Here is a 121,896-nt window from a genome sequence, read left to right as displayed (position 1 = left end):
AACAGCGTTTTTACAGCTGGTCTGCCTTTGTGCTCAGAAGTAGCACTATGCTCTGAGGTAACTCTGCTTTTACTCTACTGAAGTGGTTAAAAAATAATAATAATGAAAGAAATAAACAGCAAATATTGAATGTGGTCACATTTGCATAGGCGGTACATGTCTTGTAACAGTTTATCTTGTGCAGGAAGAATACATTTTATTAGTGCAGTTCTCTTGAAGAACTGCTTTCCAAATGCACCATTTTATCTGCATGGAAAATACATGAAATAACAAGTAATTGGTAGTTTATAGCAACTATATTATTGTATAGCAACATATAGTAACAAATATTGATTAGCATGACTTTCTGATATAAAAATTGATTTTTTTCTTAACATGGCTCTGCATGTTTCAAATCACTATACAACCAGGTAGCCAAGGCGCATAAAGAGATGAGAGCTGAGAAGTGCCCCTCCATTTTCTAAAGCTGATATCTACATCTGAGTGCAGGAGATTCTTCCTACTTAGCACCTTCCAGGAGCACAAGTTCCTCAGCATTTCTTATACCTCATTGCTCTCCCTATTGCAGGAAGCCTAATCATTGTGTCATTTGGGTTGTGCAGCAGGCCAGACAAATGTATCCTTCTCACTTAACATCTGGTCTGGATAGATACCCCAGGGACTATGAGGAGATGTAGAAGCTTGTTTCAACTCTTCCCCAACCTCCTGCCCCCTCCCCCCCCCCCCCCCCCCCCCCCCCCAGCGTTGCTTTTCTTTCCCTCTTTTTTTTTTTTCTCCTTTTATTTCTTTATTTTTTTTCCCCAGTTTTTACATAATAGCTGATTTTTGGCTGCCATAGATATCCCTGCTGAAATATTTTAGTTCCCTAAGTAGTAATGATAATACTTCAGTCCACTCTGCAAACATTTGTGTAAGTTTTTTATACAAACCTGATGCATATGTACTTTTTTAGTTACTGTGGTCACGGTTCTCAGTATATTACAACTCTACGGCATGAAGTAGTCATGGAAATATATTCCTCCTATATATTTTGATCTCTTAAGAAACAGAAATCCCAGGATATATTTTGAAGGCAAGATTTTTTAAAGACAGAGTTTAACTATATATGTATTTAACCTGAGACAATCGTCAAGAGGCTATCTAGTCCTTTTTCATAAGTCTCCAATCTTTCTTCACTATATTTATATTTGTTTTTGTTGTGGTAAGTTGTTTTCAAGATATTTTGGCACTTGATATAACCTTAAGTTGCACATTAGGATCACAGTAGCCACAGAGGCAAATTCAATTCTTAAGTGTCGGGGAATGTAGATGTATCAGAATGAACATACATGCTGGCAATGTTTCTGAATTTTCACTTCCCAGCATTGTGTCCAGACACAAGCTACTGCTCTATTAACAGGCTGGGAGCTCCTGCCTACATCAGACAAAGTAGGGATGGCCCTGCAGCAGCTTTGCCAGGAGTAGCATAGCTATATGCTCTACTTAGAGACACTGTTGGCAGGGTCTCTTTCTCAAAGGATACGTAGATACTTCTGTCTCTCAGACATCTGGACGAACGGTGCTAGGACTTGGAAGCTGAGAGGTATCTGAAATACAGCGATACATTACTATGTAACTACCATTTATCAGAATGCCGAACAAGAAAGAAAACCCACCCTCTGCCACTCTTGCACACATTTTTTTTTTGTTTGTTTCTTGCTCAGAGATGTATTGCAAATCATAGTTACTCTTTCAAATTTCTTCTGTCCCCATGGAAACTTTGTACTGCAGAAGATGATGACACAATGTGATACAAGTTGCTATATTTGCTAATGCGGGCCAGCAGGTTAGTTCAGGGCAGCCTCCAGATTTTTCTTCTCCTTCTCCCTCCTCTTCAACAGGAATACTAAATATGAAAATCACATTGATTTCAAACTCAAGCTCTTAAAGCATAATGCACATCTATTGGATTGGTGTTTAATTAAAAATGTATTTAAAATAATCCAAAGAAAACAGCACAACTAATCCAAATATTTTAATTTGAATAACTGAAGCCAGTCTATCTAAACTGATTCAGAAGATCTGTCCATACTGCTTCCATTGCTACTTCAGTAGTAGGGGAATGCTGATCTTCCAGGTGATATGCATCTGAATGTCTGAATGCTGGGGATAAGAATGGGCTCTTATGTTTTCTATAAGCTTGTAGCATTAATAGCATATGCAGTAGTATTTTGGGCTGTGATAACAGGGTGATGCAGATTGGAAAGTCCTAACATTACATCATCTTTGGTGACTGAAAGTAAAAATTCTTGAAATGGGTGGAGAAATCTCTGCCACCCTGGAATGATAAATGCTCGGAAAGCTCTCATAATTTTACCGAAGTGCTGAAAAAGTAAATATTTTCTATACAAAGATCTTTTAGATGTGCCAGTAGCTGAATTTGATTATTCTTGTGTTGGTTTGAGATTTCTATTATTTAACTGAGTATTAGTAGACAGATGGCCTCTTGTAGTGTTAATAAAAACAACTTATGTAGGATTGTGTAGTAATTGGGGAAATACTGAGGGATTAGGAAAGAAGATAGCCTGCCAAAACCTAGTTTCTGTTTATACACAGTTAATTCCTTCTTACAGCAAATGAAGCTTTTTTTTTTCTTTTTTTTTTTTTTTTTTTTTTTTTCTTCAGGAACGTTCAGTTATTCTGATCATGCAGGGCTAGAGTTTAGAGTACTGAGAAATGGAGGTTTGTAGGTCAAACTCATCTTCCTGTGATGCTTCAGTAGTATAACAAAAGCGAGCTGCAAGTATATATATTTTTTAAGATTATTTAAATAGCTAAGCTACATATACTTCTGATCCTGTACCACATCTAAAATGCTTTGAACTCATATGACACAAGAAATGCATTGAAGGGACTGAATTATAAACTGAGCTGGCCAAAGGAGGACTGAGTGGGAAATTTCTACATCCCATCATCTTTTTTTCTACTATGTATGGTTCCCCAGTCCTACTTTTTGCTAGGTACTGTAGCATCAACTGAGATTTTATTTCATTTAAATCTTTTTATCACAACTACAACCTGTTCTTATTGTCTGTCTGCCCAGCTTCTTGAATCAGATGGGCTTCAATATGCTAGCCAAATAGCCTTTATCTCCATAAATGGATAAAGGAATCTACTAGCTCAGATGTTGCTAACCTGTTGTTGGTAGCTCTGCTTTGTCATCTGAAAACACACCAAACTGTCTGCTGCTTCGTGGCTGTCCTGAATACTACCACTCAGTGACTACTCTGTACTGATACTCACGCTTAAGCAAAAGCAGTTCTCTGGCCTAAGTGGTGTTTCTCCTCTTGGCTGTTGATATTGAGACAGAATGCATCCTGTGATGAAAGGGAAGCATGCACAATGCAGTTCAAAGTATCAAAACTGTTTGCTGAGCTGGCAGGAAATTTAATTTAGCACATGGGACTTAATGCTGTGAAGATTAAATGTCCTTATTCAGATGAGAATGAAAGCCTTGTGATTGTCTTATCAAATGAAACATGTGTAGGGCTTCCAGTCAGCAGGCCATAAAAGTACTGATATAGCTCTGCACATTACAAAGGTCTTTCTAGTCCTTCCTCTTGCTCTAAGTATTTTAGCTCTGATGGAATGATTGACTGCCATAATCTCATTTAGCTTTCAGTTTGCTGTATCACTGATACCAGTTTAACTTGCTCTTCAATGTTGTCAGATGGGTTGGATGCAGACAAGGGGATATGAGACCAGGGCAGGCTGAGAAGCTCCTTTTTTTTCTGCTTTTTAGTTTATTATAAAATGTTTCTGGTGTTTACAGATCTGAACTAATTTTTGGAGAGAGAAACATCTGTATTTTGGTTCTTTATTCCCCCCTCTTTCCAACATACCCCCACCCCCCAAAAAAAAGAAAACAGATTCTAACTACATACGTGCATTACAAATTCCTGTGTTTTATATCCCAGAGTCCTAAACTGCAGATTGTTTGATACTGGAGGAAACCTGCTGCAGAGGCACTGGAAGAAGTATTAATACATGCTCATCATGTTGTTTTTCTCTTCTCTCTTTTATTCTCTGTACTTCTGCTACCAGCTGCTACCATGGCCACTGTTGACAGGATAGTGAGCTAAAAGGAGATTTTTATGTTATCCTTCAGTTCTCACCTCAGCATAATGTGATCACCTGCCCTGGTAGCAGAGCTGCTGCTGCTTGACTAGCTGGGATCTGGTGTGGCCGGTCCTACTGAACTTCTCAAATCTCAAGCAATGCTGCACCAAAATGACAAAACACAATACCTGAGCTATCAAGGCTAGCTGGATTGATGCATAGATGAAGGAGGTCAGCTGGTGGCCTCTTATCAAACAAGGCCAGCACTAGCAATGCTTCCGAATCTGAAGAGTTCTTGGTCAGTAAGAGAGCTCCCATCCTCTGGGATGCCACTGGAGTCCTGTGACAAGTACTGTGGGTATCTGTACTCAGCTGCTCAGAACTGTCTTCCTGCCATCAAAGTATGCTTAGGTAATAAAGGGTCTGTATAACACTACTTTGGTTTAAAAAAAAAAAAAAAGAAGAAAAAAGTAAAAGAAAACCATAAGGGGTAGACAATGCAGAATACTTATAAGAGAATGTTAATAGCAATAAGAGAATGATGATAATATTAGTTATAGCATTATCACTAACCATGGAATTTCCAGTTTTTGTAAGAACTGAAACATTTTTCTGAGTGCTGTGTAAAGGCAGCCTGGCATCATTTACTTGGTGGGAAGTTAGAGCGGCTTTTGTAGACAAAATATAGAAAGCTTAGTGCTCTGTATTATAGTTCAGAAGATCAATAGGTCCCTTTGTTTTGGGATTCTGATGTTAAAAGAAAAAACCTCTTGTTTATGTGCTGCCTTGGCCTATTAGCCTTGTCTGTTACTAATCAAAGTTCTTTCAGAGCACTCTAAGTGATCAGAGTCTTGACCAACTTTCCATAACCAGCAAAAGCATTAGATAGGTAAGAATAGACAAGAATAAATAAATAAATAAGCCTGCTAAAATCTGCCTTTCTGCTGTCAATATATCTTTGGGTATGAATTTCAGAGCGGATAGATAACGTAATTCTGTTTGGCATGGAAATATATACTAAGTGGAAATAAAAAAAATGTCAGGAAATATTCTTAGCTTATCAGTTCTATGGGTGTATTAGGAACTTAGAGAATAGTTTTTAACATGAGAAGCTAACTGCATGCTTCTGAACTGTTATTGCAAAATAAGAGGAAGAGGGAAGTGTAATAACTAATGTTTTGGGTTGGGCTTATATGTGTGTTTTTTACATATCTTTTAACAGCTGTGGGCATGGGAGCATGGAACGGGCATATTTCTATTCTTAAATGGAAAGAAAAATAGCCTTCAGAAATTTTGATTGGACAAAGCTCAAAATCTAAGGGATTTCAAATTTTTCTCCAGGCAAGGAGGCCATTTTATGAAAAGATGCATCTCAGGAGCCACCCAAAGAGATTCAATGTTTTCGAGGTCTTTCTCACATATTTGTTTTTACATAGCCTTCACTTTCACACACAACCTCCTGATGTGGCTAAAAATGCTACATTTATAACTAATGCATAATGGAAAAAAATAAAATGATAATTTGGAGGACAGTCAGTATTTTCCAGATGTGAATGTGTAAAGCTATGCTCACATGTCTTTAGGTTTAGCCTCCTACAAACGAATATCTTAATTTTTCCTAAGTTAAGGACATATGCGAATCTCATTGGAGCTGAGGAGGTGTGTTTTTGAAAGTTAAATTTTCTAAAAACTTATATAGGGGTACTGAAGTATTGATTTTCTTTCTAAAAGGTGCAAAATCAATGACATATGAGCTCCTAATGCATTTACGTCTTCTGAAAATCCTTTCCTATGGATTCAGACCTTCAGCATAGCGGTTCAAAGTCTGTTTTGCTGAAGATTCCACAATGCAATTCTCTCTCCATCCGAGCTGAGGTGGGCCAACTGGGATTGTTTAGCAAAAATCTTTCCTAGGCCATGTCTGAGAGGCCAGTTCTTGCAATTTCGGGAAGTACTTCAGCACAGCACTGAAGTAGAGCATGTGGTTTTTGTGTTACAGTACAAGCCATACTACCATATTGCATTTAAAGGACTGATGCTGCAAGTTAAAATATCCTCTGATCTGCCAGATCAGATGCAAACTGTCAGGGGCCAAACAGTGAACCACCTGCCAAATGGAGTCTATGTCTTAGCTTTGTCTCTTTCCTTACCATTCTGTGTCATACCTCCCTTCAATTCCTAGATATCCTGCAGAAAACAAAATCTCTTTAGTGGCTGAATTAATGTTTGTTTGCCTTGTAGGCATCCATACAGGACTGACAGTCCTAATGTTTCTACAGTACTCTGGGGAAGCTCTCCTTTGCATTACCTAGGTACCATGTAATGGTCTTAAATTTTTAATTGTTAAATTTGGGCAGTGGATTTTTTGCTTATTCTTGCTGAATTCAGCTGGCTGAGGCTGATGCCAGTTCTCTGCCTTGCCTTGCATCCTGTAAAGAGAAAGCAAGATGACCTTTTATTTTTTCACAATCAATCTCTAGAGGAGAAAATGCCCAGTTCCCGATTCAATTAGCAGTGCTCTGCAATGCAATTCTCTCATGAGGTCCTCTTTCCTTCTCTTTTTGCTGTTTATCACAAGATCTTTACCAGTTTAGTTTCCAGCCTCCCTTATCATCTAACCTGTATCTGTAGCAGATAGGCTTTTTTTTTCCATGTAACTTTCTCCATACCTTTGAGTTAGGCTATGGAAACTCTGAATGAGTGGAAGAACGATGGAGGATGGGTGCAGTTGTAAAAATTGCCCAAAGCAAGGAAGTCAGATGTGCAAGAGAGTCTATCAGAAGTGCCAGCGTCAACACTAGTGAGTCATCTCCCTCTTGACACTAACCACAGTGGTGACAGTGCACAGCAGTGACCTGGAAGACTAGGCCACTGCCTTTTTTGCAAATAACTAGTTTCTTTTCTGCTCTCTGCTCGACAAAGGTCTTTATTTCCTTAAGCTCATGAGAGTATTCTCTGAATACTGAGCTAGTTCAGTTACATTTAAGCAACTGATATATATTATATCACAGCAAAGCTCCTTGGCATTTATACAATGAGAAAAAAAAAGTCTGAAGAGTAAATTTTATGATTCAGCATAGTCACAGTTCATGGCTCTCACACAATCCTTCTCTGCAACCTTGAGCAAGCTTCTTAACTGCTTTCTGTGCAGTGTATAATAGCCTTCTCTTCTCTGTGCTTCCTGTTTTGTCCATACCCTCTTTAATGCAAATGTTATCCTACATGTTTACATAGTGCTTAGCAACAAGGAAACTTTTCTCCTGGTAATATCCAGGTATCACTAGAATCAAGAATAAACCTTTAATGTCTGAGCAATCAAACCATGCAGTTTCCTTATTTCAACTTATATTTTTTTCATTCTTTTGACATGTCCTCTGGATATCTTTCAAAAATGGCCAAGCTAGAAACTAAAGCAGTAATAAGAATGTATCTCCTGTCATGTAGTCTGGCTCCAGGTTCCACAAATATGGTATTTTCAGTGCTGAAAGACTGAGCACAGATGCCGTGACAGTGGGGAACAGGGCTGCACAGGGAGAATTGGAGCGGTGAGCTGCCTGTTGTTACTGTGAAAAGTGAACTTCTCTTTTTCAATGTAACATTCTCAGTCTCATTTTCTTCCTGCCAAAACAGTTTGCACAGATGGGTAGAACCCAGGGAACACAATTCCTTGCCTTGCCATATCGTGCTTACAGATATTAGGAAAAACTTTTTCCTCTTAGATTTGCATCTGAGATTCTGCCTCCTGTAAGAGATTTCCAGGTACAAATGCTTCCTAAAGAGTTGTCTTTGGAAGCTGGCAGCAGCTACAATGCATTCAATACATAAATTACCTCTGTATCTGTGCCATCAGTGAATATACTACCATGTAAATAAAAGTAATCTCTTGAGAAGTTTGGGCAAGTCGGACAGCAGCCATAATAGGAAGTTTTGAAAAGAAATAAATGCTGAAGAAAAACGAGGAAAGAGAGCAGGCAAACCTTCCTTCTCAATCAGTTTCAAGTAGGTTCAATTCTGCCTTGAAACTACTTTAAGGCATGTGAGTGGGACTGGTCTCTTTCAGCAGTACCAAAGGGCTTTATAAATGCTTGCATAATAGCAGTTTGATCTGTTCTCACAAGCCTGTGACTTCTGCATCTGGACTCGGGAGATTCTTCAGCACTTTGCTATCTCCTGCAGTATGAGGTAGCTCTCAGAGTCTCCCAATAGAAATCTGGTATGTGACATGGAAGAGTTCTGCTGGTGCTTGACCAAGTTTTTGCAAAGGAGACTAAAGGATGCTGCAGTGTTTTCAGAGCTCTGTTTTAATGAGGGAAATTTCTGTGATCTTTGATCTGAAGTGCTGGAGGTTTGCATTTAGCTTTTCCTATTGGAAGAAATAGATCTGTCAAACAGCCAGCTAGGAAGCTATTACTGGGAAGCTTTCTTAATAATTAAAAGCATCTGGGCTTGTCCAAATCTCCTTGTCCAAACACCACTGTCTAGCCAGGTCTCTGGAGTAAGAGATCCAGATAAGGAATGGTTCTCACAGTGGCAGGAACTTAGTAATTCAAGGTGTTTCTTCTTTATGTTGCACATCTTGGATGTCCATTTGTACGCCCAAGGAAAAAAGACAGAGGACTGAATGAAAGTGCCTGACTTTGACAGTGTCAAAATCTCCTTAAATGAAAGATTTTCATTTTGGCTGTGGCTGGTGTTCAGAGACCATGAAACGGACTTAACAAAATGTGGGAAACCCATGTAGCCTGTTCATGACTGCTTCTGCAGTGCTTAAAACTGTGGATCAAGAACTACCTTCGCTTTTCAGCTGGTGGGTTGAGGTAACAATGGCAATACTCCAACAACAACAACAAAATAGAATGGCTTCAGTGTTATGCTGCTTTTGACTTGCAGTTTTCATGCTGAAGTTTTGCATGGTTTGATTTATGTTCCTGGTCAGTCACTTCAAACATTTATTTCCTTGCTTTGGTATCTCCGGGTGATATGAGTATTGTGGAGAAATAAGACAGTAATTTTCTGCCATACCCTTGCTATCTGCTTCCCCTTTGCTCCATTCTCTTCCTGTTTAATTTCTCACTGGCCACTGTTTAGTTATTCCTTGCCAGTAAGGGGTGGCTTTACAGTTACAGAATTTGAGTATCTTCATTTCTGTAAAGCCCTGCTGAAGATGAGGCACTTGTTGTATATTTTTGAAGGGAATTATGTTCTTAATTTTGGCTGTCCTCAACTAGCAGAAGAGTTACATCTCCTCAGTCAGTCACTAAAGGGGATAATAATGAAAAAAGAAAACCTGCATCTTTTCTGCCACAGGATATAGCCTGTTGTGCCATTGCTCTTCTGCACTATTTCACTTTGGAATTAGTTTACCCCACAGCAATCAGCAAGGAGAACAAATAAGAAAGTATCAGATAACCACGTTTCTGTATCCTGCAATATTCTTGCAACTGCGTGTATCTATGCAGGTGCATTAGAAGGAAAACAGGAGCTTTCAATTTTAGGAGAGCAGAATATTCACCCAGCCTTTTTAAGATGTCAAATAGCTGTAAAATTAATTTTTGACTATTGCTGGTGAGTACCTGTTGAAGCAAGTAGTTCTTTGTCTATCAACTTCTAAGGGATCTCTGCCTCACAAAGGATTTATCTGTAGTTGTTGACGTGGCTTCCTTGATTCCTGGCCACTTATTTTCTTGCAGAATAGAAGCAAAACAGCATACTGTTTACCTAAGGGATTGCAGGTGGAAGCATCACAGACTGAAGCTGTTAATCCAAAAAGCAATCTGCTGGTCTGTCATGTTTGCTCTTATGTAAGTGCATTTTATCAGAACATAAGGGAATAGCAGTTTCACTACTTCATTGTTTGTTTCGTCCTCATTACTTCAGCTAGAGTTTAATGAGCTTCTTTCCAGGAGCATCAGGTGTATGAGATGGCTCAAGTAATAGAGAGCAGGTTATTCAGTTTTCTTGCTCTTCAGAAAATAGATGTTTAGAAAAAAACTTGTCTAAAAGCAGAAACTAGGAATTTAGAAATGGATATAAGCAAACTTGGTGTTCAGATCTCATTGAGAATTGAAAGGCTGGCACAAGAATTTGGCCAGCTAAGCCTCAGCATGTCTTGTGGGATGATTAGAGTTGTGGTGCCACAGTAAATAGCAGGTTATTGCCATAACACCATTTCCAGTCAGACAAGGCAAGTAAGTAGCCAAAGATCAGAGCACATCACCAAGCATTTTAATTGTGTGTGGATGCATATTCAAAACCTGTAAGTTTGGGTATGGTAGCTGGGATGTGAACTGATAATCTTCGATTCTGAAATCTTTGTTCTGATGAAGTTATCAGTCAATTTGGCAAGTGGCTTCACAGACCACAGGTTTTGCTAGCAAGTTCATTAAAGCTTCAGTCCTCAGAGATGGCAGGATTGCTGTAGGAGGCTGGCAGATGGGACTTCTGGACAGCATAGTCTAACCAGCCACTACTGGTTCTACTATTCTGTGACAAGTCACCAGTCATACCCACACCTGATCATCACACTGGTCAGTGTGATGATAGAACAAGGGGAAATGGCTTCAGGCTTAAAGAGGCTAAATTTAGATTGGATATAAAAAAAAAGTCTCTTACAGAGAACATGGTGAGGCACTGGAACAGGTTGAGTGGAGATGTGGTTGAGGCCCTTTCCTGGAGAGTTTCATGGCTGGATCAAAGCCCTGGGGAACCTCATTTAGCTGTGCATGTCAGTGTTCATTGAAGTGGAGTTGGAATAGCTGACCTTTAATGGTCCCTTTCAACTCTAAGGATTCTATGATTCTTTGAGAAGAGATTCCATTCATTTAGTACATCAGGCTCAGGAATTGCACAGGTATGTGGCACAGCTTTAGAAATTATTCTGATGTTATTCCATTTATAAGGTGCCATTTACTGGGGGACAGTTTCTTTCATGGGCCTTGGAGTTATTGAAAGTGATTCCACTGAAGTTTCATGGACTGAGATAGATATATCTATGCACTTTACTAGTAAGCAGGAAGATGATGAGAGGAAAAAAGGGAAAAGTGGAAGAGAAGGGGAAGTTATTCTACTGGCTGGGCAGGCTCCCAGCTACTCCCAGTACTTTCTAGACTCCTGCCAGTCACTGCCTCTGTTTGCTATACGTGCCACTCCATATCTGTCCCTCATTTGTGGAGTTGCTGAGATACAGTATTGCCCTTTGGTTATCCCTACACAGATTCTGTCATGCTGTCTGAATAACAGACTCTGATGTATGTTTATTGTGCTAGTAGCCCTTTGCAATCCTTGGCATTACTTCTATGTGAACCTACATGGGACTATGTTCACAAGACAAGCTGTATGGCCAGGATCTCTTTTCTATGCTGATTGAAACTAAGTCCATTTTGTTGCTGCATAGAAGACAACCTGCTTTTAAGTCTGATGTCTGTTTGAACTTGAGTCATTTACAAAAAAAATCTTCTATTGCCATGGAAGTAGTTCAGATGCCACAGATGCTTTGGAGTGTGTTAGTCTGTGGGTTTTAATTGCATATTTTCCTCTCAATTATTATGTAAAATATACCCTCTCCACCCAGCTTCCCTCCCACGCAGGAAACTGGCCACTGAGTGAACATAATAGATTGACTGAAGGTGTTTCCCACCTCTAAAAGTCACTTTCAGTTAATGCACTTTGAAGTCCTGTTGAAAATCAGGTGCTTCTTTTTTTTCACTAAATTAAAAAAAATGTTTTTTTCATTCTGTTCTCTCTGCTAACCTCCACTATGGCAACAAAAAGTAAAAAAAAAAAAAAAAAACCATCACCTGTGTTTCTCCTCTTCCTCAGGCAAAATAAAACCATTGCAAACCTGGCCTAACTAGGACACGGAAGTTTACTTTCTTTTTTAGAAAGAGTCATTGTTTTTAAACATCTTCTCTGGTCACATTTCACCATTCAGATTCAGGATGGTCATGCCAGTAGCTCAGCGTGTCTTCCATTTATTGAGAATAAAGAGTAAGCAAGAAAACGTATGGCATAGGAGTTAAAATACTACACAGCAGTCCCCAGCCTGTACCTCTGGCATGACTGTGGAGAACTTACGTGAGCAGAAACCAGGTTATATCCACGTCCAATTTCTCAGATATTTCAGCATCAATTCTAATGGTAGAACCATCCCAGCTGTAGTGCTGAATTCAAAGTGCCCTGCTTTTTCACCTGAGCTGCTGCTGAGTGTAGCATTTGCTGTAAATCCTTCATTTTCTGCCTGCAGCTAGGCACTCCAGGAAAATCATCAGCGCTCGTGAAGACTTTCACACCTCTAACTTTTTCAGTGTAAAGTGCAGCTTTATTGTTTCCGTGCATCTCTCTGCTCTCAAGGATGATTGCTAATTATATGCCCATACCCTGGTGAGCATGGGCAGAGACTGAACTGTGGGCTGTTATCTTCCATTTGAACTAAGAACATCTGAACAAAAATATATACCAATTTGTTCTGTTTTGTTTCTACATTTGTGTAGGGACTGGAGACCTGCTTTCTGGGTTGTTCCCAAGAGGTGCATCTCTGAGTTCATTGATATATGGAAGCCTGAAGACCCCCTTTTTGGGTCTGTAGGAGTGTAGTAAATAAACAGTCAGGGCACTGTCAACCAGGAGGAGCACTCTGGGCTTAGGTGGCTTAAGGGCCCTGAGCAATGATAGATGGAGCAGAAGTCCATTTGTCATTCAGTGTGAGTCACATAAGTCCCAGCTTGCTTGAATCTGTGAACTTGCAATGGCAAGCAAGAACACAATGTTTCTTGGATCACTGTCTGAAATTTTATCACTGTTTCCTCTCTGCTAATGACAATAGTAATATACACTTTTCTCAACGGGGATGTTATAAACTCAGCCCTTTCCCTCTTCATGGGTATGTTGTTCATGAGTCTGTCTACCTTCTTTTTGGAACTGCTTGTATCATTTGCCTTTAAAATGTATTATCACCACAGATTTCACAAATTCACTACCTGCTATGTAAAAAAAGCACTTTATTCTATCTGCTCTAAGCCACTTTCATACTACATGGTGAGTGATCTCTAGTTCTAGCTGGGATTTATGAATAACAGCTTTTCATCCGCCCTATTTCCAAGCACCTTTCTCCTCTCAGTTGAGAAGTCTTTTCTTTTTAAATCTCCCCATGTGAGATAGCTGCACCATCACCTGTCATTTTAACTACCCTTCTCAGTGCCTTCCCTAAGTCCATTATGTCCTCCTTGTGATGCTGAGACCAGAACAGTGCACAGGATGTGGGTGCACCTGGGCTTTACGTATTGGCAAAAAGATGCTCTCTGCATTGTTCTCAACACCCTTCCTGATGACGCTCAACAATTTGATCCCTCTTTTGGCTGATGCTGCACTGAGCTGATGAATGAAACTGTGAATAACTAATGAGAATATGCTATTGTGATGGAGGATGGCTGTGGGATGAAGTTAAATATAGCTGCACTGATTTATTTATTTTTTTTTAGAAACAACTTAATTGCCAGTCTGGGTGAAAGACAGATATTATCAGCCAGGATGACTGCTCTGAATTGGACAGCTTTGGATTACTGTATATTTTTTGCAGCCTTTCCTTTCTCTCTGCCTGGAGCATAAGTAATATACCTTATATAAACTACAGCACCCATAAGTAATACACCTGCACATTCCTCCTGGATTTGTGTGCGAGAGCCCAAGGCCACTTTTAAACTTAGGTCTCTTGTTCAAGGTCTCTTGTTCAAAAACTTGATTATAAGGATGTGAAAATACTTCCCTCTGATGCCACCTTTTGAAGATGTTTATGACTCAGATGCACAAATTAACTTTTGGATGAAAGTGCAATAGAAGCTCTAGCCTAGGAGCAATACCAACCCGGTTTCTATAATCCTGACACAGAAAGCTTTAATATAAGCCTGCAGAATAAACAAAATTTATCTATAGAAACAATTAGGCAACTGCAGCTGTAATTCAGGGAATTTCCAGCAGATCAGTATTAATCTGTGAAGAGCCTGTGGCCTGAAATGCAAACTCAAGCCTTTAATTCCTGGGAAATTATTGTTTGTGATGGATATTGCTGCTGAGCAGTTAATAACAGGAAGACTCTAAAAATTCTGGGCTTTTAATTTCTCTTTTTTTCATTTTCAGCATGTCAACTCCCAGATTCTGGCATGAATCCGTAGCTCACTGCAGTCTTTCCTGCAGTCTGCATGGCCAGCATTCAACCAGAGCATGCTGTGAAGACCAGAGGCCTTGATCCAAGGAAGCTCTCAGCTACACATGACCTTTTTTCCTCCACAGAGCTCTCAAAATGTAATCAAAAATAGCTTGGAATATTTATCCAAGCATTTTAAACAATCCCAGGGAAATGAATATTTCTTTAATTGGTATACACAGAAAACTTTACTACCTTTATTTTATTTATTTTTTTTTCAATGAATCAAACAGAAATTGCACTTCTGTTTTTTGTTCCAAAAAATTACACTTTTTAGTGCTTTATGTTTCTTGGCACTGCATGCTGTGGCCATCTCCAGCGTATCTGAGCGTATTCACTTATCAGTTAACCCTGACTGCTCACTTCTTCAGTGCAGCCAGTGTTATATTGCTGACTGCATACTTTTTGCACACAAGAAATTCTTCTGGAGTTAGTCCTTCGAGGTGTAGTAATAGTAATTACTGTACACTAAAACAGCAACAAACTTCCTGCACTCTTCCTATGCCCACTTAACCTCACTGTAAAAGAGACCACGAGTTACAGTTATAGTTAAATATATGCATTTAAGTTCTATGCCCCAATCCTAGAACTGCTCTGATGCATGTAAATTTCAAAGTTCCTTATTATTATTGGAGCAGTTAAATATTATTGTGCATGCTCCAGTGAAGACTTTCTCCTAAAACTTCATAGGCCTTCTCTGTTTCTCAAGTATTGTATCTCTGCATTTGACATAGGAGTAGTTGTGAGAACTCAGACGTAAGTATTGTATGAGAAAGTGATTATCATAAAGTCTGCATGGCCTCCTCGTGAAAAACTCCACCAGCAATACTGGATCCAGACAGACATGCTTTAGTGAGAGAAGTTTAGTTTAGCTTTCAGGAGTGATACAGCTGAGCGCTTTCTCTCCAGAGCAAGGGAGTGGTGTGCCATAAGAAGTGCAGTGCTTGCTACTTCAAAGATGGGGTACATGGCCTAGAAAGGAAATTAAAACAAGAGAAGATGATAGATCAAGAACACATAGAGTTTGGGGATGATAACACCAACTTCAAGATTCTTATAAATTCAAATAGGTCAGAATCCCATTTCTTGCTGTCTCAGTGCATTTTGTTTTTAATGTCCCTCCTCAGGGCTGGATGTCACTGCTGCTTAAATCAGCAGACAGATTCCCACTGAATTTTGGGGGTAGCTGGGTTAGTTGTTAGGTTGCTTTACTGGAAAGGCACTCAATTAAAAATGCCACATCGTTCTCACTCACTGGGGATGACCAAGTACAATTGCTCAAGCGCAGTTGTGCCGTGTAAGCGGGATCTGCTGCTGTCAAGGCAGCCGGATGCATTTTAGGCAGTAGTGAAACTGCCCAGGCAGAAGCTCCAGTTCAGCAATTCAGAGCCACCGGGGCTCTTTGCAGGCACATCAGGGGTTTTGAGTCAGAGGTGTAATTTCCAAATTGTGGGGTTTGATCTGCTGAGGTTACTTCAGCATAACAGCTTCACCGCTGCCAGTGAGACTTGTGGCAGCTGTGTGGTTCACCAGGAAGAGCCTTCAGCCAGACAGTAATTCTCAGATGCTTTGCGCTGAATGGATAGGATAGAAAAGATGGCTTTATGAATGGGTTGCATATAGTGCTTATTTCCTTACTTGTACGGGCCCTAACGATTTTAAAAACAATTGGCTGTTTCCTCCTAATCCTTTTGGTATGAAGGGATGTTCTGCCCCCGCACCAGCTCCAAACTCGTGAGGAAGTGAGGACAAAGATACGCTACGTAAACTGTCCTTGCTTCTCCCTTTCCCTTATCTGAAATGAATGAATTTCGGAACAGCACATGAAAGCCCGGGCAGTAAGCGAGGTTATCCGAGTGAGCGCGCTCAGCGCCGCCGTGTCGCTGGTGATGACAGGGCTAAAACATGCCCCTAGATTGGGACGGGACACTCCGGGGCCAGCTTGGGGAAGGCGAACGGCGCGCTAAGCAGCGATGCGGAGAGAACCGCGGCCCCGAACCCAGAGCGGGGCTCCGCTTCGGCTTTCCCGGCGCCGGGGCACGGAGAGCAGCTTTCGGAGGAGGGGCCCTTTAGGCCGCGGGGAGGCGGCCCGTCCCGCTCGCCCCCGCAGCCCGCCCCACGCAGGGCTTCCCCCGGGCTGCGGCGGCGGCGGCGGCTCCCGGCCCCGCCCTGAGCCGCGGAGCGCTAGGGGGAGGGCGCGGCGCCGCCGCTGCTCGGGAGGGCGGTGCAGGGGTGGGACGCCGGGCGGTGCGGGGCGCGCGGCCCGGCCATGTCTCCGGGGGAGGCGGCGTCGGGCTGAGCGGCCGTGCGCGCGGCGGGGAGCGCTCTCCGCCACCATGGGGCGGCTGCCGCTGCTCCCGCCTTGCCCGCTGCTGCTGCTGCCGCTGCTGCTGCTGCCCGCCGAGGTGAGACCGCGGCTCGGGCTCGGGGTTCCTACCGGGCGCCGCACCTGCCCCCGCGGGGAAGGCCCGCGGCCGGCGGGCAGGTGTGCGGGCGGCTCGGGCTTTGTCCCCGCCGAAGCTGCCCGCGGAGAGCGCCGGCGCTCACCTGGGGCCGGCGGCGGCCTCCCCGCGGGGTCCGAGCCCCGCCCGGCATCGCCCTATGGGGAGGGCGGCCGCCCGTCGGCACCGGAGGGGATGCGGAGGAGGTGGGAGCCCGCCTCGCCGACAGCTGCGTTACGGAAGGCGGGGACGGCTCCCGTCCTCTCTCTCGCTAAGTATCGCAGCCCGCTCCCGTCGCGTGCCCGCTGGTTAATCAGTGATGTTGTTTTGCTCGTCTCCCGTACCGGCGATGCCGCGTCGCCCACTGGGTTGTGGCTTTCGGGAGTGGGTGTTTGGCGGAAAAATCGTGCCAGGGCACGGAGGGAGCGGAGCTGGCTGCGTGGGGCTGCAGGTCAGCCAGAGGCCTCCGTCAGCACGCCTTGTGCTGCAGGCCTTCTCCCTCAGTGCCCGGGCATACGCTGCCTGTTCTTCTAAGAACATCTTTTGGTCATTATCAATCGTCGTTCCTTGCCCGGCAATGCACCCATCGTGGGCTGGCACAGACCTTCACCCCGTGCTCCTCTTGGTTAATGACTCTAACACCGTAACAGTAGGTACGCATTGTGTCTGCTGCAAACTCTAATGTTTCAGGGATCACTGAACTTTTGCTTCCAGAAATACTGGCTGGGCTGCTCTGCCTCAACAGCTTCTCCTATGGAAGTGTGAACACGTGTGGGTATGGACCAGAATGCTCAGTAATCTGTGTTGACAGTCCCCCCGCCTGGCTTGTATTTCAGTCCACCCTGACAGTTACAAAGCAGGATTATACCACTGCTACGTTTTAGCTATTTTTTCCAATCTTACACTGGTACCAGCTCGTGATTACAGACAGTGTCTATCCTAAATCTTTGCTTCCTCCTTATGGAAGTTCCTTATTCAGTTTGGGCACCTTGCTCTGTAGTCACCTAGCTCTGATAGGATGTTGTAGTTACACCTCTGCTTTGCTATTGCACCGAGCCTGAAAATCACGCTGTCATGGTCTTGAGAGTACAACAAGTTTTGACAGCCTTGGTTGTGATGTTAGGCACACCTGCAAATGTGAAGGCTGGTGTCAGGAGTCTCCGCTTACCTGCCCTCTTGATGCTGGTCAGCGCCTTGGGAAGTTTTCATCCTTAACTAAGATCCCTTCTTGGTCTTGTGAGAGAGATGGGTGTGGGGGGTGGAAAGGCCCTTTGCGGGTAGGAACTGGATCCTTGCTGATGGCATGGTAGTGAAGAATCATTCACTTGTTTGTAATAGCTTAATTTCAGTTTGGTGCTTCTGGATTGATAAGGGTGACTCGTGTGAAAAAAAAAAAAAGTGTGTTAGACTTGTATAATCCATTAATACTAGCAGTAAGGATGCAGAACAAAGCTTTGGAGGGAATGAATGCTTGATACATGGCTAGTGTTGCTGCCCGTTCCATCCAAGCAGTGTTCCTATGGTCTTGATATCTAAAAGTCAGGATGGTGTCTTAACAGGGAACAGTTTTGCTCTGTGTGGTTGCATTCTTGGCACGGGCTGAGGCAGATGTCAGAGCTGGCTGATGTCAATCATGTGTGGTATGTGTGCAGGTGTGGGGACGTGGCCTGGGGCTACCTGGGGAGTTACCTAGCAGATGAATGAGGAAGGGAGCAGCTGGTGGGACCAGCAGGTGTGTGCCGTGAGCAGGCTTCACGCATTGCTGTGAAGATCTACTGCCTATTGCCTACATCCTCCCTGCCAGCCCATGAGGGGAAAGGCAGCGTTAGGTGGCTCAGCTGGATCTGGCCTCCACGTTTCCTTGGATGGCAGCAGTGGGGTTGATAAGGGGACAGCGCTCCTAACACAGACAGCGTTGTCAGCCCAGCACACACAAGGGCTGGGGAGCATCCCACACTGTGGAACGGCTGTGTCACAGCAGCTCCTTAGTGGTGTGATAGGCATATGATCTTTCTGTGGTGTCTTTTACTCAAGGGTAAACATCTTCCCTATTTATTTTTTTTCTTAGCAAGTTACAAAATAATGGTCAAGGTTAGAATTTCTTTAAAATGGAAGCAAAACAAAGGAACCTTGCTTTTGTGTTATTAGGATAGCAAGTGATTTGAGAATGATCCTGTTAGTGATATGACAGTGTAACATCCACTACTCAAAAATAACAGCTCTAAGATTTATTTAATTATTTGTTTGTTTGAGTCTGGAATTCTGCCTTTTACACAGCTCTCAATGGCCTGTTCCTAAAGCTTATTCCATGCACAGAAACTCTCAGTGATGCTGTGTGAGTCAATTACAGAGGATTATGACTTAATTGCTGATCTGAGTTTCCAGCTGAGGAGTTTTAATGAATCACTGCTGCATTAAAATGTGCGCTTGCTATGTGTGTATTGCCCATCAGTTTCTTTCTGCTATATATTGGTCACTGTTAATCATCCTTGTTGATTCTTCTCTTAGATGGCACTCTACATTTTAGTTTGTAAAATTATTCTAAGTAATCCTCATCACGTAAAAGAAAAAGAAATGTTACATTAAGTCCTGTTAATGAAAACATTTACCAAATGCTTTGGCATAAATACACCTATGGCTCGTTTAGAGCTTTTAAAGAGAGCTTTTAAAGCTTGAGAAGTGTGAGGCTGCCTACCTGCTGCTGTAGATAGTCTTCCAAAGTAAAACCTTTAACAACCACCATTAGCAACACAGCTCTGGGCATTGGTGATCTGGAGACCTGAGCATGCCTGGAGTTAGGCTGTTAGAGCAGAATGAGAAGCTGTGGCTGTGAACTGTGTTCACTTGTGTCAGAGGAGCTTGGAAATGTATTTCTTATCTGTCAGGACAAGTAGTTTTCTGTGGTGACTGATGGCTGATGCTGAAATGCACTTCCATTCTTGTACTAAGCCACAGTATAGGTTTGTTTCAAGAGCTTCTGTGTGTTCAAAACAAGAGCAGACAGTGTGTACGCCTTCCATAGTAAGCGATAAAGCCACTGTTTTCCATGTGGCATGGATGTGCACAGTGCCTGCATATTGCAGCACACTCAATTGGACTCCAGTACTCGGGTATTAGTCTCCAGCCAGCAACACACAACAAAATATCTTCTTCTGGATATTTGAGATCTGAATTCAAGCCCACAGTGGAAATGTTGTCTGTGCAAACAGCCACACTATTATTAGTACTTCCTCAATTATATGAGCTACATGCCAGTCTTTGTTGAGGATTTTCATGGCATGTACATTTTTTTGGTTGGAGTTCCTAAATATGAGAGAAATTGCTAGTTTTGAATTTTTTTTGGTTGCTTACTGTGTAGGGCTGGATTTTCCTAATCCATACCATTTTAATTTGTGCACATCTATCCTACTTTAATTTGCGCACCTCCTCCTTCCTACTAGAATTACAGCATATCATGGGATGAGTATTTCAGCAACATCAGAGAGTGATTGGGAGCTGGGAATTTTATGTTTATAAATATGAAACCCATCTCAAGTCTTTTTTTCTTTTTTTTTTCTTGTTGCTTTGCTTATTTAAAAGAAGATTCCTTCTATGAGCAAAGTAGAGAAAAGCCATTGAAACAATCAGTTGCTGCACAGCTGGTTGCTAGCCTGATGGGACTGCTTTTTGTCAGACTCCAAAATTTGAACGTAAATAGTGCCCTGAACATCATTAAAAGTCACTGGTAGTATAGGAGGAGTTAGCTGATTTTTTCTTAGCAGAAAGGGCCTACTGCTAGAGAAAGAGAACCTCGCCTTAAATAGAACCATCAGTGGGAAATTAGATTTCAGCAGGAGATGACTGCAGAGGAGGACTTTAATTGTGATGGGATACAGCAAGTTAGTGTAGGTGAGCATGTGCTAATGCGAAACATTAGAAAGCTGTGTGTGGGGAAGGAGGTGGTCAGGCATGTGCAGGAAGAGAAGAACAAAACAGATGCGCTACTCTGGAAAGCTGCACCAAGGCTTTTCTCTAAGTGCTTTCCAGCTGTTTCCAAATGTATCTGCACATAAACAGGCCCCTGTTAATCCAAAATTCCAGGAGAAAATCCAAGATCAAGTGGGAAAGGTATTTCTGTAATCCAGCAAAGAATGGGCATATACATGTGGTCGAAACAGACTTGGATCGATAAAGTCACGGCTCATTTAGTTATCTTCTGAGCTGTTTGTGGGCACTTGGCAGAAAAGGCAGGGCAGCATGAAAGTGCAGCACTGGCAGTCTGATGCTGCTGTAATTCGGAATCTCACTGAATGTTTTCATGGTTGTTTTCCTACTACCACCAGTAAACTGGAAGAACAAATTAGAAGCCTGTAGTACAACCGTTGCTCTTTTCCCACAGCCACACTCTGGACCACATAAGAAAGCCACTTCCACAGAAATACAGCAAGAGAAAAGGAAACTGTGCATTCATATGCATCTCAGAGTAGTGAAAATTGTAACTACAGCTACATCCAGAAGAAGGAGCGGCTCTGGCACCTGCTGACATACCAGACCTGTGGGACTGTAACTGATCTTTGCTGAACCAGGATCCAGTTGTGGGCAAGGAGACTAAAGCCTGCATCTGAAATGAGCCCTGTGCTTGGGAACGTCAAGAAGTTTTGCTCTGCCCAGTACTGCACACCTCATTTTTAGCTTCTCTTTCATTGTCTTCTTCTACCTCCCATTTGATTGGTGTGCTTCCACCTTTTCTAATTGATTCATACTGTTTTAGCCAAACTAACTGAGTAAAAGAAATACCCAGAATGTCACTGATGAGTTCCTAATAAGTGCAGTGTTTTGGTTGCCTCTCTTAAAAAAAATGTTGGGGTTTTCTGTTTTCTTTATTGGAAAGATTCTGTGGTCTTTTGGTTGATTGGTTTGGTTTTGCGGTGTGCAGGAGAATGCCATCTACATACCATAGCTCTGTTTTCTTTTTACTGTGCACCATATGGGCCAGAGGCAGAGCATAAGGAACAATTGCTGTGAAATTCCACCCCCACTGAAGGTAAAAAAAACTTCTGCTTCTGAGCCTATAAAATCATCAAGGAAAGGCTTGACCCTTGGTCTGGGGCTTTATTGTAAATTACAGTCTGTTTATTGTAGCCTGGTAAGCAGATGTAGTCTCTTAGCTCTCTTGTTTGACACTGTTGAGTTGAAGAATGAGTGAGGGTGGCATCCAGTCCTGGATCTGTGCGTTGCTCTTGCCTGAGCCTGGAAGTGCTGTGGCTCTGCTACCTCAGCTCGGGTGAGGGGTGAGACGTAGGTGTCTGAGAGCTTATTCTTGTTGGGATTTTATATGCTATGTCAAAAACACAGATGGCTCTGTTTCAAGGTGCCTTCTCAGATTAATCATTTACTTCCTCTTGGCAATGTTCTCAGAGGTTGTTTTTGTTACCTGCCAGCCTGTGAGGAGTTGGGTTGAGCCTAGCCTTGTCAGGAGTGCTCCCCAGAAAAGGGTTATTTGTGCAAGCCAGCTTTTGTCAAAACTCAGCCTGTTACTGGGGAGCGTAGCCTCACATGTTCTGAGAGCTTCAAGTTTATCTTCTGGTGCCTCTGCTCATCCTGCTTCAGTGGAATTGCTTTATAGTGCTTATCGAGATGAATCATTCATTGTTTTAGGATGTGCTGTTAGATGGGTGGTAAGACAGGGAACTCTCCATACCTCTGTGAAGACTCCTGGCCAAGGATGTGCCAGCATGACTCTTGCTGGTTTGCTGCTGGTTTGTCTCTGCAGAGGGAGGTGGCACTGGAGAGTGTTTTTTGCAGGAATGTAGATGACTTTTGTTTCTTCATTCCCCATTACTGTGCAGCTTAGGTTGGACTCTCATTGTTTCCTCATGTGCTTTGATTCTGTTACCTCAGAGCATTTTAGATGTGTTTCCTTGTTTATTTTTCTTAGGTACACACGCGAGCAGGTCACCAGTGGTACATCTATATCTGCGTATCTGATTTGGAGTCTTCATTTTCAAATTGTGATTTCTAGGGACTTGGTTGCTGGAAATAAGGCAAGAGCCCTGCAAAAGGCAGGTGGGTGCCCAGGGTCGGATTGGGAGTGCTCTGCCCTCCCTGTGAGTCAGGAGGATGCTGCCAAGGTGATGAGGAGGAGCTCTGTGGACAAAGAAAGCTACAGCTTGATGTTTGGGCACAACAGTCTGCATAAACAGCATTTTGTGTGCTGGCAGCTCTCTCTGACATCAAGACATAGCTTTGGCTGAGAAAGCAGCAAGCTTGTACCATCTCCCTCTGCGGTGCAGGTGGAAGACATGCACGTTGGTTTTGCCGTAGTGTAGTGTAGCTGTGTGGAACCGTGAAGAGAAAGTGACTCAGCCTTGCCAGTGCTTCTGGCACAGCATTGGGTGTGCCAAGGTTTCAATGTACATTCTAATGTTAAATTGTGATGCAGTTAAGAAAACCAGTGTGAAGGGAAAAAACGGTGTGCCTGTGGTAGGAATTACATCTACATATGCAAAATTGTGTTGTGTTAGTAAGGAAGTTTAGCAGCAGCTTGGGTTTTCCTACTTCTGTGATTGTGCTCAGTTGTTCTCACTCATACTCCAGGAGCTTTATGTACTTATAAATACTCAGTCAAGGAGGAAACTAGATGAATGGTGTTAAATTGGCAGGGTCCTTTTAGGACATGAGATTTAGTTTTCTTTTATTAATTTCCCCAGTGGAAACAAGCATAGGAATTCTCATGTTTTCTTGATGCTGCACGTATAATCATCCGTTTATAACAGAATGTAGGTTTAGGGGATTATTGGCAGCGTATGGCTTCTCTGATATGTGAATTATGTTTTCTAAATCCCGGTGTTCTTTCAGCCTCTTTTCAGGATCAGCCACTTCTGATTGCAGGCTTAGAGCTCAATGCAAAATAAAATAATAGCTTCTGGTCATGATACCAGCGCAACGTCTATACCTGATTAACTGAATTTCACTTTCAATAGATTTATACTTGAATACATTTCCCTTCCCACAGCCCTTAATGTGCATCTTCAACAAAACTGGAAAAAAAACCCGACCTTTCTTTGGGGAAGTTCATCATCTTCATTTCAGTTTGCATAATTCTTTGCGAGGGGAATTCACCTCTGCATGATAGCTCTGTACAGCTGGGCACCAGGGGGAAATGAGCAGCGCAGTGCTGAAGTCAGGATCTGGTGTTTCTAGCTGGCATGCAGCAGGTGTGTGTGTTAGATTTGGTTACCAATGGATGTATCCAACTGCTGGAGAAAGGAGTCCAAGATGCTGCCTACATGAGATGGACAACGTTAGCATCTGAGGAATCAAAATACTTTCTTCTTTCAGACTCCGCAGGTTGAAATCCAAATTGTGGAAACATTTCTGAGACGAAAAACTGAAAAAGGGAAGATGTTTTTTTAAGTGACTGATAGACAACACAGTTATTTTTTCCTAACGAACCTTTCTTCTTTCAACAAACTGAAAGCGTGCTGTTAAATGGAATGTGTTCGTTTGAATTATCCATCATAAATTAAATGCATTGTCACGCCCACATTATAATATTATGAACTATTTCTAAGTTCAGGCAAAGCATTCATAGACACTGAAGTGTGTTAACTCAAGTTTGATTTTAAAATATAACTTCAGAGAAGGGCAAGGTTGTAAAATCTGAAATTAGATCTGTTGGCTCTTTGTCCTTTCATCTCTGTGACAATATAGGTAATTTTATGCATTTAATAAATCTAAACAATATTTTCCTTTGTCCCTTATAAAAAAATCCCTTTGTCTATGCCTTCTATCAAGGACTGCATTTGAAGATGTTAACATTTTTAGGAGATACTTAGAAATAAAAAAGCTAGGCAGCCAACGTCTAAAAAAATTTCCTTTGAATCCATTTGCAAAAAGGCATCTTTTCCAGCTGGACAATTACAGATGAAATATTGTTCTCAAGTGTTTAGCTATTCCTTTATAAGATTTTAATGGCCAGTGTCCTCTGGCATCACATCAGTGCATTTTTATCTTGTCGTCTCTTTCTCCAGTTGTAATGGCTTTTCATTATTGCTGGAAGGTAGCTGGTCTAAGATATGAATGTCTTAACACAGGGTATTTTTATGTGGGTTTGAGGCTACGTAATGAAAGTGTAATTGCTTCTGTGCTTTTATTGTGAGCACGTGCCCGATTCCTCTGTGGCACTGCGTGTTCTGATCTCCGCTTTGCTCTCAAAGTAAAAGATTGTCATTAAAGCAGCTAATAAGATTCCATATTCATGAAATGAAAGCTTAAACTGCTTGGGAAAAAAAAAAAGCAGTTATCGTCAACTAACTTTTTAATTGTATAACCTGCTTAGAAACATCCCCTCAACCAGGCTGTGTATGCTTTTGATGATTATAGCATAGGCTGAGTTTATTGTACTCTATGTTAAGCAAACGTTTTTTCTTTCTTGCCTGCAATGTATCACAAAGTACAGGCACTACTAGTGAGAGTGTACGTGTTGAGCTCTAGCCAGCAGCAAATATTTGCAGGTGGATGCAATATCTGGAACCGCCTTAAGCAGTACTCATTTCCCACTACTACAAGACTGACCCACGGTATGTGGTTTAACTGGTATTTAACTATTGTCTTCTGACTCAGTCTTCGTGCTTTTAAATGTTGAACTATTTCCTGGTTCAGTGAGAGAAGCATACACTGCAGGATAAGTGAACAGAAGGCCAGAGCTGGCAATTACTGACTACAGAGCTAGCTTTTCCTCTGCTTTATCTCTGTAATCTCCTAGTAATGCGTCCTAGCTCTCCTTACAGTTAGGACTTCGCTGCAGAAGTGCAAGTAAAATAGTTTGCTTCTAGATTTCTAGAAGTTTGAGTAGCCTACAAAATTAAAATATGTTTTAAAAGTGTCTTTTTCTTTAACCTGCGCTGTTTTGTTTTTTGACTTGTAGGAAGGTACTGTTCTTTCCCTGGTGCAAGTTATGGGTGATTCACAAAGCAGCTCCATCTCCATCCTAGCAAACCTTCTGCCCTCTCACTGTGCTGTTACAAGGCAGAAGGTCATTCCCCATGACCTTCACCATGCCCTGTAAGGGCAAAATTCTGTGCAGTGCGTTTAGGGTTCGACCTCAGAGCAGTGTGCGTGGTGCTTATTGCTGTGCCTGCATTTAGGGCTGCTCAGGGCAGCTGACACAGTTGCTACTATTTTTCAGCTCCTTCTAAAGGTAAGAAGAATAGTAAGCTGCAGTGTCCAATTCTGCCACAGACCAGTTGCTGCCAGTGATGAAGTGACACCCCGCACTCCTGTTTCTGCAGTGTTGGCTGCAGAAATGAAATCTGAGATTCTCTTGGAAAAAGAAAGGGATGTAGGAAAGAAACTGAGTATCTTACGTGCTGAGGTTTATTTGGAATCATTTCTACGTACAGTATTTCTCACTGCTGATTTCAGGTGACTTCATTTCAGCCGTGTTAATCTGAGATTTGCAGTAAAACCTGGTTAGCTGAACATTGTGTCTCCTCCTACAGAACATTGTGGAAAAGATAAGAGGGAACTGAACTTGAGTTTCCCTTTTAAGCAATAGGGTTAGCTGATATTTGCTCTACTGAAACAAGACATTTACTGCTCCCACTTCCTGGGGATGTTGTAGGACTTCTGAAATCCTGCTAAAGGTTTATGGGTTAAGTTAATGGCAGAGATCTGTTAGGGCTTGCAGTAGGTTGAGATGTCCACATTTGTCTGAGGGCAGAGGAGCTGCTTACCTGACCTGGCGGATAGACAGGATGTTTCCAGAACGATGCAGATCAAGCTTGTCATTGCAGGCTGCAAGGAAGTAAGATATGATGTGGTACCTTTCCTTCTAGCAGTTAAGCAAATTGCCAGCATCTGAAATGGCTCTGATTTCCAGCTGTGCTCTGATGATTTACCAGATTGAGTTTCACAGTCTCTCACGTGTGTGAGTTCAAGCTGTCCAAGCTCTTGGGGCAGGTTCTCTGAGCTGTGGCTTTGTAAACCAAGGCAAGGCTTCATATTATCACTGATCAGAATAATCTCCAGTTGCTGCCCATTGTATCTTCTCTTTGCACGTTCCTCCCCCTTGTTGAGCTGGCTGTGTTTTGTGACCTGGAAGTTATCAGTGTTGTGCTTGTACACAGCTAGTGCTAAAAGATCTCAATAATGTTAGGACCTCTGGCAATAACTTTTATATATGTATATATATATTAAAAAAAAAAAATATATATATATATATCTTTGTCAGTTGCCAGGTGCATGTAGGAAGTGAGCATAGTGCCCCACTGCATCTGTCTCCACCAGGGTTCACTTCTGCCATGAACTGTCACAAATGAGAGCTGAAGGGAAAAAAAAAACCAACAAAAAAAACCCCTCCACTTGCATGACTTCCTGCATCCTACAAATACAGTATTCCCTTTTGGTCATGAATGGGTTATAAATTGGACAGAAGCTGGGTTGTGGGGTCTCATCCCATTCTTCTCCAAGTGAATTGATTAATTCTTGTGGCTTTGTAGATAGGAGAGGCATTTCTTGCAGCAGGCGCAGATGGGGAAGGCTTTCTTGTGCTATGAGATAGACATTCACCTCTAGACACAGGGCAGCCTGTGGTAAAACTCTTAATGCCCTGGAAAAGGGGATGGGAGCGTGACTGAGACAGTACAGAACCTTGGCAGGCACTTAGTGGTCTGTGATGCTGAGCCTGTCTTGGAGCAAATCTGAGCTGTGAAACAGCTCCTCAGGGCAACGGGGGCAGCAAGGGGAGTGGAGGGGCTGGGGAACAAACTGCACCTGCAGGTCTGTCAGATCCTGTTGAGAAATGGGGGCAAAGCCAACACCCGTTATACTGAAATGCTGGGAAAATCAATATGTTGGTGGCCGTCATCAGACTGCTCTGGCTGCAAAGTGTGTGCAGTGTACATAACAAACAAACCTAGTTGTTGCCTTTGATTGCACAGCTAATGCTTCTTTTTGCTGAGGAAGAAAATCCACACTTTGTTTATGGGTGTCCTGAAGCACAATAGCCAGTCTGTGGTTTGTAGGAATTGGGTGGTGTTTGGAAGTCTCTGGCTTGAGATGTTCCTATCCCTGTTTTAATTTATTGGAGGGAGCAAAATGAGAACCAGGTGTGGGCACAGCTGAGGACGCAAAAGGAAGTATATGAGAAACTAATTTGTTTGGAGTGTTAGCACTCTTTCAACATGGTCATCTCGAAGAAACCAGGAACAGAGAGACAGAAGTTTCTGAAGGAAAGGAAGTAGGTTGCTGGGGAAGGATAATGAGTAAACACAGTGTCCACAAGGAGCAAGACTTCAGAAGCCTGCGTAAGTTAACAGTGTACATCAGCTGTTGAAGCACTGCCCGAGTATGTGCTGTTTCATTAAGAGATCTGAACTGCATTCATTTCTGAAATAAACCGGCCAGTCCCCCCCTTCTTTTTAATTAGTTCCTGTTGGGATGAGACATCTCTTCCTGAAATGAGAGAGAGGTAAAATTCAACCCCCACCCACAGCCCTTTGCGCTGTTGACAGCTGTGTTAATATGACACTATTGCCTGTAATTTGGATACTTCTTCAGACTGGTAGGAAGCATTTCTAGGAAGCTAGTGCTGAACTTGTAACCTCACGTAGCAAAAGCCTACAAGCTGTGTGCTACTCACATATGTATAACACATTGGTGGTGATTTGTATCTGCTGGCAGTCAAAGCCACCCAGTGAAGAGTGGGGTAGCCTTGCTTCTTGTTGTGGCAATACATATGAAGGCAGTTTCTATTCTAAGGTACCTGAATGCGTGTATTTTTTAAGCATACGTGTGGGCATGTACACAATCTGTATTTAGGGAGTGCTTGTGTGGCAGCAAAACCCAGCATTCAAACGTTAGAAAAAATGAGCAGCTGGAATTCTGACTAAGTTTTAATCTGTGCCCTTTGCGAGCGTGGTGGCAGGGCATAGGGCACACATTTCTCTCTTTCAGTCCCACTTCCTTGCCTTTGCTCAGTGCTAGCCCTCTCATCAGAGGGAATTGCTGGGGAAGCGTCAGCCTGCCGGGGTGCAATTTGTGATAACGATGCAAGGTGTCTCTGTGTGACTCCCCTAGTTTGGCTTTGCCAAAGAGGCAGGGCCCTTGCTTTTGTTTTAAAGCAGCTTTCAAGCTGAGATAGGCACCAGCCTGGCCCAGTTTTACTGGGTCTTTGCAGCCTGGTGGAGGCTTGGTGAAACCTAACTCTAGCACTGCCGTGCTGCAGCCTGGCATTCAGACCCTTTCTCCCTAAATCCTGTTATCTGTGCCAGATAACCCTATTAAAGTTTTAAGAAAGTGGAATCTGCAGCCGTTCTGTAAAGTCTTGGAGAGTTTTCTTTGTGCAGGTACAGTTGGTTGTATAGCAATATGCTGGTTTCTATATGAAGCACTCAGTTTCCTGATGTCTTCCTCGTGTCTTCCCAAGTACAGTGAGTCATTTTAACTGCAAATCCTTCCCTGATGGCCTTCATCTCTTATACCGTTCCTTTTTTAAAATTTCAGAAACATGACAAGTGTTTTTTTATCATTTTTGTCAATATGAAACTTCACTATTATCTTTCCTTAAAAAGGCTGTTTCTGAGAGTCAGTCCTGTTCTTTACGTCCCTCTTTCTCTCTGTCCTTTTCTCCCACACTTCAAATCAGGTTTTAGTTCTGTGGGTGGAGCCGGTTATAGTGATGTGGAGGTGATGAATGGTTATGTGCCATGGAAATGAGGTGGAATAAGTGCCCGTGCTTGTGACAGAATAGTGTTTGTTGCAGAGCTTGGATTGTAAATGCACATGGTGTATAGCTTAGCTTCTATCCAGATTTTCTGTTGTGCTTGTCTTCTTTTATGATGTACGTGTTTAAATTTATGTTTTCCTATTATGAAACATACGCCTTACTTTGCAGTCACCTCTGATTAAATTTTTCTCCTTCCTGATTTGTTTTCCCTTTGTGTCCGTAAGACTTTTTGCGTGACATTCCTGTTGTTGTTATGATGCACTCCTGTTTTATGATCTCAGAGTCCACTGTGTGCTAGTCAGAGAAGCTATCAAGCGTGATTATAAATGCGTTCTTCGAATGATAGGTTAAGTATTACTTCTGCAATTCCCTTGGTTGGTATTTTCAAATGATAATAGAGATCAGTGTTGCTGAGCCCTCTGGGAACGTGTCTTTTCATAAGAGTGGAGAATGAGGCACTGGAGAACAGAGAGCTGTGACACACAGCTTGAGTGTTCTGAGTTTGTGCTGCTGTCTACTTGTAGGTGAACCCTACTCTTTTATCATTCTGCATGAAAGTAATTTTTGATACTTCAGTTCAAGGGTATGTGTGTATTTGTGTATGTATCTGTTTGATCATATATAAACATATATGCATTTGTGACTGTAGAACAGGAACAGAGAAATGAGTCCTTAGTGTGAAATAATTCATATTGGTACTTAGTGTTATTTGTTTAATATTGGCTATTGTTTGAGAGAGGCTAAAGGAAAAGGAGCTATGTGCTGAGATAAGCAGAAGGAGAATCAAAAAAGAGGAAAAAAACAACCCAAAAAACCAGACATGTACATGGCTCGAAAGATGTCCAACCCTAATGTAATGTTTTCCAGGCACTGGGATTTTCCTTTCTGAGTTGAGGCTGTAAACAAGTCTTTTTTATTTGTTGAGTCTATGAAATAACAAAAAAACATAATGATAATACTTATAACTGTCCCCAAAATGTACGTTTCAGTTGTTTGACTTATCCTACTTCAAGAGGAATCTTGTTATAGCAGGTTTTAACTCTATGGCTGATTAAGGAGCAATTAGTCTGACAAATAACCATGTGATTAACTGCAGGGGAAAAAAAGCTGGTAAATCAAATGGAGAAGTGCTGGACTGCATTCATGTTAAGCACTTAGCAGGAATTTTATCCATGGAGAATGGCAGTGCTACTTCTCTGGGTCTTCTGTTTCTGTTCAGTGGACTTGGGCAGGAGATATTTGTGCAGCATTCATGTACTACCTTGTCTAGCTGCATCTCTGCTGGCAGCGTGAATGCCAGGGGCTTTTCCAGCCTCAGCGTTGCCTGTGCTACCATGGCTGCCTGGTCACTGGGGCTGGTGGGGACCTGCGTCTGCAAGCATGGGGTGGCTGCTGTTGCAGCTCAGTGGGCAGTGTGTTGGCTCAGCAAGGTGTTACATGCCTTCAGACTTCAGCAAACTGTTCTCTGAGCCTTCTGGTCATGTATCTGCTTTGCTATAATGTCATCTTTCTTTCTTTTGGGCTAAGCATACGTTGCTTCCAAATACACACAGAAATACATAAGATTGCTTATTTAAGACTCTTTCTTTCCGGAAGGCCTGTGCCAAGCAGCAGCGTGCTGGGGAAGTTCACTTGTAACCAGAGGGAATTTGTTATTAGCAGAATTGTTTGTGAGTGAGCAATGGAGATGGTGACCTACAGGGTTTATAAGATGTGGGAATCTGTCTGTCTGGCCAGTGCTATAAATAAATGAGAAAGGCTTTTGGAAGATGGTTGGTCTGATGCACGTTATTTTGTTTCGGCAAGTCTCCTGTGCTTCACAGGCTCTGTTCTGTGTGTGGTGCTATTTATAAACGGGCGGAGGAAGAGTCTCTGGGAGGGGGTGATTCACAGACACAAAATAGGGCCATAAACAATGTTAACACTGTGGCATAATCTGATAAAATCAGAAAGTTGGACAAAGAGTGCAACGCCATTCCTCAGTGGTGCTGTTGTGTGGCAGCCCGTTCTCCTGTTCCCACTGACCTTCACTGACTTGCTGAAAATGGCAGTGAGTTTCATTTCCACAGGGCCCGAGTCACAGTAGGCCGGGATGGCTGCGAAGGGCTGGGGTTCACAGCCAGAAGGGGCATTAGCATTCATGTCAGGAATCAGGGTGGTGAGTAATGACTCTGAGTGTATGCCCAACCTATGTAGTTCAAGGTAACTTTGTTACCTCTGGGAATAATATAGGTGCTTCCTCATGTCCTTCCTCTTCTTCATCTTGTTCATAATCATTGCAGCTTTTCTGCAGCAGTGCTTGGAGATGTTGTTGGAGCTGAACTGCGTGGCAGAACATAAGCTGTGTGTGCACGTTGTCTTCAAGGCTGTCTGATGGAAGGGAAATGAGTTGGCAAGCTTTCCCAAGTACTACGTTGCAGAGCCTAACCTAAAACTCAGGGCTCACATGCAGACTAGTGCATCGCTGCGACTGTAGTACGTCCCAGTGTGGTCAGCAAGTAATAATTCAGCAAACGATGCAGGAGGGGAGAATGTGGAGAGATGAAAGGAAAAGACTGCAGTGCAGGAATTAAAGATGAAATTGTCTGGTGGGTGGAGATCTCAGAGTGCTTCCTACTTGGAAGCCTATTAGACTGAAATCAGAAAGGTATTTCTGAGCTTTCAATCCACAGCAGAGACGAAGAGAATATTAATAAAAAAAAAAAAGGAAAAAGGGAAAAAAAAGCACACAACCAAATAAAAACACACTGACAACAGTGTGCGCCCATCATAGGCAGGAAAACCCCATTTTGTGCTTTCTCCTATTATGGGAAGGGTCATTGTTACTTTTTCTGGTAAAGAATCTTTTTTTTTTTGACGTCTGTGGGAAAGGAGAATAGTCTGAATTGAGTCTTTGAGATGCTGTATTACAGAGAGTCACAGAAAATGTACTATGCAAATGACTATCTGCCTTATTAGATGCCTCAATAGAGTTCATTGTCTCAATATTGCTATTATTGGAGATGGATGGACACTACATAATTTTACCATCAAGCTGAAAAACTTCAGTGTTAGTCTCATTGCTAGGGTACTAACAGTGCACTGCCTTAAAGGAGAGAATTGAATTAAGGGGATTGAAGGGTCCATTGCTTTGTCCATTTTAGTTTGTCTTTCATAGACTGTGCATCATTTTGGGGGGGCATGACAGCCGGGGTTGTGCAGTGTAGGCCTAATTTTTTGCATCCTTCATTGCTAATAGAAAGCTAACTCTTTTATAGAAAGAAACTCTGGCACCTGCTGTGGTTCTGACTGATTGCTGTCATCGGGAAGCTGGTGGTGTTGGCCGGCAGTGATGCTGGCACCTTCCTCAGGTGAATGCTGGCGGAGTACCAGCTCGATGACCCAGGGAAAGGTGCTGTATCCCCGTTGTCAGCAGCTCAGTGCTGTGTCTTCAGCTGGCTTCGTGCCTGGGGTGCTACTCCCAGCCTCTCCCCTGAGCTGGCACAGAGCCTTGCTTACTGCCTGGGGCAAAATCTAAACCCTTCAGGGTTTAGCTGCTGAAATCAGTCTGTCAGACGTCACAGTCTGCGTTGGCCAGGTCTCCCCTAAACCTGCTTTTGAGGTATTGCTTTGGATATAGAGGGTTGCATTACAAACAGATGAGTATTTTTGTAGGTCAGGTGCTTGACTTTACAGCTAAACCCATGTTGTGTGGTGTGTGTTCGCTTTTTGTTTTGTTTATCTTTTTCGTAATCCCTCCTCAAGTAGACATGGCAGGAATTTCAGCTATGAAGTTCTTGGGATGGATGGTCAGCAATACTTTTTTTTTTTTTCCTCATATAGGTTTTCTTCTGTGCTTTTGTAGCTGACTCGATGCGTTGCATCTGGCTACCTAACCAAGTGGGAATTTTCAGTTAAAACTTAGCCTCAGGGACTGTATGTTTGCAGCTTCTGTGGCTCCATCATGTTAGTGAGGATCAAGTCATTGAGCTTGCAGTTAGGGATTGGGCTGGACTGCTGTTGCCTGTGGAAGAATGCATCTCCCCCACGCAGTTTTGGCTGTCTTAAATCTACCCTTTTATTCGTTTACTTCTTGGTACAGGTAGGGAAACAACTCAGTTTCTGCTGCTGCTTTATTGTTTTGTTAGTATGCACAAAAGCTAATATGTAACTAGGAGATCCACAGGCTAATCAGAAAACAACAACCTTACCTCGTGTTTGCTTTTCTTTCTGGAGAGGGGGAGGAGGGACTGTTACCCATTAAACAAAAGGTCCCAGCAGCCCCCACTGTTGCCCCCAGATAACCAACTGGCCCCACCTCTAATGTCTGTGAAGGTAGCACCTGTCCCACACTGTAAATTAGTAACCAGTAACACAGTGTGAGCCACTGAGAAGCTCTCAGTGTGCCAAACATACAGACGTAAGATGATGCTGAATTTGGAGGCTTTGTTCTGTGCAATTAGCTCATCGTAGAACTTCCTGGACTAGATTCTGCAGCCTGTGTGGGTATCACCTAATGCTGGTTTCCAAGGATGGTCCAGTTGACCTCACGGCAGAAAACCCTGATAAAAATGACAGCAAGAAGCCACTCTGCTAAATTCTTGAGCTTGTGAGGTGAACTTACCCTTTCCTTCTTTCACCACTCACCAGTGCTAACAGTGGGTTAATGGCTCTTTCCTTTCCCTTGGTCTTTAGCAGAACTGCTTGTTTACTCTGAGATCTGCAATTGTTGAGCATGCTAGATCTGCTTCTTAGTTTTCTTTAAATGTTAAGATATAAAAGTTTGTAAGGAAAATCCTAAGCTGCAGAATAAGACATACTCTGTTCACACTATTAGTTCAGCATGGGGTCTGTTATCTAGCTTTCAGAATTTCATTGTGGCTTGTGAATGCTCAGTAATCTTTCCTTCCTTTTGGATATATGAATATCCTCTCAAAAGTTCTCTATTTCACTTTTCCATTTCAATTTTCCACCCCTGATCTTGAGCGGTTAGTTTAGTACAAACATTTAATCACAAAGAGAGCTGAACTTAACCAGTGACTGTTGTAATTTGTCTTCATGTTTTCACAGAAGTTTTGGATCTCTCAGAACAGTTGTAGCTTCTGAGGGTTAAGTTATCACTTGGAGTAGTCTGTTTGGGGTTCTTTTGGATACAATTTAAGCAGTAACTTAACATAAATTTCTCTAGCACCTAATCCAGTAGATGTTAAGAAGTCAAATAGCAGCTATTCTGTTTTTTTTTCTTTTTTAATTACGCTTTTATGGTATTGTGGCCTCTAGCATGATGATTACCAAAAGTTTCTGTAAAAGCAAAGCCAACCAACCAGCCAAACAGGAAAAAAAAAAAAACCCACCACCATCTACATCCTTCTCCTGGAGCTTTTTGGCAGCACTTTGGGCCAAGTCAGCATCACATTTGCTCTACGTATTCAATCATGTTGCATGCATCAGGCAAAAAGCAGAGAAGAAAGTAAATACTGTAGGAAACAACCAGATACACTGTAAAGCTAGAAGTCTCCCTAGAGCATCAGGTATGAACACAGTGTCCTTTCAGTACCTAAAGAGAGGCTATAAGAAAGAAGGGGACAGACTCCTGAGCAGGGTCTGTTGTGACAGAACAAGTGGAAATGGTTTCAAATTAAGAGTGGGGATGTTTAGATTGGACATGAGGAAGATGATTTTTACAGTAAGGTTAGTGAGGCACTGACACAGGTTGTCCAGAGAGGTGGTGGATTACCCATCCCTGAAGACGTTAGGCTGAACAGGGCTCTGAGCACCTGACCTAGCTGTAGGTGTTCCTGCTCATTGCAGTTGGACCAGATGGCCTTTAAGGGGTCTTTTCCAGCTCAAATGATACTATGAAAATATGGTTAGCAGGTTAAAATGAGAAGAAAAAGATCCCAATTATTTGTGCTGTTTCTAAGCTAAAATTTCAAAGTTCAATGACTGGAGTGTATTTTCAATGACTAGAGTGTATCTTGTGTATTTTCCCTCTATCAATAAAGACAACTAAAGAATATGCTGGAATAAAGGTTTCAGTAGTATGATTTGTTTGCAATGTTCAGCTTTTCTTCTACTTATCATAACAGACTCAGCATACAACGTAGTGTACTGGTTTGCACCGAGCTTCCTGTCCAGTCTTTAAATGCACACAAGGCATTTTGTGTTACTTGAATTCATTCTATGATTATACATGTAAGATTCTACGAAGGGCTCCAGTAAGGTTATTTCTCTCACCCTTTTTTTCTGTCTCCTCATTTATCTCAGAAGGGCTTTAGCTGTCTACTGTGTCCTTCCTGTTAGAATGTGTGCTTCTATTTTCAGTGCCTCTACCTGCCCCAGGTGACAGTTCCTGCATTTCCAGTGGAAGACTGTGGGTCTGGTTGTCTGGAGATGTGCGCTCTTACATCATTTGGTTAATGATGGTAGGAAGTAGAATTCTTGGCTCTTCTCACTTGCCTGTTCCTTTCTGTGCCAGAGGAAATGAGTTGATGGTTTTGTTTCTTTTTTTTTTCCTTTTTTTTTTTTTCCTGCTGCTAGCTTTGCACTTCTGCGTATGACTTGGGTTTTTTTCTTGTAAAGTTGGGTTTTCTTTAATTCTTGAGCTTGATCTGTTGAATCAACTTTCTTGAGTTTCCTTACCAACCAGCAGTTTGGAAATGACTCCTCAAGCAGGGAAAGGTTAATGATCTCACCTTGTCATTTGTGCATTTTGGATCTTCTATATGCACAAAACAGTGAGTTCCTCTCTGAGCCCTTAGTGGACCCCAAATGATTTGTGTCCCATGAATGCTGTAGATTCATCTTTCAAATATGCATTTCAGGAAACAGAATTATTGTTTTTCTCTCTGGGAAAGGGGGAGGTCCTTTGCAAACCCCACTGCATTACTGTAGTTAGATGGGAAGGACAGTGGGTGGAAGTGTTTTCACCAGATGTGGGCACAGTTCTCAGCAGGAAGGTGCCCCAGGTGCTGTTTCTGGGTGTTACTGAAGTACGGCTGTCTGATTTGCATGACAGGGCAAAATAAAGGTTGCTGAGTTTCCTTCTGCCTTCTTCAAGTTCTGCTGCCGAGCTGCTCTGCTTGTCACCTCTGCTAATAGTGTTGTCCACAGGAAGGAGTACTGTTTATTTAAAACCAAGTAATTTGTAGCAGTTAACGTGTGCTGTATTTATGATGCTTGAGAAACATGTGATACTGTTTCTGTTGCGAATAAGCCTCTACCAAGCTCTATAAAAGAGTAGTACAGGTTGTCAATATGACATTTTTCATCATGTCAATCCCAGCTGGTTTATTCGTTTCAATTGTTGATGCTGGCTGAGGGATTATTTGTTCCTGCTTTGTGAGTGAGGGCAGTCCTTCTAGAAGTACCTCGTGCATTGCAGTGCTAATGACAATAAACTGAGATGTTTTCACTCACATAGCTGGAAAACCAAGTGCTTTTGTGAGCAGTCCTTCTAAAAGCATATCTGCACATCCAGAAATGGTGTACACTAGTAGTTATGGAATTAAGTGACTGGATCTGTGTGTGTGAAATCTGAAGTCTGAGTCACATCTTAAAAGACTTGCCTTGCTTCTGGCCTTCAGCTGCATCACATAGGCAGAAGAAGAAATGGAAGGCAGAGAGGTGGGGAAAGAGTGGATTGTAGTACTGATGTTTTTGAGATTCTCCATCAATGAAGAACACACCTTCCCGCATCAGGTGCAGTTTTTTCCTTTATGTTTGCAGGAGGGCGAGGTTTTATGGAACAGCTGAGCCAATCTAATGACCATCTACTTCCCTGCTGTCATCCAGTGACGTGTGCTGCTCCCTTTCACTCTGCTGGCCTGTGCCTGTCCCTGTGTCAGGCTGTTAGATAACTATACTGGCAGAGAAGTCTTCTGCCAGCTGAGCTCCTTAAACAAGCTCACCATGTGGTCAGGTGAGTGGTGGTGTATGTGTTCATTGAATTGACCTTTTGCTTCAGCTGCTTAGCAAGAAGTCGGAAGGACTGGGGTCCTTCAGGATCTTTCAGTGAGTGCACTTTCCATTCTTGCTGCTGCTCGTAATTGCAAACTGGTAACTTGGAGTTCATGCAGAGGTCAGAACATGGGAATCTACAGGCGAAATCTTTTCTTCCTCTTCCAGTTTACATTTGGGAATTAATTTTTGTTACTTATTTATTTTATCCATAGACTGCTGTCTGTTTCCCCAGACACATTTTGTTTCTCTTGAGGCTTAATATTCTCCTTGTCTCAGATGTTTATTACACATTTTAACAATAAAAAGAGGCCATTTTTATAGAGTGTGCTTGTAGTTCTGCTGGCAAGGAATTACTGGTAGTTAGGAGGTTGAATTTGAGGCCTGTTAGTTTTTACCAGTTAGTGAAAGCAGTGAAACATGCTACAGTAACTCCCTGCAGCTCTGTCTTATACTGTTGTCAGATGTTTTGTAAGTATTCGGTCCATTTTGGCCCATTCCACCTCTCTTTTGTGTTTTTCTGTACTTGTGAGCAAGGGCCACGTGGAAGTGCAGCTTAACCACATCATGCTCCTGAAATGGAGTGTCAGGGGGGCAAAACAGAAAATGAAGTTGCTGGATTTTGGGAGGGTTGTGGAATGATGTGTGTGGGCAATAATTGGGACTGGGCTGATGGAGCACTGAGCCCTCCCAGTGGCAGTGCCTGTAGGAGTGCTACGTGCAGCTAGGAGTAAGAGGAAGGAAGCTGCTCCTTGCTCTCAGCATCCCACAAAAAAAGTGGATGCTTGTCCTTTTCGCACAGAGCTGATTTCAAAATGCAGGTTTTCTTCCCTTTACAAAGGACCAAAAATAATAACCACAGGTTGGAGTGGGAAGAACAAAGCTAAACAGAAGTCGTGGTCTCCCATTGCCATTTGCCACTTCTTGCCTTTTCTTTCCACTCTAATAAGTGCCCCGCCACAGGATTAATGATAAACTTGTTGCAGAGAAGTACTGTACTCCGTTGTTCTTAGTGCAAGGAAGCCTTTTTATGTGGAGCTGGAGGTTAGACTGCCTATTTGGGGTAATGTTCACCTCATTCCAATTGTGAGATTCCAGCTATTAAAAAAAAAAATCACCAGAATAAAAATAGCTTGTGTCCCATGTCCTCTTGGATTATGAGGGGAAATAAAAGTGGCAGATACCTCTCTGAGTGCATGCAGACTAAATGTTTTGCTGTATGGAAGTTTGCACACAAATCCAATGATGAGGGCCAGTTGGTCACACAAATGTTTGGATGTTTACCCCAAACCAGGGAAGCAAACAGTTCCCAGCTCTGACACAGCCCTTTCAATATCAAATCCAACTCCTTCTTTGGTGTGCCATTGCTGTATGGTGTTTAGGGAAGAGAGGCAGAGCTTGGCACTCATTCCTCAGTGTATTTTGGCAAATCTTTTGCTAAAACTACTTGCATTCTCCCATGCTCCTTTTCTTCCCCTCTTCTCTGTCATTTTTCTTCTGAAACTGAAAATGAATCGGGAAGTCCTGATCTACCATCCCCACTCTGCAACAAAAACTGTGAAAAAGGGCAGGAACATGTCTAATGACCCATGAAAGCAATAATCCTTGTGAGCTGTTGGTTGGGGAAATAAGTCACATGTCCTTCTTTTCAATGTCTGGAGTGACTCCGAAAGTGTATGGCGTGAGAGAAAGTGAATGGAAGCAGCTCTAGCTGATTCCTGTGTGTGCATCTGGACCCGTGCACCCTATCAGGAAAAACTCAGGGAGCTAACAGCTGATCTAGATTTGTTCCTTGAAAAATAGCTGCGTGTTCAGGAAAGCACCCTGAGCTCCCAGGTCTTATTGCTAATGTTTTGCTTAGCTCTATCATTGATCTTGGGAATGGTCAGGAAAAACTGAAAAGAACTGCTCCTGATGTCATTAATTTCCATAACTTGTCAAGACTTAAAGACACGCTGATCAGTGTTTGCTGATTAGAGTGAATAAACAAGTTTTAAGTTGCTAAATTGTAAGGTCAGAGCAATTAATACGTGTAGATGTATTTTCAGAGGCTTTTTAGTGCTTGCAAAGATAACAAGAATTGCCTGTTTCTATACCAGCCATGATAGAAATCTTGCTTAAATAAACTGAAATAAAATACAACAAACCTTTTAAAAACAAAGCATGGAAGGAAGGGGCAGCAATTTATTGGCTTTTTGTGTTGATAGCATGCTAAGCACACAAGCAAGGAGCGAGCAACTTGAGAGGGCTTAGCTCAGGGTCTGGTTCAGCATCTTTTCTTTCAAGTGCTACTGTGTTCTTAAGGAAAAGTTCTTTTGCCTGGAGGCTGTTGAAGACCTCCCTGCTGAGATGCACGCTCTGTCTGGTTAAATGCTGTAGAAACTGAAAGCTGTTAAGGTAATACTGTGTGGTTGGAGTGTGATGTTAACTGAAGTTCCTTTGCACAGAGTTCCTCTTGGCTCTGTATCTGGCCATGGTCAGCAGGCCAGTTAGATATATTTTTACTGAACTCCTATGTTGCCACGCTTATTTGGTGTAAACTCTTCTTCCTATGGTATAGCTGTAGTACTTCCATATGTAATTCCTTTCATGTCACACTCCTGTATGCAAACAGATGAGAAGAACGGTTCCCAGGAGCGATTCAGCCAAACTGTTTGATGTTTTATTTTTCTAAGTCCGAATTGATTGAAAAATAACAAAACAAATGCAAACAGAAGCACCCACTGAGTTTGAATAGAGTAATGCTGCTGCTCGTCTTGCAAACTATGAATTTAACATCCTAGCCACCAAGGCACTGCGGGTAGAAAGCTGTGGCTGTGTTTGGGGCATGTACAAAAGATGCATCAGTGCTTTTATCACAGGGTGCAGCATTTTAAGCAGCATGCTCACTCTGGAGCTTAATATGTGAAATGGCACATTAGAAAAGCTTTTTTTAGATTTCAGTTTTGAAAATGATTTGGTTTAGACTGTTGCAGAAAGCCACAAAATTAGCAGAGTAAATAAAGAGGAAATAGTGCTGACAGGTTTCTTTTTCCTTAGTGTGAATATTAAAAATAGTGGCTTGTAAAAATCCTTTGAGTAATGGCTATGAACTGCAGCAAGGGAACCTTTAGCAGTAAAATAAAATCTCAATCTGTCCTCATGGTTGTCATGTGCAGCTTGTCAGAGAGCAAATGAAGCTCACTGCTGCAGTAAGCCCTAAGTTAGGAGGGAAATTACTTGTATTAAAGTGTGCAACTCTTTCGAAAGGAAAAGCTGAAGCAATATTTGATTATGATGAGACCTGGTGCCCCCCAGATTGGGTTTGTACCTGATGCAGTCTCCTGAGTGTCACTGGTTTAATTTTGGCTGTTCTTTTAAGTATCATTACTTAGAATCAAAATGTGTCTAATGCTTTAGTTTTGTTCCGATGTTCCTTTGCAGCATGCTCCGTGCCCAGTAGATTGCAGCTGTTTTAAAGCTGGCTGTTACTTTAAGCCAGACCTCGGAAGTTGTAATGCCTGAAAACTACAGGCTGCATGACACCAGCTTACATGGGGAAAATGAGGGTCAGGGAGGTCCTTTCTGGATAGGTTTCAGAAAAAAAAAAAACCATTTCTAAGTGATTCCTGCCCTTGTCTCTGAGAAAATGAAAGCTATGTTGCATGCTGCTTTTGTCCCATAGCCAAAATATTGCAAGGACTTTGTGGGAAGCAGAAATGTGCATGGTGAATGGCTTTGGTACCTAGACCAGCCCTACTAGATGTGTTTTTTCCAGAGATGCTATTGGCAGCAGTGGGAGAGACCAAACTGAGCGTACATTTCAGATCTCCTGACACTTGCTGAAACTTGCAGATCAGCCCACTGGTCAGTTTGTGACTGTAAGGCCGGATTTAAGTCTCCTTCTACCTGTAAAAGGAAGTGTTATATATATATATGTGTGTGTGTGTGTGTGTATATATATATATATATAAATGCAAGCTTATGTACTGAATGCGAGCTTTGCTCCCGCTCAGCTGCGTGGGGATCATAGGCTTCCAGCCACTTGCTCAGTGCTTTGTCCAGTTTTGAGCTGATTCTGGCCAACTTCAAAGAATGCACTTCAAAGGCTTTCAGCAGATGCAGAGCGGCATGGGCTGAGGTAGTAATTTCCAGCTTCAGCTGAGATGGTGAAGTCTTGGCTTCCTGGGAGTCCTGTTTTATTTTCCTGTTACTCACTTGGTGCAGAGCAAATGCAGACTGCTTTTATGACAGGCATGGAAAGTGGCATTCACCCATCATTTACTCCGGTGCATCTAGAGGGGAAAGAGCTGCATTAGGAGAATGAGGGTTCCACCCCACAAAAAGCAGCAGCCTGAAGCCAGGATTTTAAGGCAGGAAGATGCAACAGAGCACATATGGGTCTCCAGCTGGGTAGGTATATCCCGCTCTGACAGAGCTAAGGATCTTGGAATTCAGCAGTGGAGAGAAATTCCTTATTACTTCCCCATCTCCTCCTCTCAATGTCAGAATCATCTTAATAACTGATGTGCAAGATTTGATCCTGCCATTTAGGGGTATCCTCTTTTTTTCCCTCCCCCCCCCCCCCCCCAATAAAGCTCATCTGTTTTTAACTGTTTTTTTTTCTGATATTTTCTTATAAAGCTCTAGTTCCTCTTCTCAGTTTCCTGACATCTTCTCAGCAACTTCCTATAACTTTAGCAACAATGAGCCCCACAGAAAGTGACATGCATGTCCTGCCTAAGTTGCTTACTGTTTCATTGGGAAATGCTGTTTCTTCTGGGTGCCAAATGTCCTCTTGCGTAAGGGGAAGCGTAGGTTGTGCTGGCAGAATTATTCTTGAAGCCTTGAGCAAGCTGGAGGCTGGAGCAGCCTTCTGCTCCTTGGACAGGAGTGAACCCCTGTGCGGTGGGGTGGAACCTGGGTCATGCAGAAGAAGAAAGAATGTGCTCTGTTGCATCTTCCTTAAAGTCCTGGCGTCAGATTGTTGGAGGAACCCTCGTTCTCCTAAACCCTTGAGCATATGTAATGTTTGCCACTGTTCTTGATATAAAAACCATGGTGGCTCCAGGAGAAGCGGAGTAACAGTGGTGTTGGGAAAGCTTCTGAGAATTCTCTTCATAAAAATGAAGTGAGTTGGGGAAAAAAAAACAGTTTTGTGTGGGGTACTCAGCGACCTTCACATGGTGACACAGAAGTTTGTTAAATGTAGACCTTTGCATGTTCTCTACATCCTTAGGGTTTTTTTAATAGCTTCCTTTAAGGCAGTGGCTCTGAGGTGGGGTGTGGTTAGTGCTACAAACTTGCCAGGCTATTTATGTGTCTAAAGCCTTGTGCTCCAGGGGAGGACAGTGGGGGGGGAAAAAGCTTAAAGTGGTCATTTTAAAGTGGCCCATCACTAAGCACATCTCCTAGTGATAGGAGCGATGAGAGCTGATGGTGCCCACAAAACTAGAATTCATCCAGAACCAGCAGCAGAAAAAAAAACAAACCCCCCCCCAAAAAAAAAAATCAAATGCTGATTAGGTTATTATTATTATTTAAAACCATAAAGATTATTCTCATCTGTAAATACTGAACAGATCTTTTCCCCTCTTCCTTTGCTAGCCATTAGTAGAGTGGAAGTTGGGAATTAAGAGCCTGATCCTGACAGGCCCTGAGTGTCTGCCCTTGCAGCCAGGGCCGGGGATGTTTGTAGTTCTCCACCCCAGCCTGGCATGTGCCACTGGCTGGGACTTGTGTGCTGGAAGATGTTATCAGACAGGAACTTTTGATTCATTCTCATGAAGGGGAAAAAAAAAATTAAAAAAAGGAAAAAGAAAAATTAGGCAGAATTGGCTCCAGTCGTATCACTGAAATCTTCCATTGTCTTAGTCTTGTTTTCAGAATTCTTGATGCTGTCTGGTGATTGAAAAAGCTGTGCTGCAGGGTGGAGGCTTTCCTCTGCTTCTGCCCAGCCTCTTGTGCCAGGCGGCTGCGGGTCCACCCGCTGGGGGCCGGGGCTGCCAGCTTGGCCAGGTGTCAGAGTCACAGGGAAAAGCAGTGAACAGGAGCCCTTAAATGGAAGAAATGCAAAGCTCGGATCAACCCTTGCAGCTGACCCCCTTGTTTATGTTTATCTATTTATTGTTATTTGCCTTCAAGGGGTATGTGCAGTTGTAGAGATTATAAAGATACAGGAAATGGACAAGCTTGGATAAATGAACAACGTTTTCCAGGTGGTTGCAGGTTTGTTTCCTGAGCTGTAGAGGAAAACAGCCAATCTCTTGAGTAGTTGCTGATGTGCAACTGGGTATAATGCCCTTTGAAAGCTGTGTGGATACTGAGAGTAGTGTTTGGTTTATGTGTGGACACTTTCTAACTACCTGTAAAACAGTATTTTCTCTTCTTATGCTATGTCAGATTAAAAAGAGCTCTTCAAGCTTAGTTCTAAGGGAGTGCCACAACTTTATCATGTGTAAAGGCACGGATTCTCCAAATAACCCAGGTTGGGTAATTCTGATTTACTATATTTCTATACATCAGCCTACCTTCTTTGGTGTTAGGGCATTGCAACATGATCTCGCTGCTGTCGCTTTGTAAGATTGTCCTGCACATAACCTTGATTAATTAGGTGACTTTTGGAATTAAACTCTTGCTTATAAACAAAAACGTTATTCACTATATACCTCCCTCCCTGGGATGGTGTTTTCTGTGAACGTATTATAGATGTCTCTATCTGATACACGGGCTTGTTGAGTAGCATTTAGTCTCACTCTAAGTAATAGGAAATAACAAATAATGTTGTTACCATTGTGTTGCAAGTACTTTTGAATGAGGAGAATGTACAGGCTGACTCCGACAGAGGAACTCAGCGCTGTTTCCTGAATTACAGCTATGCTGTGGGATTATGTAGAAAGCTAAGCAGAAAGAAGAGGGAACAATTAATGCCTTTTGTTTGTACTTCACAGCCTCCCCACTCCTTTACGCAAACACATGCCTTTCCCAAGCACAGTAACGTTTACTTATTACTTTTACAGTGCTTTCTGCACCCAGGGCAGTTGGTGTCTAGGTGTTAAATGAAATGTGGATATGTCCCAAACTCACCCTCCCGTAGGAGCCTACACTTCCACACTGGTTGTGCTTTGGGCAGCATTAAAGAAGAACTTCTGTCTTTATTTTTGCACTTGGTGGCGTAGAGACAGGAAAATATGTTTCTGGGTTGTTTTTTTGTTTGTTTGTTTGTTTTCCTATTCAAAATTTTTGAAGACAGGAAAAACCTGTAGCAACTGTTGCAAATATTGGCAGGGTGGGGGTGAATCTTAAAAAACACAGGAAAGCCCAATCTGGTTAGTTTCAAGTTGATTTGAGTTGTGTGACCTCATGTTTGAGTGGTTCAGCTCGGGCTTCTTGCCTGCGTGGTTTGTGTTCTGAAACCAAGAGCCGCAGAGGAAGAGAGCGGGAGAGGAAAGCAGCCCATCCTTTTTCCCCCAGGGCAGCTTCACCATGTGTCTCTGGTTGAAGCCCTTTTTCCTCTTCCTTACTTGCAGCAGGAATGTGTTCTGAGCTCAGTGATATTTCAGGGCAAGTGGGCATGTAGCAGAGAATGGGTCCAAGCCATGCCAGCAGCTCTTGGAGGGGAGCCCTGCAGACGGCTCAGAGTGCGTGTCCAAAACATGAACCTGCGTGGAGGAGGATTAGTCTGTGGCCGGGCAGCAGGGAGACTTCGACCTGGATCTGCTGTGTGCCAGCTGAGTGCTGCAACTTCTTGGCTACTGGGATTTGCTTCCACCGTATTACGGCTGAATGTGGCCCTTTGTTGCCTTGGCTTTTATTCGCTGCGCTCGGAATCTGAGCATTTTGTTGCAATCAAAGTAGTCCATTGCAGAATCTCCTGTGCTAGTTTCAATGCAAGTTGGAGGGCTTTGTCCTCAAGTGAACCCTTCTGTAAGTTCATCCCAAACTCATGAATAGTGTAGTCTTCCCTGAAACTGTTTGGTTTTTTTTTATGAATAAATGATTCAGCAAGGAAAAAAAAAGTTCCATCCAGCAAAAGTAACATCAACGTCTGCTAGGCCTGTTCCTCTATTTTTGCCTTTGGAATTGCCACGAGTGGTGTAGGTCCAGTTCACGAGATCTGTAAATGTGACTTAGCACCAAGAGCTGTGATAGTGCAGCAGAAGTAACTAGCTCACATGGAAACACAAACAAGATATCTAACAGGCACCATAAACTCTCTGTAATAATAGAGGAAATGATTAGTCATCTTAAACTCATCCTCACTTGAAGCAGTTCTTGCTTTCGGATGTCTGCTTGGTGTTTGAAATAAAGAAAGGAAGCTCTGGTGCTTTATTGGGAAGATATTTCTGCAGACTGTCTTGCTCAGAAGGTGATGTTTTGGTCTAGTTTGAGTTGTATAGCTGTGTGGGCACCACACAGTGTCTCTGGGGTGACTGAGCCCCTACGTGCAACAAGTTTTTCTGATTGCTGTTATAAACATACTCTGCGTTCTGCTGATGGAATAGCAGTAAAATAGATCTTATGGAGAAAACAAAAACAAAACCAAGCAACCAAAAGCAGTCTACGTAATGTGTAAGTTGAGAGCTGAAAGAGCACTGGCACGGGCAGCACAGAGAGGTGGTGGAGTTTCTTTCTCTGGAGATGTACAAGCCCCACCTGTACGCCTACCTGTGCAACCTGGGCTAGGGAGCTGCTTTGGCACAGGGTTGGACTCCATGATTTCTAGAGGTCCTTTCCAACCCCTACAATTCTGTGGTTCTGTGACTTCAGATGGATACATGAGGTATGACAACATCCTGTGGATATGTTGGTGATTTAAATGAAGAAACGGTGTAAAAGCTTTAAAAAAAATTACTGTTCTAGTATTTGGTGATGCGGCATATGTTAAATGGGGAAAAAGAAATAGATACTCATTAGTAAAACTGGCAAAACTGTTGTGAAGATTTTTTTTTAGATTCTTGAGACCTACTTAGTGGTAGCTGTTTTTGGAGACATTCCCTCTTAATCCCTGCCTTTTACTATGGCACTTAGGGTTTTAGTGCTGAGTAGGCAGGGTTAATGTCTGACTGCAGTATCTGCTTCTGTCAGTAACAAGTTATTTCTCCTCCACTTGTTTGCTCCTGTGCTTGCACTCTCTGCGCTGGCTTTGGATTCTTGCCTCCAGAATTGTAATACAAAAGGTGGTGTTATTGCAGCCTGTAATGAAACATAGTTGCCTGAAGTACCTGCGTTGAAATCCTAGAACAAAGATGCACAGATGCACAGTGATACAGTGTATGGGCTCAGTTGGGTTTAACGCTGATACATGTGGGCTGAAGGACTGATATTTTGCATGCCAGTATTGAGTTAACCTATTCCTAATTTTAGGGACTGCATCTGCCTGCTCACATGTTCTGTTTTTCATTTGTTTTTGTTTGTTTTTAACCAGGGTCTTGGGAAATGGCTGATATGATTATATCACGTGTGATATAGTATGCAATGTGGTTAGAACTCTTCTTTCTGCCAGCTTCTGTCTGTGACCTCTGTGGACATCTGTGCAGGAGCACATGCTTACTGGTCTTGCCTCTGTTTGAAAGCAAGAGAGAAACCTCTTAGTTCTCCAAATGTTTCTCAGTTTGTGAGGCTTATGCTTCGGTAAGTGACCTGGAGACACAGAGCAGGGGCTGTGCTCTAAATTTCAGAGTCTGGAAATGAAGCCTTCACAGCATGCAGTTGCTGTTAGAAGCACCATAGGAATAAAACCTGTTGTATGGTACAGGGAAGAAAGTATTTTAACACTGAATCTTAAAAGTTTATGAGTCATACAAATAGGATATACCACTAGAGAAGAAAAAATGTCTTTATAAAGATGTTCGGCCCTCAAGGCTTGTCTGGATGTCTGCCTTTGTGTCCTGTGGCAGCTGGAGTCTCATGTGCCCCAATACATGGCGTTCCCTTGAGTGAAGAAAGAATTTTGTGGGTGTATTTCCATTTTCATAGCTTGAGTCAGGTGATGGATCAGGCATCTTTCTAAACTAAAGTCTTATCTGCAGTAGAGAATTCAAACTGAATTCTTGCTCAAATGAAAAGTGTTTCAGCTTTGCACTGGGCAGCCAGCATGCAGTGAACAGAAATCTTTAGTTTGGCCCTAGCTTGCTTTGCCTTTGGTCTGGTTCGTATGTATGGCCCTAGCTGAGTCCTTCATCTCAGTAAAACTCTCAGCAGTCCTTGCCTGTGAGATGTCCCCTTGCTGGTGCTGAAACATGACGAGCAGGTTCTGCCTTGCGAGCAAGGAATGAGAGCCTGCCAAGTGTGGATCAAACCCTGCTGGCACCTGTTGCTAATAGTGCAAAATGATTGCATTTTATTAGTGTGTTTTTCTGGTCAATCTGCTGCACTGCTGCTCTAAACAGCAATGAAGCAGTATTTCCTAGAAATAACATGACTGCAATAGCCCGTGAAGGACACTGTATTTTCGTGGTATGTAATCATGCCTGTAAAACTTTTTACATTTCTTTTTCGAACCTGTTTTTCATGCTGTCACGTTTCTGTCAGCACTTTATAACAGTTGCATCCTGACTATCTCTGTTAGTGTCGGGAGAAGCGCAAAGAAATCTGGCTTATGAATCACTCTTGGTTTAACCCTTATCAGAAAATGGGGACAGAGCACGAGGCCTCTAAGAGGGCTGTTAAGGCAAGGATGTGTGGGAATCCGTGCAACCACATCTACTAGAAGTTGCAAGCCAAAGGGTGTTAGCAGCACTGGAATGCAGGTACCTCTGCTTTACTCTTACCTCTGTCCATTTCCTGCACGTTCAGTGCATGTGAGCAGCCACACAGCAGGGAACGAAGGTCACTTAATTATTTATCCTCTGTGATGCAAGACTTTGACTTTGACTCAAAACTCCAACTTGTATGTTCTTTACTACACTAAACTTTGGGGATGTTTTGCTGACCTAAGTAGATCGCACTCAGCAGTGTGGTGCAGAGGACTTGAACTTCATGTAATTGCTGTTTTATACTGTGCTTTACAGGCTTTATTGGTAGTGAGCAGCAGTTCATAGGTAGTTATAAATATGTATGTTATGCCCCTATAAGCTAGGTGAAACATGGCTGTTACATGAGCAAGTACAACAGATGATTTAGTTCCATAATGGACTTGTAAATACAATGCTAGCCTGTGAGGACTTGGTTTGTCTTTCAGTTAATGCTAATTTAATGTTGCTTTTGTGTTTGGTGAGGCAAAGCTTCATATTCCCAATTGGTAGACAGTAAAATGCATTGTGGTGAACTGCAGGGTTTCTCCTCCCCCCCTTGCCTTGCTCCTGCTCCAGAACTACTAGAGATAATTTAAGGGGATTTCTATTCAAAGCTTTGAAAATTGCCATTATGAAGCATGGATGATGTAGGGTTGAAGAATATTTTTAACAGACCAGTTAAAATCCTATTTGTGGCCAGGATCTGTGTTAATGCAATGCTTGTCCATCATTTCTTACAGTCTTACCTTGTTGGATTTGTTGTTGTTTTTTTTCTCTCTTCTAAAAGCAAGTAGGAAAGAGCAGTAATTGTGCTGCAGCTGTTCCTGGGTGTGTATGTCTTTGTTTCTTCTCTGAAAATGGTAGAAATGTTGTAGATGTTGTACATCAGCTGCTGTGAAGTATAAAATATTAAAGATGAAATGTCAGGCCAGAAAAAAAAAAAAAAGGTATCTCTGGGATGAAAATGTTTCACTACAATTTGTTATAGATGTTGTTTAACATATTAAATCCATATAAAATTGTATGTTTATGAATTATAAGGCCTTGTCCTTGTAGGCTTCTGAGGTATTTGGTGATGTGGAAGAATGATTGTTTCTACAGTTTAACTCGAGGATGGAATAATTCTGGAGAGGGAGTAGTGGTATTTTTCAGTATCCATGTTGGAGGTATGTTGAGGACGCTGGAGCAGAAGAAAACGTATCTAATGTTTCAGAGACACTGACTGAAAATCTGAGTGAAATAAAATCAAGTCTGTTCTTCTGGCATTCTGTTTCATCAGAAAATTGTGAGGAACTATTTTGCTGTTGCTGAAGATGCAATAAAAATTAAGCACATCCCTTAGGATGAGTTATGACTGATTCTAGTACCTGCTACTCAGGTATTCATTCAGGCTGCTGTTCATTCAGACCTATTGTATGTCAGTATTAGAAGAGTCTTGTCTAAAATACGTAAGGGATATCTGGGGGAAATCTCCAAACTTGAATTTCTAAATGTCCCAGATACAATTTTAAAAAAGAACTTATCTGATAGTAGTATAGATAGGTAGGAAGAACAGAGGCACCAGTGACCTAAAGAGTTCTGTGCTGTTGGCACCTGACCAGTATTAGTTCTTACTGTCTTCCTTTCTTTCACTCACAGTCAAGAGAACGGTTGATACTACAGAGCCATCCAAAGTGAGACCTTTCAAAAATGCTTGGAGAATAGCACTGCGCTTCTTGTTGCCTCTTTCTGGTTTTCCATTAGTGGTAGCACTGTCAGGTGTTGAGACAAAATTACTTCTAATAGTAACAATATTCAAATATTTCAAGTATTATGCCAAGGCAGACCATGAAACAGAAGGCTGACTGTGTAAAAAGTGTGTGTCTGCCTTCAAAAACACAACTTTTGTAGAAATTTTCTTTAAAAACTCTTGTAGGTTTGAAAGTTGGCAAGAAGCAGCACAAAGTGAAAGATGAGTTTCTAATTGGAATTCTGTTTCATTATTAAACTTGCTGCTGGTAGATATTAATGTACAGTAATGAAGTCAGATTGGATAAAAGAGTAAATTTAAGGAATGTTTGTCTTTGTTTTTAAAAGCTTATTTTCAGTAACTTTTGAATGCAAATTTTGAATTTGTTCATTTGAACAGTGCAGAGGAAAGAGAAGCTTTTGTATTCTGGTGATGTAGGTAACAGAAAATGTGTGATTGCATGGAAATAGCACAGGCTGTAGGGAGCTTTGTTGGTGATATTATTGCTCCAAGCAAACATTGAACAGACAGTAAAAAATTAAGTTTTAGAAATTTCTTGTTTCTTTTTCAAGCAATGTGGTGGGCCAAACAAACACAGCACACTGATGCAATGTGTTCTTGAAATTAACATTCTTTTCTTAAGACTATTAGTAAGCGACATAAATGTATCTTCCTTTTATATTTCATAGTTTGAAGCAAGTTACTAGATAACAGATCCATATCAGAGCTAAGCTAAACGTGCAGATCAGCAGAAGCTCCTTCATACATCTTGGAAAGAGAAAGAAGCCCTGGACATTATTTTTCTAGAGTAAAAAGTTTGCAGCTGGCATGGGGTCGCAGTGTTGAATTGGTCTCTGGCAGCGACACTGCATCACCCAGCCTTCTTCCACCATAGCTCGTCCTCACAGATGGCCATGAGGTTGACCTTTTATAAACATGTCTATTGACTGGTAAGTGAGAGAGAGCCTGAGTTGTTGTCAGTGAATAACTTCTTATCCAGTATTCATAGAGGCAAGTCTGGCAATGGGGTGATGGCAGAGCCAATTCTCATTCCTGTTTCTATTCAGCTTCTGTTCAAAGGGGAGGAAAAGAGAGACTCTACCAGAGCCCTAGATGAACTTACTGGAGCCATACAATGGGTCTTTTGTTCCCTCCGAGGAGTCCTACTACATGTTTCGAACGTTTGTAGTCCATTTGTCTCTTGTGACAGTTTAAATTCTTAAAAGAATGAAATGGGATGATAGTTGCAGGCAAACTAAAAGGGTTCTCCCCTCCATGCCCCTTGTTGCTGCATGTGAAAAATGCGTATGGGAAAACATTTGTTTGTGATAATTTGATCCCTGTAGATCAGCTGAAACTCTAACTCTGAACTGGATTGGAAAAGGTTTAGCTATACATCTTTTCTATGCGGAGATTTGCATTTATTTTGAAGAGAAATGATCAAATACTGCTTCACTACTAGGGCCCATCAAAAGACAGGTTCAGTACAAAACAGTGCAGCTGAAGATGTGGGATGTAGTAAATGACCCATGAAGAAATTATAAGGTGCAGACAACGGCTTACTGTATAAAATTATTGCCCTTGTGACAGGTTTGTGATGCTTGAGGATGTGCTGAGCCTGCCTTAGCCAGGCAGGCATGGTGACCTTAGCTCCCATGACCTGCGGCTCAGCTGACATTTACATCGTCATCTACCCGTTGTCCTCCAGCACAGTCATCCTTAGCCTTGTGCTTTCCGGTATACGTCAACTTTGGGGGAAAATTCACGCGTATTTCATAGTTGCTCAGGCTGGAGTTTGATGGTTTTACTGGGGCCTCTAGTGGTGGGACAGCTGCATTACCAAACTACAGCTATAGGGGCTGGCCTGGAAGAATTGCTTTCCTCCCTCCCTTTGGGTAGATTTACCGAGCTAAAGGGCAAAGGGAATGCAATAGAAATAATTTATTTGCATTCTTACGCAGCGTTTTACGTAGAGTTAGAAGAGAATGTACCGAGGGAACATAAATAAGCGGTAATAAACAGTAACAGAGCATGAAGGAGATGAAGGTGAGCCTCAGAGGTCTGTGTTGGGCGGCTGTCACAGGCTGGTTTCTCCCAGCTGCACACCTCATTGCTTTTTAAATTAGGACGTTTTCAGGAGCCTGGTAAGGGAAAAAAGATAAACGTTCCTAGGAAAGGTTTAGAAAATAAGGCAGGAAACAACAAGCCTTACTTGTACTGACATTAAGACTGCCACAGAAGGATTTGCTGTCTAGCAAGAGTTTTGAGCTCCTTATGAGAGCAAGCTGAAGGCTTTCAGAGGCTGTGTTTCTTTTGCCTCTCAGCAGAGTGTCATAAATAGAAAATTGGGTCTTTTTCATTTTTAAATCAGCTTTTTCTTCATGTTGTATTTGAGGGTTTCTTTTTTTTTTTTTTTAAATTAGTTTTAAAATCCCTTTATAGCTAACCTTACTTGGAAAACTTCTGAACCAAATCCAGCTCAGTGTTGTTAAGTACTTTTTAACACTTCCCCTGAGCAAAGACTTGACAGAGTCCAAAGTGTTCAACTTGGGAAAGGGAAATCTACTTTGATAAGAAGGAAACTCAGAGCCTGGATTGCTCTCAGCCAAACAGATCTGAAACAGGGCTCTGTCAGGAAATGCCCCTCATTTTCATGGCTGTGCTGTGAAGGCCGGCCAAGTGTTGGCTCTGGTGTACGTTTTCCATGTTGTCTGGGTGGCCAACCCTGCTGATTTTGGGACAGTTAGCAATGTGTCATTGCCACAGGAGTCTTTTTTTTTTTCTCTTTTTTTCCCCTTTTTTCATTGTATCCTACTTCTTCTAGGGTGTGTCTTAGCAATGACTCAGAGTGCAAAAACAGTGCTGTTAGGCTGAATGCAGGAATGTGTCTTGTTCATGTTAAATAAAAGTTCATGCTGTTAACTCTTCATTTAGAAGGAAAATGGTAATGTTAACTGAAAATTCATATTAAGAGAGTTCTGTTCAGTCATTTGTTTGTCTCATATCCAACTGTGCTTTCAACTGATGCTGGTGTGATAGGCAGCTTGAGTAGGGTAATAATTAATTTTTTTAGTAAGTAGCTGGTTTAAATATTACTCATTGCCAATGTTGAATCAGCATACTGTTCTCTTTGTAAGAGCCTTCATCAGGACCATCACTGAGGAGATGTTACATATAGGACTGATTCAGTTACACAGAGAACTTAAAATCCTGAAACCATCAGCCTATCTTTGGCATGAAGTTTTGTTTTTGCTTTCTCTGTTAGATATTTGCAGGATGCTTGGAGTGATGCTCCCAAACTATGAGGTGGTTTCCAGCACCTTTGGCCTGTAATTCATTAGGACCTGCAAGTTTGGATGAAGTGCAAACGAGCTGTTTGGTTGCACAGAAAAGACTGAAACCGGTTTCCTGACTGGAAGCCATTGCAGGGCAGTCTGACAGTGTGTCCCATGGTCAGGAGCAAGCAGCAAGGGAGCAATGAGCTGCCATGCAGTTGTGTTTGGTGCCTGAGCCTGTCATCATCTCATTTTCTGCCAAAATCTGTGTTACTTGGTCTTACGTATTTCTGTTGTTTGTTTTGTATGTGCACAGTTAGATGAGTCATCGCTTGGTAGCAAACCACAGCAACGCTTTCCTGAGAAATCTTTCTGTAAAGGTAGGGCTGAGGAAAGAGAAGCAGCTCTAACAAGATCAGTTCAAATGAGATCCATTCTGTGTTTTTCTCTGTTATTAGATACATTGCCCAGAAAGTTCCTTGCTTCTACATTAGCTGTCTCAGAAGCAGATATAGGTTAAATTTGGAGAAAAATCAAGAGAGGGAGAAGGGAGGGGGAGGGGGGGGGGGGAGTGTTTTTCCAGTGTGTTTCACTTTGAATTTCCATTCAGTGTCACGTCTTGACTTTCCTATGACATGTCTTCCACAGCATTTTTTTGTTCACTGGAGGTGTTGCACAAACTGGAATCTTCTCATTTGTTTTCCTAAAAGCCAGTGGAAAAAAATACTTGATACTACTTTGGTGAAAAGCTTGTTTTGGGGAAGACAGAGTTTACATATGTCAGGAGTCAAATACAAATACATGCAAACTGGAAATGAAATTTCTTCTTTCACATAACTACTTAATAGCTCAAAAGAGCCTATGCACAGTTGTGCGTGGCTACTGACTGCTTTAAGGTTTTGCATAGCTTCCTAAGACAATGTGGTGTACTAAAGGAACCCAGCCCTACCCAGTTATTAACAAACATCTGCTCATTTTAATTTCTTCTGATTTTTTTGACCTCCAGCTAGCTCTGTGCATTCTCAGTAGCAGATCTGCTCCTTTAGGATTAGAGGTTGAAAGGGCTGAAAGAAGAGGAGACTCCAAATATCTCACAAAATCTTACTGCATTGCTCCTAAATTGTGAGCTTTCTTTTCCCTCTGGATTAATCCACTGAACCCAAACATTCTGTGAATCAGTGTTCTGTAGATGAGCCATGAGTGCCTACCTACATAGTATTTTCAACTTTGCACTGAAAGAGAACGTGTCAAGCAAGTGTCACTTGCTTTCCTTGGCTTAGCATATCTTTGATTGTGCTTACACTTCACAAATTTACATGCATTTTACACCAGTGTAACAGTACAACAATTTGTGCTTAAACTTCGTGTGTTTAAATGAAGAAGAACACTTGGGAATTGAAGACGTAGGACATTTTAGGAAGAAATGAGAAAATAGGGTGAAATACCATGACAGTATATTTTAGTTCATTTTCTAGTGTGAATTTTTATTTTTTTTTAACCCCAAAAGCCAGAAGCTGTCAGAGTGAGGTATGTTATTTGAAGTAGGTTCATGTAGGCTCACATGCACCTTCTAAGTAGGATGTGGTTGAAAGCCTCAGTTCAAGTGATCTTATTTCCATTGTCCCGTGCTGTAAGTCTAAAAATTGCCTTGATTTATCCATTACATGGAAATGAACACAGTAAAACAACCCTGAGATGGCTTCAAAGAGGTGAGGATTTTGCATTGGTTCAACACCAGCAAGTCTTTGATATTATTATATCCTACAGGAAAGTGTCTGCCAGTTTAGACTCTACGTTCCTGATGCACTGGGAAGGTTCAGGATAGACCTTGTGCATGTGAATTATTCAGCTCCTCTGGAAAGGAACACCCTTGGATTGGACTCTGTGGCTGTGTGATACGTGAAAGGATTCATTTGCCATAGCTGATGACAGTGAGGAGTTTGTGTATATACACCTCTTCTGTTGTTCCCTTGAAATGTTTGGTATCTTGCATTTTGCTGTCATTCTTTTTTTGATTGAGTGTTTCCTAGCTTTTCTTCCTGAAAAAAAAACAAAAACAACACAGCTCTATATACACGAAAAATACAGATTAATGCAGTTGAAAAGAAAAATGGAAATGGCAGGGCTCTGGGTATATCAGATGCTAACACAAGGAGAATCAGGTGTTCAGCACAAATGTCCTCTGAAATAATAAATGTTTTGTGTAAACAGCATTTCAGTAGGTAATCGCAGGAGGACAGAACAGTTCAGTTCATGGTTTGTGTTGCAAAACACTGCACAGAATGACTGAGTCAGGCAGGCTGATGCTTAGGTCTGGGATCACTTGTTTTGTGTGGTTTTACATTTTATAAGGAGGTCTGACTGCTGCCAACTGAGTGTGGCTCATTGGATTTGGTTAGCACGTAGGTTTCGACAAAGTCAGAAAGATACTGTGAGATTGCTGAAGTCTGTGATGAACAAAAAAGTGAATAAAATGGAAGGAAGATATTAATTTGTCACAGGACAGAAGTTTTGGCATAACTTCCCTTTTGTTACTTGGGCATCATTAACAAAACCCACGTGTGACCGTACAGCCGAACTCTTAGCAGCTCCGCAGCGTGCTGCCATCAAATCAGCTGGTTGTAGCTGGGGTAGAACAGGAATCAGTGCACTTGTTGTCTGAGCAGGCAGGGGAGGAAAGGGGAGGTGGGAAGCAGGGGTGCGGGGAGCTCGGTAGCATCATAGCTATTTCTCAGCCTTGTGAAATCTGTTGTTCCTGCTGCTCAGGAAAGATGCTGAAACCCTGATCTTGAAATTAGAGAGAAGGAAATGAGAAACAAAAATTTGAAAAGACTGGAATCTTCAGGTGGTTTTACAGAAGAGAGGGAAACATAATGTCAAGTTGTGAGTTATATAGGGCTCTTGACCTGGGTGCAAATGAATATGCTTCCTCACTCCCTAATGCCCTACATGGCATGGGCTCTCAAATGTTCAGAAAGGCTGACCATGAGCTTCCTGTTAGTATGTGGGAGGTATGTACCACAGCTATTGTCCTTTGTGCCCTAAGCTGTCAGTAGGGCTGCCCTGGAGAAGATCAGGAGTTGATTCTTTGCCTCTTAAAAGCGTTCTTCATTCTAGGAAGTGTGACTGAACTTTTTACCCGGGCACTGAGACCAGCACAGGCTGAGAATCTGTCATTGCATTTCTCATTACGGTAAAGCTTCCTGTGTGTTGTGGATTTTTTTTCCCTGCTGTGTTGCTTCTAGTCAGCTGGTCTACCTTGTCTTTGTGGAGAGCGCTATTTGTATCCTCTTCCAGAAAGAACAAGATGCCATTACATCTTGTAACCAGTTGAGACCCTGATGCCAGGAGCCACAGCTGACGGAGCTGGTTGTGGCAGCAGCAGGCTTGGTGCTTTGAGTGAGTAAGGCTCCATCCAGCATAAAGTTAAATTCCTAGGGGCAGTGTTATGAGGTCTGAAGGACTGGCCCATCTGCAGGCAATGCGAAAGCAATTAGGAATGCAGACAGCTTCTGGTTGCCTACACCATAATGCTGAAAGACCCAGATGGGTGTAGACAGAAACCTTCAGTGCCTCCAAACCTTCTTGTCAGGAAGGAAATGCTATCTGCTGGTCCCCAGCACCGTGCTGCCTGTTCTGGGGATGCATTATCTCTTCCTGCTTGTCTTTGCCTTTTTGTGAGTATCTTTGCAAGATGATTAGTTGCATTTAATCCCTGATACAGTTGCTTCAGTAATCTCCTATTTGTTATGTGACAAAAGTGACTGCTGCAGTCAGTTGGTGTCACCTTGCTGTGAGTCCCAGGAACCAGTTTCCCCCCAAGGTGCCTTCAGACCTGTCTTTCATTCCACTCCTTACAAGCGTTTTGTGCTGCCACCTGGAGGGAGGTGAATAGAATCAAGCAGGAAGGGAAACAGCTTATTTGGGACCAAAAGCATGAAGTTAGAAGACAAAAAGCATTTTCAGAGCAAAATTCTTGTGCATCTGTCACTAGGGATAGTTCCAGGTTGCAGTTAATTGAAAACTACTGATGTTTTAAGTATATGTATACACCTGTAAAGTAGCATTCAGGACATTTACAAAATGTTTTGATCTTCAACTTCACTGAGGATTTTATTTTTTTCAGAAAATGCGAAATATTGTTTTGTGAGAAGCAGTAATAATGTTTATACTGCAATAGGATGAGAGAAAAATCTCTGCAAAGAAAAAAAGAGACCCTCTGATTCTTATTTATCTCTTTCTGTGGGATGGTGCTGAGGACAGTAACTAAAGTCTCTTTTCACCAAGGTCTGGCTTTAATTTTTAAACTTCTACATGCAAAATAGCCACGATATGCACTGCAAGATTTTATTTTATTTTATTTTTTGACAAAATAATCTCAGCTCAGAGGAAATAAAATGGAGAAACTGACATTTTACCATCATGTTTGCTTGTTTCTCTCTAATAGATGGGTGTGTTCATGGTTCTGTCTTGATGTCAATGGACTTTTTAGTAATTCCAAAGTTTTAATTTCTATTATTTGTTTTTGTTTTCCAGGTCAGATGTACAATTGCCTGTAAGTATCATTCTGTTACTCACTTTTATGTATATATATTTTATATATATACATATATATATAATTTTATTAAAAATATATATTATTTATTTATATATATATGTATATATATATTTGTACATAACTTCTGCTATCTTTTCCTTTCAGAAAGACAAAGCAAGATCAGCTAAGAGTCTAAAAAATCTGCTGAAAATAATTTCTAGAAATAGCATTAGAAGAGTTAAACTCACTCATTTTTAGTGATGATAGTTCCAGCAGTCTGTTTGATGGTACCTAATAATATAAATAAGCATTTTAATCCCATTGCTTTTCAGTTGTAAAGAGTTCTGGTAAAATCAAGTACAGATTTAATGTAAGTAGAAAGATGGGAAAACACATAAAACAAAGCAAAAGAAATCACTACCCCAGAGAAAAAACAAAACTCCCAAAATGTTGCTTTGAGGAGTTTTTGGATTATAATGACTGCTGTACTTGTCAAAATTTCTGGAAGTACTGGTAGGTGAGATCTACGTTCATGTTCAACATCAGACATAAATGAGTTAGCCTTTAAGTTCTAGAGCCAAATAAATTGAGAGGCGTAAACTCACCTTTTCCTCTGCTTTAAGAGAATATATAAATGTCTGAAGGACCCCTGAATTGTGAGTCTGACCTGTAGTGCTTTTTTTGCTTTCACTTTTAATGTGACTGTGTCTGCATCAGTTCCATTGCTCATGTAACAGTATTTCAGCTTCAACTAAGTAACTTTTGTGTGTAGCTGAATCAACTCTCTTTGCTCATTGGGCTGCACTTTATCAGCCTGAAGTTTTGGGTAGCTCTCATATTTCTACCATGTGAGAACACAGTGTATGAATACATCTCTTTATTTCCTCATATACTGAGGCTAAGAGAACAAATTGCTATGCCTGATTAAGTAAAGCTGCTAGCCTTATGTGATACATGAGAAAAAAGCACATGCAGCATGTACCTGTAGGTTCATTTGATTATTTTTGAGCAAAACTGTGCTGAAGTGAAGAGCAGATCACAGTAGCCTTCATTCAGTCTATGAGTTGAGTTAGTGAATGTCTGAAATAATGTGTCATTTTTCTTCTTTAATCTTATATAAATTATTTGACAAAAGGTAAAAATGGTGAAACCAGGAAACACAAAGTGAAATGAACTGGGAAAAAGGAGCTGGCTGTGAGTGTCTGCAGGCTATCTATTCATGACTGTATTTTTACACTTGGGGAACCAGAAGTTTTGTAAAGATATTTATTGCCTTGTATGTTTCATACCTCTCAGGCACTGACAACTGTAGCTTGAAAAACGTAACTGAAGAAATGGGAACAAATATTAATGATGAATTATCAGTGAATTCTACAAGTGGGAACATAAGATCACCAGTGGACTTGTCACTGTCTGGCAAGGAGATGAGTGATCGGAACAGCATAGCACGTAAGTGATTTGGAATGTCAGTGGAATGTGAGTGAATGTTCAGGGTTGTGCTTTTATACTGTGTTAGCATTTTAAGTCCAAACTTTTATCCAGAGTGCCAAGGTCATGTCTGGAGATGGATCTAAGTGTTTTACTAGAGTAGAGACTGAGACAAGGAGGAGTATTTAGACAGCTAACTGAAAGTGTAATGTAGCACAGTGATTGTAGCATGGTCTTTAGATAGTTTTGTCACTAGAGATGATTCCCACTCAAGATGCCTCTTCCACATTTTCCTCGTACAAGCCTGTTGGTGGCAAAGCCTCTGGGAACCTCTGGTGCTGTTTCTGTGGTTCTCCTGCACTCCATTTGCTGACTGACGTGAAGAAAGTGAAGTAGCAGTGTGTCTGTGATTTTCCTGTTTTATTTGTGAGCAGATATTGCTGCAGGTTGATGGCTTGTTGTCTTGCCTTTCCCAGAGCCCAGCCCGGTGCTTGATCTCAAGGCCGAGTACATTGGTGTGACTTCTGTCAACTTAACTTGGACGGCGAATGACACAGCGTCAGCGTCCTACACGTATAGGATACAGGTTGCACATGAGACCTTTGTTAATGACATGATGTCGAATGTCACTAAAATTGTTGTAACCGAGTTAATCCCTGGGACCTCTTACAACTTCACGGTCTTTGCAATAGCAGCGGATGGTCAAACGGAAGGAGAAGGAGCATCCATAAGCCTATATACAAGTAAGTGGCTGTTTCTTGCAGTTGTGTTTCTGGTGGACTGTGTTTTGTGGCTCAGTGCAGATCTCTGCCTACCTGCGTGAGGCTTGTAATTCAATGTTTGTGTGTGCAGAGGTGATGATTTTGTCCTAGAGCCTGTTGTGAGCTAGCTTCTGAAGTGTGAACTTTTAGAGTGCAGAGGGAGCATAACCTGGATGCTGTTGTTTGGATTTGCATCTTGTGCCTGCAACACATATTTTCCCAAGTACCAATCTCTCCCTGAAATGCATGGGTGCTGACAAAATGGTTATGCTTGCTCTTGATTCTGAATGCAGAAGACAGTTGAATCCCACTCAAGATGCTTCTTCATCATTTTTCTTTTACATTTTCTTTGCCATTGATGGCAAATCCTCCAGGAGCTTCTTATGCTGTTATTGTTGTCTTGATGCACCCTTATTGACAACTGGTGTGAAGAAAGTGAAGTAGTGGTGTGTCTGGGTGGTGTTATTTTTCTGTTGCTGTTTGTGAGTGGGTATTCTTGCAGACTGCTGACTTGTTGCTTTGGCTTCCCCAGAACCCAGCCCGGTGCTTGATCTCAAAGCTGAGTATGTTGGCATGACTTCTGTCAACTTAACCTGGACAGTAAATGACACAGCTTTGACCGAGTACACATACAGGATAGAGGTTAGGAATGCTACTTCTGTTAGCAACGAAATGTCAAGTATCAACAAAATTGAAATTACTGGGTTAATCCCTGGAACATCCTATAACTTCAAAGTGTTTGCAACACCAGTCAACAGTACAACTGAAGAAGAAGGATTGTCCTTAAACCTGTATACAAGTAAGGAACTACTGGTGCCTCTCAATTCCAGATAAACTTGCAGTCTATTTCAAACAGCTCAACTTTAACCTCTGTTTTCTAAAGTAACACTGTTGCACAATGCAATGATGCTTTGTTCCTAGAGCTATTAAAAAAAAAAAAGGCTGTTTTTACAGAGATGTTGCATGGCTCCATTTAATGTTAACTCCGTGTGGAATAGGTGTATGTGACTGTGGCATTTTTCCTCTGTATTTCTCTGTCTTGACAGTTTGTTTTCCTGCCTTTCTTAGAGCCCAGCCCAGTGCTTCATCTGATGGCAGAATATGTTGGTGTGACTTCTGTCAACTTAACCTGGACTGTGAATGACACAGCTTCAGCTTCGTACGCATACAGGATAGAGGTTAGGAACGGACCCTCCATAAGCAACGAGACATCAAATATCACAGGAGCTGAAATTACGAGTTTAATCCCTGGGACACTGTACAATTTCACAGTCTTTGCAGTAGCAGCTGATGGTCAGACAGAAGGAGAAGGAGCACCTATAAGCCTGTATACAAGTAAGTGACAGTTACTTGCAGTTGGTCTCTGTTTTGCTGTGTGTCACAGGACTCTGCCTGCCTGTGTAAGGCTTGTAGTTCAGTGCTGGTGTGGGCAGAGGTGATATTTTGGTCCTGGAACCCGATGCTGGTTATTTGTGGGGGATGGGGCATTAAGAGTGCAGCAGAAACACTGCCCCGATCAGATTTTGGTTCTGTAGTTTGTTCATTTTAATTGTATTCCTTCCCCATATTCTTTGCAGTCCTCATCTCTTTTGTACCATCCTCTCTACATCTCCAAAAGAGATCCTGGCAGTGCTGACACTGTTGTGATGCGTGTTCTTTCTTTGGAGTGCCAAGTGAAGATATGAATCCTACTCAAAAAAGAATTTTATTTCAGTTTTCCCTTGTAAGCCCATTGGTGGAAAAGTTTCCTAGAGCCTCTGGTACTCCTGCACTCTTATTGAAGATTAATGCAAAGAAAGTGAATTAGTGGTGTGCCTGTGGTGTTTTTTTTTCTTTTTTTTCCTTCCTGTTCTATTTGTGAGCAGATATTGCTGCAGGTTGATGGCTTGTTGTCTTGCCTTTCCCAGAGCCCAGCCTGGTGCTTGATCTCGAGGCCGAGTACGTTGGTGTGACTTCTGTCAACTTAACTTGGACGGCGAATGACACAGCGTCAGCGTCCTACACGTACAGAGTAGAGGTTACAAGTGGTTCTTTTGTTTCCAACCTGACATCGGCTGTCATGATGGCTGAGATTACTGGATTAATCCCTGGGACATTGTACAGTTTCAAAGTCTTTGCATTAGCAGCTGATAATCAGACAGAAGGAGAAGGAGCATTCATGAGCCTGTATATGAGTAAGAAACCACTAATGCCTTTCACCTGCAAATAAAGAAACAGTTTGTAACAGAGCCCTGCTTATTTCCTTCTTTTTCCAACTTTCTACTGTTTCTCATTGCTGTGTTGCTTTGCTCCAAGTTCTTGTGAACATGAATGTCCAGCAGTCTGTTAAATATACAAAGGGCTCAGCCTGTATGAGAGATAACTGTTAGTCTTGAACACCCATGCTGGTGAGTTATGTAGGGGTCTAGTTGCTACAGCAGCATGACCTTGTCTGGAGTTCAGGGCTGAACGGGCCCCCTGCAGCACTTCTTGGAGCAAGTCATGATAGGGTTTTGACAAAGACTGTGGTGTGCAAGAGAGAATTTTGTTCTTTGAGATTGTTTTGAGCTGCCTGCAGATCTCATGGCCTGGGGCTTCTGTGGGCTGGGACAGTGACTAGTATCACATTATCAAATGTAGTGCCACTTCTGTTACTTCGTGCTATGGCACCTTTCTTCCAGATCAGAAGAGCAGATGCGAGAAAAGCTTTCTTGTGTTTTAGTTCTGGTATGAAAAGGGAGCAGACATCATCCATACAAAGCAATCAGTGGCAAGGGAGCACACTAAGTCAATACAAAATAACAAAGGGGATTGTGTTCTGGAGTTGCTTCTGGTTAGAGGAGCTTATTTAAGTTGCCATAGGTCAGTCTTGTCTGCCTAATGTTGATACTGAATTAATGTTGATACTGAATTAAACTTTCAGACAGTGGCACTCTGAATGGGTGTGCTGTGTCACAAACTCAGGGAACCTGTTTCTTTCTGTAAGTGCTGTGGACAGGCTAGCTGAGAAGCTCAGATTCAAACAAGTGTGGGTGCAATGCTGAGCTAACACATGAAAGCCACTGTATTCTGCTTTGTTCCAGGATTTCAATTTATCTAGCTATCTGGGAAGACATTGTGGAAAAAAATTGTAGCATGTGACATAAAATTTCCTCTAAAATTCCTATGGCCTTTACAGAGATACCCGAGCAAGTTGGAAGCAGGGCATCAATACCTTAGATGTGCTTTTTGGCTCCATTTAATATTAACTCTGTGTGGAATAGGTGTATGTGACTGTGGCATTTTTTTCCTCTGTATTTCTCTGTCTTGACAGTTTGTTTTCCTGCCTTTCTTAGAGCCCAGCCCAGTGCTTCATCTGATGGCAGAATATGTTGGTGTGACTTCTGTCAACTTAACCTGGACTGTGAATGACACAGCTTCAGCTTCGTACACATACAGGATAGAGGTTAGGAACGGACCCTCCATAAGCAACGAGACATCAAATATCACTGGAGCTGAAATTACGAGTTTAATCCCTGGGACACTGTACAATTTCACAGTCTTTGCAGTAGCAGCTGATGGTCAGACAGAAGGAGAAGGAGCACCTATAAGCCTGTATACAAGTAAGTGACAGTTACTTGCAGTTGGTCTCTGTTTTGCTGCATGTCACAGGACTCTGCCTACCTGTGTAAGGCTTGTAGTTCAGTGCTGGTGTGGGCAGAGGTGATATTTTGGTCCTGGAATCTATTGCAGAATATCTATTGGGCTATAAGATGGTGAAGGAAAAGTAACCCAGACGGTGTTATTTGAATTTGTTGTTACTGCCTGCAACAAAGAATTTTCCCAAGGACCAATCTCCAAAATCTGTGAGGAGAAATTGAGTTCAGTTCCTAGAGCATGTAGGCGTTAGATGTATTTTAAATGCTCTCACACACATAGCAGAGTGCATCTGGGGACATTCTGTTAATCTGGGCCCATGTCTGCTGTGAGTCTGGAGCTTTGGGCAGCACTGGCTTAGGCGAACTGCCTTGTCAACAAAGCCAACAAAGGCTTGCTGTCTTGCCTTTCCCAGAGCCCAGCCCGGTGCTTGATCTCGAGGCTGAGTACGTTGGTGTGACTTCTGTCAACTTAACTTGGACGACGAATGACACAGCGTCAGTGTCCTACACGTATAGGATACAGGTTGCACATGAGACCTTTGTTAATGACATGATGTCGAATGTCACTGAAAGTGTTGTAACCGAGTTAATCCCTGGGACCTCTTACAACTTCACGGTCTTTGCAATAGCAGCGGATGATCAGACGGAAGGAGAAGGGGCATCCATAAGCCTATATTCAAGTAAGTGTCTGTTTCTTGCATTTGTGTTTGTGGTGGACTGTGTTTTGCTGTGCAGCACAGGGCTCTGCTTAACCCCCTGAGGGTGAAGTACAGTATTTTTGCCAGCACTGGTGCTGCTCACAGTTGGTGGTATGTGGTGTTGCTTGCAATTGGAGGTATGTGTTATAAACATAACCCTGATTTTTAAAACAACCTTAAAACAACCTCAACAAATAAACAGGAGCTGATTAATTTTCTTAACTATACCCGTGGCACAGAGAAGAGACTTTTCCCAAGGAACTTCCTCTTTTGCTTGGGATTTGTGTAGGCACTTTCACTGCCTTCACTGCCTAGAGCATGAGGGATTCAGACTTGTATTTTAAATGCTCTCACACACGTAGCAGAGTGCATCTGGGGATATTCTGTTATTCTGGGCCCATATCTGCTGTGAGTCTGGAGCTTTGGGTAGCACTGGCTTAGGCAAACTGCCTTGACCATCGTGTTAGCTGGCTGTGCTGTCTATCTTCAGTCTTAATATGTGCTGTATGAGGGACTGTTGTGGAGCTGGTCTGTGAGGCTGTAGTACTGTCTTTCAAAGGAAAGAGATGCTAACTTTGTCATTCACATTCTCCTGAATTGTATGTGTATATTTACTCCTGTCTTTCCAGTTGTTACCCAGAGGTCTCTCTTTCCTGAGTTCTCTGTCTGTATTGACTGGTTACCCTGGTTTGGATGGAGGTGCATGGAGAACAAAGTTCTGCAGAGAGGGTTTTGGAGATGTTCTTTCTGCTGTTGGAGTGAACTTGGGGCCTGAACAGTGATAAAGGAAGAGGGTTCCTAGATCCTAGCTCCTACTTCTCTTCCAGCGATGATGGATCTTTCTTACCTTTATCTTTGCTGATATGCACCACCTTTGCCGCATTCCTCTGCACCATTATTTCCTCCTTGCCCACCTCTCTGCATTCCAAAGGGAAACTGTTGGAGTGCTGGCACAACAGTCATGGCTGCTCTTGCTTCTGAATGCAGGAAGGAGATGATTCCCACTCAAGATGCCTCTTCCACATTTTCTTCTTACAAGCCTGTTGGTGGCAAAGCCTCTGGGAACCTCTGATCCTCCTGCACTCTATTTGCTGACTGACATGAAGAAAGTGAAGTAGCAGTGTGTCTGAGTTTTTCCTGTTCTATTTGTGAGCAGATATTGCTGCAGGTTGATGGCTTGTTGTCTTGCCTTTCCCAGAGCCCAGCCTGGTGCTTGATCTCGAGGCCGAGTACGTTGGTGTGACTTCTGTCAACTTAACTTGGATGACGAATGACACAGCGTCAGCGTCCTACACGTATAGGATACAGGTTGCACATGAGACCTTTGTTAATGAGACAGTGTCAAATGTCACTGAAAGTGTTGTAACCGAGTTAATCCCTGGGACTTCTTACAACTTCACGGTCTTTGCAATAGCAGCGGATGGTCAGACAGAAGGAGAAGGAGCATCCATAAGCCTATATACAAGTAAGTGGCTGTTTCTTGCAGTTGTGTTTGTGGTGGACTATGTTTTGTTGTGCTGCAGCTGTCTTTTCTCCCTGCCTGCATAAGGGCTGAGATAGTGTTAGAAGCACAGGTGCTGCACACTGCCTGCCTGCTGACAGAGATATTCGTGTGAGGAGGAGTTTTGTGGAATGTTTTCATCTTCTCTTCCTTGTGAGTGGGGTCCTCAGATCCTTATTTTGAAGGGCTCCCAGTTCAGTAGTTGAATAGTATTTGAAAACTGTACTGACTTTGACGAGCAGCTATTCAACCTCATTTCTCTTGGTAAACTAGTCTGCAGAGGAGTTAACACAGAAGGGATCTGTGTATTTACAGTGTGCTAAATAAACGTCTTTCTCCTTGTTTTTTTTAGGTGGTAGCTTCCTCTGTTTAGAAGTTGGAAGGAATACCAATGTTTTATAAATTCTTATACGCAGAAGAGCTTATAAACAGACTACTTCTTTGCTACTCTACTTGATTTCTTACTTTTTTTTTTCCCCACAGTTCCTTCCTCAGTGAATTCATTTCAATGTGAAGCAGTGACTAACGTGTCTTACCTAACTTTAAAGTGGGACTGTCCTTATGGTGGCTATTCTGGCTTCAATATCAAAATATTTAATGATACTTGGACAAAAAATCAACAGAGTCAGTTCTGTGTGAGAGAAGGCTCAGAAGAAAGCTTCAAAACAGAACCTTTAGATTATTACAAAACCTATACTATCACTGTTACAACTGTGTCAGAAGGTTTAACAAGTCTTCCAGTGCAGAAAATATGTAAAACAAGCATTACAGGTAAGCATTAAGGTCAGAGAATGGAAGATATTTATAGGGCAATAATATTAACTTTGCTATTGTAGAAGAAAATTTATGTATTAGCATATACGTTATTAATAAAGTACTACATTAGTACCAAGTCAATCTGATGCACATGCAAGAGGTGGTGACCATGGAAACTCATGAAGCAGGTGGTCTTGAGTGCTATCCCATGGCATGTATAGGATAGCAAAGTGATCATTACCCAGTCAGCATGAGATTATGAAAAACAGGTCCTGCTTGTCTAACCTGATCACTTTCTGTGATAACATGACCTGCATTGTGGACAAGGGAAAGGATGTGGATGTTATTTACTTGGACTTTGCCAAAGCATTTGATACCATATCTCACAGTGTTCTCCTGGAAAATCTGTCTGCTCGTGGCTTGGATTGATGCAGGGCAAAAATAGGCTGGATGGCCAGTCCTGGAGGGTCATTGTGAATGTGAAGACAGTTGTTGGTCACAAGCTGGGCTCCCCAGGTCTCAGTACTTGTATTTTATTTTATTGTAATGTTTTTGTAGATGCACTTGATCTTCTCATCAAGATCACCTTTGGTAAGCTGTCATTTGGGCAGGAATGTTAACCTGCTCGAGGGTAGAAAGGCTTTGCAGATGGATCTGGAGAGAGTAGATTGAGGGGCCACATCCAATTGTATGGCCTTTCACAAGGCTAAGTGCTGGGCGTGCTGCAGTTTCATCACAACAACCCCATGCAGCAGTACAGTTCTGCAGAAGAGTGTCTGGAATGCTGACCAGCAGAGAAGGCCCTGGGGGAGCTGGGCAATACATAGCATGTGGGCAGCAGCATGCCCAGGTGGCTAAGAAGGCTGACAGCTTACAGGCCTGCATCAGAAGCAGCATGGTCAGCAGGACCAGGGTAGTGATTGTACAGAGAGACTGGTGAGTTTGTATCTTGAATATGGTGTTCGGTTTGGGGGGCCCTCACTTACAAGAGTTGCTGAAATAAATTCAGCATCTGAATCTTCAGAATCTGAAGAATGGACTAAATTGAAAGCAAGGCATGTGGGGGAACTGATGCAGTGTAGTCTGGAGAAGAAAGAAGGCTGCAGTGAGGGGGATGTAGGTCTCTTTTCTTAGGATTCAAGGAAACAGCCTCAGGATGTGCTGGGGAGGCTTAGATTTGGTATCAGGGAAAATTTCTCTATGGAAAGGGTGGTTAGTCTTTGGAACAAGCTTCCAAGGAAAGTGAGGCATTGCTGTCCCCAGAGGTCTTTAAGAAATGTCTGGACATTGCAGTGAGGGCCATGGTTTGGGAGTTAGGTGAATGGTTGGTCTTAATGTTCTTAGCAGTCTTTTCCAATCTAAATGATTCTATCATAAAACAACATTTTATTATTTGAAAAACTTCTCTTTATCTGTCATTAACATACTAAAAATACTTGTATTTCTGTTTATAGATCCCCCTGCTCCAAACGAAGCTCCTTTAGTCAAGGCAGTCAGTCACAACTCATTGTCTGTTGAATTCCCTGATTTTGAGTCAGTGAATGGCCCGTTGAAAGCTTATGCAATAATGATAACTGAAGCAGAAGGTAAGGTGTTATAATATTGTCTCCTAGCTCTGTGAAACAACTTATCAGACAGCATTTTGTCAGGACAAAAAATATACTGTAATGAATCTTATGTTTTAGACTTAAAAGCAGATGTTCATAGAATCCTTACAGTTGGAAGGGACCTTTAAAGGTCATCTGTTCTAGCTCCCCTGCAATGAACAGGTATACCACAGATAAATCAGTTTGCTCAGGGCTTGATCCAGCCGTGAAAGTCTCCAGGAACGGGGCATCAAGCACATCTCCACAGTCTGTGCCAGTGCCTCACCACCCTCACTGTAAAAGGCTTTTTCGTTGTGTCCTTATGTATATGTTAAATGGAGAGAATAAAAGATGACTCAGTGTTTTCAATCACCTTTCAAAAATGAGGAAACAATGGAGGTAAGATCACTGCTTGTTTTCAGAAAGCTTGTTTTCACTCAGCTTTATTTTCAGCCTGAGTTGTCCTCCTAGATAAGACTCTAAAGTGTTACCACTGTGCTGTTGCTGCTGCAAGACTGTGTAGAATCCCAAGAAAATAATTTTCAGAATGAATAATATAAGCAGTTTCAGAATGTGCTTTTGTTTTCATTTTGTTTCTGCTCGTAAGGAGAGGGAGCTTTCCTTTTGATTTAAAACACTTTAACTGAGAGATTGGACACAGGTGGAAGGCTTGGATAACATTGTCAGCAGTACTTGTAGGGAAGGCTAGATAGTAGTCTATAAAACATCTTTAATGCATTAAAGTTTATGTATTGGTGAAAGTCTAGAGAGAAATCATAAAATAAAGGGACATAACTTTACACTGTAGGTTCTGGTTGATCTCTTCATTTCTTACTGTGCATTGGAGGAGTAATGCAGCTCATGGAGATAACTTTCCCCAAGTGGGTTGTGCCATTTCTGCTTATCCTTCGTTTTAACAATGGAAATTCATCATGCAGTGATTTGTAGATCCTTCTTCTGTGATTTTTCCATCCAATAAATGCCCAAGAAATGCCCAGCTATCTCCATAGTGTACCAGGACAGAAAATTCCTATTTTTACGGATGTGACTCAGCTGCCTTGGAATTGCTGAGTTGAACGTCAGTGTCTGTCACACAGTGACAGCTCTGCTTGTACTTTCAACCAGTCCTGATGTCTTGATGAGATTCAGTGTATTATTCTGGGCGGATTTGATTTTAAAAATTTCAAGTAAGCAGGGAAGATCTGTTTGAGAGAATTAAAGAAGAAAGATCCTGCATATTTATGGAATCCAATCAGTGCTTTGGTAGGAGCAGAAAGCCATCCTTAGGTGTTCAGATAGTATTAATGCATTTGAGTTGTGTTTCTCTTTCTCAAAGCAGACATCTTTACCTTTAGGATAAACAGAGGGGACTATTACTTTATTCCTTTGTGTAAGCAAAAGCTAGATGAGGTACCTTAGGGTGATAACCAAGACATTTATGAGGAGCTGCAGATATAACTTGGGATTTATGTCCTTTTGGAAGGGAACTAGGGACCAGACAGAACAACTAGAGTATTTAGGATCTTACTGAACATTCATTTCTAGGCAACTGAGTGAATTCCAATCTCATTTGCTTTTAATGTGAACAAATTAGGGCTTTCAAAGAGCTATGTTGCATGCTGTTCTTACATAGCTACAGTTAATAAGAGCTTTGCTTGCAGTGCGTATTAGATCAGATTTTGCCTGTGCAACTGTAGAAAATTTGTTAGAGCTTCTCCACTTTATAATCTTTCAGAACCCCTTTACAGCTTCTTTTTAAAGATGAATGCAGTGCTGTTTCTGCTTCTAAAGGAGCATTAGCTTTGTAAAGGTAATCAACAGAAAGCAATATAAGCAAACTTCAGTTATGGTGGGAGGATGTTTCTTCATAGCACTTGGAATGTTCTTAGTCAATTTGTTTACCCTTGAGTTGTCAGACAGCTGCTAGTTTGAGCTGTTTTGTCATCACTTACATCACACATCCCAGCTATATAAACTGCCCCTAGTTTCTGGGGGGGATTCGAAGTTCATCTTTTAACAGCAGGCACTGCACAAAATAATGCTGTTCTGCAACTGGTGTCCTGTTGATCACCGTTTGATTACATTATCCTATTTTTCTGAGTCACAAAACTGTTCTGGTCACTGACTGTTCTATCCAATCTGTCTCTGTGACAAGAGAAAATGTAAAACTCCTTCATTTTTCGGGTTTTGGTGAAAAGACTGTGTCAGGCACAGCAAGACAGTAGAGGCCAGGATGAGTTTAGCATCACCCTGAATGCAACTTGGTACTGTTTGAGCAGCATGATGTTATCAAGCATGAATTGCCCTTTTTCTGTCCTTTTCCTTGTCTGTGGGGTATTCTCTACATTTGATAGTTATTTGAGTGGGTATGGACATGACTGATTGGTGTAGCAAAAATTGTCCACAAATACAGCAGAATCCATCACTAACATGCCTTTACAGAGAAGCTCTGCTGTGCATGAGAGAAGTAAAACTAAAAGGAGATTAAATAAATCACATCTGAGAGTAGAAAAGGTAGCCAAGTAAATTGCACTGCAGCAGAGGGAATTTCTGAGACTGTGTGTTGCCCTCAGTTCTTTTTTTTTGTTTCAGGCAGCATTTGTGGAGTAATCAAAACTGTGGTTACTGTGGCACGCTCTTCAACTGTGCTGCTTGTCGCAAAAATAGTGGGTTACGTGTATTTCTTTTATCCTTGTTTTTCCTGAAGGTTGTTGGCCTTCAAAGTCTGATTTGGGCTACACATACAACGATTTCAAGCAGAAGATCACAGACACCTACGTGACATATGTCGTAGACATAGAGGAGACATCATCTTTCCATTCTGAGAATGGGCACAAAACTGTTGATGTAGGCAAGGGAAACAGCATGTATGGCTATGAAAATGGACCATTGATTCCTCTTCACTCATACAGGTATCTATCTTGCTGTAGTGGAAAGCAAGAAGGTAATGAAGAAATTATAGATCTTGCCTGTGGCTGTTAAAACCATGTCATGTATGTGTTTTGTTCTTTTTTTTCTCCTTTATTAACAGAGCAAGTGTTGCAGGTTTCACTAATATAAACTTTACTGTGGCCAACAAAATTATGGGAGAGCAAAGTTATGTGTCGTTTTCACCCTGTTCTGAGGTGGTTTCATTACCCCAGGATCCAGGTATAGTTAATGTATGATTGACAGTTTTGCATGTACATTGTGTTTGGAAATTGCTTAATTACAAGAGGTTTCAGGATAGCAAAACACCAATTGATCCACCCGTGAAGGACTGTTCCTTTCTAGCCTTGCAGTGTGACTGCTCAATAAAATCGTATCTACCTAGTCCTGCAGGTGGCGTAATTTTTTCCCCATGTATAACTTCCAGTATGGAAGCAATCAAAACCTGTGCTACTTATGGCATTCTAAAAGGGATTGGATGGTACTGTGTGATTTAGGTACATAAACAAACAGCAAAAAGTATCTACTTTTCCAACAATTCTGTTAAATTATGAGCGGGTATATTAGAGTGCAAATACTGAATTTTCATCTCATTTTTTAAATTAATTTCTCAATCTAGTTTTATTATTTTTGTTGAGTTTTCGATACTGGTACTGCCAAAGGACACAGTAAAGAAGATCCTAGTGGAGCAGAGTGTTTTTTTTGTCAGTCGCTAGGTTCTCTTATAGCGTGTTGATTGATATAGAGCATTGTCAAAGAGGTAAATAAGTGATGAATAATACTTGTTCTCTTTTACAAGGTGTTATTGCTGGAGCTGTTATTGGATGCCTTTTAGCTTTAGTGGCGGTAGTAGCAATAGGGGGTTACATATTCTGGAGGAGGAGAAGGTAACTTGTTCATTATTTTCTTTGTTGTGTTGAGGAATATCAGTATATTGCTTCTGTATCTTCAAAAAAAAAAAAAAAAAGGCCTCTTTTCCTGTTTTATCTTCTTTCACCATGATGCTTTAAAGTACATTCTATTTAAAATCTTTTTTGTTACGGATCAGAGTTGTTGCATCAAACTAGATCAGTGCCTTTGTTCAATTTTTAGTTGTGTACTAATGAGTTGAGAGCAGATTTGTTTAGCTCTTGAGAATTTGTACATGCTTTTGAAGTTAGAAGTGAGCAAATATCAGATGGTTGTACTAACAGGTATATATAATTGTATTGTAGGTGGATTTATTTGAAAATATTCATTACAGCTCTTTTTAATTGCTTGCTTGCTTGTTCCTTGAACTTCCTGTCCTGGAGTTTCCAAAGCGAATTAGTTGTCTTAAGGTTTGAGTTGATCTCCCAGTTTCTACGGGGGCTTTTCTGTGATGCTGATTGTGTGCTGCATCCCTTCTCAAGAGTAACTGTAGGGTCTTCAGTCCATTTATCTGAGCTTCTGTAAAAAGTTGCTGTTCTGATAAGTTTTCTGAGTCCAGGAGCTATGGCACACATCTTTTTGTTCAACTTTCACCTTCAGTACAACTGATGCATCACTGTTGAACCTTTCTGATAGGGATTCTGGGATGAGCAGCAGTTGTAGAGAGATGTTAGTGATGCAGATCCCTTAAATGTACTTCTTTCAGCAAAACTGTGCTTTGTGTTCAGGTGTTTTGGTCTGGATCCAACAGAAACAGTTCCATTGTAAACCACTGCGGAAAGAGTGATGCAGTATTTTAATTCTACTGCAGGTGTAAGATTTGCCTCAGGAGTATTTTGTGCAGAGTGAGATGCCTTACAAGACGCAGTTCTGAACAGACACATGACATATATATCAAAAGAAATCTCATATGCATTCCATTAATTTCTACTATGAGCATGTTGTGTTGTTTTTTTTCTCCTCATAGGAAAGATAAAAGAAATACTGAAGTGTCTTTTTCTCCAATTAAGTAAGTCTTTGCACATTTTTTTTGAGCTCAAGTGCTACATGTAAAACTTCCTCTGAACCTAATGCTTGTTTTCTGTGCAGTTTCGTGTATGATTTTGCATGAAACATGACTCAAGCCTCCGGACTGAAAATTAATCAAATTGATCAAGACTTCACACTTGCTTCATGAATCAGCATTAGTTATGCAAATGGCCCATACGGTTTAGAAAAGTTGGTTGTTTTTATGGAACACAAACTTCTGAACAGACTGAGAAAACAAAACAGTCCAAACTGTTGGTTAAGAGCTCATAAGCAAAAAATTTGCATTGGGTCCCAGACTTTCCTTTAGATGGCTACTTTGAGCAGAGCTGTTAATTCAGATGAAGTAATGGTAGTAGCTGGCCATGGGAGGGTGACCACAATGTATTGGAAATCACAGGCAGTGCAATTGAACCAGGTTATTGGTACATGCATCAGTTCTTGTTATGAAAAGACATACACTGAGTATTGCATGAAGTTTCACCTGTGTAACTTTGGTAGTTGGAATAAAATACACCAGAGAATGAGGCCAATCTGATGGAAGGGGAGAATAATAGCTGACTGACACTTTCTATCAAATTCTTCTCCTGAAGGATGCACCATTTTTTCCTTGGCTGGAACAGATCAATTAAATGCTCTGCCTTTATATCCTGTCTCCTGTAAATGCTGTTTTGTGGGTACTACTAACAGTCGTGCTTTCGTTCTTAGAACCACATAGTGAAATGTACAACTGCATGTGACTAATCAACCTTTTTTCTTCCCCCACCCTACTCTCCCCTGAAGAATAAAGAAGTAAGTAAAGCACATTTTGTAACACATTAACTGAATTCATGACTTATTTACTTAGTATCAGTTACCAATACAAGACTTCTCTCATTTTAGATCAAAAATGATTAAAGTGGAGAACTTTGAGTCCTACTTTAAGAAGCAGCAAGCAGACTCCAACTGTGGTTTTGCTGAAGAGTACGAGGTGTGTGTCCTCACTGGGGAGAGCTTCTTGACAAATATTTTTGGGAAGCAAACTAGCTTTCCTTTGTAGTGTGTGTGTTGTTTACTCAAGGGGAAGAGAAGAAGGAGCCCTTATTATGGACACCACTGGGCTGCATGTATAGCTTTCCCTTACCTGATTCAGCTCTAAGTTTAGTTGAAGTGCATGTTAAATACTTGTCCTGAGCCATTAGATCCACCTATGAGTTATAGCATGGCCTGTTGCTCAAAGCTACTGGCAGAGCTAAGACCTCCAATGTCCTTGCCCTAGTTGACTTACTGATGTTTGCACTCTGGGAATGCCATTTAACTTCTCTCCACTTTATTTCATTGTTTTTTTAATTTTTATACAGCAAGATAGATCTTTCACTAATATCAGGTTGCTTTGATGGATTATGTTTGACTTACAAACCACACATAATATGTTGAAGTAGACAATAAGCATAATAATATGCATATTCTTGATCAGTGACTTAGATAATGGGATAGAGTGCACGCTCAGCAAGTTTGCTGATGACACCAAGCTGAGTGGTGTGGTTGGTACAGCAGAAGGAAGGGATGCCATCCAGGGGGACCTTGGTAAACTTGAAAGGTGGTCCCTTGTGAACCTAATGAGGTTGAACAGAGCAAAGTGCAAGATTTTGCACTTGGGTCAAAGTAATCCCAGATACGTATACAAACTGGGAGAAGAACTCCTTGAAAGTAGCCCTGGCAAGAAGGACTCAGGGGTACTGGTTGCTGACAAACTTAACCTGAGCCAGCAGCGTGCACTTGGAGCCTGGAAGGCCAGTGGTACCCTGCATTCCACCAGCAGAGGGATGGCCAGCAGGGTGAGGAAGGTGATTGTCCTCTCTTCTGTCCTTATGGGGCCTCAGCTGGCATACTGCATCTAACTCTGGGGCCCTCAGCACAGAAGAGATGTGGAGCTTTTCAAGAGGGTCTGGAGGAGGGCCATAAAGATGGTCCAACAGGCTAGAGCACCTCTTCTATGAAGATAGTTCAATTGCTATGAAGTACAAAAGGCAGGAATCAACTATTGGTGTTGTCACTGAAGGATTTTATGTTGTCAAGTCTGCTGTTGCATACTTTTATTTTTTCTGCCCCCCTTGAAACTGCCATTATTCTTTTCAGGTGAAATTCTGTCCCTTTCATTGTACCTTGTGGGCTGGTGCTCCACTCTGCTCTCTTGTGATTTTGCTTTCTTCTTCAGTCCTGTCATAATGTAATTTGCTCCCTTTCTCCCTGTAATGCTTTCAAAGCTCATGCTAAATGGCTCCTTGCCTTGGGGTTAGAACGAGTCAGTGCTGGTGTGGTGTACTTTTACAAAACTATTTCTGGGCTTTTGAAGTCCATTTTTGGGCTTTAAACATGCTATTGCTCCTCCATTCTGTATTAATCTCTTATCTGTGAGCTTTGCTGCTGCCATCCTCCTGCTCTGTTTGTAAAAAGCTGATGTTTGTCGTCATTTAGTCCAGTTTAACATGCCTCCTTATACTTCAGACACTCATGGAATTTGTAATCATCTGTTTCAGTTGTGTTCCTTATGTTTCCTAAACCAGGACCATGTGCTCATGAATCTTTTTTTTCCCTATAGGAACTGAAGTCTGCTGGTGTTCATCAGCCCAAATTTGCTGCTGAAATCCCTGAGAATAGGGGGAAAAATAGATACAACAATGTCTTACCATGTGAGCTACTCTCTCAGGTTTTATGTCTTCTACTAGTTGAGATTTTAGTAGAAAACCCCAGGGTATGGCTGATTTTGGTTTTAAACCCAGATGTTTCAAAGAGAAATTAGTTTTGTCACTGTCTAAATAAATGAATTTTATGCTGTTCTTTTCCTTGAATGAACAACCTGTATGAAATTGCTGGATGAAGAAACCCAAAGAGCTTTCCCTCAAAAATGCTCTTTAAAAGAACTTTCCTTAAATAACCCGTTTTCATTTTTCACTTATGAGACCCTTGCACTCCATATCTATTGGAGTTATGAGAAATATTAAGATATTGCTGGACAGCTTTGCAAACTAATGACTTAAGCCCTGCCAAGCTGCAGGCATTCCAGCAAAGAGAAGTGTGAAGGAAAAGCTGGAAGGGTAACAGCGAGTGAGTTTAGCAATGCTTGGAAGGAAAAACCTTGACTACAATGGCTTAGGAGAGAAATTACCTATTTTTCTGTAGTGACTCAAGCTATAGTGAATTTTGGCTATGTATGATTTATGTGTATGTATGAAGATACAAACAATGTTTAGGAATCTATTTAATATTCTGAATTTTTTAATTGTCCAGTTGTTTTTTTTTTTTTCTGAAGACCTTCATTCTGAACTCCCAACTACCACTGCTTTGGATCCTAAAATTATGTTCTTACTGTTAGAATGCACGTTGTTCCAGAACACCTTCTATGCAGAAACCATGTATTAGAACAGCAATATTTTGCTAAAAAGTTTCCAACATTCATAATTTTATTTTCCTTTTCTTTCTGCAGATGATATTTCTCGTGTTAAACTTTCAAATCCAAGCTGTGCGACTGATGATTATATTAATGCAAACTATATGCCTGTAAGTTGCTTCATTGATTGAAATGAAAAATACACATTATTTTTATGATACAGGCTTAATAGATCAGTCAACCTCTAATGGTTCATTGTTGAAGGTGTGTGTATGTGTATTGTTTTTTTCCTAGGGATATATCTCAAGGAAGGCATTTATTGCTGCACAGGGTCCTTTACCCAATACTATAGAAGACTTCTGGCGCATGATTTGGGAGAAGAATATCTACTCTATTGTCATGTTGACAAAATGTGTTGAACAGGCCAGGGTATGGTTTTTTTGTGTCTTTCTTTTTTTTTTTTTTTTTTTTTTGGTGGACTGATATGGGTTTGTTTCATTTTAGTATAAAAATGAATAGTTGTATCTCTAATTTAGTTGTTGCCATAATAAGCTGGGGGCTGGCTACTCTTATAAACAAGCATCCATTTGTTTTCTGAATTCACTGAGTCCATATTTAAAATCTGTTTTCCTTTATAGTTGCTGACTACCAGAATAGATTGTCCCAGGCAGGTTGTAGAATCTCCAAATTTTTAGGATGGGCTCTTTGTTCTAAAGAATGGTTTTGGTAGGTCTGCCTTGTGCCTTGGGATGAGCCATTAAGAGGAGTGAAGTACCTTCCAGACCTGCTTCAGGTGGCACGTTATTTAAATCTAGTACTCAAGACCAAGTTTGAGTCACAGGAAACTATCATGCCATGTCCCGCTGTTTTTCCTCTGTTTCATTTTTCTGTGTAAAGTGTTGAATCTTTAAACTCTCTTCTTAGACGAAATGTGAGCAGTATTGGCCAGACAAACAATCCAAGAGTTATGGTGACGTTACTGTGACAATGGTCTCAGAAGTTGTTCTTCCAGAGTGGACGATAAGGGACTTCAATGTAGAAAATGTGGGTAAATTGTCAGTTGTTAGTTGTAACCAAATATCTGTAGAAGTGGTTTATTGTATCAGTGACCTCACATGACAAGAGATGGTGGAGTGACAGAATATAATGATTTCACTAAAGCTTAATCAAAATGAAAGTGATCAGAGAGGAAAGAATAAGAGCAGTTACAAAATCCAGCCTGCTATTGGTAATCACCGGTTGCCCTATCAGTGATCCTGCAGCTCCCCGAGACTTCCACCAAAATGCATGCTTTATGCAGATACTTTAAATACACCCCAGACCAAACAATTAGCCCCATCAAGCTGCATCTCTGTCAGCAAATGTAATGCAGACGAGAAGATCTTGGAGTAAGGTGAAAATGAAATTGTTGCAAGGTATTCTCTACTGAAATGGAGGGATGAGGGAAGCTTGAATATTAGATCAAATGACTGCATGATTTGTAATGGGCAATTTTAATGCAACTAAATCTTGTGTAGTACTTATGACAGGAAGCTCTACTGTTTCTCTTTTGAAGCGTCTTTGTTTTCCTTTTTTCATTCTTGCTCCTCTAGGCTGACACGCTGGAGGGCCATACAGTGCGTCAGTTCCATTTTACATCCTGGCCAGATCATGGAGTGCCAGAGACAACAGACCTACTAATCAACTTTAGACACCTTGTTCATGAATACAGCATTCAGAATCCTATCGACTCTCCTACTCTAGTGCACTGCAGGTAGGAAGAACGTACCCATGTTCAACATGCTTTCATTGTGCTGCATTTTAAGTACTATTTTTTTTTTTGCATTGTGATTTGAAATAAATGTGTTAAGTCTCTGCTTCTAAGGATACTCACCCTGCTGAATTGGAATGTTTGTGTCATGCCTCAGAAACATAGCAATGTTAACTACAAGGGCTGCTCTGAAAGCAATGACTCCTGCTTTATTATGTTGGCCCACAACACTGAAGGTAAATGCTGGTGGTATGGCAATAGAGGCTGAACCTTCCCACCTATATTCTGCTATGTGTTGTTGCCACGTGGCAGATGGCAGCAGAGAGGTAGCTAAAGCAAAGGCATGCAACTGAATTCCTCCATGCAGAAAAAGGTGTCATCCATTGACCTTCATTGGTGTTTACTGAATGCTTATGGAGACCAACCAGTGGATGTCAGTGTAGCGAGGCAATAGATGGTGCATTTCAGCACTGCTGACAGCAAAAGTAGGTCACCTATGTGGTGTAGATTTTTACAAGTGGGGTATGAAGGCTCTTCTTCATCACTGGTGGAAATGTGTAGCTAATAGTGGTGACTACGTTGAAGAATGGTGTTTTGTTGTTGAGAAATATCAAATATTAGAAATCAAATAGTGTTATTATGCTCTTTGTATCTGTTGTTGTTTCTGTGGAAATAAATAGGAGGCATTACTTTTAGAGTGGCCTATGTAGATAGTAAAGACAGTGTGAAATTTCATTAGAACAATCTCTCTTTCCTAGTCTGGGAAGTTTAGGTGCAAAAGTTGTCTTGTTGAGTGCTTTTAGATGTGATCTTGTGGAATATGTGAGGCTGGGAAGCCGAGAAGAATGTCCTTCCTTTCTGGTCAGGGAAAAAAAACACGCATGTGGACTGTACAGACTTGGACACCTGTGCCATTGAAATAATAGAAAACATTTTGCTAACTTCATTTGCTTTTCATCAGACCACAGATAAGCTGGTAGTTGAGAGAAAACAGTAAATAGCTTCTCTGTGACCTTGCAGTGCTGGTGTTGGGAGGACAGGGACGTTTATTGCCATTGACCGCCTGATTCAGCAGATTGAAATGGAGAATGTTGTGGATGTGTATGGAGTGGTGTACGATCTTCGAATGCATCGACCGTTAATGGTGCAAACTGAGGTAAGACTATTTTTCATCCAGCACTGTGTTTCTCAAATATGCTCAACAATCTAGAAAAGGCAGACTCAAGATTGTAACTCAAAACTACAGGACAGTGAGACATTATGGAGCAATCTGAAATCACCCTTAGTTAAATTTCCCTCCTACCTGCCTCATTTCTTCCTGCAAAAGTACTTGCAGCCAAGGGAGTTATAGTGAGTTTTGTAGATCCATGAAATCTCATTACAGGGTAGTTTGAAGGACTGGTATGTTGAGCTAAAAAGAATCAAATCTTGAAAAATACTTTTTGCAGCTTGTTCTACCCTTTTGAGTTTTATCCTCATAGCTACAAGCCAGAATTACTTTCAGTCAAGTGGTCTTTGCATGCATCTTTCTTGTTCTACAGGAACAAACATATGGCCAACGGCATCCTGGCCTGTATTAGAAATAGTGTAGCCAGCAGGAGCAGGGAGGTGATCATCCCCCTGTACTCAGCTCTGGTGCGGCCGCACCTCGAGTACTGTGTTCAGTTTTGGGCCCCTCACTACAAGAAGGACATTGAGGCCCTGGAGCGTGTTCAAAGAAGGGCAACAGAACTGGTCAGGGGTCTGGAGCACAAGTCTTATGAGGAGCAGCTGAGGGAGCTGGGATTGTTTAGTCTGGAGAAAAGGAGGCTCAGAGGAGACCTTATTGCACTCTACCACTTCCTGAAGGGGGGTTGTGGTGAGGAGGGGGTGGGCCTCTTCTCCCTGATAAATAACGACAGGATGAGAGGGAATGGCCACAAGTTGCGCCGGGGAAGATTTAGATTAGACCTGAGGAAACATTTTTTCTCTGAAAGAGTGGTCAGGCACTGGAATGGCCTGCCTAGGGAGGTGGTTGAGGCACCATCCCTAGCGCTGTTCAAGAAGCGTTTAGATGAGGTGCTAGGGGATTTGATTTAGTAGTTCAGTGGGTAGGGATGGTGATAGGAGGATGGTTGGACTAGATGATCTTGTAGGTCCCTTCCAACCTAATGTACCTACCTACCTACCTATTCCTGCTGGAACTACTGCACTCATCTGAAAAGGTGTGTGGATTAACTCAGCCTGATTTGGAAAAGGCTGTAAAATTTCTATCGTTAAAATCTTTTGAGGGGATGTTAGGTGAGACAGTAAATTCAATCCTAGTATTTTTTTTTACTACTGTTTGCTTAGATAACCATGAGATCCTTTCTAGCCCTGTTTTCTATGTAATATACCTTTTTAAGAATAACTATGTGATAATTTCCAATGCACTATATCCAAAAAGCAAATCTTAGTTTGAGGAGCAGAATTACTTTCTAAATAAGTCATTTGCTAGAACTGTATTATTCACCTTCTTATTTTTCTCCCATCAGGACCAGTATGTCTTCCTAAACCAGTGTGTCATGGATATTATTAGATCACAGAAAGAGAAGAAAACAGATCTTATTTATCAAAACACAACAGCAATGGCAATCTATGAAAACTTCACACCTGGACCAGCTTTTGGGAAGGCCAATGGCTATCATGCGTAACCGGGATGCAGCGCAGTCTCTCCGGGAATTATTGTCTGTGCATGAGAAAGGGGGATGTTCTACTTACATTTTCCTGGATTGTGTGCAGTGTCTCGTCTGGTTTCTCCAGTTCTGTCCTCATATGAAGAAGTGGTCTTCTTCTGGAGGAAAAAAAAAAAGACAATGCTGGCAGGAGCCACAGATGGATTAAAAAAAAAAAAAGAAAAAGAGAAACTATTTAAAGTTAACAGAGGAGTTCTGATTTTTCTTGGGAATTTAACAGTACTGATAGGTGAAATAGCATTTGCAGTACGAACAATGAACTAGAATTTAAATATTAAAATAATAACACAAGCTTTTATTACAATTTTATATGATTTCATTTACAGACACCAGGCTTGTGGGCTGTTTTAATATATTTGATTATAAGTTTTGGGAACGTATTTTATCTGCTGTATCTGGTTACTTAGCTAATAGATATGTGCCTCTGTGATTTATTTTTTTTTCCTGAGTTTTCCTTTTTATTTAAAAAAGGAGTACAAACACTTCCTCCAAATGGACATTTGTACTTGGAAATTGTGCCTTTTCTAGTTGCTACTCTAGAAAAAAAAAACAAAAAACAAAAACAGCAGAGATTCTATTTTTGTACTGATTCTCTTAATGAGAACACAGATTTTTAAATAAGGCTTATGTCAAACTTAACTGTAGTTGCACTGTTGGCAGGACTCTCCAGGAGTTTGGAGGTGAGCTTCGTTTTTGCATTTCACCACAAATATCCCCTGCCTTAATGTTTTGGTGCCTCTGCTAGAGGAAAAGGAGTGTGATGTGTCACTCAGAGCTTTAACTGTAGTGAAAAACTGAGCAAGTGTGTACATGGATGTGTGTGCAGGGGTGTGTGTGGGTGTGTATGAAGGACAGAATAGCTCCTCCCTGTTCCTGGTTGATATTCCAGTTTTTGTACAATGATGATTTATTTAAAGGTGCAATATACGATTTACTGAATAATGATTGCTCTATTCTAATAGAGTTTTACTCAGGTTGGTGTCTTTTTATCATTGTTGTTGTTTTTCCTCAAATGTGTAAATCTGTGAAAATGCTGAACTAAGTTTCCAAGTGTCCAAGCGCTCCCAAGCAGATTGACTGGCTTTACTGATTCTACCAAAACAAACTGCACAAGATTCTGCTGTAAAGACCAATGTCTTGGTTGTTTTAGCCGTTCAGAACTGAAGTACATCTTACCCGCCTGCATCTCATTGATACGATGTAATTGTTTTATAATTGTTTGCAATGTACTGCTGCTGTTATTTTAACTGGTCCTTTTAAAACAGAACAAACGTGCAGAAAACCCATAGTTGCTGATTTTGCAAGTCAAGGATTTGGTTAGATGTATTTTGCTGGTACATGACTGCTAGACTTATGAAGGCATTACCAATGAAGGACTTCTTAAGTACTTTGAAGGGGAAGTAGGTCTTTTTTTGGTCTTTGGATCATCGCACTGGTTGCATCACAAATGAATATGAAGTTTGTGAATGACGCTATAGAATAGCTATCAAGTGGTGAAAATCTTGTGAAGAGTTTATTAACCAGAGTCTCTGGTATTCTGCTGCTTTTTTGTTGCTGTTGCTTTTTTGTTTGCTACTTTCTTCCTTGGTTTTTGGCAAAGCTGTCAGAAATAGCTGACACAGTTAGGAATATCAGCGGTATTGCAGTGGCACCCAGCAGCCTTGCAAATTCAGGGAAGTCTAGGAATTCCTGGTGCACAGCTGTAACATTACAGGTAACCAGAGGAACTCTCTACAACAGTGGAAAACCCCGTGGTATGTTGTGGGAGCAAATCTGGAGGACAAACCACAAAGTGCTTCAGCTTATTTTCTCATAGCAGCCACTTGTGGCTTCTTGAATATTTTTTCTCTCTTTCTCTGAAATCCTTTGTCGTTTGTTTTTTTTTTAATGAACACACGCACATATAAAATACCCACAAAAGCAAGCCAGACTCATGAAGTTAGTGATCCTCCCCAACCCCACCCAAAATGATGTTCTGCATAGTGGATCTCATAGTGCTCATGTGTCAAATAAGCCACTGGGACCAAGAAGAACCATTCCTAAGGATCTGGGAAGGCAGAAAGCCTGCCCTTTACAATTATATTATTTTTTTCCTTTTTGTCTTCTAAATACTGCACATCTGTTTAGAGCACAGAGCCAGTATTCATTATTCCACATCTCCAGGAGCTTGCTGCCTTAGGGTGGTGAGTGCTCTTTTGCTTCAGAGGGCCCTTCTTTTATACAGCACAGAAGAGAGGGAGATGAATCCTAGTTTGGATCCTGCCTTTGCATTGTGTTGCAGTGGAACCTATGAAAACTAACTAGAGTAGGAAGCATTTCTGCCTAGCCACCATCGAGATTCTTTTATTTTCTGCAAGACTATCTAACCCATTCTTTTGGTGTTGGAAACAGGTGCCAAAGTCTCACTTGTCATCATCTAAGGGGTATCCATTTTGAATGCAGCAGTATCTCCTTCAACAATTCTGTGATGATATATATCTTTTTTTTCTTCCCAAAAGTGAATCTTTCTTATAAGAGACTCAAGTTGAAACTAAATGACCTAGTGATCCCAAATATAAACGGAAAAAGTTGGTAAGGCTTAAAATGTTTTAAACAAAGTGAGATGTGTTGTAAGTGTGAATAAGTAGGAAATGCCTCACGGTGTATATCTGCGGGATGAACAGGATTGTAGGTAATCCTCTACTAGGGGGCTCATGGATCCCTGTTGGCCAAGATGACTTGAATTCCTGCAGATTTTTTTTCACTGCATTCTGAAGTTCTCTGTGTTAAAATTGCTGAGGTCTGTCTCTTTGCTCAGTGTTTTCTTCTTGCTGTTGCTTATCTAAACCTATTCACTTTCCAGGCTCAAAGCTCTGCTGTGTGGCAATGACATCTCCTGCATTTCTGTTTCAGTCTTTTTCCTATTTGGGGCCTGCTTAAGAAGGGAAAAGTTGATGTGTTTCAAATAAGTGACTGTTAGTTAAATATTTTGAAACAATGTACAAATTTTATTGTTTTCATATTTGTTGTACAGGAAATTTCAGCACACGTCTAAAATGTTTTTTTTTAATTTGATTTGTTTTTAAAAATATAAAAGTAACAATTAAAAAGAATCATCCGGAGCACTTTCTGTCATTTTCCTTTCTTGGTTTACTTTTGTTTCTCTTTTTATTGAAAATTAATTTGCCAAGATGCATGTATATTTCATTTAGAAAGGCTTTAGAGTTGGTAAGAAAAGTGGGTGGCGACCTTCGAAGGTGGTGTTTGAGTTGTGTATTCACATGACAGTCAAATACAGCTCCCTAAACAGGTATTGCTCTGTCACTGAGACTTGATTGGCAGGACTGGGACCTGGCCTTCCTCTAACCAAAGAGTTTGGTATCATTTAAAGGAACAGCACCTTCATCTAAACTCCATCAAAAGATTTCCATTCATAGAGATAACCCTTGGGTGAGATCCAGTGTTTCTAGGACTCAATTACTTCCAGAAAGACACGGGATTACAAATTACCCAACTGCATATGCATGTGAAGCATCTCAGCTAAGCCCAGTTCTGTTAGAATTCTTAGTTTCTATTCCTGGTTGTTATCTGAATCGCTCCCAAGGAAAATCATGTGCTTGAAGCTGGTACTGGCTCTCAGCATCTCTCCAGTTCATCACAGGGTGCTGGCATTTGCTGTAAAATCTTAGGATCCTATGTGGTAACCCAGCTGCTTTTTCTGAAATGATTGTGGTGAGATGATGATCCTGTAATCTTCCAGTGGGTGCTTGTGCCAGGCACACGATGGTTATCTGACCACTTTCACTGAGATTTGTGACAGAAGAGAAACCACGGTGACAAATCCTCCATGCAGGACTCATAGCAGCTGACTGCAGGAGGAAAACAACGGACTTCACAACGACCCTATAAGAGTCATTATACGAAGACACTTAATTCCAACTATGAACAGCATACATAGACAACTCCTGTGATAAACAACGTAGGATTGGGCCACATTGGCCAAGTGGCTACTTTTTATTCGTTTATTCGGTCTTCCTTGTTCCTTCTCACTGGCCCTACTCTTCTCCATTCATCCAGACTCCCACCTGCTGTCTCGCCTCACTGCAGAATAAGTTGGAGTAATTCAGCCAAGAACCTCTAAGATACAATGTTATGTGCTACAATTCTTGAAATCGCTTCCGTACCTGGTGTTCTGTAATGAAATGTCATGATTTTTCAGCCTGATCTCACAGGCATTTCTTGCAGGTAGAGGTTATAGTGTATCTGAAAATTGCATTTTGTACCTGGTCTTGTGTAGCAGAAACGCTAAGTCATGGCTTGAACCAGTGATTGAGCAGCTGGTGGGAACAGGGCACAACCCAGCAGTGCTCAGGTAAATACAATGCACCTGATAGATCAAAAGGGGTGGAGCCAGGATCCACCCCTTCCCAAACCTCGTTTAAAGGTTGGCAGCAGAAGAAAGACTATCTTGCTGGAGATCTCAGCATACCAGAGGCCTTTGGAAGGTAAGATTGTCTTGTCTCATCAGCAGAGGGATGGCCAGCAGGGTGAGGGAGGTGATTGTCCTCTCTTCTGTTCTTGTGAAGCCCCAGCTGGAATACAGCATCCAGCTCTAGTGCCCTCAGCACAGGAAAGATGTGGAGCTTTTGTTCAAGAGGGTCTGGAGGAGAGCTGTAAAAGATGGTTCAAGGGCTAGAGCACCTCTCCTATGAAAGTAGTTCAATTGCATGAAGTACAAAAGGCAGGAATCAACTATTGGTGTTGTCACTGAAGGATTTTATGCTGTCGAGTCTGCTGCTTTTTGAAAGGGTCTGGAATAGAGTTGTCTGCTAGCTTTGTGGGTGCTAGGAGCATAGAGCTCATCTGTAGAGAGGTCTGAATTTTTTTCTGACCTGGAGACAGGGCCACTGAGAAGTGAAGGACTCACTCCAGTGAGATTTTACATTCAACAGTATGACTGAGGGAGTATAATTGGTAGCTGAATGGAACACAAGATAATATGTGATGAACAATCTAGTGAGCAGCATTTGCAATTGCTTACTAATTTCTGTACAATGTTAAGATGAGATTTTAGAACAGATTCAAAGGTGCTTTTGCAAAATATTCACAAGTAGTTCCTTCCAGCCAAGTAGATATAATGGGTATAAAATCAGAAGGGGCCTGTGTGTGATTCAAAATTTAAATGATCAATTTCTTCTTTGTGGAAAAGAACAACTGCCATTACCATTAAAATATTACAAAGAGGACTGACAAAATGATCTGACACGTTTGCCAGCAGCTCCTTTGTGATGCTGAACTTCTTTCCCATAGGCTGGAGGAAGGAGAACATGATTTTGCTCTTTTGAAACAGAGGAACTGTGATGGTAACAAACGGCAAGGTTTGCTGCAGATGTATACGGCAAACGTTTGAAGAAGGGAGGCTGTTGTGCCTCTTATTCTTGTATCACACCACAGAAAAGGGAAGTAATATGGCATTTCCACACAGTTAAATAAATCCATTGCAGCTACTAAAACATCTTAATAACCTGGGATTATACCAAAAAAAGAGCTAATAGTCAACGATCATTTCCTGTGTCTGAAAGGCATAAGCAGCTAAGCATAACACAATGAGCTTCCCTTGCACACTAGGACATTTGCCAACACTGTGATCAAACCATGGCTTTCCCTGGCCCACCAACAGCAGGAAGCTGCATATGCTTGATTAAAAGCAGTCTGCTTGAGCTGAGATGGTTTAATTATTGGTGACAAATTTGACAAAAGTCCTTTGAAGTGAAAGTCTTAGGATGGCTTGCTGTTTCCATATGGAGGAATCAATTGACTAATTAAAACAATAAATAACCTCAAGGATCAGACTGAAACATAAGGAGGGAGTGAGAGCTGTGCAAGGTCCCAGGCAGCAGGTATAAGAGAGGCTGGACTGGAAGGACAAGAGACTCTGGGTAAAATATCTGAGGGTGTGCCTGACTTTTTGGTCTGGTTGTTTCTATGTAAAAGCAATGGAGGAGCCTGGCCAAGAAGTTGAGGATGCCAGAGTTGAGTCTGCAATGCCTTGCCAGCCTCACAAATGAGCTGATAGGGCTCTGTCTTCCTGGCATGGACTGGTCCCCAGGAGCAGCCTAGGGCTCTCTGCACCAAGCACAGTCACGGTGCAGGAAATCAGAGGTACAAGAGGGTTGCAACAGGCAAGAAAAACTGAAGTAATTTATGGCTAACAGAAATACCACCAAAGGGCTCTGCTGCTTAAAATGGACCAAGCTCTGCAAGGTGCTGTCAGGAAGGGCTCTTGCACCTGGGTCTCACGGCAGAGCTGTGAGCCTGGCCCCATCCCCAGGCTGCCCATTGCTGCCAGCGCTTCCTGTGTGTGGTGCAGCACAGGCAGGTGGGCGCTCTGAATGCAGCTGCAGGGATTGCTCCTCTCGGAGGAAGGAAGCCACTGCACCACCCAGCTGGATTCCCCTTGGGCAGCTGCGGTCCTTCAGAAAAAAGAGCTTAATTTTTGCACTCAGGAAATCAAATGATCAGCTGAGTACTGCTATGTGAGCTGGAAAGGAAGCCTTGGAAGTCAGAAAAGCAAGTGGCGCTTTGATGCGTTTGCTGGTGATGCTGAATGAGGCGCTCTGTGCTAACTCTGAAGCTGTAGCACAGCATGGGCGTGGGGCAGCAGATTCGTGCCTCTTCTACGCCGTAGAGCATCAGCGCTATTAAAAGGAGCATATCGTTGTCCAAACAGAAAGGGACAGAGATCCATCCCAGCCCCGGCATCCGTGAGGAGCGGCTTTGGCCGTTGGGTGGCGCGCTGCTTCCCGCCCCGGGGCGGCCTGCTCCTCACGGCCCCTCAGGGCTCAAGATGAGACCAAACAGGCGGCTTGAACGTGCCAAAATAGGAGGCAACAAGGCATTCACGCCAGAATGCTCATTAAGTCCGTTCATTTATTTGTAGGGATGCAGTTAGGGGACAGAAGTCAGCAGCTGAGCTGAGAAATACATTTGGTTCCTGCACGCCGTGCCTCGCTGCCCAGCACTGGGCTGTCCTGTTTGATCATCTGCCTGCTTTGATTGCAGATAAGACAGACAGAGCACTGCCCGTACTTCCATGGAAACCGAGAGGCCCGTGTTGACTCACTCTAGCCTTTCCTGATCCCAGTTTCCCCAAATAACTTCCTTCCAAACGGCATTTGCTATTGCAACATAAATAATTTATGTTTTAAGATGTTACATTCATTACAGATGGTAATGAGGACGCCAGCAAGAGGGCATCGACTCTGTGCTGCAGTGTCAGACTGATCTGAAGATGTGTGTGTGTGCATGGAAATGAGAAGTTAGGCAGGCCTGTTTGAATTCAGTTTCCTTGTCAGTAATACTAAAGGCAGTACTAAACTTGCAAAGTTGCTTCATCCATATGTCACAGGGCACCATATGCACAAGGTATTCGTTACAGAAAACTGGTGTGGCTTCTCTGGCACACAGAAAACCTCAGCTCTGACACAGCTGACATCATCCTTCTTGCTCAGCAAGGAATTAGGATTGTGTGAAGCCAACCAGGTTCCAAGCACTGAGCCTTTCCTCCCCTTCTTGTACAAGGGCTGATTGTAACAGCTGCCCATCAATCTTGACTCTCCTGTATGCTGTGCCTTCTTCCCTCTTAAAGAAGAGTCTGGTGCTGCCTTGCTTCTCATAGGTGCAAACAATACACAGGGAAATAGTTTTCCCTGCAGGCTGCCCTATTTTAGGACTGATGGCATGCATATGTTACATACATAATACAGGTGTATTTTGCAGTTTTGTTTAAGATTGTGCTTGGATTTCTCCATGTTTCTGGAGGTGACATCTTAGGTAGAAAAAGTAGTATGAGTTCCTTTCTGTTTCACTTTTTTCCCCTCTGTGTTCACATTGTAATCATTCCTTGTTTGAAAGGATAAATCAATGGAAAATGACACTGCCCTGCTATCACTTATGCTCAAAGTAGGTGCGAAGTGTTGAAAAAAAAAAAAGCTGTCCCCTAAACACTGAGATTTCACATATATGTATATGCACACATATATATAAAAATATTCACATGTTGGGTCTGCAAAGTATACATGAACCCAAGAGGCTAAGGGTGCACAACCCCATCTTTGAAGGCACACTGATGCAGCTGCGTATCCAGGTGCTAGAAGGGAGATTGAAGAGGGAAGCAGCTTATGATCTTGCAGTTGGAGAAGCACGGTTGAGTTTTAACAACATTCAGCTGCAAAGATGTGCTTCATTGTGTGCTTCAGGTGTCGTAGGCTTCCTGCACACTGCTAGGCTTTCCTAGTAGTAAGGGTAGCAAATAATGTTACTGCAGTAAACGCCCTACTTCACCAGGTCCCACATGAAGTGTTAGCATGCTGTGGAAACTCCTCAGGGTGCAGATTCAGCAGGTTCTGCTTTTTTTTCTTCTTTTTTTCTTGGTAAAGTTTTTTCCCTTTCAGCTGTAGCAATGAATTACTGATTTGCATGGCCACTTCTGTTATGAATTCTGAAAAGCTCTGAGTGTGCGACTGTGGTGATGAAGTGCCCTGTCAACTTTCTCTAGCTCAGTTAGAGTCTCTTCTTTCTCTCTCTGTCTCCTGCTGCCTTGATCTAGATTGGCATTACCGCTTTAAAAGTAAAATGGGACACAGGGATGTGAGAGAGAAGAGGAAAATTGCTGAACTCCCTGCCCTGTTCCAAATTAATTAGTGCCAAACACACCTCAAATATATGTGGAAAGAAGCTTAGGAAATACTCTGCACTATTGCAGTTATGATAAATGTTAAGCCAAGTCCTGTGTGTTAGCAGATCTCTTTGCAGCCACTTTGGTGGCACTGAGACCACTTTGAGGGAGAATCCAGCATGTAATTGCCTTCAGCAGGGAGTGCCCATTGAATGGGTGATGTGTGCTACAGTGACTTGGAATGAAACCCTATGCTTTCCAAAGATAGCAACTGATCCCAAAGCTGGAAGAAAACACTATGAATTTGAGGGAGTCCATGCCTATTTACATCAAAGGAGAACCCAGACTGTGAATGCAGCTTTCCAAGATCAGAATACAAGGTCCAGGCTGTTGAATGCAGTGTTGAATGTGTGCTGCCTGTTCTTAGCATGTGGCTCTTTAGGAGATTTTTTTCTATCTCCCTCAGTGTAACATTGCCTTGAGAGCTCTGGGGTAACATCTCAGGCTTGTGGTTTCCCAAGGGGCTGTGGTGTAAAGAAGAGAGTCTCACATAAATAAGTAAAAAATTGTCCATATCAAAACAAGAGATTAAAGGCAACAGCCCATGAAAGGGAAGAGTGGTTATTGTTCATGACAGTCTCACTGACCCTATTGTAACATAAGCTGTTTTTTGTCATCATATGCTTTTTCATTAAGAAATGCCTCCAGTTTCAAGAAGTGGTATATCTTTTTGCAAAGTCTTAACCTTGCAAGGGGCCAGACGTGCTCCTGACAGCTTTATCCTGTCACAAACGCAGGTGAGGGAATGTGAAGTTAGTAGTGTAGGTGGGATGGTGTGTGCTTTTCACTTGTGTCAGCAGAGTAAAATAAATGTTGCTGGGGGTGTGGGCCTTGGCCTGGGCTGCCCTCAGACCAGATAGCGAGGCAGCTTTGCAGGTGGAATACCTTGGTGCAAAAATAATCTGGAAAAAAGCTCAGATTGTTTTTTTTGCCTCAAAGATGTTAGCAGAGGATGATGCCAGCATGGGGGTGCAGCAGAGTGCAAGGACCACCGGTGTTTTTTCTTCAACAGGATTTCAGACCAAAAGGCTTCATCTTCTGTCAAAATACACATTTTCAAACTGGCAACGTATAGACCTGTTCTTCATCCTAGTGTAAATTTAGACCTGCTATCATACACAGCTGCAACAAATGCCATATCATCGTTAGGATTCACTCCAGCTCAGCTAGCGCATACTAAGGCTGACATTTTTGTTTTTTTCTAGGAAAAGGAAGGCCAAGGTCCTCTGGGTGTCCCTGGATGTCCCTGGGTGTCACTATTTTGAAAGGCTGTCTCCACTGCCTTTTGTTGCATACTGGAATTTTGCTGCTGCCACAGTCTGTCAGGGTGAAATCAAGGGCTCCTCTAAATGGCAGTGAAGTCTGGGATGGGCACAAGGAGCTGAAGGCAGGATGGCTTCACATTGCCTGCATGGCAAGCCCAGCTCTGGAAAACAGAACAGAGATGATGTTTCAGTGGTCTTGACACTGCCCACCATTGACAACTGCTCTCAAATAAATGCTAGACAACTTGAGTAGTGACTCCCACGTCCCCTACAAAGCCGGGTCTGATGTGGCACGCCCACTGGGAGCATGAACTCATGTCTCTGGATGTTGCTGTATTGCTGCCTAGCTCATGAGGCACCTGCTCACCTGACTGATTTCTTTACCCTTGTCGGTGTTCCGAATAGCAGTGCATCTATTTTAGCCAGTCGAGTCAAGTGCAAGTTGTTTTTCACTCAGCATTGTACAGCAGCACAAGCAGAGCACGGTTGGATTTTTGGAGAGCAGACCCTTAGTATGGGGCAAAATACCAGCACTCTGATGCTGCTTTTCTTTATTGGCTGCTCCTGAGCCTGCAGCCAGAGGAACAGTCTCCTGTGTAACGGCAGCTTTAGACAATTTTATTGGCTGACGAATCTGATCTTGCCTGGCCACCTTCCAGAAACACTGACTTGCCCGAGATGAGAGTGAGAGGAAGGTTGCTCTGCCTCAGGCTGTAAAGCTATTGTTTCGAGACCAATGTAACACCCATGCCTTGCTGCACGGTAAGTGTATAAACATAGATATGTGTACACACGTATATGTGTGTGCGTAAAGTGCTTCATAATGTAATTGCTGATAATTAAATGTGCAGGTCCCGTGGACTGAGACTCGTTTGCTGCTTAATTATGTGAAAATGCACTTGGTTAAATTGCTTGCTATCACAAAATGCTCTATTAACTGTTGCAATGATTTAAGTTGAAACACTGCATTTATCTCCTCCTGTGATTATTTCCTGTGCTGCAAGACATCCATTTAAGCTTCTTGATATGAGAGAACAAAATATAGCTGTAAGTTGTTAATTTTAAAATATTTTATTTCTTACTAGCTTTACTCCTTTGCTAGTGGAAACTCAAAATACTAGAGCTTCTTGGTAGTATTTCCTCAAGACTTTTAAAAATTGCTGATCAACCTTGCCTTTTTTGTTCTTTATGGGTGACTTCTGTGAAGTTTGATGCTATGGACTGTTTTTTTTTCAAGTTGTGCTTTGCAACAGAAAAAAAAATAGGGCAGATCTAGTGAAGCCCAAAAGTGTTTGTGCTCAAAGTGGTAGGATACTGCATTGCACCTGCATCAGTTGAAAACTGCTCTCCAGATGATCATTTCTGATTCAGCCTTCAAACCTATTGCTACCTAAGGGGTTGATGGTTGACCTGCAGCACTAGAACAGGTTGAAGAAATGCAGCTTTCTTGACTGCAGCAGCTCTGTAATATTTAAAGATGTAGCTAGTCCTGAAAATGAAAATGACAGCACCTTGCAGAGCTTGGTCTGCTGTTTCAGAAATCATAATACATGTCTGAAGTTTCGCTCTAACAGCCCCTAAAAACCAGTATGGGCTTGAAAGCTGTGACTTCTTGACAGCTTTGAGAAGAAACCTTTTCCTGCTGTACTTGTTCAAAAATACCTTTGTCTAATGTTCCATCATTCTTCGTGTGGCAAAGGTGAGGAAGAAATTTGGTAGCAGTGTTTTCTACAAAGAAATCCCTGTGGAGCACAATGCAGGGACAATAGAGCATCCTCAAGGCTAAGAAAAAATATTACACTGAGTAAAGCTATATGCTAAGCGTTCCTAAATGCTTCCTGAACTTGAGTTTTTTGTACTCTTGAGTAAGCTTAATGCACTTCTGTTGATGTTAATGATGCTTTTTTTTTTTTCTGTGGGTCATGAGTGAACAAGCATAGCTTCGTGATTTACCTTGGCTGCAATAGCTCTGCAGTACCTTGCTGGCCTGGGGTGCAGGGAGTTCCCTTAGGCACCAGAAAGAGGTGGCTTGGTTTCTAAGGTTGTGGCAGTGAGGCCCTGGCACAGGCTGCCCAGGGAAGCTGTGGGTGCCCCATCCCCTTGAGATGCTCAAGGCCAGGCTGGGTGGGGCTCTGGGCAGCCTAAGCTCATGGGGGGCAGCCCTTTGGCCCCTGTTTGCCCTTTGGGAGGAGTTTTTTGTATTAGTGTTGGAAATGAATCCGTGAAATTGCATGCTGTGATTACAATACTAAGTTTGAAGGAAAAGAGCAGGAAGCTGTGTCTGAAGATGTAAATTCTACTTTTAGCTTTAGGTTTAAATTAGAAGCACCTGAAATCAACCAATGGATCTTTACCACAAAGAGTGACACCACTTGAGTCTACAGATCTTTTTGTTTACATATTACTGATGTGCTGGTGGTGTGTTTCTGCAAGAGAGCAATTGTGCAAAAGATACCTATGGGCTGCTTGTTTATTTCTGGAGCATTTAGAATGAGCCTAGATTCCACAAGAGTTAAAATGCTGGCTGCTGCTTGTGCTATCAAGCTAAAGGAAGATGTGGGCTCACTTGGACACCTGTGGGATGGTTATCTTAGAAGCATTCCTTGTGCTGTGCTGATGGCCTCTTTGAAGAGTCCCTGGGCTGCAAGGGTGACTGGGAGGGAGCCTTGCAGGGCAGCAGGCAAGGTGGGTAAGTGATATCAATGCCAGTCTTCGTCTCTTCAAGGCCATAGCTGCAGCCAGACTCACAGTGGTGTCAGCAATCTTTGCAGTTCTGCTATCAGTCATCTGGCACAGTGCTCAGTACCCCAGTTGCCTTGTAAATGTGTTGAGATCCTGATCTCTCTTTTTGTTGTTGTTGTTAGAGTAGATGAAAGATGAGGATGTCTCTAGCATTTTGGGCTTGAGAAATGGAAGGGGGAGGAAATGGAGAAATGAGAAGAGACAACTAAATTATCATATGTCTTGTGATTTATGTTAATGGTTATATTTGGCTATTCTATAGAAATAGATCTGATTCTCAGACTTTATAAAGGCATTTCTTTGTAAATATGTGTTGTTCTTAAATTAAGACAGGATTGAAGAAAATGGGAATACAGGGATTTGTATTTTGACAGTTTAAAATACACTTTTGTGCAATGCTTTTGTGATATGCTAGTGTAGAATATGGACTTGCAAATCACAGTTGTATTTTAAAGCACTTGAAATGCAGAAAGACATATAAACTGGCTGCAGTGATTGTATTTTTATCTTGGTTTTGTGTTAGTTTGGATGTGATCCATGCTTCTGAATATGTCTATAAACATGATCCTGTTGACATGTGTGCAAGTAGGAAGCTGATAGACAATGTGCTTACATATACTTCAGTATGTTACTGAGCCTTAATGTGGAATATTTACTACCAATATTTGTCCACAGAATTGATGGGCTATGAATCCATGCTATGAGTAATAAGGCAAGAAACTGCTTACTCTTTGTGGTACAAATAGTCAGATCAACGACGGGAACGAAAACTGTTCTTCAGTTTAATTATAGACCAACAAATGGTGCATTCATTTTTCACTGTTAATAAATGGTCCATATGGCATGCTTTGATAGTATGCTTTGCAGCTCCTGAAACAGTTAAGCACTTCTTTTCAGGGAATACAGAACAGAAAATTAAATCTGGGGTTCTTGACCAGAGGAATGTCTCGAGGATGAAAATGGACATTATCAGGAGGAAGCGCCTGACAGTTCAGAGCTTGGCAGACTGAAGGCATGTTGTGTATTGTATCTCAGCAGCAGAGTCTGCAGCTCCCTCATATTTTCCCAATGGAAAATTTAATTCTTTCACAGAATATGTGAAGATGGCTTTACCGTGGTGCACAAGCTGGATTCCAGAATGTCTTGCATGGGACTAAATAAAAACTAACCAGAGAAGAGAGCTGTATTTGGAGTGGAAAGCAAAGAAAAATTAGAATTTCTTTGTGTGTGAAAAATACACACCACAAAAAATAAAAACAAAATCACACACAACAAAAACACTAACAGCCAATCCTCCCCTCTGCACACCTCAGCATAAATTCTGTTTGTATAGTATTTGTTGTCCTTTGAGAAACAATCAAATCTGTAGCTAACACACCAGCTGGAGAAATTCAGGAACATCTCCATGGAAATATCATCTCGGAAAGCACAGATTGATGAAGTTTGTTAGTGGTTATCTTCAGAGCATTGCTGATGGAGAGAAAATAGGAGCTTAGCGACAGCTTAGTCCCTCTGATTTGTACACCTGCTGTCCCAGCAGAAAGATGGATGATAGGATCCCCCCAGAGCAGCTTACAGCTTGATGATGTAGCTGCTGTAGCCACTTTGACCTGGGTGGGCAGCCAGTGTATGGGGCCTTTCTGCAGTGTTTGTACTAGAAAATGGCACTAATTATTCATGGCTCATATCTTCAATGTAATCTTATTTGTTTACAAAGCTTGTGTGTATATGCATGCTTCTTTTTCCCTGAACAAAAGAAGGAATCACGATATTTCCTCCTTTGACATTTTCATGTGGTCTTTCTAGGGGCAAGGAGTTGCAGAAAGGAAGCATGTAGGAGAGGAGGGAACCGTACTGACCTCACTTTGGGAAAACGTCATCAGTAGCAACCGATGACCACTCATAACCTCATGCAACACTGTCAGTCCTTCAGTTGATAGCTTAAAAGGCAAGGCAGGTGGTGCATTTCCATATGTATGTGATGAAATGTAGTCAGCTAAGTGCATCCAGATGGATATTGCTCCTCTGATGAAGAAATCATTAAGATACAGCATTCTGTGGGAATCTAGGTCAAAATCAAATCTCACGTGGAGCGTCAGTGCAAAGCAGGAAGTTGAAGAAATTATTCTTCGGGCTTGTAACTGAGGGGAGGAGAAAAAGAAAATACTGTGCACTCATTTGAGTAGCTGCTTCATGGGACTTGAATTGTAAGACACTTAAAACACTGTGGAAAAAAAGGCAAGAGATGGTAGAGTTATTGGGGGTGTTCAAGAACCATGTGATACTGAGGGATGTGGTTTAGTGGGCACGATAGGGACGGGCTGATAGTTGGACTGGATGATCTTGAGGATGGATCGTCTTTTTTGACCTTTATGATTCTATGATTTATAAATCCAGATGATTGGCACAGGTTTTAGGGAATATGCAGTTTGCTGTTTGGAATATGTGTATGTCATTATCTATGCTTTTAGAGCAGACAGCAAATTTCCTAAACGTAGCTAGTAAAAATGATGTCTGACAGTCTGTTCAGTGTGAAATGGATGTCCATCTCAGGTTCTTGTAAATCAGTGGAGTTTAAGGTCAGGGCAAAACTTTTAAGAAATCAGCAGCTGTAAGGTATTTTAACTTTTAGAAGTGAGTTATGTAGGAGCTTGAATAGAATGCTTTTGGTTTATAAAAAATAAAATAAGAAAGCCTAACTTTGCCCATTTAGCATTGCTGATTGCAAACTCACTGAAAGGTTGTCTGTGAGGAGGAAAATTTTGAAGTGACTTGCTGAACCGAGAAGATTAGGAGGGACAGTAATGGGTGGTAAGTGCTTTGACCTCTGTAGTGTAAATGATCACATTTGAAACTAAGCATGGAGAAAAAAAAAGCACTTGTCTCAGGAAAGAAATAATGCATTTTTCTTTCACTGAGAATCCATGCCAGAAACGGGAGTGTTTATGCTGGTGATTCAGGCTTTACCTAAGATGGTTAGAATTCTGAAAGATAAGTATAAAAGGAAAAAAAGAAGTAACACTGAGTAATCCAGATCTCTTTCTAACTGCACTTCATTGATAATGAGTTTCCCGCCGTGATTATTGGCGTACATTTACTGAGGATAACAGAGCTACTTTCCTTGCTCTGATTTTGTTTTGTAAAAATGCAAAGCATAGCACTATCACTTGTGCTTGCCAGGGTGAAACATTGGTGTTAAGTAATTTAACTATAGGCAAAGTGGCTTAATTAAAATGGTTTATTTTTATTAGGTCAATTTAGGATGTGGATTTTCATTCTGTAGTAACTTCAAGTTTTTCTTTTGCATCTTACCTTTTCCTCTGTAGCGCTAATTCCTCACATGTTCTTTAGCTGTCATGTGACCACACGGCTCCACAGAGGGACAAGGAAGGCTCTGTTCAAAAACAGTCGGTGTATTGGGGGCAGAACTCTGCAAATTAACTGGGAGCCTGTTTTTCTAAAATGCCAGCAGGAACATCCTCATACAGTGTGAAGGGGTACTGCAGTGATCTCAACAGATCTACTTTGTCTGGTGGGGTTAAAACCTGTGGTCCCAAGTGCACATGATTTTCTCCTCATGTTGCAGTCATCACTGACGAGCTTCTCTGTGTCTCAGGAAGTTTTGCTTCCTGTCTCCTCATCTCTCTGCTTATTTATTTATTTATTTATTATTACTATTATTTTTTGAAATAAAAACTTTATCATGTGGCAAAGCTGCATCTGTGGCAGGGTGTTGCTACCTATGTAAGCACCACTGAGCTGCTCACAGCAGTGAGCAACACTGGCATTGCTGCAATTGCCTTCCTGCTTACATCAGGGCCCCAGGATTCGCTTGGCTTGTTGAGCTCAGCCCAGGCTGCCCTGTCACTTATTGCTGACACCCAGGCTGGGAGTGCTCCCACGTTTTGATGTGAGTCTGTATATGCAGAGCGTGGCGTTTTGAGAATGCAGGAGCTACTCTAAGTTGTGTTTCTCTGTAGCAGTAGCTCATCCTGAAGTATTGATCTAGCTTGCTTCTTGCATACAGTAGCAGAAAAGATCTGTCCCCATGCTGCTGCTTCTGCTCGGTTTACCGTTTTGAAAGAAGCAGTCCATTTCACTTGGTCTCCTTCTGTGTTTGTAGGTTAGCTACAACTCCCTGTGGGTCAGCTGTACGTCTTCAGCTGTGAATGTAGGTCAGCTGGCTGCCATGTAGTATGTTCTTTATTCTTAAAAGCACAGGTCCTCTCATGCAACTTCACCAGTACGTTGTAATTCTCCACTTTGTAAGAACATTTATTTTGATGAAGTTATGAGTGGTCCAACCAGTTTTGTGACATTAGAAGTCCTACCAGTGTGGTAGCAAAAAAAAAAAAAAATCAGTCTATGTGCAGTAGATTTATAACAAGAGTGTTTTCTGCTGTTTCTTGTCTTTACCTGCAATTTTTTTTCCCCTAAAGGAACAATTTCAACTGTATTAATGAAATAAAGGAATATAGGATGAGACGATGTTTATATAGAGTCCTTCATTTTTTCTGCTGTGCTCAACATCTGTCTCTTGTGATGCTATGCCTAAACTCTGTTCAGTCATGTATCCTAGAGAACTCATAAGAAGTTTGAAGCCTAGATGTGAAAGGGATTTTCACAAGCTTGCGAGGAGAGAGCTGAATTAACTTACGCTGTTGAAGGACCTACGGTTTTTTACTGTGTGCATTTGCTACATTGCTCAAAAAAGGCAGCAATCTGGTTTACATTTCCATGCTTGCAGACTCCAAACTTAGATCATAGCACTTAATAAGCTTTGAAATCTTTAGTCCAATTTCCGTAAAATTGATGCTGGTGCAATCCTTATGCAAAAGCCCCAAAAAGTTCCCCACAAAAGAACAGTTAAAAAACAGTCAGTCCATGAATCAGAACATTTATTTTGGGATAAATGTAGTGCAGAAACAGTAGGTGGTGCAGAGCTCTTCTGACACAGCATCTGTCTTCTTGTAGGACCATGGCAGTGTGTACAGATGGGGTCTTCATGTGTTTTATTCTCCCTGGCTCAATGTCTTTGTAGAAAGCTGCAATGCTCCTCAGGTCAGTGACAGAGGAGGTAAACAACAATAGCATAACTTGGTATGGTTGTGTCTCTGTCTGGGCTGAGCCAGAAAAATCAGGTTACCATTTTGCTGCAGCAGAAAAGTAGGCAATTTGGAACGGTATCCAATTTTCTTGCACAAAATCATACTAGAATAAAATAGAACTTTGTAATGGAAATGATATAATGTTAACTATGAATTGCCTGTTGCCCTCCTGTATGAAACAGAAGCATTTTCATACCTAAAAGTCTGTATTTTTTCCTCCTTTCCATAATCACTATTAACAAATGTGGAAGATATACTCTGTATGTATACTCTGTATATCTTGGCAGACATTTCTAGCTGGGAAAGGAAGCATTGCCAGTCAGACATCAGCCTTCTGCCCCAAGAAGGTGAGAAAGACAATCTGATCAAGGGCAAACTGCATAGAATATCAATGGTCTGGAGATGAGAGAGGCAGTTGCATGCAGTGGAAGGCATAGGCGTGCCTGTCTGATGTTGGCCCTGGGTCCCCCATTAAAAAAAATCACTGGCAGAGTACACTGCAGCTTTCTGCTGTGATGCTCCTTGCTTTGCCAGCAATGATTTTTTCTTCCCTTGCCCCTCGTGGTGCATCAGGATGTGGTTTGCCAGGTTCATTAGCTTTCTCTGAAAAGAGGCATTTCTGGCTTGGCTGTTGCTGGAGAAGTGGAAGTCTCACTGCTTTATCGGACCATTGCCAGAGCAGAAATGACCACAGACATGCTTATGCATTTTCAGTGAGAGTCTCTCATAGCATCTTTGGCCCAGGTTTGTTGGCTGGCAATATCCCCTGAATCTCAGGAATGGAAGGGGGAATTGACATCCCTGCGGAGAGATGCTCACAGCAGTTTTGTGAGCACAAGAATCAGCTAGATGGAGTGCAGACAAGTTGTGAAGTGGCTTTTCAGACCTTTGTGAGAAATGGAAAGTTCTCTCCTTGAATGGCTCAGCAGATGTATTCTTCTACAAATGTTCATCTGGAAGCACACCTGCTGTTATAATCTACTAAACAGACGTGGACTGGACTTCATTAGGAATTCTAGTGTGTCTAAGTAGATACAGGGCAGCAATCAAACTGTGACCTAACCAGTTAACTCTCTCCTTTAGATTTCATTACAAGAGTCTTCTGGGGCAGCAGTGAGGATGAGCATGAAGCCAATGTTCAGTGGCCAGCAGAAATGGAGGAAAACACTTCTTCCAGTTGCTGCTGTAATGTTCTTAAAGGTCAATGAAGAAGATACCTGAGTTTTTACTGTTACTGCAAATGTGAGTCAAGGATTGGGAAGTTAAAGGATGTGCTCCCTTTTCTTTCAGCTGAGGGTTGAGTTGCTGGCAGTGGAAACTAACAGCAGTTCTTCTAAATAGTGTCAAGGTTTTCTGGGGGGAAATTACCCTTGTGGTTTCCAGGACAACCATGTGCTTTTAGAGCCAGAGTAGTGACCTGGAAGAAAGCTGCAATAAGCACTGGCAGCAGATGTCGTGGGTCAGAGGTGGCACGAAACAGAAAACAGTCAGGGCTGTCGGGCTTCTCTGGAGTTGGAAGGCAGGAAACAAAGTCTGTGTGTGCTTGTGGCCATGTTTTTGTGCTACTAATAGGGGATGCCAGTGTGCCAGAAGGAGCTCCTTCCTTATACACTGCCTCACCACAGCCCTGAACACAATGGATGTTGGCAACATGAGAGGATGCTGTGCAAGGATACCCAAACTGCTGCTTTATGTTTTTTTCTGTGTAACAGAAGTGACATAACCACCATGGTTCTGCTCTAAACCTGCTTTAATGTATTTTTACCTTGCAGCAAGACTATTCTGGTTAGGAGAGAAACAGTATTTGAACGGTGTGCTGCTATTTGCACTTTACATATCTCCACTGTCTCTCCTCAGCACTGTGGGAAGCTCTTATCAGAGATGACAGCATGTCAGGAGTTGTGCTGGCTGCCAGTCAGGACTGGGGGCAGAGGATAAGCAGATAAACATAATCTTTATATGAAAGGGTTTAATTAACTACTAGAACAAATTAACAGCTTTTGTTGTAGGTTCTTTACCACTTAGAATTACTAAATCAAGATGACAAATAACCTGTCAAATATAAAATATGCATATATGAGTGACTTCAGTGACATCTTTTGCCCTGTTCCATGCGATGAAGCCAGACTGCAATCACAGTAATCTTTTCTGGCCTTACAAGCATAAATTATAGATAATTTATGGAGTTTCAGTATTAGAAGTAGATTGTTATTCGTTTCTTGAAACATCTGCTCCTGTGTCTGTATCCTCATTCTGACAGAAGTTTATTTAAAAACAAGTTAGTTCCTCATAGCTAGCTAATGTGACCTTCATTCATTCTGGCACAAAACAACTAAAATTTTCCCAAGTATTTCATAATCTTACTTAAGAATTCAGTATGATGTTAAGTTTCAGAGTCCAGAGCCGCTTGAAGAACTGAGGACCCTATGCCAAAAAGTCCTTCCTACTTATATTATCAGAGTTAAATATATACAATCATGAATTTTAGTAAAGTTAGGATTTATGTGGATCTAGAATCCACAGGAAAATCTGGAGGAGTTTCCCTTCAACAGATCTCACCTGTTTCGTGCCAGTAACTTATTTTGCTTGTCTTTCATATGCTTGTTCATTGCTGGGCTTATCCCAGCAGTGGCAATCTCCAGAATCAGTCAGCGTTGAAGATAACAGGCTGCAGTTTGTCATGATGAATGTATTTGCTGGTTACAAGTAATTTCAAGAGTGTAGCTCATAAGCACTGCTGAGCGTAGAGCTGGGTCCAGGGTTTCTAGCTCACTGCTTTCCCTGCTGCTTTTCCAAATGCATGAACAGATGCAGGACTGGTACTGGGCTCCACTTTATGGGGGACTACCTCACAATGCCAGTGCCAATGGCAAAAGGCATCAAACTTAGGGGCTGGGCAAGCTTCTGCAACTTGGGAGCCTTCTTATGTACAGCCTTGGCTGTGCTGTATTTGTCAAGGAGATCTTTAAGCAACTTGACGTGGCTCAGAATTTTGTCTTATTATAGTGAGCATCTCACAGAAGAGGGTCGAGTTCTATTCCAAATTAAAGAAACTTTTCCAAGTCTCTGCACATTAAATTACTACTTTACTGTGGACTTTTTTTTTTTTCCAGTGGTTGAGAATTCATTAGAGATAAATTTTTTTATTAACACGAGTGGTGCTTGCTCTCCCACAAGCTGAGAAGAAGTAGGTTACTGATTTCTGGAGAATAGGGTTACAAAAGCTTTTGTAGACACTAAGGTATAAACATTTCCTGCCTGAGCTTTGCTTGCCAGCTTGGCTCCTGGCCTTAGAATGTCACACATCAACTCTCACGTGCTGATTTTTTGCCTTGTAGTTTTCTGGTGGATCTGTAGAGGGAACACAACACTGTTATAACTTGATACTGGTCCTACGTAAGGGCCAGATATACAAAATCAGGTCTACTCTAAGATACTTGTTTGTTTCTTCAAAAACTCTCATAAGATCACTGAAGTGAATCATCAAGTACAATAAACAAAAATTATTATACTGAAATGACTTCCAATGACTTTGAGATTTATACCAATGCAGATAAATCCAAAGCAATTTCAGACAAATGGAGTTCAGTTTAATTTGGGCAAAAGAGCCCTACTTCTGTCAGACAAAAAATAATCCACTCTTTGGTTGTTTCTGGACATGCCCAGAGGCACTCATTTTTGCAACTCCATTTTTTAGCTTCTTTTCACCTCTCATTGCCTCTGCTTTAAAGAACAGTGGATCCTCAGCTTTCCAGCTTGCAATCCTCTTCTCTACACTGACACTGTTTCTACAAATGTTACATAATATTTGGCAGTGTCACAGTTACAAATTTGGGAAGACTATATTCTCCATGCAGGGATGACAGCGTGAGCTTCATGGCTGTGCAGAGTATTGAGGAAGCACCAGAATGGGTAATCTTGATTCATAGTAATCCTGAGTCTGCAGCTGATACAACAGCTTCTCACAAAAGAGAGGCCCATATCAGGGAGGTTTTATTTGTGACCTTTCTGGGTGCTTTCCCTCTTTTAGATTTGAAGAAGTTACTATGGGAGAAAGGTCTTCTAGCAGGTAGGTTGGCAAACAGGGAAAAACTGACACCCTTCAGGAGTACTTGGGCAGTCCTCATCTCTTCCCACTACGGTAATGAGATTGAATTTCGTTGTGTCTGTAGGTCAGCACTGGGTTAAAATGAATTTCATAAATCTTTTCTCAAATCACTATGGGAGAGGTCAACTTTATTTCCTTTCTGTAATTGTTCTCAGGGTGGTGAAGTATATACCAAACTATACTTTGGTATTAGGAGGCTGGCTTTCAAGTGGAATATGAAGTCTGGTTATAGACCTGGCTTCTTCGAGCTGGTCTGTGCAACAAGGTAGCAGGAGTGTTGTCTAGTATCTCAGGCAAGGGCAATCAGAGTAGGGTGTGGGTGCTGCCCTTTGAGAGGCTGTTTTAAGCCCTCTAATTTAACCATTTTGTTTCTTATATTTTGTTTCTTGAATATAATGACCATAGTATTTTCAAACTGTCAGCACTGACGTTAAACATTCTTCCAGTGAAGCCAATCATAAAACGATCCTTGTTTCAATGATACAAGTCAAAAAAGCCACATTGGAAAAGCCTTCTGGAAAAAAGTCATCTCTACAGAAATTATTTCATTGAGACACTTTTTATCCAACTTCAGTTAGACTCCTGCTTAATAGAAATCACCCAATAACCTGTGGAGAGTGAGCATTTTCAGAGGGATAACCATTGCATCCACCAGAAATAGCCTTTTTAAAGTACAGTTAATTATTCTGTGTAGACTCTGAGGCTGTATGCCAGCTGTGCACTGTAAACCACTGACTAGATGGATGGAGTCGGCTCTGGTTCAGCTTATTCTGATTATTCTTTACTATATATACTTGAGTCCTTACGCCTGGGTTTGAACTTGATCAGACTTTCCCTGCTGGAATGTGTGTACATCTAGTTGCAGTTCACACTAGCAATGAATGTAAAAGAATTCAGATTGTCAGTTCTTTAAAAATGTTCCCCTTGTTCACCCTGACCATGGCCAATATTCTGGGCACTAAATGCAAATAGCACTATTGAAGATATTTACCTTCTCCTTACAAATTACCATCATTACTCAAGTATTTTTCTCCTCATTAATTTGTGTTCTTCCTCCTCTATAGTCCCAGAATGTTATAAGGTGTTGCAAAGTAGTAATGGTTTAAGCTTAGTGTGACGCATCTCAGACGTGTTTGTCTCTACAACTGTACTGTGGTGTTGCGACCCTCCCTGGTGCCAGGGGGAGTCATACACTTTGAGTCTTGCATGCCATTTTGAAAATATTGGAGCAGATTTTGTCTTTTTAGTCATTTTGTATTTCCTTCATTTCTTGGATGATTTCTCTTTCTGAACTGTGTGCTAATTTCTGTGCATTTGAATCACTTGCTGTGGAGAGCAGCAGAAAGAAGCAATTTCCTGATCTGAACAGGGTACCTCAAGTGCCAGGGAGGATACATAGCTATGTTGAGTGTTGCTGATGGATCCTGGTTTTCAGCTGTGCTGACAGAAAAACTATGTTGCTGAAATATGCTGTAACTGCAAGACAATTTTGCCATATTCTGGATAAAACACAGCTCCCTGCGTCAGTACTCCTGTAGCCCTCCTAAAATGGCCAACATGACTCAGAAAGGCTTTGTCCCAGAGTAACTTCTACCAGCAGGAAGAAAACTCTTGAAGATGCACACTGACATACCCAAATTCATTGTTAGTCTGGGCACAACAAATATCTTTCTGCCAAATCTATTGGCTTTTTCTACCACTCTTTTAGATGGACAGAAGGACTGCAGTGCAGTTTTAATGGACAGTGTAAAGGTTGAATGAGCTGTTTCAAGCCTGCAGAAAAACAAGTTACATCATCTTCTTGGTACTAACATTTCTTTAAAATCCTGTTTTCTAAAAGAAATACATCTAAGTATAGTTCTGTAAATACACCAAGAGGTAAGCTCAAATGGGTGTGATCTTTAGGAGTATTTTTAATATAATCAAATACCCAAGGAAGGAGGAAAATCTCTCTGTGGAAGTATAAAGTGCCTATCAGCTAATAGAAAGGAATCAAAACCAAGAATATTAAGTGACTACATTATCTTTGCCACTACTTCGCTCTGCGCTCGTTTATCTTGAAGATTCTTCTATGCTGGTAAGAAGGCATATCTTCGGAAAACATGAGGATTTGCTCTTGAAAAGTGCCTGTTGTTATCAGCCCCGTGTGACAGCCATCTAATTGTATCATTGGTAACACTGGGGTCTCCTTTATTATTATCATTATTATTATTTTATTATTATTATATATATTATTTTGGTTTTTGAGTACTTCTAATGTTTAGTTACATTAGCTGCTGTTCTTGCTAGTCAGTGTCTTTGGGTCTGCAATAATATTCCCTCTGTAAAATGCTCTTTCAAATGAAAAAGAGCTGAATGGAAGAGGAGAGCACTTTGTATTCTGACACTCAGTTCAAACCTAATGCTGGCTTGAAGCTTACAAATTTGTTTTCTTGCAGTCAGGAGTCAAACCCTGGGATAGCCAAAATGGCTATAAAGAAGTTCATAGGTTCATTAGGTTGGAAAGGACCTACAAGATCATCTAGTCCAACCATCCTCCTATCACCATCCCTGCCCACTGAACCACTAAATCAAATCCTGTAGCACCTCATCTAAACTCTTCTTGAACAGCGCTAGAGATGGTGCCTCAACCACCTCCCTAGGCAGGCCATTCCAGTGCCTGACCACTCTTTCAGAGAAAAAATGTTTCCTCAGTTGGTCTAAACTGAACTGTGGTGTTCACCCATGGCAAGTTTGGTGATTAAGGGAAATATTTAGCAAAGAAAAACTGGACTTAAATCACCAGATAGAAAGCATTGTTCTCTTTCATTTCCAGCACCTGGGCAGCTCCCACACTGGATGTATCTTGAGTCCAGCTCCCAGCTGGCAGCCAAGAGACAGACATTTTCTTCCACTTTCCTAAATCATTCCTGGGCTCAGAGTGAGCACTAAACTACAGAGTCTTCCTAGGAAAGTCATCCAATACAGTGCACATTCAGCACCAATGAATGAAGCAGGATAGACAGACTAAAAATGGCTCAAAGTATCATGTATGTCATTGATGGCATGCGGTGTGATCAAAGGTAAATTTACTTGAGAAATAGTAATGCACATAGGAAAATCAGACATTTCTCCTGTTCTGAGTGGCTGTATGTTTGTACACCACCTGCAAAGCCTGTGGATGTTCATGCATGAATGCTCAAGATACCCTTTGTTAAGCACAGCCTCATTTAGCTAAGCAAAAGCATATTCAGTGAGCAAATACCCTGCTTGTAACAGTGTGCTTCTCCTCCCAACACAGTTCCCTGAGAGTACATGGAGAAGTACTTTTTTCTCTGCAGTTAGGGGGAACCTTCCTGTTTGCCCCTGTGTTCTGCAGATGGGGTTGCACTGAAGTGGAAGCAGTAGTCCACCCCTATGCAGTGCCTTCTGTTATGGCAAAATGCAAGTATTATACTTCTAGGACCACACCACAGCTCCATCTGAAACTTGTCAAATAACGATAAGATTACTTTCACCAAGTACAAAATATTTTAATACAGACTTACATTTTAATCTGTGTTGCTCTTACTGGGAAGATCTAGCTCTCAAACTTGTAACATCCTTCCACCCAATTACCAATTTCAAGAAATGAATATGTGCTGGGAGAAGTGGAATCTTACAAATCTGTGGCCATCTGGGTCTCAACTCCTGCCCAGTCTCTGGAGAGATCTCATGTTTCTGGATGCTGCGTACAGGCAGAGCAGTGTGCTTGGCTAATGTTTCTTCTATTCTCACTGTTTCTTGGGAATTAACTCCCAAATATCTCACTTGTTTTTTCTGTATAGGTAGAAACGGCTGCAGAAACCCAATATTGCCTTGCTAATTTCTTGTCCCAGAAGGTGTCACTGAAGAGCCAGGAAAGGTACAGGTTTCACAAAAGCAAAGTAAATGGGGCTTTAATAGCAACTTCATGAAATAGAAGACTGAAGAAGGTTAAAAGCAATCAGGAGACAGAGATCTCAGTGGCTACCTGAGGGATGAAGTCCTGGAGATTTTTGTGTCACAGAATGAACACCTGGAAATTGCCAATTCTGTGTTATTTCTCAGTGAAGTCATATTATGATCTGTAACAAAACTGATTGATTCTTGAGAGGAGGTAGAAAAATGCTCATGGTTTTGGAAATGCTCTTTCAGAATATATCTTAAAGGAGTATGTCAGCCTTCTTGCTCTTCAACACATATGTGTCATATCCACATGTTATAGAGCATCACCATCATGATTTTTGAACAGTCTTTAGTGCAAAATTTAGGTCTTCAGGCCTATTCCTAAGGAAGGGAAGAAGAGCTGGGACTTTCTGTGTGAAAAGACTATTCCTCTTTCTAAAGAAGGCATCTCTTTGTGAGGAGAAGTTTGTCCTTGTTGAACCCATCAATAAACTTGAAGTATGCCCATACAGGTCTTGATGTCCTGGCACACATTCAGTCTCTGATTGCTTTGGTGTTATTTATTATGCATTGCTGATGGTAGGCACTGAAATATTTGTTGCCATCTGAGGCAGTATAGTGGACTAAGTGACCAGATCCATGTTGTCGTCTATGTGCTTTAAAGAGGGTAATGAGAAAGAAGAAAGAAAAGATAAGGAAAAATTGTTGAGTTGATATGTTAACTGGTGCATATTTAGCCAATTCTCAGCTCTTTGTGGTCCTGATGCTGCAGATCTAGACTTTTTACCTGTTTCCAACTGCATGGTCTTGGCTGAGTTGGTTTACCTTGCCTATAATTTAAGACACAGTATCTTGGAGTAACCTTTTCTGCAAGCAGAAGCAGTCACGGTACAAAAAAGACCAAAAAATCCCAACAAAAACACCTGGAAAATATCATTAACAGATGGGTACTACTCCTCTGGAAGCTGGCTTGCGAAGGTGCGAGGTTCATTGTTCAAATGGAATTTTGAAGTCTCGGGGGGGGGAATGAAAAAATAGTTCTAAACTCCCTAAAATGGTTGTCTTTCCATTAGATAGAAGCCACACAAATTTATATATATGTGAAAACTGGAATGTTTCTCATAGCTTCCTCTTCCACAGTTAAATCACACAGTAGCTGCAAATACTTATAATGGTAGAAATAATGGCATAAACTCATAGGAATTTATAAGATAGAAACTTCGCTACATTGCTTCAGTTAAAAGAATATAACCTAGAAAACGACATTTTTAACAACAAAATAGAGTATATGCAGCAACATTCTGCTAAAAAGATGTGTAGTTACATGTTAAGATGGTCCAGCAGATGCAGGTCTCAGTGCTGGAATGTTGCCATTTAATATTTCCTTTGGCAGATTAGCATGGAGATTACACATCCTCATGCATTGTTATCCACTGACATTAAGTCAGTAAGAGTTGATCCACCTGTATTCCCCTCTTTTGTTTATTCATTTTTTACTGCAGCCACTAATCTCCTAAGGATTTCAACGTTTAGCTCAGGATTATCAGAATGGTGCTGTGAGTGGAAAACATCTGTTTCTGCTTTCATCCATCTTGAACATCTATCACTAGAAACTGAGTGTGAAATGGCAAGAAGAGTTAAATGGACACATGATTCTGAACACTCAGAGAAAATGTGGGCTGACTTACAAGGATTTTTCCATCTAGAATTCCTAGATTTTCACAAAGCACTTAGTGGGGAGTTGTGTTGTTTTTTTTAAAACTGGCCTGGCAAACCTCATCATAGCTGGACTCTGAATTCAGTCAGTTGAAGAACAATCACCATCCCTGCCTTCATGGGAGCAATAAGCATGAAATACCACAAGACTGCTCAATTTTCTCTGCAAATTCACTTGCTGTTGTACATTTATATAATTCTTTAATAAACTTCATCTATATTTTGCCCTTCCACTGCACTTTCTTCTTCTGTTAAACATTTGCCTTCCTGGCTGGAAATACGTGCCAAGGAGCAGCACTGTCAGTAAGAATATGCAGTCACTAAATCAGCGTGAGCATGTGGCGCTGTCAAACAGCTACTGCAGGGAGCAGCCATGTTCCTTCAAGGAGTTTTGTTAAGAGAGAGAAGATTTACTTCTGTAAGCAAATTTTTTGCAGAGTTAAGACTTCACTTTGAGTAGTTATTTTACTTTGTGACTGAAGCTGTGTACTTTTTTACAGCTGCACAGTTGCTCACGGGAGCTGAGATGTTCACATGTGTCTAGTGTGAAGGCTACAGGGAGGTGTTTCCATAGTTGCTAACACACATTTCTAAATCTGCATGGCTGTTAGGTCTTGTGATGGCTCTGGATAAAAGGAGGTAGAAGGCAGCTATACTCAGACCCAGCCAGTAGGATGTCTTTTGTATCTGTATTTTTTTGCAGAGGTGATTTACAGTTTTGCTTTTTCTATCGCAATATGCTCAGAAAATTGTCAGCAATTATTCTCCGAAGCCCTCAGAGAAAAGTTCTCATACAATTCCCCAGAAGCACAGAATTAATACAGGACAATTAATGCTACCTACCTCAGTGTTTTCAAAATTCCTTCTTTTCATCAGGACTGAGAACGAGGGAGGATCATGTTAACAAGAACATTATTTTTCTAGGATATGAAAGCTGAGCCCACTTCTACAACTTCCCGAACTCCACCTCCTTGCAGATTAAATACATTTAAACATAAATATATGAATGTTTTGAAACATTTGTCCTGTGTATGTCAGCAGCTTTTCATGCTTGGGATTCTGGGAAGCAATTCTACATGTCCCTGTCCTTTAGTCCTTTGGATTTCTTGTTCAGCTTCTTGATAAGTGAGATGGTTAATGTTTACTGGTATTGCAATTGCAATACTTGTCAGATGAGTTGGCATCTGTTCAGGTAAAGGAGAATATTATACAGATGAGAGATCAGTTCCATCTCTCTTCAAACATGGCTGATTGAGTTAGGATTGTTGTAAGAGAAAGGGAAAAGAAGATGTTTTCAGCCTCTGTAACTAAACCAGCACTACTTCCCAAGAGGGCACTCCATGTCTCAAATCAAGGCTTGCCCTTTTTACTTTGTGTTGCTGCATGAATTATTTAAGCTTTCCCAGCAAAATCCAATTTTCATCTAATACCAGAATGTCCACTCTGGTCTAACACTATCGATTTACCTAGATCAGTATAACTAAAATCTGCATAGACAAGCTCACAGAAGTCTATTTATACTCCCTCTGTGTTTAGAAAGGTCCCTTCTCATTTTAACAAAACAGAATTTCCTTTTACATGTGAGCTGAGAGTCTGCCAATCAACTTCCAGATGTCTAATTCTTAATGTTTTCTGGAGCCAATGCCATTTACCTGTGCTTTGGGTGAGAACTGAGTCTGTTCCCTCTCCAGCCAGTGTTTCCCTGCATTTCTACCTGCAGCTTTCCCCTAGCAAGCACCCAATTCCCATACCAAGCAACCTTTTCTTTCTGGTAAAAAAATAAAAAAATAAAAAAGAAGTGAGAGAGACAGAGAGAGAGAAAATGGGGAAGAGGAATTACCACTAGCATTACCTTATGTAGGGTAAATCTTCCTGTCTCTCTTGTTAAAAAAAAAAATAAGGCACAGAAAGATATTTGTCATTGCTTAATTTGTTTGTTGTTTTGTTTGTTTGTTTGTTTGTTTTCCCTAGGCGATTAACAGCCTGAACACAGAAACAGAGGCTCCTTTTCTGACTGATTTTTCATGTCTCTAGACACAGTATTACTACTTTACAGATCCTTTGATTTCAGAAAATGATATCTTCTATTCTAAAAACACATTGGTACTTCTAGAAATACCTTGTTTTTCTAAAAGAAAAAATCTAGTAAATCCACAAAAAGCAGCAAAGGAGAACAAGTCAATGACTGTATTTCTCTCTACAAGGGATACCATGCATTATTGAAACAAAATGCTATTTTCATAATTACAGTTCTAGATATGGTGTGTAAGAATCCACTGATGTCAAGAGTTTGAAATGCAAGCAAAAAAATCTTTGGAAAAGGCTCCATTTTGCATATGAAGAGCTGTGAGTCAATAGAATTTTGCACAGAGAAATTCAGTAGCAGAGCTCAGCAACGGGATCAGGTCTGCTGTGGATACTACTTTCTTCATCAGGCCCTCCTCTTTTGGGCTCTATACTTTGTACTAGCTTGCAGAATTAGGCTTTTTGAAACTGCTTAGTATTCATCATAGACGATAGCTCCATAACTGTGTGAAAAGCAACATCTGTCCGCAAATAAACTGCATGTACATGTGTAAGTGGATTTGTAAGAAGTGCTTATTCAAAAGAAGAAAACTGTTCTACCTGAATATCTCTAAAATTTACCAATCCATTTGACATAATCCAGAGATTCATCTCCAACACATTCTTCTTAGGTAAAGAAAAGAAATACAGGCTATTTTCTAACCCCTTAGCTGACACTGATCTATTTGCTGGACTTCACTCTGACTTGATGCAGCAGAGCCCTGTGTATGTGACTGCTGATCCTGGCCTCCTGAGAGCTTTCTGACTGGTTTCATCTGTTTTCACAAGATGAAATATTGATGGAGTTCTGAGGAGCACAGATTTTTACTGCAAGTCCACAAGCTGGCAGAGGTTCTTGGCACAGAACTAATAAAAATGGACTGAGTTTAAGGTTTTAGTGTGACTTGATGCCCAGGAAACTCTATTTGGATTCTACTCTGCTTAGAAAAAAATCCATATAATCCTCTGGCCAAGGGCTGCTTAAGGTACTTTTGCAAGGTACTGCAAAGTTAGCTCATCATGCTTTAGAGCAATTAATTGTTTCCTCCTAAGATCAGTTAAAGGAAATATTTTGTTCAACTTTTTTTCTTTATTCTGCTCTCTCCTTTGTACCCAGAGATCTACTGGGAAGTGGACCAAGATGTAACTGCATGTCACAGGGTCCCAGGTGGCCTTTTGTTCTGGGTAGCAAGAGATCATTGATGGTCTTGAGCTCTGGTTTCATTTGGATTTGCATGATCAACATTTCTTCTCTAGTCTTGAGTCATACAGTTACAAAAGTAGCAACACTTCAACACTTCTCATTTATTTGTAGATTTATTACATTTTCAAGCTCTTCATAACCAACAAGAACATTTGTTGTTCAAATCTATGGTACCTTTTTCATGGATTGATGTTACAGAAAGATATCTATCCATACGAGCAAGTCTCACTTTTAATCCCTTTTTCAGTACCATGAAATTAAATGCGAGTGGCAGCTGCATTTAACACAATTCATCTTCTAAGCTGTACCATAAGGCAACCTTAGGACAGTGGCTGATTGAAGAGAGCAGCCTTTGGCCCCATTTCTAGGCTTGCTCTAGCAGAGACCTAGGAGGTGTTTAGGAATAGGGTATCCTGGCTATGGGTTCTGCTTCCATTGGTGTCCCACAGCTGTTTTCATCCTTGAGACATGAACTAGGAATGAGGACTCTGATCCTTCCCATCAAGTTGTTGAAGGAGCATGTGATAGAAGGACAAAGCAATGTGCTTGGTTGTACAAAACTAAGAGACTATTAACGGTCGGTGGATAAAGTGACAAGTTATTCTAAAATCTGCCTATTTAGATTCAGTGGTATATTTTTCCACCAGTATCTCTTCACCCAGTACCCTGCTCATAGCTCAAATATGTCTCTCTGTTTTTTAGACAGAGCAGCAATGTGATTTTGAGGTAAATCTCCTGCTTATCTTTATTTACTGCTCTTTGATTCACAGCCAGAGAAGCCTCAGAGCACACAAATCTGGATTCCTACTCAGTGAAATAGTATGGGGAGATGTACTCTAAGAGCATATCTAATTCACTATAGCTGCTGATGGATTCTGATTTGATAGTACTAGATCAGAGCTCCTCCAAAACCAACCCTCTGAAATTCAAATAGTGTAGACATTTTGTCCTCAATACCAGCAGCTTAGCCCTGAAGATCTGTTACTCCTCATTAATGTACCAGCAGCATGAAAAAGCCATGCATACAGCAATTTCACTGTATGAATGGATCAGGAGATGTTATAAATACCAGTGGGACAATGAAATTCCCACTGAAAGCAGCTGGAATATTCGTAATCTTATCTGCAGAGTGACGGAGCAAATATCTACAGTTCTCTGAGGTGACCTCATACTTCCCAGGCTATTATTCCACGATTTCAAGACTGAACTAGTAGCTAATTCCAGCCACCAACTGTGAGACTGCCTTTGTGTTTGCACTTCAGTAGCACAGATCTAGTTGGTGACTATGGGATCAGATCAAGTTCTCTACAGCATAAAAGAGATAACTCTCTTATTCTGAAACAAACTTTCATGTGTTGCATTCTTGGGCTGTAATTCAGAGCATAGGCCTTGATACTGTTCAATCAGTAAGGGGAAAGTACAATTCTTTGAGGCTTTACTCTTCTGTATTTTACTTCTACAATTTATGATAGGAACTCTGGACAGGTCTCCCTGTCTGCAGCAAAAGAAGGAAAAAATATTGTTATATCTCAGAGCAGACAAAGCAATAAGCCAGCTGTCCTTCAACAGTAGCAGAAAATATCATCATACTCTTTCATTTCATGATTTCCTTCAAACCACTGGGTTAAGTTGAAGTGTCCTGCTCATGGGAGGCACCAGCAATAAAAAAAGAACTCTTAAAGTTAATGGCAGCAGTTAAGGAGACTTTTTTTGCTTGATCACAGATATGCACAAAAAAGGATTTCAGAGAGAAGAGCAAGAAAGAGGCAATGAGAGATTCCATGATTTATCAGAGATGAGCTGGCTGTCAGGATGTGTCAAGGGTCAGGCAAAGTGAAAGGCGTCAATGATGAGAACAAACACATCCTGTAATGTTTAGAAGCAGCTGCAAACTTCGGATTATGATACAGTGTTATTGCAAAGCTACCCATAGATCAGATTTGTGACTGTCTTTCTGACTTTCAGATCAGTAGCATATAGTGGGTGTCAGGCATTAGGATCAGTTGTCTGCAAGTCAGAATGCTCCTCTCTGCGGAGAGCAAAGCAATGAACAAAGCAGAACTAAGCTGTGCCTGTCTGCCAAGATCCACATATATCTATGGAGACAGTATTGGTCAGTCAGTAAAAAGCCATAGGGAGATTTTTTATGCTCTGCAGCCTGAAGTAAAAGTCTTTGCAAAGCTGATATTCCCTGCACTTCTGATTCACTATGCAGCCTCCCATGCAGAGCCCCAGCTTTCAGCTGTCATCATTTGATGAAAATTTTCCTCTACCTTCTACCACAAGAGGACTTCAATCTCCATAAGCTCCCAGGAGCTGTTGATGCTTTGTGTAACTTCCCCAGAGACCCGTTCTAGCAAACTTGCAATGAGGAACCTGCTGTTGCAATAAGTCTGTTTTTCAAAATATAAAATGAGCAAACACACTTAAATGTGGACTCACGTTTTTGGGCTCTGAATAGATGCAGTGTGTGATCTGTGAATGAGGAATTTCTACCCAGCTATGGTATCTGTATGGGAGCTGTTGAATCACGGCCTGAACCACTGATTGATCACCTGAGATGAGCACTGATTCAGCCACAGGAGCACAGGTGAAGACAATTCAGCTGTGTGACCAGAAGGGGTGGAGTCTGACTGCACCTCTCCTTGACTCCATTTAAGGGCTGACCACCCCTGGGGAAGGGTTTCTTATTGGAGATCCCTCCTTTGTGGAGTTTTCCCCTGTGAGCCTTGACTCTTAGAGATGAGTGAGCATGTCTCTTTTCCATCTTGATAATCTTTCTAATTATGCTATCTATAAAATGCATCAGATAACCATACAATTTGGTATTATTCCTTTTGTTAACTTCACCTCTTACAGCATCAAATGTTATTGCTGAGGAACTTTGCACTGGAAAATACATGTGGATAAAAAGAAATCTTATTATTTTTTTTGCACAATTAATCATATGCAGCTGTGTTGAAGTTTATGCCTGAAGATAAAGATTTGTGTTTGGTTTCTTTTTTCGTAACTCATTTGTTTTAAAGCTTCCTGCTGTTTGTCTCTCAACATGTCATAGGCTTAAAGGCAAGTATCTCACAATGCTAACAGCCATTCATTGATGTCTGATTTATGTGTGGTTATGGCTGTAGAGATGTTGTACTAATTATGATATGAATATGATTGCTTTCTCAATTTCATTTTAATGGAGACTAATAAATATATCAGAGGCTTTTATGGTATTTAATAGCCTTTCTAATCACAAGCAGGAGCTTGTAGAGCCGTTGAAGATAGGAAAGCATAAAGTGTGAGCCTTGTGAACATTGTAAAATGTGTGTGTTTGCATTACACATTGGTGGGGTCCCATGTCTTTGGGAAGAGCAGCTCAGCAGTTAGGTAGCAGTGAAGGATTTGAAGAGGAAAGAGTTGCAGTCATTTCCCAAAGTAAGGTTTGTTGCTGCAGCTCACCTCTTTGTTCCTCTTTATGACTATTTTTAAACAGTGCTGATACCACATTGTCACACACTTCACAGGGCTGTCATGAAAATACATTTAGTGTAACTTTTATGTGCCTCAATTATTAAACTCTCTGGGCTGTATTACTGATCTGTAAGGACCAGAGTAGCACAACCAAATCACTCTGGTTTTGCTCTCCCAGAACTACAATTACAGCTTATTGTGCTTTGCTGGTTTTGTTGTCCTTGTTTATGAAAGAGTTCACGTTTCTTTACAAGCTCTCTTAGGACAGTTTTATTGGTGTGATGAAAAACGTAAGTGTTGTGAACACTGAAAACTGCCCTAAGAAATAATGACGGCTGCAGATCCTCTGAAAAGATGTTTCCTTTCTTGCAAAGGAGAAATGAAGCCAAAAGGGACCTCAACCCTCACTGCTGTGTGCATCCATCAGAGGGCTTTTGTTAAAGGGTTACTTCATATCTGGAGGCATTGATGAATGATCTTTAAGTGAAGGAGCTCAGATGTACACCAGCCTCTGTGCTTAACGACATAGCTAACCTCAGCCCAAACACCAGGTGAATGCCTGCATGGTTGGGCCATCAGCTCTGTAACCTACAGCTGCTTTTTTAGGGTTTTCTGTCCAGCTCAAATTTGCCTGTATGAACAGCACAGGCATAGCAATCATAGCCAGCAGAGATGGAGCAATGTCTTGCCTTCTGAATCTCTATTACCAGAACAGACACTAGAGGGCTGTGGAAAATGCCATTTAAATATACTAGTGTTTGCGTGGTTTGTTTTCCATGCTTTCCTGTGTGAGGTTTATACAGGAGAGCATGGGTCCACGTCCTGTCTGTGGCAGTCGGGCCAAAGGGAAGTGGTGGATGTGACTCATCTTGTTCAACACTGAGACCAAGGACCCATCTGGCGCAGTGTCTGAGAACACAGCAAACCCAATTGCAGGGCTCCCTGGACCACATCAGAAACACAGTGGTCACATGATGCAAAACCTCAGTCTGATGCAAATTTACTCTGATGCTTCCTTTTTACATGAAAAATATTAACAGCTTCGCTAGTGTGTATTTTGCTTTGATTGTTCACACCGCGGATGTCATATGCATTGTCCCAGAGCACAGAGGAAAGCATGGTGTCCCTTTTCAGGCCCCCTAGCTGTTTTTGACAGGAGTGTTTCTGCATGCTCATTCTTATCAGATGATTTCTACATATTAATTTGGCAGTGGACAGGTGAAATTATTATGGAATGAATGTCTGAGAAAGAAATCACTTACAGGAAAGCTTTAGCCAATACATAGTGATGGGGTGTTGCTGGACTGTGCCCCATTATGCAGTACAGACATACCCTAAAACCTTAGAGAGTATTAATTCAAAATCCTCACCAACCTAAAAGCAGCTGGAGTTGTGATATAACTACACCTTGCAGGTCATGGTAGAAATCACAGCAAATGTGGGTGAATTTAATAATTACCTTCATATGCAAGTGATTCTTGGGCTTATTTAATGGGAAGAAAAAGCCTATGGGAGTTTCTGAATTGTAGGGATTGTGGTAATGTTACAGATTGGTTATCTTTTTTCATGAAACTTAGCTGTGTGCTTGTTGTTGTTTTTTGGTTTTTTTTTTTTTTCCCTCTCTTGTCCACCACCTAGAAAAGCCCTGACAAAGCCCAGGGGCTGGGTCCCTGTGTGAGGTGCTGGGTGCTTTGCTGTGGGTAGGAATTTGGCCTGAGGTGTGAGGGTGCTTGCTACTCCACCTGCAGTGTCTGATGTAGGTGTGTTTTGCAGAACACTGGGTTATTCCAAGTTTGCCTGAGCACTGATATCAGCCTTAGTATGCTAGATCTGTTTATGTTCTAGTTTATGACCTGTTTATAGTTTTATCTTACACTAGATCTTCAAGGAAAGAGTGTGCATAGATGCTGTTCCTGCGTGGTGGTCTGTACCTAGCCAGGTACAGTGCCTGCTGCTCTGTGTCCTGATGAGCTCACTAATTGCCTTTACTAAGAACATCAGGTGCAGGGGCATGAGTGGTGTAGAATGAACCGCCGTGGTTTGGCTATAAATGACTGGAGGCTGCAGATGAGAGTAACTTTCCTCATTCAAGCTGAGATTGTTGTTTTGGAGGAATTCTGATTTTCTTAAATCTGTGAGTCGTTGCTCTGTGGAGTGGAAGCTGCCTTGCTGCACAGCATCGAGTGTCATGGGTCTGGGCCTTGGCTTCGTGGCTGTGTGCTAGAGAGAAAAAGGATCTGGCTTTTCCTGCTAAGGGTGGGGAAGTGGGGGAACTCCAGGCATCTGGTTCAACACTTCTGGTTTCAGAAGCATGAGCCCGAGCTTCACATTGCACTTTGCTGTAAATGAGTGACTCAAGCTCGGGGGTGAAAGTCAGACATGCATACTGGTCACGTTATCCCTTCATGTGATTTTGATTTCAGAAAATTGGGTGTCTTTTAACTGCCACTACCAAGAGTCTGGGTGGATGCTTGGCTTTATCTTTTCCACGGAGGCAGAGGTGTGAAGTTCTGCTTCAGCTCCTGCCCTGGTCCATTATTGACTCGTGGGACCTGTAGTGTGCAGGAGAGATGGTGGGGATCAAACGCGTGGGGCCGCATAACACTGTGATCGTGGTGTTGCACCAGATCCCACGTCAATCCCTCCCGCGGAGGACGGCGGTCAGCGCCGGCAGGGTCGTCCTCGTCTGGAGGAGCGCCGGGCTCCGCCCGCCGCGGGGTCGATCGTTTCGCTCTGGATGCATGCGTGAAGCCGGGAGGGCGCCCGTCTGCGTGTCAGGGCTGCGCATCGCCCGGGCGCTTCGAGTAACGGCGGCGGCGGAGGAGGAGGATGGGTGGATGCTGAGACCAAGCACACCCGCAGCTGGAGGAATTCGGCGCAGCCACTCCTGCAGGTTGGCTTTTCCTTTACCTTACGCGGAGGGTCGGCGCACTCCAAGCGCATCTGGCCGCCTGCGTGGGTGCGTGCCTTTCCGCTCAGTGCTTTTTATTTTATTTACTCCGGCTCTCGCTTTGGCTTCAGCCTCTCCCTGTGTCGGGGAGGAGAAAGAGTCAGGCTGTGGGGGAAGGAGGAGAGCGAAAAGCCCCGACCCCCGCTCCGCGCCGATCCCGCCCGCGTTTTGCACGCTTCCTTTCTTTTTTCCTCCTTTTTTTTTTTTTTTTTGTTTCCCCTCCCCTTCTATTTTTTCCTCTCTTCCCCCCCTTTTCTTCCCTCCCTCCCTAGCGTGGTTGGATCAGTCATTTGGTATTTCCTGCCGCCGCCTCCCCGAGCAGTTGTCCGGCTGTGGCCCGCTAGCTCCGTGCAGCTCCGTGCGGTTCCGCGGGGCCCACGCGTGCCCTCGGCCGCAGCCCACGCTTTGCAGTCCGGCGGCGATGCGGGCGGCGTGGTGGGGCGCGGCGTGCTGAAGGCGGCGCCGCGTGGGGCCCGGCTCGCCCCGGCCAGGTAAGGCTCTCCGGGTCCCCCACCTCCGGCCCGCGGCTCGGCTGCCTCGCAGCCTCTGCCCCCAAACAGCCACCCCCCGAAAGCTAGCAACCCCCAGACATCCTCTAAAAAGAACGCGCAAAGCGGTCAGGCTGCCTATTTTTCAGCAGAACGTGGTACCCCACCGTGTTTATGAGCGAAGTGATCGCAGTTAGAGGCTGAGCTCTGGGGGCTCCTAGGAGGTAATGTCTCTGTTGTGCTTTGTGTCCGGGCTGTGGAAGCACCGGCGTTTGCTGTTTGCGTTCCGTTTAGGGTTTGGTGCTGGGAGCCGCGGGGTGTTATGTGCAGCACTGCTGCGTGGCAGGGCTGGGTGGGGGGGTGTGTAGCTGCATGGTATGGGGTGGGGGCTGAAGGTAACATCGCTAGTATGGACGTGGTCATGTCTGGTCAGTGAACCCATCTTTAATGGACTTATTCCAGGCTGGTAAGGAAACAGTTGGGAGACTGTCTCTGTAGGAATTAATTTAGGTACACATGGTTACCGGGGACCATATGTGCCATTATCTGAAAACCAGGAAGACTGTAGACTGGAGTTTAGAGATGCTTTTAGCTTGAACTGAACAAAGTGAGGCAGTATTCCTGAGAATGAAATAAGTAAGGGCATATTTAGCTGTTTGGTGGGGAAGCAACCACATTTTTCAAGTGCCACACAAACCTACAGTGCAGTAATGAGAAACAATTGCTTACAATAATGAGGAGTGAAGTTACACCTTTAAGCGGTATAGTTACCTCCTTGCTTCATCTAGCTGTAGTAATATCTTTGTTGGCAAAATATTCCTTTCCTCTCTGAGGGTCTGAAGAGCAGTGAGCAGCTGCTGCACTATGTACCCAGCTGCCTACTGCCCTCCTTGGTGGCAGGTTTCCCCATTGGAGCCCCAGATGGGGGGGAGGTGAGCCCTCAGACACTTTGCAGTTTCTTGCTGCACTGGTCAGCTTTTTTGATACAAGGGTGGCAGGTGCCCCTGAACCAGGTGTGGAGAGGACAGCTGAGCTGGCTCAGGATATGGGGCAGCTAGGAATCGTGGTCAGACACCTGGGATTACTTTCAGCCACTGCTGATTGAGTCAGAGATAGCAATTCCTTGATTCAGGGGAAAAATATGCTGGGCCTTAGTTCTGACAGCAACCTGTTCTGGTCTGAAGCAGGCAGTGTGAACCTGGGGAATGATTTAATCATACTGTTGTCGGGATATAACTGAAAGGAGGACTTACTGCTGTAATCTTTCCATAGGACTTAATTTAATTTCTCTGTGTATATTGCAGCACTGATTCATCAGGTGAGTGGGAGGGAGGCTCATACACTACAGGTGGTTCAGTTGCTGTCGCTGGGTTAGGTATTTAACCCTTAGGGAAGTGCTTTTATGGCCCCAGTAGGAGAAAAAGGGCTCAGTGTCCAGTGCAGCACTGCAGCTGGGAGCCTGGGATGCCTCTAGGCGAAGGCTGTTCCTGCAGTCTGTAATGGACAGTGTCTGGAGTGTCACGTGCTATGTTTGGATCACAGCTCAGACTTGCTCACAGTATGTTTAAAGATCATTGAAATTTTAGTTATGCCAGTCTGAACTGAGTTAGCCTTGCTTTGTGTCTAAGGGACCTGTTGTCTGCAGGCAGCCACTGAGAGACTGCCAATGTTACTGGTGCGGGGGGTTACTTAGGTCTGGATCAAGGGCTTAAGAGGCAAAACTCAGACTGCTGTGAAGCATGTTAGCTGCTCTGAGCTACAGAACACAGAGCTCCCTCTGCAGCTGCATGGATTTGTGCTATTTGACCTTGCTGTTTTATTCAGGAAAAAGCTGCATTTAGTGTTTCTTCTCCTGGCCTGCATGCCTTTGGATCATTAATAGTACAGTACTTTCTCAGTCAGAAATGCTGCTCCTAACGCCTCCGTGCTTCAATGGGAGATGTCTCTGGCAGCACACTGTAGGAGTTTGTGCATTCCTGCCATGGTTACTAAGGTAAAGGGAACACAAGCAGCAGCTCAGGGAATGGGCGCAGACAGTCCAAATGCCAAATACATGTGGGCTTCAGTAGGAGTGAAGGGACCTGCTCTGCCAGCCTGTCTTAGCCTGGGGCTGGGCTCTCTTACTCCTCACGCAGAATCCTGACGTGCTGCTGGCATTTGTGCTGTGCTTTGCAGTGAACCAGGCTTTGGAGACCAGCAGACTCATTCATGTCCTGCTGCCGCGTGTGGAGCTCACAGCTCTGCCTATGGAGCAGCGTGACTGCGGTGCATTTAATTATTCCAGGTTGTGCCTAAATAACAGGTTCTGACCCCCTCAGTGCTGTGGCTCATTCTGGCTGTGTGAGGAGGAAGGAGACAACCATTCTGAAAAACAGCCTTTACTACAGCTGCTGAGCCTCTGTAGGGGGCTGAGGAGCAGTGTTTGCCCTGCCCAGGTCTTCCCAAAGTAAGCTGCTGAGGGTTCAGTCTCAGATCCCAAGCGAAGTCGCTCCCCTCAGACCTGCCTATGCACTGCCCTTGTTTTGCAGCCTCTGGGAAGGTGAGAGGCATTGTACCTGCTTGCCTCCCCCAGTTCTGCCTTCCTGTAAGATCTATTACCCATGTACTTCTGCTGTGATGCTAATTGGATGCAGCGCATTTTCACATATTGTATATTTTAAGCCAGCATTCAAATAGTAGGAGCTCTGCTATTCCTCCCTGAGAACGCCCACTACAACTCTCTGGAGGCAGCTGGAGAAAAATGGATTTGCTGATGCACTCTACCAAACATATAGATCAGGTGAACCTGCGAGCAGCAAAAAGTTCTTGAAGTAATGCTTGCTTGCCAGAGGTATTATCACTGAGGGACTCAGAAGGTGAGACTACTTCACTAATTTCCACACTTCCAAATTATTGGAGTACTGTTTCAAGATGTAGGGGCTTTTTGCTTGCATTTTGCTGTAGGTCCAATACTAAAAGATCTGGGAGCCAGAGGTGGATATTCTGCAGAATAGGTAGCAGCTGACAGCAGATTGATAAAAATTACTCTTAAATGGTTTCTCTTGATCACAAAAGGAGAGCAATGTGAAAAGTGGGCTTATTTTAAGGTTGGAATAGTCCAGGTACTTGTTGATTTTTGGAACCTAGAGAAACATCTCAGCCTTATTCCTTGTTCTGTGCTCTCAGCTAGTGTTGCTTTGTTTGTAGAGCCGCAGTTGGAATTGTGCCATTATTTTCTTTGTGCTTGTTTTGCACTGAAGGACTTCTTAATTGCATAAATCAAACCACTGGATTGGAAAGGTTCATCTCGTTGCTTATAGGTGTGTTCCCGGGCTTCCTGCCTGATGGCTGTGTCACAGGCTAACCTCAGTAACCCTGGTATGCTGGCAGTCTTGATGCATTTCTGCAGGAACTTGGTTGAACTCCTTGCCTAGGCTGTGTGAATTTGGATGTTTCTGTAAAGTAGTTACTCTTTTTATAATTACAGTGTTAGTGTCAAATCTTTTG

The 121,896-nt window shown here is 42.0% G+C and overlaps 2 protein-coding genes across 3 annotated transcripts in view; both read left to right on the top strand.

Annotated features, from left to right (window-relative positions):
* Positions 1-16,628: 16,628 nt before the first annotated feature.
* PTPRJ (protein tyrosine phosphatase receptor type J) lies at positions 16,629-81,247 on the top strand. 2 transcript variants are annotated; one of them, XM_065755222.1, is made up of 24 exons: positions 16,629-16,701; positions 57,640-57,658; positions 58,937-59,089; positions 59,545-59,811; positions 60,362-60,628; positions 60,898-61,164; positions 61,737-62,003; positions 63,144-63,410; positions 63,860-64,126; positions 65,343-65,609; positions 66,129-66,416; positions 67,856-67,987; positions 70,695-70,899; positions 71,019-71,137; positions 71,715-71,802; positions 72,792-72,833; positions 73,733-73,820; positions 75,432-75,522; positions 76,317-76,390; positions 76,515-76,649; positions 77,145-77,264; positions 77,813-77,973; positions 78,991-79,126; positions 80,484-81,247. In XM_065755222.1, the coding sequence occupies exons 1-24, from the start codon at positions 16,633-16,635 to the stop codon at positions 80,640-80,642; spliced, it is 3,948 nt and encodes a 1,315-aa protein (XP_065611294.1). In that variant the 5' UTR covers positions 16,629-16,632; the 3' UTR covers positions 80,643-81,247. The 2 variants fall into 2 exon arrangements, with proteins under 2 accessions (XP_065611294.1, XP_065611295.1); XM_065755223.1 differs by lacking the exon at positions 63,860-64,126.
* A 37,071-nt stretch (positions 81,248-118,318) lies between these two features.
* The window catches only part of OSBPL5 (oxysterol binding protein like 5), an 83,946-nt gene continuing 80,368 nt past the window's right edge, over positions 118,319-121,896 (top strand). The window contains exon 1 of the mRNA XM_065755221.1: positions 118,319-118,413. The gene's annotated coding sequence lies outside the window, so the exon portion shown is untranslated. The remainder of the gene's footprint in view (positions 118,414-121,896) is intronic.

This window comes from Cyrtonyx montezumae, unplaced genomic scaffold (genome assembly GCF_038088225.1).
Source record: "Cyrtonyx montezumae isolate F1298 unplaced genomic scaffold, pur_monq_1.0 scaffold_10, whole genome shotgun sequence".
Lineage (NCBI taxonomy): Eukaryota > Metazoa > Chordata > Aves > Galliformes > Odontophoridae > Cyrtonyx > Cyrtonyx montezumae.
Note: the sequence above shows the minus strand (reverse complement) of the source record. Positions and strands in the feature narration are given on the sequence as shown.

Excerpts from the sequence above, each read along its gene's own strand:
- PTPRJ (XM_065755222.1), top strand. The coding sequence starts at position 16,633 with ATGGGGCGGCTGCCGCTGCTCCCGCCTTGCCCGCTGCTGCTGCTGCCG. Across the intron at positions 60,629-60,897 it reads GTCCTTAAACCTGTATACAA|AGCCCAGCCCAGTGCTTCAT; the intron begins GTAAGGAACTAC and ends TGCCTTTCTTAG. Across the intron at positions 67,988-70,694 it reads AATGATAACTGAAGCAGAAG|GTTGTTGGCCTTCAAAGTCT; the intron begins GTAAGGTGTTAT and ends TTTTTCCTGAAG.